Source organism: Cnephaeus nilssonii, assembly GCF_951640355.1.
Source record: "Cnephaeus nilssonii genome assembly, chromosome: 22".
Classification (NCBI taxonomy): Eukaryota; Metazoa; Chordata; class Mammalia; order Chiroptera; family Vespertilionidae; genus Cnephaeus; species Cnephaeus nilssonii.
Genome location: NC_137093.1, coordinates 8,840,808 through 8,967,631, shown reverse-complemented (window position 1 = coordinate 8,967,631; position 126,824 = coordinate 8,840,808). Strand labels below are relative to the sequence as shown.

The following is a 126,824-nucleotide window of genomic DNA, read 5'->3' as shown; positions in this document are numbered from 1 at the left end:
GGGAGGCGTGGGCCGGGCCTCCGAGCTCTGAAGGCCACCCCGAGGGCGGGCAGAGAGGACTGGGAGCCCTGGACAGGAGGCCGGCCGCCACGGCACACACTTGAGATGCAAATAAACATCAGCAGCAGCTGCAAGTGGGCTCGGCCACCCCCAAGGCCCCCTGAGTACTGCCCGGCTCTGCAGTTCAGGCCGCGGAATCTGGAGCTGCCCCGGCATCTGCTTAGGAATCGCTGGGACTGCAGAGTAGCTCAGGGAACAAAGATGATCCCCGCAGCGGCTGCTGTGCCCTGAGCACTCGCTGCGTGCCAGGCACGGTGCGGACTGACGTGCAGGGCCAGCTTCCTCCAGATCCTCGCAGGGACCCGGTGGACGGGCAGCGTGCCCGCCCCTTCCTCGGCAGGGGTCCCGCTACCTGCTCGACCTCCAGCCCTTCCTCTCTGCCTGACGCGGTCACGTCTGTCACGGACGGACACAGGCTTGTCTGTGTGGAGGCAGAAGACTCCCCCACCTCCCCGGGTCACAGAGCTCACAAGCAGCAGAGCTGGATGTCAGCCCAGCAGCCTGGCTTGTCCCCACGCGGCTGCCCCCAACTCAGACCACACGCCGTGGGGGGGGGGGAGGGGCGCGGCACCCGTGGGAAGTGCTCACACCGGCTCCACCTGACCCTCAGGACCTGCCCTCCTTCTTGGCGAGGGCCTGCCCCGGTAACCCATCTTTCCTGGGCGTCTGCCTGGACCCCACAACCGTGGTCAGGAGAGCCCAGAGAGGCTCTCAGCGGGTAGAGGGAACCTGCAGGGTCCCGGGGCCCAGAGCCTGCTCCCACGCCAGGGCGCTGGCTGCTGCCTGGGAGGGGACCCCGCTCCCCAGGCTGTCCGGCAGCCCCCTCTGCCATCTGCAACTCGGCTGTGGGGTTTTCAATTCTGGTCACGTCGTGCCCACACCTGCCCGTCCCCAGACCCAGTTTGGGGTGAAAGCCTTGCTTATTAGTCAATCTGGATCGCACTTACTGTGAATTACCAGGCCTGATTGATATTCATGAGTGGATACATCTGAAACCTCACTCGGCTGCCACGTGACGCCCGCCTCGGGGAGGAGGCGGTGAGGAGCGGATCTGAGCCGCCCACATGCAGCGGCCCCCAGGCGGGACACTCAGCTTGGGGGCGCGGCCCCCGGCTGACAGCCGCCGTCCCCTGGTGGCCGGGACCTGGAGGGGCCAGCAGGACCTTCCGCTCTGGGTGGGTGACGGTCCCGTTTCTGGGGTTTGGGGCAGAGCTCCACAGGGGCCTGGGCCTGGCACAGGGCGGCGTTCAGTAAAGCACGGCCCGGCCCGGGAACCCCTCCCCCCACCTCCCACCCCCCGCCGAGCGGAAGCGGGTGCAGAGCCTGGAAAGCAGCACCCAGGCTGGGGGCTCTCAGGCCTGTGCTCTGGGCCAGAGGGCAGAGCTCTCCCCACCCCTCGGGCCTGGGGTCCTGGAAAGTGCCCCATCTTGAGGGTCCAGTGGTTTCTCCGAAGCCGAGAGTCCCGGACAAGACGCAGTACAGTATCTGACGGGCAACTCAGAGGAAATGCGCACGCCCACTGCACCCCTCCCGCCGAGAGCCGCTTTGCTGAGGGTGGGAAGAATACGTGTATGTTCTTCCGGGTGGATCCCTGCATGCTGAACAGGGGAGAGATGGAGAAACGGGGCTCCCTTTCAGACAACAGAGAATTAAAGTTTGGGCTTCTCAAAGAAGAAAGAGAAGGTACCTTTTAACCTCCTGCCCTGTGAGTAGAAATACCATTGTTCCCCTTCCTCCCCCCCACCCCCCCCCCCGCCCCCTGAAACAAGGCTGCACCAGCTGGGAGCAGAAAAGGCGTAGGGATTAGAGAGGAACCACGATGCAGAGAAATGCAGCTAAATCCCAAACTCCGAGTTCTTTTTTTACTTTTTACAGAAAGGAGAGAAACATCAACCGGTTGCCTCCATATGTGCCCTGACTGTGTCCCAAACCCGCATCCTGGGTACTTGCCCCAACTGGGAATCGAACCCCCACTTTCTGGTGCAGGGGATAGGCCCCAGCTAACCGAGACGCCCAGCCAGGACCCAAGCTCTGATTTCTAAAGCCAAACGTGTCCCAGGGAAGACGGGTTTGAGCAGACGAGTCTCAGGAACGCCATGAACGGGTCCGGCTGTGGGAGGGCCTGAGACCTTTTAAGGGGGCGGGGGACAATGAGCACAGGCCTTCCAGCAGGCGGAATCAGCCTGACGGTCCCTCCCACCTGGGCACCTGCCGGCTGCCGTGTCCCCGGTCTTGGCAATGAAGCGTCTCTGAAGGCCCATTTCTCCAGACAACCTGGGCTCCAGCACACACTCAGTCGGGGCCCCCTCGTGTGTGGGCCACGAGGACATTCACGGCCCAATTCTTCACCCCGCCCACCCTCACCTCGCCTGCGGGGTCCCCTCCTGCTGAATTTGGGCTCTGCCACGTGCCTGGCTTTGGGAATGGGGCAGGTAGCGAACACGTGTTTCTTTGGGGTGTTCCCTGACAACGCTGTGTCTAAGACAGGGGCCTTAAGCTCTTCTTGGGCTAAGAACCCACGGGAGCTCGAGGGGTCACTTTCCCCCAGAATCCAAAACAAACAAAGAATCCGTGGAAGCGTCTCGTGTGGCCCTTCGGACGATGCTCACACGGGGTTCCGTTCTCGTTTGGCTCCAAAGGCAGAAATCGGCACAAACTGATCTAGAAAACGACCCAGGACGGCCAGGCAGCGCCCCCACTGTCCCCCGAGAGAAGTCAGCCCCCTCATCTTAACCGCTGACATCTGGGTCTGAAACGCTCTAATACAGCGCCTCCGCAGGGCCCTGGCTTTGGAGTGGCTGGGGCTCCGGCTGGGCACCGGATGAAGGACCTGGCTTGCATTTTGGGGTCCACAAGGCACCTTGGGGCTTAAAACTGTTGCAGTGAGATGCTTATCCTATGAGCTGGGCATCTGAACCCACGAGTAGAAATACTGGAGGTGGTGGTGGGTGGGGGGGTTAAGGGCTTGGGGTTCAACCCACTTGGCCCCCATCCCAGCTCCTCTGAGAACCACGACCGGGACCAGGGTGTCCAGCATGTGCTGGGTGGCCCACCACTTCCCCGCCAAGCCCAGGGGAGGAGGGGAAGTCTGACTGTGGAGCCCCGGCCGGTGGGGATGCCTGGAGGGAAGGGGGCTCCCTGCGACGTCTTCCTGGAACGTCAGCCTTGGCGCTCACCTCACCTGTGCAGCCAGCGAGGGGACCGTCTCCACCTTGTGACTCAGCTGAGACAGCGGAGCTCAGGGCTGGGAGAGGGCTCTGCAAAGCGCAGGGTGACGCGCAGACATGGGGGGGAGGGCAGCGGTTTCGCCTGGAATCTTTTTGGGGACCAGGAGAAGGGGGGGCTCCTGACAGTTCCCAGGGAAGGTGGGGGTGCTGCCACCGGAAATAGGCACAACAGAAAAATGCCTGCTGCTGGCCGCGCCCAAGGACGGGGCGCTGCGTCCCAGAGGGTCGTTTTCATAAAGGCTGCAATTAGGGGCAGTGGGGTTTACTAGGGGGCTCAGGGACGCAGCCCTGGCTTATGGCGATGCTGACTGGATTGCAGGGCCCCAAGCTCGGGGCTGGAGCACTGTGGCCTCCCGGGTGGCGGGTGATGGCGAGAGCCTCCCGTGGGAGTGGGGGATACTCCTTGATGCTGGGGGGCAGGGAGGGGGTAAAACAGCCAACACTGGTCCAGTGCTCACAGCCCACTCATTTAATCCTCACATCCCATGAGCCGGGGCTGCTGGTGCTCTCAGTTCACAGGTGGGGACACTGAGGCTCTCAGAGGTCAAGGAGCTGCTCAAGGTCACGCTGCTGGAAAGTGGCAGAGCGGGGATCAAGGCCCAGGGGCCTGGCTCCGTGGTGGAGGGTGGAGGGCACACAGTGGAGAGTTCGGCCACAGCGTGACCTAGTCGAAGCCGCTCGCCCTCTCTGGTCTGACCTCTGAGCTGTCACACCAGAGGGGTTCACCTCAGGCCCCGGCAAACTGGATGTGAAGGGCCCGCTGGTCAAACTTCAGCTTCACGGCCCTACAGCTGCTGCTGCCGCCGAGCGGGAAGGCAGCCCTGAACAGGACGAAAGGTGTGGCTTGTGCTAATAAAATGCTATTTACACAAATAGGCAGAAGCTGGGCCGTAGTTTGCCAATGCCTGGTTTAGACCACATTCGGCTCGGCTCGCAAGCCGCGGTTTGCCTCTCTGTTGACTGAGTTTGCTGACCACTGGGATAGGGGCTTAATCACAAGGAACAACAACAGCCTGTAATTATTGGAATCGAGAGTCTAGGTCAGTGGTCGCAGTTTGCCGACCACTGGTTTAGACCATTCATGTCCCTTCTTTACCACTTATATTATGATCTTAATAATTTCCTTTATACCACTGCACAGCAGGCTCAGCAAACGCCTGTGGGACACACACACCAGGTGTCTTACGTTCTCGTGGGGCTCCACAGCTCTGAGTCCCTGCGTCCCAGGGCGGCCCCATGCTGAGCCGCACACCCAGCCAGGGACTGACGGCACTTGACGATAAATAACGGCCGGCACGGGGCCAGGCTCTCCTGCACCGCCTGCTGCCCGGAGACAGGAGAGCAGAAGGAACCCGGGCTTCCGCTCCGTGGAGCTGGGTGCCAGCCCGTGCGGTGCCCCTGGGGAATGTGCCTGCCTCTCTGAGCTCCACGGCGCTTCCCACAGCTGCTGGGAGGATGACTGGTTCGTTCCTTCATCTACGCTGGCCAGCACCTCCCTCCCGCCAGGCAGGGGACGCCGTCTGCTCGCCTGGGGTTCACAACCGGAGGGAGGACAGACGGGAAACCACAACACAGACCCACATTCCTGCGGGCACAGGGGCCAGGGAGGAGCCAGGTGTCCGAGGGCATCTAACGGGCCCGGGCTTGCAAAGGTCAGGTATGGGAAGGTGTCTATTTCTACGCCTGGGGCAAAACGGGGAACAAATGATCATCAAGCACGCGGTCCCTCATCTTTCAGTGCGAATACTGCTGGGAAAAGACTACTTATTGGGCGTGACGCTCCGCAGAGAAGCGGGTGGAGACCCCGAGGGGCGTTTCCCAGGATGGAGTGTGTCCCACTTCTGCGAGGCCCACCAAAGGGTTAAAGTCATTTTCATTAAAATTTAAATTTCAGCAGGCGCTCGCCGTCCTTTGAACGTTTGACTGGCAACCATTTCATATTTCAATCTCGGCAGAACAAATTGAATTAGATGTTGAAACCGAGCTCGGCTCTGTTCAGCAAAGCCTGCGTGCGCGGCGGGCACTAATCCTTTCCGAAGGCTGCGGCAAGCGGCGCTGCGAGGCGGGCCGGCCGAAGACAAACGGGCCAAGGAGGCGGCGAGAGGAAACACGGCAGACTGCTGGAGGCTGTCCTCGGCCTGGCTGTGGGTCCCTGGGCCTGGGGGACGGGCCAGCGTCTCTCACCCTGTATCCCAGGTGCCCACCAGGGCCTCGCACACAGGGGCACCTGCTGAGTGTTGAGTGGATGGACGGACGAACAGATGGATGGATGGATGGACACCTGGGGTGAGGATCAGCAGGTGGCTCTGCCAGTCTCTGCCTCTGGCCTGTGCCCTTCCTGCCCTGCCTTTCTGAGAAGCCACAGGTGCCTGGCGCCCTCGATCTGAGGTGCTTCCGCTGGAGCCTGGGCTCATGTGGTCCCGATCCTTCCCTCAGCCCCTGCCCCGAGTGCCGGCCCGCCGGAGGATGCCAGCTGGCGTTGCCCAGGAGGAAGGAGGAGGCCTCCCCTGTACACCCAGACACCACCCCACGGCCGTGGGCCTTGGCCAGTGCCAGCGACCCCGCTGAACCCCGTGATCCTGGCTTCACCTCTCCTCTGCTCTCCCGGGAGCCCGCTCCACTCTTCCTCCATCACATTGTCTCCCCAGCTCTGTCCCGGCCATGGGGGTGAAGGACCCCTCTGCCAAGGGGAGGAGCCTGTCTCCCGCCCCCCACACCAGCCTACACAGGCATCGGGGCCCCGGGTGGCACTGCGTTCCCTGTGCCTTCATTTCTCCCAGACCTTCTGGTTGCCGGGACCACTGAAGTCCCATCCTCACTTCACACTTGACAGAGCCCCTTCCCGCAGCTCTCTGGCGCCCACCTCCCTGGGGACTGTCTGTCGCCGCAAGTTCCCCAGGTCACCCTGCACACTGACGGATGCTTTTCTCCTAGCAGGCGGCCCCTCTTCCCAAAGGGGCGAGACGGGCGCCTCCTGTGGGCCAGGCCCAGTACTGACCTGGTTTTACTTTATTAAGACCTCGCTAGCCACACCTTCCTTCACTCCAGAATAATGATAATAATAACAAGGCAGCTACCTGCCCCGCCCCCACGCCGTTCCCTGTCACAGCAGCCTGTGCGAGGACAGCTGGACTCTGAACCAGGGGTCGGCAATCCCCAGCCCTGTCCCTCCCCTGACAAAACAGCTGCTTTAACAGAGAGGAACGGCCAACGCTGGGTGTTTGACCAGCAGGACCCACGGGCCCTGCACAGAGCAGAGGGAAGAACGGGCGGGCCCCAGGCCTGTCACCCCGAGACCCTCGGTGGCTGGGGAGCCTGGCCACCACGCGTCTGGCCTGGGGAGGTTTATCATCGACCCCACCACAGCCCCCGCCAGAAGGCTGTGGTCCCCTCTGTACAAGCGGGGACGGGCCACACTGGGCCCCTGGGTGCGTTTCACAGGCCCAGCTCCAGGTTCGGCAGCGATAAGCTGGGGCTGCTCAGAAACGCCTGCCCCCGGGACACGGGGCAGACAAGCACCCTCGAAGGGCAGCGGGGGCGGGGAGCGCAGCGGGGGTCCCAGCCACTCTGAGAACTGGATGAAGACTAACCCTCTGCAATGAGAGGCCAGGTTCACACATAAAGGCAGGAGGCTCTTAGACTCCCGTGGAGCCCCGCCCGCAGGCCCCACGTTAAGCAGTAAACAAGAGTCAGTGGGACGAGCCTCGATGGGTTTAGTCCCAGGACCATCTCCGAGGGAGGCATACAGCCGCACGCTACAGGAAAAGATGCTGAGGACCAGCAGGGACCGCCGTGGTCTGCGGTGACACAGCTGGGGATGGCCAGGCCGAGATTCCGACCCAGGTGGCACGGGCTGTAGCTCTTTCCTCTCCACTACCCTGCGTCCTGGTAAGTGCTGGCACAGGCCTCCTCGTGCGGGAGGCTGGTCTCTGGCTGAGGTGTGTGCAGTGGGCGCCCACGCCTGGGAGAAGCCTCGGAACACTGCCTGCTGGGCTGGCACCTGGATGCACTTCACAGGCCCAGCTGGGCCCAACCCATGAGCCTGGCCACCAGGTCAGCAGGGCCTGCAGTCCCAGGTGACGAGGATGGGGCAGGACGGAGGCAGTGAGCAGCCCCTTGGACACAGACAGACGGACAGACGTAGGCGGGACTGCAGCTCAGCAGCCCTGGAGGGAGAGTGAGGATGGAAGCGCTGTGCCTGGCACCTCCCATGGGTTACCCCAGCATTTCCTTCTCACTAAAGCCCTGAGGGGGGACCCAGTCAGTGAGGAGGCTGGGCCAGGAGGTGAGTTAATGGGGCTGGTTCCCAGCTCCAAGGAGCGGCCTCCAGCCCCTGGGTCTGGGCAGTGGGGTGCCCAGGTCCTTGCTCCCGTGAGCTGGGCCCCTCTGTACCCTGACCTTCCTACCGGCAGGATGAGACCCTGTGGCGTCTCAGGACCTCGGAGAAGCCCTGTGAGCGCAGCAAACAGCGGGCTTGAAGGAGGCCGGTTGTTTTTGCTGCTCCCAGGTCCCCGTGCAGCCAGGAAGGACTCCCTCGGGTGCCGGGCCGGCCCCCCTGCAGGCACAGAGCAGCTCAGGACCCAGGGCTCCGGCGGGCGGCCCTCATCCCCTCCGACCCCGGACCCGCGGAGGGCGGGCTGCCTGCTGCTCCCACCCCCAGGCGGCGCCCCAGGCCCCCGGCCCACGGCAGGACGCAGCCACGGAGCGGCTGTCCCGTCCTCAGGGCCCTGCGGCCACGTACCCGCTCGGTGCCAGCTCACAGCTGAAGGGTTCGCTCCTCACTGTCATCCTCGCTGTCTTCCAGCTGCTCCAGGATCCCGTCCAACACCACAGACCGCTTTTTCTTCGGGGGCTCTGTGGGCGCCCAGATGGCACGAGAGGAGAAAAGAACAGCCGAGGGGGTTGGAGGCAGGCAGAGGGAGATGGCAGGGAGGGAGGGAGGAGGGAGAGGGGGAGCAAAATGGAGGGTGGGGACGAGGAATGGGAACGCAAGGGAAACGGGATGTAGTGAGAGGGGAGACGCAGAAGAAATAAGATGGAAACGGGAAAAAGAGCATGGAAGGGGGAGGTGTGAGAGAGAGGCCAGGGGGAAGCGGGGAGAAACCGAGAGAGAGAGAAGAGAGAGAGAGAAAGAGAGAGGAGAGGAGAGGAGAGGAGAGGAGAGGAGAGGAGAGGAGAGGAGAGGAGAGGAGAGGAGAGACACTGTGGGTTAGTCTCTGGCTTCGCCTTGGGGAGCTGCCTCTTTCTGGCCCAGAAACTCTCGGCTCTGGGGCCAACCCCTCCCCAATGCCTCCCCCAGAGGAAAGGACCCATTTGGAAGGGGAGGGAGGAGACCCCTCCAGCAGTTCAGAGGGTAAGGCCTCTCTGCCTGGGGTGAGGCCAGCCCAGCCAGGGCGATGGTTGAGGAAACAAGTGGTAGCTGCTGTTTTCCTGGAGGTCGCAGGCTCATAACCAAACAGCAGGCAGCTAGCACCCGGTAGGTGCCGAATAAATACACACTCAAGGGTTCCCGAGGAGGCACGGAGGGAATAACAATTGGGTGGTGGCTTTAGAGAGGATGGGTGATTTGACCTGGGTTTTGAAGAATGCAGAGTTCTCTGTGAGGGGAGGGGGAGGGGGAGGGGGTGTAGATGCGCAGCATGAACATATGAAAGGCATGGTGGGCTCAGCAAAATATATGCCCTCTGGGCCCCAAATGCTACTGACTGAGTACCTACTATGTGCTACAACTACTCTTTTCAATAGTCCAGCAGGTAGGTATTATTCCTGCCTCTCACAGGCGAGGGAACTGGGCCTCAGACAGAAACTGAACCCAAGCCCACCAAAGCCGTCTTCCACTTTTCAGGAAAGCCTCCGGGGCAGAGCGCGCCAGGGAGACAAAGGGAGGCAGGGGAAGGCGTGCTGGGCCCCTTGACCCCCCAGGATGGAAACGGAGTGGGGGGAGCTGGGCTTGGGCCCGCCCCGTCCCCTCCTCAGAGGGGACTCCCCTGACCACTGTCTCAAACAGGACCCTGTCCTCATCCCCCGTTTGCACTTCTCCCTGCAGCAGCACGTCTGGGTGAGAGACACGGTCCCGTCCACTGTGTCCTCTGCCTTAGCACACTGCCTGGCGCCTAGTGAGGGCTCATTAATATCTGACGAATGAGGGGTTAGCAAATGGAGTGGGAAGGGGGGACATGGCGAGCTGCCCCCTTTGCGAGGGTGAGGAAGGTGAGGGAGGCTGCCCCCCGCACCCGTCTGCCCGGGGAGCCTCAAGGCCTGGCAGCTGTACCCATCATTGTTAGTCATGAAAAGAGACGGGACAGGACGGGCTGGGGCGAGCGGCAGCCCACGGCTCAGACACCCGCTTCCTTTCCTGCCCCCCTCGATGCTCCTGGTTTCCTGTAATCGCCAGGCCCTGGAGGGGCACAATGTCCCCTGGAAATGAGTCTGTGGGCAGGTGATAGGAGCCGGGGAATAGCAGGGCAGCAGGCCATCACTGACACCCCTCACAGCGACTGACAATGCGAGTGGCGGTGGGGTGGGCTGGGTCTGTCTGATGGGTGGCTGTGCCCCAGGGCCCAGCACACAGTAGGTGCTCTGTGATCATTTGTTGAACAAAAGAATAAATGGCTACAAAGTGAGTCAATTTTTTAAAATTAAAACTGTTAATGTCGGGATAGCCATAAAATAAACCAGCGGCCGAGCAGGGATGTCACCTGGCTGGCGACACTGAGGCCCAGGAGGGGCCGCAGCCCGAAGAGGAAATACACACCGGACGGGCACTTTACAAGCAGCATCTCACCAGAGTTCCACCAGCACCCCATTTCCCAGGGGGGGGGAAGACAGAGGCGTAGACACCAGCATACCCCGAGCCCCACAGCGACCACGCGGCAGCCTCAGTGTCCGAACTGCACCCCATACCTGAGGGCCGGGGCATGGCCAAGGTCACACAGGACCTGTGAAAGGGCAGGTGGCGCCACACCTGGCTTTAGAACGAGGCGCGTGTGGCTTTAGCACTTCCAAGCTGTGTGACTTCAGGCAGGCGTGTTCGCTGTCCGAGACTCAACCCCTCATGTTTACAGGGGGGAAAGGGCGAGCCCTCCACCCCCGCCCTCCTCGGCGGCCACCCCTGCTGACCCCAGGCCTCCCTGACCGTCTGGTGCAGGCCAGGGGTCCTCCTTCCCGCGAACACCTCTCAGAGCACCGCTCAGGAGCTCGGGCGCTGGTGCCACAGCCCTATCATGGACTCAGCCCTTCCGTGCCTCAGTTTCCCCATCTGCAAAATGGGTGCGCTATTAATAAACTACCCCTCATGGCTTGTTGGGAGGATTAAAGGAGTGAAAGCAGAAATGCCGGCACCTGGGAGGGTCCCGATGATGCTGAGACCGTGTCTTTGTCACTATTAGACCCACAAGAGGCGTGGATGTCACATGTCTCTCTCCCATCAGGCCGACCCACACTGCCTCCTCTCCCGCGGTTGGAAAACAGAGGCCCGGGGCACCCACTGACCGCTGTGCGGTGAAGGGTTTGGGAGGCAGGCTGGCTGAGGTCCCAGGCCTCCCACTTCATGGCTCAGTGACCTTGGGCAAGTCACCTCCGCTCCCTGGGTCTGGGCACTGGGGTTGAAAACAGGACCCCCCCTCCCGGGGTGGGGGCTGCGAGGGCCAGTGCGTGGGTCTGGGCTCACGCCGGGCACCCCCTTACAGCATCCTCTCGTGGGCCTGGCATCTCTGGCTCAGGTGGGGCCCCCAGAAGACACATCAGGCCCTGACTTCCCACCCAGCAGCCCCCGCGGGCCCTGCCGCTCACGGAGCACCTGCTCGCCGGGGCAGCTGCAGAAATCCCACTTCCCACCATCAAAGCCTCAGTGGGTTTTCACCAAATACACACAATGCAGAACCGGGAAAAGGTGTAAAATAAACACACGCAACAAGCTGCGTTCCTTTCAGTGTCACAGCTGCACCCGAAGATAAACAACGCGCGGATGTCGCCCAACATCCACACCCGAGAAATTAACTTGACAAAAAGCTCAGCCGGCCCCCAACAGCCCCCCCAGCCCTGCCCCCGCCCCCCCCACCTCCAACCACCATTCTGCATTTCTGGAGTTCCCATCTAATGATTTTATTTTTCAATTAATTCCTTGACAGAATGCCAGCCCATGTCTCTCTGCCGTCCCTGGCTGGCGCTGGCGCCCTGCATGGAAGGCACAGGCGGGCAGAGAGAAAGGCGCAAGGGGGTGGGCGGGGAGCTGTCGGGAGGACAAGAGAAAGCGCTTCGTGGGGTTTTGTTTCGGAGGCAGAACGTTGAGGAAAGGCAAGTGGGGAGAAGGCATCTGAGCGGCACCGGAGGCCAGGCAGCGGGAACAGCCGGGGCGGGGAGGGCCTGCGTGCCAGCTGGAGCCGGGCTGCGGGCTGTACGCCTGCTGCTCCCGGCTCCCAGCTGGGCGACCCGCGCCAGGGGCCGCGCCTCTCTGGGCTCAGTCTGCAGTTACTGCACAGCACCCAGCGCCGAGGGTTCCTAAGAGTATTAGAAGAGCTAGCACACAGTAGGCGCTCAATAACGGTTAGCCTACTTACTGTCATTGATAGGAGCTGCTACTGTCCCTTCCCGTCTCTGTGAAACCTGGGCCGGTGCAGAGGCTTCAGGGCCCCCTCCTGGGGTGACCCACCCACAGCATCAGCAAGCGGACCTGGAGACTGAAGGGAGCTAAACTCCACACCTCAATGTTCCTCTCTGTCAAGTGGGTACAGCGCCTGCTCTCCTGATCTCACGGGGGACTTTAGGGTTCCTGCCGGCAGGCATTCATAGCAAGTATTCACTGGGCATCTACTCTGTGCCGGGCCTGGTGCTGGGGATACAGCACCAAGAAAACCCCAACGGATCTACTGACCCACCGGGCGTGGAAGCCATGCTGGGCCCCAGGGTGGGCAGAGCCGGAGCCCCCGCTTCCCTCTGAATTAGAGTCCTGTCTGCAGAAAGGGCATGGTGCCCACTGTCAGGCGAGACGGCACGCAGAGGTGCCGAGGAGCAGACGCTGGGAGTGTGCGAGGACACCCAGAGGGTAGCGGAGCCCAGTCAGCTGAGGACCCTGCAGACGCAGTGGGCACTGCGGGCTGAGCGGGAGGAGCTGGCGTCAGCGAGCGCCTGCATCCTGGGTCCTGGGTCGGAGCTCTCCAGGCTCCGGGCAGCAGGCTGGTGGACTTCAGAACACCCAGAGCCGGTGATATTCTTGTCCCATTCATCAGGTGTGGAGGCAGCCACTCTGGGCTTTGGGGAAGGCACATGACCACTCCCAAGCAGGGCCTTGAACTTGGATCCACAGTGATCCCCACGGCCCCAGGCTCAGCTGCCGGCCCCCTAGTGGCGACCCTAGCCCAACCCTCAGCAGGCAGAGGGCTGGGGGAGTGTCCAGGCGACAGTGAGAGGAAGAGAGAAAAGGAGGCAGGCCAGACTGGAAAGCACCCGCACTCCCTGCCGCAGGCCTGGAGGGACCCTTCAGTTTCGAGTGGCTGGGTGGACATGAGCTGCCTGTCCCCTTCGCCGGGCACAGACCCTGGGTCGGGGTAGAGGCTGAAAGGAAGGGAACAGTACGGGCGCCTCACAGGCCTGATGTGGGATGATGTCTGTACCAGGAGCTGTGAGTGCCAAGGCCTGAAGGGCAGGCAGACACGTGATGCAGTCGGTGGTCTAGGGGGGTGACTATAGGGAGGGCCGCGGACTGTGGCAAAAGGAAGGCCGCGCACCTCAGCCACCGCTGCTCACTGGGATGCAGGACCAGGGGGTCAGATCCTTTTTTCAAGAGAAGCCAGATTCTCAAATTTCAGGCCAAACCTGATAGCAAAAGAGTGGTGATTACTAAGAACCATTGGTTTCCATGCCTCGTGGGCAAGATGAAGATCTGCGGCCGATCTTAGTGGAGGGCTGGCCCACGCAGCCTGACCTTCTCTCTCCTCCGTCTGCAGAGCCCCCTGGCTCTGCCTGTGATCATGGAGCAGTAATAACCTCCTTGCCTGTGTGTCCTCCTGCGGTTTCTCGGCCTGGGCCAGCCCCGAATCCAGAACAAACCTGGCCGCCCCCTGCTGCCAGCCAACCCTGGAGGGAAGCCCACCACCTCCCGCCCCTGCTCCCAGCGCTCTGGCCCCCAGGCCCCCGGGCCTCGTCCAATCCGAGCCCAGCCCCTGCCCCTCCCAAGTCGCTCTGAAATTCTCCTTCTGTCAGTTTAATTCCGTGATGGATGAGGAAGAGCAGGAGAAATGGCCCGCACAGCTGGTTTCCCCGTTAGCCCTAGCAGGGAATCCTGGCCTGGCTGGCGACGGCTGAGTGAAATGTTTGCGGAACGCAGAGAACACAAGTCAATAACAATTTAGCTGGATTGGGAGCAAGTACCTTCCCGCACGGACAGCCGCTCCCGGGGGAAGGGGCCAGGAGTGTGCAGGATATTGCCAAGCGCTTGGAAATATTTCCAAAACACCACTCAAAGGGGCTCGGGGCGCGGGGGGCGGCGGAGGAGATCGGAGGACACCTGCCCCGGCCTGCTCAGCCTCCCAGCACCTCTGCAGGGAGGAGCACCGGCCTTGGGAGCGTGGCTCCCTCCCCACGCTCGCACCCTTGCTAGCAGCCGCTACCTAGGAGCTGCCTTGACCAAAACAATTCCCGCTCCTTCATTTTTCTTCCCTCCATTCTGCCTCCGCCAGCTGAGGGGGCTGGGGCGGGAGAAAAGTGGGTCTCCAGGCCAATTCTACCTCTCCTGGGGCCACCTGCCAGCAGAGGGGAGCGGGGAGAACAAACCACACTCCTCCGGACAGGGAAGGGCACCCACCTCCACACCAGGGATACCACACCGCCCCCAGGCCCCTAACCCCCCGGTGGCCTTTCCCTGGCAGGCCCTTCGTGGCGACTGGGACAGCCCCCTCACCTGCCACCAAGAAGCCTGAGGAGGGAAGAGAACCACCCAAATGCAGGGATAAAGCGAGGCCAGGCGGGCTCCGGGACCTGTCTGCCTCCAGGGCGCTGGGAAGACCCACGGCAAAGGGGTCTCTGAATGACACATCCTGTGACTCCGCCCACTTGCTTGAACTCTCCTGACTGTGACTGTCAAAGCCCAGTGATTGCTTTCCCGGCCAAGACCAAGGAGGCGTATTTGCAGGGGCTGGCGTGGGGATAACAGGCTCCCCGGCCCCCGATCTTTGGAAAATGTGCCATCTCATGAGTGATTAAGTTATGGGGGGGGGGGGGGGGGGATGTGGGTGAACTGATGCAGGCTTTAAATATCATCTGTGTGCTGATGGCTTCCAAATTTATATCCCAGCCCAGACTTCGCCCCTGAGCTCCGAACTCGTAGATCTATCTGCTTGACATCTCACGGGGAGCCCTAATAGGTATCTCAAACCCAGTGTCCGGGTCTTGCCTCCATCACCGCCGCTTCCCAGCTTCCCAGCCTCCCACGGCACCACCATCCTCTGAGCGGCTCAGAGCAAAGGGCTCTGCCCTGGCCTCAGTTTCCCTCCAGACTTCCAGCAGCAAGTCTGCTGGCTCTACCTCCACACAGTGCTCAATCCACCCGTTTCCTCCCACCCGCGTCTCTGCCCAGGCCACCCCCCCGCTTGCTGGGATGACTAGTGGCCCTCCCTGCACTCTCGTCCCCCCACAGTGCATGCCCCACGCAGCCGTGAGGATGCGGGCCGGCAGTAAGTCAAGCACACACTCCCCTCCTTCATCTTCCAGGGACTTGCCCCTGTATCCTGAGTAAAAGCCAGGCTCCCCACCACACCCACCACACCCACAGGGAGCCCTGCTTGTTACATCCGCTCCCCGCTCTGGCCACAAGGGCCTGCTAGGAACACGCTCCTGCCCCAGGGCCTTTGCACCTGTGGGACCGCCACCTGGACCGCCTTCCCCCAGATCTTTGGCTGGCTGGCTCCTGCGCATCACGTGAGAACACTGACCCCTCAGGCAGGCTTTTCCCAACCACCTTACTGGACGTCCCCTCCCACTCCGCACTGAGGGCACAGTATGTTAGCCTTTCTGATTTCCTCCCATGGCTTGCTATCGTCAGAACTGGGTTGTTATTAACTTTTTCCCTTTTATCTTCTGTCTCTCCCACTCAAACAGCCCCATGTTCGCTGTTCTGTTCCCCATGCGGGGAGGGCTTGATAATCGGTGACAGGGAAGAACTGAGTGAAGGAATGAATGCAAATGGAGGGAGAAGCAAGCGACAGGGCCTCCTTCCCAGGAAAACAGAGCATGCCGGGGGGAGGGGGGGGGGCGCGGTTACGGGGCCTTCAGAACTGTCTGCTCTCTGGGAAAAAGCAGGTCGTGGTGGAGGAATTAGCCGCTGGCAGCTTTTGGCTAAAATAAAAGCAGCCATTGCATGAGGCTTAGGGGCTGTAGATTTTTTCGGGAAAGGGTGAGACAGTATTTTAGGTTTTGGGGCCACAACGACTCCGCTCTGCCCTCGTGGCGTGAGAATGCAGCCACAGACACACACGTGCGCATGGACATGGCTGCGCACCAAAAACTCGACTTAGACAAACACAGGCTGTGCGCTGCATCCAGCTGTGGCTGTGGTTTGCAACCACTGCCCGACCTGGACTGGGAGCCGGGTCAGACAAGGCGGGACCATTAGGGATCTGGGAACGGCCAGGGAGAGAGGGAGGGCTGAGACAGGGTGACTGGTGCTGGAGTGCACAGAGCGGTGTGCCCTCAGAAAGCTCATAGACCTCTCGAGGCCTCCGTGTGCACCTCAGACTAACGGGAGCAGCACCCCTCTCCAGGGAGCTGAGGCCACAAAGAAACCACTTGGCACTGGTAGGTCCCCGACAAAACTCTCCCCCGTTTCTCTTTCGCCTGACTTGATCGTCAATAAGAAGTCACGCGATTGCTCTGCAGACAGGTGGTGTTCCCAGGCTCAAGGTTAGGCGTATCTGGCTTCTGATGAACAGGGCGCCAGTGCTGGCGACACCTGGCTAACCGTGGGGCCCGCAGCACATGGTCCAGCCCTCTGAGCCCCGGGACCCCGACCTGTGGGGGACGGCGAGCGGAGCTGAGCTGGCAGCGGCACGCCCTCATCCGTATTCCATGCTCAACGAGAACCGGCCATTCTGATGACTCGGTTCTTACTTACACTCGTTTACTCACAAGCAGTGACACCAGACAATCGGCATGTGAGCACCGAGCAGCAGGAAGAGGAGGTGAGGGCGTGATGGGGCGGAGAGGAAAAGGGGTGTCAGGGACGTGTAGAGGCTGAGCCCTGAAGGCACGGGGCTGGGGGCTGGGCTGACGGGACAGGGCTCCAGCCGTCAGCCTCCCTGCCCGGCTGGGAGGGCGGCCGTGTGCTAGAGGCCAGTGGCTGACGGGACAGCACCCCATCTGGGCCTGGCCTGGCTCGGGCGGGCGGGCACGGCGCCACTGCCAGCCACTTGCCATGCGGGTCATGTCTGCACTCACGGCTCCGGAGGTGAAAGGTGCCGCGCTAACCACAGCCCATCAGTCCTCCCAGCTGGAGGAAGACAAGGCGGGGAGCGGAGCCGTGCTCCCGGCCAAATAAAAGCCTGCTTTGCCTGCGCCTCCCTGGCTGTGCCCGTTTGAAAACAGAGGGTTCTGCGGGCGGATTGCTTCTGTGCCATTATATTCTCGGTGCGCGCGCAGGTACCGCGGCCTGCCAGGCCCTGAAAGCCCCTCGATGCTGCGACCCTGCTGGTTCGTAACACGCTCGGGAAGAAAAGGACACAGCAGCGGCCGCTTTCCTTTCTTCCCTCCCTGCTCGCTCTTTCCACCCTCCCACACGCCAGGCTCCGAACTGCACTTCACCTTCACCTGCCGGGGCGAGCGAGAAAGGAGAAGGCGGGTGCTGGGATGCTGGGCTGGGCAGGGAGGCGGGGGCAGGGCCGGGAGAGGGAGGACGATGCGTGCAGAGCGGTCGTCTTGCTATTCTGGTCCTTTCCCGAAAGCACCTGCCTGATGTCCTGGTCTTTGCTGGTCAGGGCAGCTTTTCAAATGACTTTCAAAGACCTGCTCTTTGCTGTTCAATTTCATGGGTATTTTGTAAGCATCAACTGGTAAGGGACAATATGACCCTGCCCTTGTCCAGGGACAACGGATAGAATGAAGGCGTCCACCTGGAGGGTGGAGGGAGTACAGGGGGGCTAAAAACCAAACTAGCTTCTTTCTGCTGGCAGCAGGGGAGCCCAGCGAGACAGCGAGCACCAGACCCGGCATGTTTATTTCCCACAACTGCGCTGAGAGCCAAGATGTTGGGAACACTCCTCTTCGTCACTACTGTACACTAATAACGCCTACTACGTGCCACACTTAGGGCTATGCTACTGTGTACTAACAGCGCCTACTACATGCCACACTCAGAGCTATGCTACTGTGTACTAACAGCGCCTACTACGTGCCACACTCAGAGCTACGCTACTGTGTACTAACAGCGCCTACTACGTGCCACACTCAGAGCTATGCTACTGTGTACTAACAGCGCCTACTACGTGCCACGCTCAGAGCTACGCTACTGTGTACTAACAGCGCCTACTACGTGCCACACTCAGGGCTATGCTACTGTGTACTAACAGCGCCTACTACGTGCCACACTCAGAGCTATGCTACTGTGTACTAACAGCGCCTACTACGTGCCACACTCAGGGCTAAGCTACCGTATACTAACAGCATCCTTCCTCGGCCTGGACCAACCAGAGTGCAAGAACGAGGGGGCTGTTTTGAGCCCAGAGGAGGAGGCAGGACGCACAGTGTCTGTGGCACGTGGCTGTGCACCAGGAGCTTCACGGGCCCGTCTCCTTCACAGCCCACGATTCCCCTAATGGGGACGCACCTGGTCCCATTGTACAGGCGACAGAGCTGAGGCCGAGTGACATAAGGGACAGCTACACACCCACGGATATGAAGACTCGGTCCAGCAGGATGGCTAGGAGCCCAGGTCTGACTTCTGCCTCGGCTGGCCGCTAGCAGCTGAGTGCCCTTGGGCGAGTTATCTGCCCTCTCTGTGCCTCAGTTTCCTCATCTTTGAAACAGAGGGCAATGACCATACTTATCTCCTAGGATTCTGCAGAATTAAGACCCATGAAAAGCTGTAGGTAGTATCTCACACGGAATAAGGCTTAACAGATGAAGGTTATCACAGCAAAAACGATGATGATGACAATAATAATGTGTTATCTGGCCTGATGCACACTGAGCTGTCTGCCCCCGTGACGTAGGCTCATCACGGACCTGAGGGAGGAGAAAGGCTGCTCACAGGGGCCAGGCCCCAGGCCACCAGTTAGTGGCTGGTCTGCTGGGGAAGCTGAGCCCCAGGCACAGGGGTGAACTTGGGGTAACGGTGCTGACTGTGGCCACAATGAGGGCTGTGGCGGGGACCAGCGCTCCCCTCTGTCCACCTGGCCCCTCCCACTGACCCAGAGGGCAGCTAGGCGGCTGCGGTGTCACCAGCTAGCTTCCTGCTGGCCCTCCCGAATGGCTAAGATGCCTGCCTTTCATTCCAAGGCCCACATTCCACAGGGAGCCCTTTGTGTGGCTGAGCGGCTCAGGCCAGGCAAATGGGGCTCAGGGCCCCCCGCCCGAGACCTGAGTGCCTTCCTGGCACAGCTCGGGCCGGGGTGGGACTGGGCACGGCTCCCACTGCCCCGAGTCTGCCAGGGCCTGGGAAGCTCTGAACAATGCGGATTTCAACACAAATGAGCCGGGCACTTTTCGCCACAGGGGCGGGCAGAGCCGGGGGAAGGGTCCAGCCAGGAGGGCAGGAGGCCAGCAGCCCCGTTTTGAACATTCGAGGCCGCTGCGGGCACCTCCTGTTGCCTGAAGAGATCAAACAGACAAAGGGGTGGGTGGTGAGGGGGGCCGTTTCCAGAGCACCTGGACCCCCTGCCCGCAGCATCCGGCTTGGAACGGTCACCTGCGTGGGGGGCACCACAGCCAGGCGCGGCCACCACTGCTCGCCTATGTGACCCTGGCCAGTTCCTGCCTCTCTGTCCCTTCATCTGTCAAAGGGGAAGATTAAGGGCGTCCACCTCCTAGTGCGGGAGGGGAGCAGGAGGGGGCGGCCTGGGGTGCAGCGCCTCACTACTCTCACCTCCACCCTCCCTCACCCCCCGCCCGCAGCTTCTGCATCAGGGCTCTTCCTGCCACCACCCACCACCGGGGGATTCCCGTGGGGACGCGGTCCTCCCTCGCTGCGGGCAGGGGCTCAGAGCTGCTGGTAGCGCTCGCCTTTGGCACAACTGGCCAGCTCAGAGCCGGCGGCCCTTCCAGCACCCGGAGGGCAATGGCTCCAACACTCAGCACCGCCCTTGGGGCTGGCCCCACTCCGAGCCCGTCTCCGCCTGCACGTGCCCCGCAGGGTTTCCAAAGGACACGTCCACTCTGAGGGCTACACGACACTTTGTTGTCATTTATCACTTATTCTCTCCATTTCTGGAAGGAGCCTGCAGGTTCTAGGGAGAGGCCTTGGTGATGCTGGAGGAAGGAAGCTATGCAGGAGACACATACCCCCGATCTAACGAAGGCCCAAGACCTCTGACATGGCGTTGGCTGGTACAAGGCAGGGTGTGCGGGGGAGGGGGGCTGAGGGGGAGAGGGGAGGAGCTCTCATTGGTCTGGACCCCAAATCTCAGCTCCGCCACTTTCCACCTGAGGGACCGCGGGCACATCGCTGAGCCTGTGCCTCCGGCCACAGAAGCGAGGCAGCGGAGCCCACAGCTGTCTGCGAGATGAGACAGGGCGCGCCCCATGCTGAGGGTGGCCTGGCACAGAGCAAGTCGCTCACAAACGACACTGTCACCGGTTACGCCAACGCCCGTGAAATGGGGCTGACCGTGTCGCCTCCCAGGGCTGCGGGGGATTACGGGCAGAGCGCGCACGCACACACACACACACACGTACACACACACACACACACACACACACACACACACACACGCCGGCCTTTGTTCCTGTATCACTGCATCTGCCCCGCTGGGTCTCAGCGGCGCGTGAGGGGGCCGTGGAGATAGCCAATCCCCCCGAAGCCTTCCGAGCCGGGAGGCAGTGGAGCTCGATTTATCGAAGGGGCTTCTCTCGGCCACGGGGAAGTGCTGAGCCTGCAGGGGGGGCGCGGGGCCGGCAGAGCCCTTACACAAACATTTGCGAGGTGCGCTGGGCCTGTCGATGCTGTCGATAGGATGGCTCTCTCTGCGGGGCGGGACGCGGGGGCTTATGAGTTGTGAGCCAGTGACTGTGTGCGGAACCCCGATTTCTCTGGTTTCTTGTTCACTTCGGACAGACGGCCCAGCCTGGGCCTGACACCATGGCAGGCCCGGGGCCCAGGGAGGAAGTGATCGGTGATGAGATGAACCTGACAGTCCCACTCCGGGGACAGAGGTGGGAGAGCAGAAGACAGAGCAATCCCTGACACCGGGGAGGGGCGGCTTTCTGGAGGAAGTGCCATTTGAGTGGGCCTTAAAGGCTGCACAGGCACTTGCCAGGTTACAAACAAAAAACCTGAGGGGCAAGGCATTCTCCGTAGAGGGAACAGCATATGCAAAGACCCCGAGTCCTACAGGCTGGGGCACAGTGAACTCTGGGAGGTGTAGTGGGAGGGAATAGGCTACAAAGGCGCTGGGTCAGCAGAGGGGTTTTGTGCGGGGGACACAGTGCTGCGTCGCTGTGACCTGCTCCAGTCTGCCCACTGCCCCAACAGGACCACTGGGCCACCTAGAAAGCTCACGGCTCCACAGAGCGACCTCCCCCAACTGCCCCTAAGCTGTCTGATCTGGGAGGCCATGTGTCACTGCTGGGAGTGGGCCCAGCTGCTGATGGGGATGGGGATGGGGATGGGGACGGGACAGCTGAGGGGAGCAGCGCAGGGGCAGGAGTAAGGGCTCGTCCAGGAAAGCACTGTGAGCCGGGCCCCCACTGTCTGTGCTGGAACTCACTGGGGACAAAGGCAGCAGCCACGTCGGAGCACCGTGGGGGGAGCTGCAGGCAGACCACCCAGCCCCTCACAAGCCAGACCCCCGCCTTCCCTGCCACCCCCAACCCCGTGTCAGGCTCACACCACCTTGGGTCCCTCCGCTCAGGCAGCCCTTTCAGGGGTACAAACGTCCCCTCTGTGGGGAGGCCTTTCTGGACCTCTCGCTCAAACAACGTGCCCAGCCTCTCCCACCCGGGCCTAGTCTGGAGGTCACTGCTGCACCCCAGCCTCTCCCATCGGAGCCCACAGCCCCGAGGTCACTGCTGCACCCCAGCCTCTCCCATCGGAGCCCACAGCCCCGAGGTCACTGCTGCACCCCAGCCTCTCCCATCGGAGCCCACAGCCCCGAGGTCACTGCTGCACCCCAGCCTCTCCCATCGGAGCCCACAGCCCCGAGGTCACTGCTGCACCCCAGCCTCTCCCATCGGAGCCCACAGCCCCGAGGTCACTGCTGCACCCCAGCCTCTCCCATCGGAGCCCACAGCCCCAAGGTCACTGCTGCACCCCAGCCTCTCCCATCGGAGCCCACAGCCCCAAGGTCACTGCTGCACCCCAGGCTCTCCCATCGGAGCCCACAGCCCCAAGGTCACTGCTGCTTCCCAGCCTCTCCCATCGGAGCCCACAGCCCCGTGGTCACTGCTGCACCCCAGCCTCTCCCATCGGAGCCCACAGCCCCGTGGTCACTGCTGCACCCCAGCCTCTCCCATCGGAGCCCACAGCCCCGAGGTCACTGCTGCACCCCAGCCTCTCCCATCGGAGCCCACAGCCCCGAGGTCACTGCTGCACCCCAACCCGAGGACAGGGCAGGTGCCCACGAAGCCTCTCTGGGGAGGGACTGAATAATCGGAGGCCATGTGGCACCACGTGGGTAAGAGGTGGAATGCGGTGCTGTCACCGTATGGCCTGAGAGCCCCCCGGGCCGCCAGTGGAGCCCGGAGAGCGCTGGTGGAGAGGCCCTGGAGGGGAGCCTTTGCTGGGAGCCAGGCCACGAAGCCCGGCAGGAAGGGAGGGTACACACCCTGACCCCACTGCTCTCTCCGACTTCCCGCCACATCTCCCAGTGACCCGACAGAGGCCAAAGGGCATGGCGGCCACCGATGCCGTCCACACAGCTGCCTCCTGGCGCCCGGCCCCAGGCCCAGGGGTCCAGGCGGTTGTCCCGCAGCCCCAGCCCCGCCGCTCACCGTGGAAGTGCTCGGCCGTCTTCCGCCGCAGGGCCTGCAGGGTCACCTCGGAGTCCGCCCACTCCAGCACCAGCCTCCGGCCGTACAAGTGGGTGCTGTGACACAGGGCATTGAAGGCTCTCTGGGGACAGGACGAGAAATAAAACACAGCGCATCAGCGAAGCCCTCACCTGGAGCACTGCTTTCCGTCCCGCCCGCACTGCAGACCCAAAGGTCAGCTCTGGCCCCGATGACACCTGCTCCCGGGCGAGGCGAGCCAGCCGCTGGCACGTCTATTTCATTAGCGGGTGACGTTCCCAGGGGGAGAGCTGCAAGGGCCCGTGCAGTCAATGCTGCCGCCCGGGCCTGGCGTTGGGTCTGGCCGGGCACGGCGTGTGGCCTCCACCCAGCTGCCAGGGGCAGCGCCAGGGACGAAAGCCGAGTGCTGCCTGCACTCGATGGCGACCAGGCAGGCCCCTCATTTCCACGTGGGGCTCTGTCCCTCACTGGCCCTGGCGATTCCGGCCATCTCTCTGTGCTGCCTCTGCCTCCTCACTGCCCCCTCCTTCCCAGCCATCAGCGGCCTGGGTCCGGCCCCGCGCTCTGCCCTCTCGCCGTCTTCGCTCTTCGGACCCCACACTCTGCCCACTTCCCGCTTTTTGGTTTTAGTTTTGTAGCAGCTTTGAGATATAGGTCACCTGCCATTCAAGTCTGAAGTGCAGCATTCAATGGTCTCTACTAGTCACAGAGCTGCAGGACTATCAAGTCCCACAACCAACTTTAGAGCCTTTTCATCATCACCACCCCCATGGAAACCCCGTGCTCACCAGCAGTCACCCCACCCCCCAAACTCCCAGGAGCAGCAATCTACTTCCTGTCCCTGATTTGCCTATGCTGGACATCATACAAAAGGAATCACAGAACCGGCGGGTTTCTGTCCAACATCGCTGCGCCTCAAGCTAAATGGCGTGGGCAGGGGCTCTCCCCGAAACATCCCGGGGTACAGAGGCCACTGTGTTTCGTGGTCAGGAGCCCGGAGTCCGGAGCCACCCTGCCTGGGCCCCGCACGCCCTAGCTTCAAGACCTTGACAAATTGAATGACTCTCCCTGGTCTCCGTTTCCTCATCTATACAATGGGGGTGTTAATGGTACTCCAGGGCAAGGGTTCTAGGGAAGATGAAAATAGACTTAACAGGCCCAGAAAGTGTGGGTGCAAACAGTCGGCGCTCATTAGGTGCTGTTCTCGCCGCTGCATTGCTAGTGCAGACGTGCGGCCGGTACACTCTCTCTGCAGAGGCCAGGCAGGCGCTGAGCTGGAAGAGGCTGGTCCCGGGCTCGTCAGCACTGGAGACCAACAGCGGCCGCGGGGAGTCGCTGGGTGGCAGGCTGCAGCATCCGCCACAGAGGGAGAGCGGTGGGGTGTGTCCTTCTTGCTTCTTAGATGCTTTGAGGAGGCAGCGTATAACCAGGAGGGTTCTGGACCAGAACCAACCCAACGCTGGCCCTGGACAGCAGCATGGCTGTGAGGGGTGGGCCTGTGTCTCCCAAAGGAAGGTCCGTGGGAACCCTAACCCCTCGGGCTGTGAGCCTGTTTGGAAAGAGGGTCTTTGCAGGTACAGTTCGTTCAATTAAGAGGAGGACATACTGGAACGGGGTGGGCCTGTAATCCAATCACTGGTGTCCTAAGAGACGGCCTTGTGAGGATAGAGGCTGGAATGACGAGCCTAGAGAGTCTCTCGCTCAGAGCCTCCAGGGGGGAGCCAACCCTTGGACACCCTGATTGTGAGCCTCTGCCTCTGAACTGGGAGAGCAGACCGTTTCTGCTGCTTTCCGCCACCCAGTCTGTGGGGCTTTGTTACAGCCCCTACGACAATGGCACAGGGACCTGGGTAAGTCAGCTGCCCCTCTGAGCCTGCGTCCTCGTCCGCAAACAGGCTATGGTGGCACCCATGGCTATTCAGCAGCAACGTGTGCAAAGCTCGAGTGGAAGGTGGGCGGGACCCGCGTCTTTCTCAAACCAGACGTGTGGCCGATTGAAGGAATGCTTTGTTCTCCGCCATGCTTTTCCGAGGAGGGCCAGGTGCAGGAAACTTTCTCTCTCTCCTTTTTTTTTTAACTTTAATTTAAAAAACTCTTTGTGACTGCCAGCAGAGCCTCTGCGTTCTTTTCCACGAGGATATAAACGTGCATCTGGACTCCGAGCCGAAATGGCCCATTCAGAGCTTTACAACACATGCGCTGTCAGCTGGCGAGGCGGGGAAACAGCCTGATGGGAGCTGGGGTTGGAGACGGGGGAGAGATTGGTCGGGAGCCTGGCGCGGCGGGTACTCCATCCTGGTGCCAGGGTCCCTGAGGAGCTGCAGTCCCAGGTTCGCAGTCGGGCGGGCGGCCGAGCTGTATCTGGTGGAAGCTGAGTTGGAACTTGGAAGAATAAAATAACAAAGCCTGCGAGGGCCCAGCGAATGCCCAGACGCGACCTCTCTGACCCAAGCCGTCAGACGTCTGATCCCCTCTCGCCCTTGGAAACCCAGTCTCCATCCCCGTGTCACACAGACCCTGGAGAGGTCTCATTCGCTGTAGGACTTGCTGAAAATTCCCTCGTGGCCTCCATCTGACAGAACCCCTCTCCAATTTCCACCTCCGTTTCGTTGTTAGGGCTTTTCACAGCAGGTAAGATTGGGGGCTCAGGACCTGAGCCACTTTGGTTCAAATCCCGGCTCTACCACTTAGAAACTGTGTGGTCTTGGGTAAGCTGCTTAACCTCTCTGAGCCTCAGTTTCCTTATGTGTACAAGAGAGGAGGCAGCAAAGAATGGATGGGAGGATTCGATGAAGTAACACCTGCAAGGCCGCCTGGCACAATGGAAGCCCCCTGAACACTGGCTGTTATTACATGTGCTGCATGCCCTCCACTTCCCATCACCACCTACAGAGCAGGAACAATGGCAGGCAGACACAAAAGCCCTTTTGTGTGTGAGGTCTGAGCACAGTGTGTGGGTCTCTAGGAACAGCCGAGCTACCTCTCCTAGCAGGAGTCAGGTTAACAGGAAATCAGGCTGCAGTCCTCAGTGCCCACTGCCTGGTGGCGGGAATGTGGTGGCCTCAGTGTCACAGGCGGCGAGGACAGTGACTCGGGTAATCAAAGTCACTACATTTCATCAAGAGCCTAGTGAGAGTTTGTTCTATTTGAGGCATTCGAGGAGGGGTGTGTGTGTGTGTGTGTGTGTGTGTGTGTGTGTGTGTGGTGAGGAGACACAGGTGTGGGCAGGTGCGGGGAGGCACTGCGGTACCTGGGAGGTCCTGGGCGCAGCGGAGGGAAAGTGCAGCCCCAGCCTCCGGCCTGAGATCGGCAGCACCTTCCTCTCGGCCTCTGGGCCACACCTGATGCGCTCAGGCCCACGCCACCTTCTCCCTGGAGACAGAGTCTGACCTCGGCTCCGGCACAGCACCTCGGAGGCTCAGCGGGGAGCGCAGGGCTGTGTCCCGACAGGAAGTGGAGTCAGACGTCTTGGCCCTTGGTGTCTCCAAATCCTGCTTCCGCTGCCTGGTTTCCTCCCTGCAGCCCCAGGGCCTTCGCTGGTTGTGCGCCATGGATTTCCTGGCTCCAGAGCCCTAAGCACATGGCCTCCCCATGCACGAGGACTGACACGATTCCCCCTTTCAGCAAAAGGGAAACTGAGGCACTGGCCCTGCCTGTGCAGGTCAGCCTCCTGCTTCCTTCCCCTTCCCGCTCCAAGCACTCGTCTCCCGGCTTCTCAGTGCTCTTCCTCTGGACCATCTGGGGGCAGGTTCTGTTTCTGGCCCAGATGGCGGCCTGAAGGCTCTGCCTCGGCCCGGGGCAGATGGCCTCCCACCTCGGAGAGCAGGTCTCGGGCCCGGCCCCGCTCAGAGGGTGAGGCCGGCAGGGACTGCTCTGCGCGTCCAGCTGGCGTCGAGCTGCCCATCCGGTCCTCTGGCTCGGTGGTCCCGGAATCACACCTCTTTGATCTCCTCCGACCTGAGCCACCAACTAAGGACACCCCGAGCCCTCGCCTCAGCTGCCTTTCCCGCGTTCCCCGGGAGGAGACCTGCCAGGGCGGAGGGGGATGACGGCGTGGGCTCGGCTGTGCCCAGCCTGGCAGCCGTCTCTCCAGAACAGGGAGGGCCCTGGACGGCTGCCAGCGTGGCGCGGCCTGACCGTTCCACAGCTCTCGCTGGAGACAGACCTCCTCCCCGGCAACAAAGGCCCATTGGATGCCCTTGGCAGGACTCGCGTCCCAGGGCCGTGGCTCTGGGCAGAGCCGAGTACGGGCCTTCTGTCTTTGCAAGTCCAGGGCGCCGTCCTGCTCTGTGTCTTGCAGACGCCAAATCCACCTGAACACGGACTCTGCCAACCTGTCCCAAGCCATCTGTGCCCTCATCGCCTGGTGGAAACGTGACCTAAGCCGGCCAATGACCACGTGCGCCCAGGAGCCCAGGGAGCAGGGCGCCGGGCTGGGCTGGAGCTGCTGGGCTCCTTCCCTGCGCAGCGGGCAAAGGACCGGGGCCTGTGACGGCTGGGAGGAGCCTGTGGCCTCGGGATGCTGGGTCCTGTGTCTCAGGGTCAGTCCTCCTCCTCCTCCCGCCCCCCACTCCCGGAGTCCTGCACACAGGCCCGGGCCATCCTGCTGCTGTTTCTGGCCCCACAGGGCTGGAGCTGGGAAGAGGCGGGTCCTGGAATCTGTGGGGCTCTTTGCTCAATACTGGGTGACTGACCGTGCACCCGCACTTGGCACCCTGTTCCACTGCAAGGTATGATACCGTGGGCTAAGGGCGAGCTTCTAAGAGGAACACCCAGGGCCCCATTTCCAGGCTGTCGTGCCTAAAATCTTCAGATAAACAGCGGTCTCTTCCATTCAGTTATCCATCCATCCATCCACTCAGCTCAATCCAATCCAACTCAACATCCTGCAGACCTGCCCTATCTGGTTTGGCTCAGTGGATAGAGCATCAGCCTGCGGACTGAAGGGTCCTGGGTTCGATTCCAGCCAAGGGCACATGCCTGGGTTGTAGGCTCAATCCCCAGTAGGGGATGTGCAGGAGGCAGCCAATCAATGATTCTCTCTCATCATTGATGTTTCTATCTCTCTCTCCCTCTCCCTTCCTCTCTGAAATCAATAAAAAACAAACAAACAAAAAACTAAAAACATCCTGCAGACCTGCTGTGAGCCAAAGTCCAAAACAGCGGATGTGAAGGGGACATGACCTCCGACCTCTGGGAGAGACAAGAGAGACCAGTCCCAGGTAGCCAAGGTCAGAAGCGACAAGGCATGAGGCGCGTGGCCGGGCAATGGCCGTGGGCTCCACAGAGGGGCACGGTGGGCTCGCTGCCTTTCCGAGGCACTTGCAGGAGGACAGCGAACCCCAGGCCTCTCGGGCTGTGGAGCCCCGTCTCTCCACCCTGGCCTCATGGGCCTCTGCACCAGGGAGTTGGTGTGCCCTGTCCTGATCCGGGTTCTCAGCACACAGCGGTGTTGGCTGAGCCCGAGCCTCTGCCCTGAAATTCAAGGCTCAGATTCCAACACATTTTCTGTTTCCCGAGGCTCCGACGCCTACACAAAACCTGGGTGAGGCACACACCCCACCCCTGATGGGAGAAGTGGGACCAACCCCACGTCCTGCCTTTGCTTCCAGTTACCATTTTGGGAACAAAGAACTACCGATACCCGGGCTTCAGCCCCCACGCCTCCAACCCCGGGGCCCCAGCACCCGCTGCCTCCACTTCCCTGGTGCTGCTGCGTGGCCTGAGTGAGGCCCTTCACGCGCAGCTCTGCTTCTATCTTCTCGATCGCCACTAGGGGCAGCGTGACAATTTCCTGTTGTGCGATGAGGGACCTGGGCGTGGGGACATGGAGTCCCCTGTCCATGGTCAGGCAGCTGGAAGGAGGCAGCTGACTCCATAGGCCACGCTGCTAACCACTGCGCGGCTGCCCAGGGATGACACGCCCCACGGGTCCCTCATTTCCACTGGCCGAGTCCCTGTCAGTCCCTGGCTGCCTCCCCTCAGCCCCACGGAGACCGCGCTCTATTCCCTCCTTGCACTCAAGCAAACGTGTGTGCTGCACGCTCGCCACTGACCATCTGGTGGCGATCACCGTTCACTGCCTTTACGCGGCCCAGCACTGCTTAAGCAGCCATGTCTGGCTTGCTCATCCCAACGCATGCCTGGTCGGTGGACTCTACAAGGTGAAGGCCACGGGCAGGGAGCCTAACGGGGGCCCCTCCAGGGTGCCCAGCATCACCCCCACCGGGGTGGGCCCAGCCCCGTGTCCACACCCGCCCTCTGCCCCTCCCCCAGCAGCGTGCAAAAGTGAGACACGAGGAAGGCGACATTCGCTGTGCGACCTGCAATTAAAGCTGCGGTTGTTTACCACGGCGAGAATAGCTCTGGCTGCCAATGCCGACCGCCATCACGTCTCCCTACTGCCGGCTCCCCCCAAGTGTTTATTTAAGCCAACACATTGCTCTGCTAATTGGATAACATTCCATGTGAAAATAGACCTTTTAAAGCAACAGCGGCGGCGGCAAATAAAAACAGCTGCAACTGCAGAAGAACACAGCGTGGTGGGCTGGGGAGGAAGAATTAAAGGCGCGTGCATGGGAAGAGGGAATCTTCTGGTGTCCGGCTGCAAGCCTGCTCTCTGCGTTCCTTCCCTTCCCTGTCGCCCTTCCCTCTTCCCTCCATGACCAGCCTGGTCTGTGTGAAGAAAGGAGGCGGTGGCTTCTAAACGGAATCCCAGTGGCTATTGGTGGCTTCTCGGCCAATGGGAATGGGCACACCGGGCTGGGAACCCCAGGTCACCTGCCCAGGTAGGATCCTGCTGCAGGGATGCCCACTCCTCCTCTGGGGGCCGGGATGAGCTGCCACTCTGGGCCTGATCCCAAGAGATGTTTTAAGGGACAACTCTGGGTTTTCTCCCAAACTGTTGCTGATCGGCAAGTCTTTTTCTTTGGGAAACGGGTAGGGCTGGGTGAGAGGTGATGGGGGTGCTGGAACGAGGAGGGGCTGGCCCTCAAGTTCAGTGGATAACTGGATGAAGGGAGGGAGGAGGCCCTGCATTCATGGGCTCTGGAGTCAGATGGTGGGAGATGGTGTCCCAGCCCTGCCCGGCTCTGGCTGTAGGACCCTGGGCAAGTGACTTCACCCCTTCGAACCTCGGTTTTCCCATCTGTCATATGGCTCCCCACCTCCCATCTCCTAGACTCCCTGGAGGGTTAAAAGTTACACATGCAGATCAGGCTTCTAGGAGTTGACAGCTTTTACCAAAGCCAAGATGCTGCCCTTCCAGAATCATCATCCACACCCAGGGACCACGTGGCTGGCGCCTCAGACACTGCAGAAAGCCACGCACGAACGTGCAGACCAGGGCCCCCGGGAAGGTCACTGCATGGGGACGCGTTCGAGTCCTTGACTTCCCGTCTGTCCTCGTCTACCTTTGCCCACCCCTGCTTCTCTCCACCATGTGGGGGAAGGTTCTCTGAACAATGCTGGACCATCACACCTGGGGGATGACATGCACTGCGTGGGACATCGGGGCTGAGCCCGTGCCCAGGGCAAGTTCACAGGGCTTGGTGCACAGACGCAGCTCAGCAAAGACTCAGAGAACTGGGGAGGGACTTCCGCAAACCTCCCGCCGAGCCCGGGTGGGACGAGACACTGCGTGTGTGGTATCCATGCCGGGTATAAAGCCGCGCAGCCGCCACGGGAGCCTCTGGCTGTTGTAATCAGTTGCCTGGTTACTCTGAGCTGGGTCACAACAGCCTTCTTGGGGCGTGTGCTAGAATCCTATCCCAGGTTCCAGGTGTGTGCCTGACCCCGAGGGGCTTCCCAGATAACAGAGTTCCCCGCGATGTGTGGGTGGAACGCGGGGTCACGGAGGAGGGCGGGAAGACTCAGAACCCCCGAGGGCAGGGAGCACGCAGATGACACCTGCCTGGGGCCCAGCAGAGGCGCTGGGGCCAGGGGACTGACAGGTGCCAGGGAGAGAGCACTGTGCTGGGAGCCCACACCTGGGTTCCGGCCCCGGCTCGGCCCTGCCCAGAAACCAGCTTTACAGACGCAGGTTCCACAATCAGGCTTACTCCCTCCCTACGTCTCCCTGGAACATCTGCTCATCCATCCCTCTCATCCTTTCTTCCCCTCCTCCCTCCCTCCCATCTGAGGACTGCGTGGGGCCCCCACAGGAGGCTCACAGCTCCAAGTTCAAGTAGGTGCTGAAGCCAAGAGCGACCCATCGCCTATCTTCCTGGGATGGGAAATGGGGGTGAAGCCCTGGGGGCGGGAGGCAAGTGGGGGAGAGGGGGCAATCGAGCCCCGGGAGGTTTCTAAAGGTCGCTTTCCTGGAGTGCTTCCAAAAAGGAAGGCCGCCCAAGGACCCGGGGCCCAGGGCCCACAGAGCCGCCTCCGCCAGCCCCGCGCGTCCCAGCATTTCCCCCGAAGGTAAGAAAGCTCCTCGCAGCATTGCTCACCCTCTTGTAACTCACGCCCACTCTCGAGCTAACTAGACATTTACCATATTCACAACTCCATTCACCAGGAGGCAGTGCGCGCCTCTGGGTCAGTGGAGAGCGCTACATGTCCCACTCGGAAGACAATCAGGTCCTTCAGGCAGGCGGGAGAGCCAGGCGGGAGAGCCAGGCGGCTTCCCCGGAAGCAAAAAGAGCAAAGGGAGCTTTGCAGGAGAGACGCGCTCCGTGGGCCGGGCTTCGCGGAAGGCCGCTTGCTTGGCGGCGGCACAATGGGTGCCCACACAATGGGTGCCCGCACGTAGTGACAGGAAGAGGCTCTGCCGGGCTGGCCGGGCCTGACACAGCCTCCCAGCCAGGCTGCCAGCTGTGGGAGGCGAGGGGCTGTGGGGTGAGTCCTCACTCCCCCGGGTGCCTTCCTCCTGGAGCCCAGGGCGGGAGGCAGGGAAGGACGGAGGGAGGAGCCATGTCCACACATCACCAGATGCTGGGACGGGCCTTGGAAATCACATCCGCAGCCTGGCCACCCGGGCATGCGCCCTGCCCTGCCCACCTGAGAGCCTTCCCCCACCCCGCCCCCCGCTTTCTGTTCTGATGATGACCACGACCTGGCCGTGGACCCATGAAATTTCAAGACGGGGAGCCCGTGCCGGGTCTAATCCGCTAGGCCTGCGAGCCATCCTGGAGAGGCCAAGCGCGGAGGTCGGCTCCTTCCCGCCCTTTTCAGATCATCACCGTCCGCACCTTCCCCCTCCTCCTCACAGCTAACAGGCAGAGCTGCTGGGGCGGGCCCTGTCCTAAGAACGTCACCTCACCCAAACCTCACGACCACTTCAGAAGGGGAAGCGAGGCACACGGAAAATAAGCCGCCCGCCCCAGCTCCCGCGCAGGTGAGCGGCAGCACTAGATCTGAGCTCGGGCAGCCTGGCTTCAAGGTCTGCGCTCTGGCTGGGCCCTGGCACTGGCCCACGCACGAAGGGCCGGCCAGCTCTGAAGGGACCTGGCTGGTGGAAACGAGCAGGGAACAGCGTGCCTGTGTGCCAGGCCCGGTGCCAGGCTTCGAGGGCCCGTCTGCCTTCACCCTGTGAGGAGGCAGCTGTAATCTCTGCTCTTTGACAGGTGAGGAAACTGAGGCGCGGGGCTCGGAAAGCTGAGCTGCCGGTGCTCTGGACGGCTGTCCCCGGCTCCTGAGCCGAGGCCGGGCCCGTGCACGCGGCAGTGCTGCGTCCCCGCGGCCACCGCGGGAGGCGAGGGAAAGGCTGCCCGCAGAGAAGAAAGAGGAGCAGATGTCTGGACAAACGTGGCCACGTGTCGACAAAACAGGCACTTGAGCTCAAGACATGGAGACAAAGGTGCTGGCAAGGTTCCCCGAGGTCCCGCGGGCCCTCTCTGCCTGTGCGCGTTCCCAGGGCCCACAAAGGCCGCAGCTGTGTCCTACGGCACCTTCGCTCCACCCACCGGGCCGCGGGCAACGCCAACTTGCTCAAGGCCACGGGGCGCAACCCCGCAAACGCCCGGCTATTCTTGGAGGTGGAGGGGTCCCCTGCCATTAGTGAGACCTGTGCGAGACTTTACCGGCGGGGAGAGGAGAGATGCCCCCGGGGCACAGGCTCCGGGAGAGGACAGAGGACAGCGCCGCTGCCACCTCCCCAGGGATTGACCTGGTCTGGCCAGGGCAGTGACCGCCGCCAAAGCTGGAACCCCAGGCCCAGTTCCCACCACAAGAACGAAGCCCGAGGCTGCACCCCCCGCCCATCCAGAGGCTGCCCTGCTTAGAGCGGAGGGCGTTCCATGTCTCCAGGGAGCCTGGAGGGAGGCTGGGCTGCAACCAGCTCCAAGCCGAAGCCCCAGCCACCAGGAGGAAGGGGGAAGGGGGAAGGGAGACGGGTCCCCCAGGTCCCACTCAGGTGCCTTGGACTCTCCTTGCCAAGAGCTGCCCCTGAGGCCCGCTGCGTTCTGCACAACATCTCTGCTGCCCACGGAGGCGCGTGACCAGGCGCTTTCTGTCTGAGCTGGGAGGCCTGGGAAGTCACTCACAGGCCCACTCGTACCCCAGGTCCCTGCATAGAGACGTTGGGGAGGTAGGAAGGGGACACAGAACTGCGCCTTTCTCCAAACACAAAACCCGGGCCTTTTCTTCCCAGGACACCATGCAAATTAGCAGGGTTGTGTGTGTGTGTGTGGGGGGGGGGGGGGGGGGGCGAGGAGCAAAAAAGACAGAAACCACAGAACTCTGCTGCTCCTCCTACAACAGGCCCAGAAAGGAGAGGCCGGTGGGCGGGGCCCTCACCTTGGCGTCCTGCTTGGTGAGGAAGTCCACGAAGCCGAACCCCCGGTGCGCTCCCGTCCCGGTCATCTTCTTGGGCAAGCGGACGGTCTTCAGCTCCCCGAAGGTGCTAGGGAGAGAGGCACACGGGGCAGTTTCAGAAGGGAGGTCTGCCAAGGGGGAGGGGCAGGCTGATGCTCACAGGCTCGGTGCGTCCCGGTAGGAGAGGGAAGCGCGGGCGGACACACACACGCACGCGCACACGCCTCGTGCCAGCTCCCGACCGGCCTGCACGCCAGCCCAGGGCACCAGCGGCCTTCTCCTCCGGGCCCGCCACCATGCTGGGCACAGGGGGAACGAGCAGGCTGAAGATGCTGACGGACAACACTCGGCTCCTCTCTGACGGCCCGGCACACCCCTCCTCCCCTGGCCCACGGGGTGTCCAGCCCTGTACACTCGTGGCAGACTTCGGAGGCGAGGGCTGCTCCTGTGTGCCAGCCGAGGCTCCACACGGGGTCGGCGGCGTCTCCCGACCGGAACCCACCCCACGGCGGAGCTCTGCATTGAACAAGGCTGGGCCTGGGATGTATCCTCAATGCAAGACGCCCGAATGACACACAGCGACTCCCTCTGAGCCCACGTCCCCGCCCTCTGCACGTCCGTTCTGATGTCTGCTAAGCCGGGCAGGCAGAGCTCTGGGGGAGGAAGCGGCTCGGCTCCCAGCGAGGGATCAGGCAGGTAAACAGGCTGGGACCACCCCTGGCCCTCCTGTCCTCCCGCATAAACCTCAGGGAAATTCCCGGACAAGAGCACCAGGCCTCCCTTCCTTCCCCCTCCCGCACGCCCCCGCCCCGTCCTGATGTCCATTTATCAAACGTACACGTGCAAACTGCTGCCAGTAAATATTTAATGTGCCCGGCATCTGAGGAGAGGAATTACTGTATTTGAAAATCTCTGCACACTTGATGGCGCCTGGGCACACAGACACATGGCGGTCGAGGAGGCTTTGGGGCCAAAGACCGATCGGGTAAAAACACGGTAAAGGCCGTTTGCTCTGGCGAAACGATATAAGCTGAATCCGAGCGTTAACCCGCGGCCCTGCCAGCATGACCAGGCATCTGCCAGCCCAATTTCCCAAGTCAGGACACTGTGTAAATGCGGCATGATGAGTCCTCGGGATGAATCCGCACGTCTCCGCGGAGCTAGCCGGCAGCGCCGCTCCCCCGCCTGGCGCGAGGCGACAGAACCCAGAACCGGGGCTGCTGGTGCCGAGGCCAGCCTCCCGGGAGGGGAGGGGCTGGCGCACACGGGCCGTGGAGGCCTGTCAGTCTTCCTGGCCCATGTGGAGGGGGCGGGTTGGGGCTCAGAAGCCGGGCAGGTGGGGACAGGCAAGAAGATGATGTGACAGCTGAGGAGCCAGCCCGCAAGCCCTGCTTTCTTCTGCCACCTACAGGCAGCCGGGGCCCACGACAGACAGGCTGCCTCTTCCTCCACGGAAGCCCGGGCCTCCGGGCCTCTGCCGGGCCGGCCGGAGGGGGCAGGGGATGGCTGAGGGTCCGTGTCAGAGCCTTCAGATACAGGGGCCTTAGGCTCCAGTTCTTCAGAGAGCCAGAGAGAAGCAGGGATGGAGGGTCTGATGGCCTTGGGGGTGGAGCCTGCGAGCATTCACACCTTGTGTGAGGAGGCTGACGGGCACAGGGAGGCCTCGGAGAGACCGCCTATGTGCCCAGGCCATGCGAGGTCCGGTATAGACACGTCCCAGACCACCTGTGGTTGTGCTGGTCTCTCCACCTGCTTCCCACCCCAGCCCAGGCTCCGGGCTCTTTCAGGCCCCGCTACCCCACCACCCGCCCGCCCGCCAGGAGCAGCTCTGCCCTCCCCTGGGGCTGGAACCCGCTCTGCCACAGTAAACTCACACGTGTCTTGTTTCTCACGGGGCCTGCAGCAGCGAGAGCAGTGCCTGGATCGGCGTGGATGCCTGACAGTATTTTTGAAATGAACCAACAGGCAAATGGTAGCCCTAAAGGCAGACACGACCCCTGGTACATTAGCCTATACTCACTCAGATCGCTGCGATGAGGTTTGCCTGAAACAGGCCACGGGCTGCGTACGAACAGCACGAATGCTAACGATCAGTGTTACCATCCCATTTTACAGATAAAGAAACCGAGTCTCAGGAGGCAGCAGTTCTGGTTAGTAAGTGGCAGGGCCAGAATGTGAATTCGGGGGTGTCTGATGCTGAGCTCCCTTTCTGCTGCGCCTGCTTCACCCCTCAATTACCTGGAGGGGACTGGCCCCTTTCAGGAATGGGGAGGCTAGGAACGCCCTGAGGGCTCTCTGAGGGGTCCAGTGACTTGTCCCCAGGACAAGGGCGGCTGACCAAGCCCAGTTCCTCCCACCTGTGCGTGGACAACCTCCTGCCTCTGCCCACGGCCATAGTCCTGACCCTTGATGGTCTCACAGCCTCTGCCCAGATCTCCTCTCTCATTTCTGGCGAGCAGCCTGTGTGTGTGCATGTGAGAGAGAGAGAGGGACGGGGGAGAGGGGAGAGGAGGAGAGAGGGAGAGAGAGAGACTGAGAGGTTAATTCCTCCCTCTCTGCAGCACACGGCAAGCTGTGGATGCTCCGTGCATGGTAAGCAGCTCAGGGTCCGGAGAAAGGCGAGGGAAATAATTAAAAGGTGGAGAAAAGAGCTGATGAGGAGAGGCTGGAGGAGCCATGCTTACGTGGCCTGGGGAAGTGGCATTTGAGAGCTCGGTGGGGGGGGGGGGCATGACAAAGGGGTACCCTGGATCCACGGGGGATCGTGGGGAGGGACCAGAGAACTGGGACCCTGTCCCAGAAGTGAGGGGGCCGGGATGGGGGAGGATCACAGCCCGTCTGGGGTTTGCAAGAAGGTATCTGCCGGGCAAACGAAAGGCTGTGTCCCAAGACCCATCCCCATTATTCTTCAGGGGCTCAGGAGGCGCTGATGGGAGCGTGTCCCCTTCTGTCTGAGGAGAGGACAGGACAGAGCGGGGCCCATGGAGCAGCTGGAGATCAGGGTTAGGTCTTGGAAGGAACTTCCCGAGGCTGGAAACGGTGAAATGAAGGGCTGGGATGTGAAGACACCACCATTGCTGCCGTCACCCCGGGCCCAGTGCTTGGGTGCCTGTGATGGGCTGGGGCTTTTAAATGTACTGTTTCCAGGCACAATGACTGGGGGGCAGTAGTGATACCCCTCTAATTTTACAGGTGAGAAAACCAAGGGCCAGAGAGGCCATGTGACCCGGGCTCCAGAACCAGGCCGGCGTGGAGGGCTGTGGCTCCTGTATGAGCGTGTGGGGTAATATTAGGGTGATACCAGTGATCTGAGAGAGAGAGCGAGATAATTAAAATGGGGAGAAAGAAAGGGTTGGGGGAGACAAGAAAATCGATGAAGTACCTTTAGCTCCTTGGAGATGAGTGATACACAAATATACCGGCCATTATTAAGGCTCTTATCTGATAGCCAAGCCCGCGGAGCCATTTTAAGCGGCTCTGGGAGGAAGTGGTGTGTGGACTTGGTGTCCTGGGAGCCGAGGCCGCCACGGGTGAGGCCGGCAGGGCGCGGAGAGGGAGGACACCGCAGGCACCCGGGACTCCTCCCCGAGCCCAGACACTGCCGCTTGGGGAAGGAGACACGAGACCCGCACGCTCCCCACTGTGTAGATAATAGAAACCACAAAATAGCAATTACTGTATCAGAAGCTGTGAATAAAAGGGACACACCGGGCTTTTAAACATGGCCCTCCTTCCCTCCCCCACCACGCTCACACTTCAGTAACGAACTCACACCTCACTTTTCCAATTATTTCATTCACCTCGGGTTCACCAATTACTCCCCCACGCCGCGGCCCGCCCCCTCCGCCACGCCGAGCGCGCATGACTGGTGGCGGATTTGCGGGTTTTCAACAACTGGCGTTTGTGGTCACGTTTCTAATTTCTTTCGAGGTGTGTGCAGATGGGTGGGGGTGAGGGGCAGGAGGGAGTGGGAGGGGGCGCCGAGGTGTTGTGCCAAGCAAGCCAATTACGCCAGCCCTCATAAACAAGTCTGGGCGTGCAAATCGTGTTTGCACACAGCCCGAGTGCGGGCACGTCCGCGTGTGAGGCCCTGGATGGCGCCGGCGCAGGGTCTTCAGCTCTGGCACCAAACAAGGGATGCCTGGTCCTCTCTCCGGACTGAAATGATGGGTCAGGGGAAGGCAGCCAGGGGGGGTGGGGGGGAGGGGCCAGGGAGGCAGAGAGAACCCTCGGGAGATGCCCAGTCCAGGATGCTACAGCTGCTCTGGTCCAGGCTGGGAGGCGCCCTAACCTCCGGGCCGCACGCCGACACCACATGGGGGTCGGGCACACGGAGGAGCCCAGGCTGCGCAGCTCCGGGACCCTCGTCCTTATCTCTCCCGTCGGGATCAGTGAAGCACCGGTCCCAGCAGAAGTGCCGGGTCCTGCGGGAAAGTCTGGGCACGACTTCCTCCCACCTGCGCTCCAGGATGGCTGCGGGGGAACCAGCTTCCCCGGGACCGATCAGATAACAGTGCGTCTGCACAAGGCAAAGGGGAGGTTTCCTGGGAATCCCCGACGGCTCCTTTCTGTTCCTTCTCCAGGCGAGAAGAAGGAGCCAAATCTCTGGGCATGAAAATGCCTTTCAAATATACCAGGATTTTCTAACACACAGCACACGTGTAACATATAAAACCGAGGCCCAAAGCAGTCACGTGACTTCTCCAAGGCCACCGAGAGTCATCACCTACCACAGGGGTAACGTGCCCAAGGTCCCACAGGTGATAACGAGCCGAGCGGGGCCCCACGTGGGGGTCTGTCCCTGAGCCCCTGCCCGGTGCCAGACGTCTGCCTTGTGCTCAGGCGACCCTCGCCTCGGGGAAGAGCAGACAGTGGCCCCCTCTGCCCCGAGACACAAGAGGACTTTGGGATAAAGCCCCTCATCTCAACTGCGAACGGCTACAGCCGGGGGCTTCTGATCTCTGCGCACTTCCGCCCCCCCATGCTCACCACCCTCAGGGGGCCCACCCCTGAGCCCACAGGCACGGAGTAGTCCCACTGGGTGAATGAACGTGGCAGGTGAGTGATGTCCTGCCCCAGGCCCCCTTTCTTTACAGAGTGGCCATGTGGCCAAGGGCCCAGTGGAGTGGACACACCCCTGCCTCCCGCGGTGACAGGTGAGTGAGGGAGGCTCCGGGACAGGACCCGCTGTCCAATCCCCCCACTTCTGCGATGCGGACACTCAGGACCACAGCCTCACCCAACCCTCCAGCCTCGCTGGCTTTCCTCCCCTCCCGGAGGCGGCCGCACTCCTGCCTGCCTCAGGACCTTTGACCTGGCTCTTCTATACCCTGGAAACCTCGTTCCCTAGATATTCCCACGACCAACTCCCTGACACACAATCTCGGCTCAAGCGCCACCTTCTCAGAGACCTCCTGTGGCCGCTCTGCTCGGTGATGCTCTGGACCCGACCCCTGGCCACTGTCACGTTGGTCTCAGACGGTGTGTTTGCTTTGTCTTTCCCTCCCTGTTCTAGAAACAGGAAGAACAATCCGAGACGGCAGGGCTCTCAGTGTCTGCAGAGCCCAGGACGGTGCCTGGCACCTAAACGATGCTACGGGCCGCTCTCCAGGGAACATCACACACGAGGCCCGTGCCATGGTGGCAGCACCGTCACGCCCCGTCTGTCTCTGTCCCTGTCCCGAGGACAGCCTGGCATGTAGGACAAGCACAAGCTGCCACCGGAGAGTGTGGCCGGGGGTCCATGCTCCTTTCAAAGGGCTCCCATTGTTCCTTCAACGGCAGGGAGTAAGCTACAGTCAGCAAAAACGGGCTGCCTAGATGTTAGCCGAGGGCCTGTGGCTGGAGGATGAGGTCCACCATCAGGCCCCGTCGGGTGGAGAAAAGACAGGCTTCCTTCCAGACAACCCTGGCCCTGGCCCGGACAGGGGCGGGGTCTCAGCGTGGCCTGACCTGCAGGGCTGTTTCCACTCCCCCCAAAGGTCGTGCAGGTGAGCGTGCATCAAGCCCGTGGAGCCAACGCTGAGCACTGGGAGCTGCTGAATGGAGGCGGTTACGCGTGGAGTCTCTTCCTCTTTTGTTCCCTCGCGCTCCTTTCTAAAGAGGGCCTTTTAGAAGGAACTTTCCAATTACTCGCCGCTCATTACGGTGAGGGCCGGAGGGAGAAAGGTTACCTTATCACCATCAGCGCACGCTCCCTTTTATGTCTGCCTCTCGAAGGCTGAAAAATGGCCTGGTTTCCAAGAAAGTGGGGAAGGAAGTGCGGGGGACGGCGTCTAGCTGCTCTCAATAGCCTTTCACGGGGTCCTTTCCAGGCGAGCGTGACCCTCTCGTTTTCTAGATGAGGGATCCCGGGGACAAGCAGTAAATGGTACCTCTGAATCAGCCAGCGCCCGCGGTCCAGGCGGAACCCAGACTCTCCTGCGAGGTCCTGGCAGAGGGGACAGGCCACCGGGAGGTGAGAGCTCCAGGCTGAATTGATGGGAGAAGGAGAGGGAAGGGGAGGGGGAGGGAGGAAGAGGGGGAGGGGGAGGGGGAGGGAGAGGGGGAGGGGAAGGGGGAGGGGAAGGGAGAGGGGGAGGGGGAGGGAGAGGGGGAGGGAGAGGGGGAGGGAGAGGGGGAGGGGAAGGGAGAGGGGGAGGGAGAGGGGGAAGGGGAGGGAGAGGGGGAGGGGGAGGGAGAGGGGGAGGGGGAGGGAGAGGGGAAGGGAGAGGGGGAGGGGGAGGGAGAGGGGGAGGGAGGGAGGGAGCGAGAGAGAGACAGAGAGAGGAAGAGAGAGGGAGAGAGAGAGGGAGCGGGGGTGGGGGGAAGAAAAGGAGAGAGAGAGAGAGAGAGAGAGAGAGAGGGAGAGATATGAAGGCATTTTGAGATCTTGAGACATGCCAGAGCCAGGCCAGCAGAAGGGGAGGATGCTGGCACCAGGTCCTGGACCTCGGGGCAGGCAGATGATGGAAGGAGCCAGGAGGGCCCCGCTCTGTGGGACCCTGGCCAGCAGCATCAGGGCACCCGGGAGCTCACCAGAAATGCAAAGACTCAGGCCATGGTCTCCCTGACTCCACAACTGGGGGGTGGGGTGGGGCAATCAGGTTGGAACAAGCCCCCCAGGTGCAGTCTGCTCTAACGGAGGGCGCCGGGGCAGCCACAGTGTCGCCAAGAACAACAGACGCGGCCTGCACGGCACCTTCACACTTGACTTCCGTTCTGAGTTGGTCCTAAGCGGTCAGAAGGGCTTGTCTATTTAGAAAATTGTGGAATCTCCTTAGGCCCTTATTACCGAGGGTCTGTCTCTCCTCCTGGCCCCCTGCAGCCTGTCGCCCCCTCGGTTGCCTGTGTTCACGTGTGTGGGGTTCTAAGCACCTGGAGGACAAAGACAGTCCTGCCACTGTGGTCTGCCCCCAGCATCTACCCGAAGCATGGACACATTTGTGGCTACTCGGGCACTGAATGCACCCCCCTCCCCACCATTCCCCAGACCGAGATGGAGGCTCGGTAGGAATGTCAATGCCTCGCCACCCAGGCCTGTGGACTGAGCATTCCCTCGGCACCTGTCTCTCAATCATGTCCTATGTGAGGCCCTGGGCTCTGTGCTGGGAGGGACAGTGGACCCAACACGTTCTTGCCTCCACGGGTACCACCTCTTTCTCGCTGACCCTAAGCTGGTGGTTCTCAGTCCCCCCGCCCCAGGGTTGGTGCATACCTTCAGTAAAATAGCTTTGAGTTTATCCCCAGTATATGCACATTTGTAATTTATAAACAATGTCTGCATGTGCTGCTCTTTATGTTCATCCTTAGATATTTAAACATCAGACAAAATGTAAAGGATGAGAGAAAACATAAATGGAAATGGAATCTCCAACATTTTCCTCTTGTTCCCCCAAACGACGGTACCGGGCACTTTCCGGAGGCCCACGATTCGAAGGCACACCACAGGCCGGGCCCTGCAGTAAGCATATTCCACGTGTAACCTTATGCAACCCCCTGCAATCCCTAGAAAGGAGGCCCAGGCTGCTTTAGGGGTTTGCCAACACTCCTGAGGCTAGTGCACGGCAGAGCCAGGACTCACTCCGCCGGATGGATGTTAAAGCCGTGCCCTTAACCCCTGCTCTGCGTGAGGGGTCCACCTGGGCACGGCTGAAGGACTGAAGAAGCAACTTAAGATTGGACGCTGTCTGCTGAACCGGAGTAGAGTCCTCAGGCAGAAACTGTCATCAGAATAGTTTTTAAAATCAGAGGTAACTTCTAAAAAACAGTACTTCTCAAACTTACCCTGAGTGGTGCTAATAGGTATTTTGTATATAAGGGCTTGTGGGATTAAATAAGTTTGGGAGACATCTAGTTGAAAGTTCCTCTACTGCAGACCTTGTCAGTACCTTAAAGATATTACGTGGGCCCCACACACCTAAGGGTCGTGGGTTCAATTCCAGGTCAAGGGGATGTACCTGGGTTGTGGGCACTGCGGGAGGCAACCAGTGCCTTTCACCTCTCTCTCTCTCTCTCTCTCTCTCTCTCTCTCTCTCTCTCTCTCTGTCTCTGTCTCTCTCTCTCTCTCTATCTCCCTTCCACACTCTCTGAAAAGCAATGAAAAAATATCCTCAGGTGAGGATTAACAACTAATATCCATATATATTAGGTGCATGGAAGAGTGAGAGAGAAGATTGTTTCTCAAAGTCACCCTCCCCCGAAACAAGAAAACCTATTAGCATCTCTCAGGACCCTGCTATTCCATGAAGCGCAGTTGGGAAGTACAGCGTGGGAAACAAAAAGGAATGAGCCGGTCACTGCGGACGGTCTGAGCACACACAGGGAGGTGGGAGGCCTCTGCCCTAACACTCAGCGAAACCTATTCTCCGGGGACTGTGCAGGGGGGGGGAGACCTGCTACAGGAGATGCCTGGCTTTGACAGAGAGGGGCCACGTCACAGCTTCACTGGAAGAACCTAAGTTTGGAGTCAGACCTGGTTCAGATCCATCCCTGCACCCACGTCACCTTTCTGAGGCTCAGTTTTGTCACCTGTAAAGTGGGCCCCCTCCCCCACACAAGGCTGCTGACTCCACGGTTCCGGCCTCTCTCAGGATGAAGAAGCGGAAGTTGTTGGCAATGCCCATGTCCACTAAAAGGATCTGTATGGGCGCCAAGCAAGGGACGCCCCCCAAGCCCTTGGGATGTTTCGGATGGAAGCTGAGAAGGAGCAGGCCGGGCCAGGCAGGCCCCTCCCCGGGGACCCCAGGGGTTCCAGCAAAGAGCTGACCTAAGAGGGCCGGGTGTGGCTTTGTGATTCTTGGAGCCCTGAGAACAGACGCAGTTCTCCATCTCATCCACCCATCGTGCTTGCTTTATAAGATAACTGGAAGCAATTGTCCCCGCGGAGGTCTCGCTCAGCCAGATCCAGGCACCAAGTCCTTCCTGGGCTGAGCAAGCCCACTGGAGCAGCCGTGTCCCCTTCCTCTGGCCCGGGGCGGACACGCTGGCCAGCCCCCGCCTCTGCCGGGTGAGTTAATGAAACACAGCGCTGCTCTCCCTCACTTTCTCCCCTCTGGTCTTCAGCTGCCTCAAGTACAGCTAATCCCATTACAAGAAAATAAAGTGGATAATTCAGGCTAATGAAATCGTTGCAAGAATGTGGCCAGCCAGAGGTGGACATTCAGAACCAATTTAGCACCCTTTGGTGTTGTTATCCTCAGTTCAGGAAATGTTTGAGAGGAGGAAGGAAAAAATTAAAAAGAAAAAAAAAAGCCGGCCTTTCTTGTTCGCTTAAATCTGGTTAAGGAATGAATCCGCTGCGTATCTTGCTTATCGCCATTATCTCCGTCATGCCCAACGTCTCCACAGTGACTCCGGGGGTGGGGGGTGGGGGTCAGCAGCCGTGGTTGGACTGTGTCTGCTCCATGCTTTTTGCTTCCCTCGGAGGAGGACTACTAAGAGGTGAACTCCTGGGCCCCCATGTAACCACCGAATCCAGACACCTGACCATGGGTTAAACCAGCTGTTCCCGGAGTCTCCACAAGGCAGGAGAAGGTGGGATGAGCTTCCGTGCACAACGGAGCAGGCAGCTGGACAACCTGGCTCAGGGTGGGTCTGGGTGGTAAGGTGGGCGACACCCACTGCCACTGGCCCATACCCCCTCATGCCACCTGCCGCCAGGTCACAGCCAGGCCTCCTGACAAGGATGGCCACTCACTCCCCAGCACCTTCGACCTCCCTTCACTGTCCACTCCCCGGCCCCATCTCCCCCCCACATAAGGGGCCCTGTCGCCTTCATTTTTGGACTCATTTCAATTCTCAGACCCTGAACGAGGAAGGCACATCACAAATCCAGGCCATCAGCCTCCTCTGCTCTCGAATGAGTCACGCCTGTCCTAACTCCCCACAAGTCTCCCCATGAACTGGACCTTCTGACTGGGGAACGCGGAGGGCAGCTGAGCGGAGCAAGACAGGAGGAGAAGCATGGTCTTACAAACAGGGAAAGAACTTGTGCTGAGCCTGCAAGGTTTTGTAGGGACTTTAAGGGGCACATGTGAGTAGGTGAAAGTTCCGATCATGGGGCATTAGGAAACTCTCCATCAATGCCAGCCCCCCCCCACCCCCCCAGTCAGAGTGCCAAGTGCAGCCCTCGTCACCAACTCCACCTCCACTCTGATCCAGAGGAACACATCCTGGGAGGTTTGAGGCCAGAAGACGCCGACACTGGTGGACGGTGCCCAGTGCAGCCTGGGCGCAGCCCCCTTTGCACAGGCGGGGAGGCCCCGAGCACTTCAGAAAGGCGCCCACGCACAGCAGCGCTTTCAGGGGACGGTGCTGGGAGACCAGGCAGCGGGCGCTGCGGGGAAGCCCTCATTCCTCAGAGGCGGGAGAAGTGACAGGCATCGTGCGGGTGACAGGCTGAGTTATGGTGTGTTTGCACCTAGCGGTGAGTGCCAGGTCCCACGGAGCCAAGAACCATACGTCTTGCCACCGGCCTAGAGACCTTCTCAGCACGAGACAAAAGTAAGGACCATAAACCCAGCAGCTGCCCCGCTAAGCGGCAAGACGGGCAGAGAACGCCAGGAGGAGGACACGGCCCCGAAGGCTCTCCCACCGGCCCGCCCACCTGCAGAGGCGTGTGCTGCTGCTACTGCCTCCCTCCACCTCCTGGTCAGCACAGACTTGACACTCGATTGTGTGTTCTGCTCTCTCTTTGCTCCAGTCCGTCTCCCAGCGGGACACTGACTGGTCAGCACCCCGGACAGCGCCCGCAGCGCCCGCAGGCCACAAGCCTATTGCTGAGAGACTAAGGTAGGAACGGATGCTTGCCTCTTCCTCACTGTTCCGTTTCTGGGCCCTCTCAGCACCCAGGTCCTCAAAACCAGAAACAAGAAACGGTGGGGAGGGGGCCTACGTTTGCCGAGCGCTTCCCCGTGCCCGACCCTGCCCCCGATGCCCTATGTTCACGGTCCAGAGCAGGGGTGGGGAACCTTTTTCCTGCCAAGGACCAGTTGGATATTTATAACATCATTCGCTTAATACAATGCACTTAATATAAATTTACGTTGCTATGAGAATAGCTTCTCGATTTATTGAATTTCAAGTCCTGCCTACAGTCGCCTTGGCAGGGCAGACCAAATGACGTCACCGGCCTTACATGGCCTGCAGGTCAGATGTTCCCCACCCGTCTCAGCTCGAAGGGCGCTCACCCAGGACTGTGAAGTTGGCAGACTTCCTACTTGGCTGTGCACCGCCCGCTCTGGGCAGAGTCGCCCGCGTCTGCCCTTGAACTCGCTCCTCAGGTTCTTGCACCCATCTGACTTGACGGTTGGGAAGAGGCAGAGTACAGTCACTCTGTCTCCCTGGGGGCCCCCAGACCAACAAGTCACAATAAGAAGTGACCCCTTTTCTGGTGCCATGAGGCTCAGGCTGGGGTGTGCCTCAGGCAACTGAGCAGTCTCAACACCTGAGCAACACCGAAAGCCAGGACGATCGTCATCGGGGAATGACAGCTGAGACGCCCCTGCAGGATGCAAGACGCAAACACAGCACGGGCCTTCGATGGGAGGGCGACAGGGAGCAGCGGAGGTGATTCATGGCGCTGAGCCGCCAGCGCGGAGGGCGGGGAGAGACACTCACCCGGCCGGGACAAATATTATTTTTAAAAGTCTGGGAAGGAAAACAATAATAAAACAGCTCGAGCTCAGGACGGCTGGCGAGGTTTAAGATGCAGTGAGAGGTGGGAATGGATCTGTGAGGGGGACCATTTGTTTGGGGCCAAAGAAACCAACACAGAATGTGATTCAGGTGCAGAAGGGGCAGAGGAAGTTTAGAATCGGATGGTCCATTGGAAGCAGAGAACCAGTGGGGGATCGGCGGGCGGGAGAGAGAAATAAGCCCTGGAGGGTGGGTTCCCGGTGAGCTGTGTGTGAGAGAGCCGGTGGGCCCCACCACAGGGAATCTGGGTGTGCGTGGGTGGGGAGGGCTCTTGCCATGATAAGAGACCCAGGTCGGTGTGTGGGGAAACCAAGGCGCCCTGCAGAGGTGGAGAGAACGGGAGAAACCAACAGTCAGAGGGGGAGCAGGCCTCGCAACAAGCACTGTTAATCTCACAAGCCAGTTAAAGAGCATCATTTGCAAAGTTCGCGAGGAGGGAAGGTAAATTATCGTGTCTCTGGCGCCGCACAAAGCCCTAGCCATGCTTTATCTCTGGCTTGCTCACGCGCACCAGAGAGGCGCTGTTTGCGAGCATCTTGCTGCGCCTCCCGTCCTCACCTCCCACTCCGTTCCCGGTGGAAGACCGGAAGTGTGCCGCAGCTTGTTCTGAGGCAGCAGGCCTGGGTAACGTGCGCCTAGGGGTGGCGTGGGAGTTAACGTCGGAGGAAAATCATCAAGAGGTTTCACACCCTCGTGGGGCAGGTGGGAGGTAAATAAAACCTGACGTGGGTTCCCGGCGGGATTCATGCTCCCAGTGGGACAGAACGCCCACCTGGATCCGAGGGGGGGGGGGTGTTCCCCACCCTGGAGGGGAGCTGCTCCTCCATAGCAAGGATGAGTTAGTACCCCGTGTCAGACTCGGGGAGATGGAAGTCTGGGGCATTGATGACGTAGAGGCTATCAGCACAAGTGTGGAGTGAGCTGGCTCGTCCACGCTGGCCTCAGCTTCCAGAAACCATGCCTCACCAGGTGTCGGACTTGGTGGCCCTGTCAAGCTGACACACAAAGTCAACCATCACAGGCTCCTTACAGGAGTTCGAGGACCCCAGATCTAGCAACCCCAGCCCTGGCCCAACCCACTCCACACCGAGGCACCACCCTCACTGTCCCCTAGCTCGGGCCTCAGCCCTGCACCACGCTGCTCCGTCACCCGACACCCAGGTGTCCTTGCCTCCGCTCCCTGCGCGGTTTGTTTTCCTTGATCAGGTACTTATTAGATCGGGGCACTCATTAGAGGCCCAGAGGAAACCCAAGTCTGCGGTAACGAGGGGGTTTGAGAGTCTTTAGGCCTCTTCACCTCGCCCTCCCGACGTGCCATTACCTGAGGGGCCTCGGGAGGGACTGTTTCCGGGGAGCTGCCCGCACAGAAGGCTGAGCCTGGCACGCCCCGCAGCCCCACCCAGCTTCTCCCTGCAGGGAGGGATAAGGGAAAACCCGCCCCCTCACCCTTCCACGGGAGGACCAGACACTGTGCTCAGTGCTCAGTGCTGGGAGGGAACAGGGCCCCCTCCCTCTCCCCGCCTGGCACACACCCTCACTCAACCAACACACACAGCACAGACTCAGAGACAGGAGGAAGGCAGTCCAAGGCCACCTATGTGGGGGGCCACGTTAGGAAACTGCTCCCCAAACTAGAGCCTCACCGAGGTGTGTGATTAAGTGGAAGAAAAAAAAGCCAAGTGCCAAAGGGTTAAAAAAAAAAAAAGGGTGGCGGGGGAGGGGTGTGTTAACGTGTGCACAGAAAACCATTTCTGGATGGAAACACGACATTGCTGCAGCGGCTGCCTGTGGGGAGCGGTACACGCCCTCCGCCCTGCCAGCCCCCTCCCCTGGTTGGACTCTGGGTCAGCCGCGCCGACTCGGGGCTGGGGTGAAGGCTAGAGCTTTCTTATCATCGGGGTCTCAGGTCACAGCCACCTCTTCAGGAAAGCCTTCCCTGACCTACACTCCCAGGCACCGCCGACCCCAGCACCCACAAGTCAGCACGGTGCAATGACGTCACCCGTTTGTTGTCCACGGCCCCACGTGTGTCTTCCAGCTCCGCCGGGGCCGGACCTCACTGGTCTTGGCCACCAACGGACCCCCATGGCCGTACCACGCACTCGATAATCCCGGAAATAAAGGAACAAAGGGGAAATGAGGTCTGCAGGAAGAAGGGGCCCTCTCTGCCTCCCCCGCTCCTGGGAAACAGGCCGTCATTGAAGTTCACTTCGTCCGCGGACACCCTGGAGTCCGGGCTGTCGACACGAGCACCCACATCACATACAAATGCCCCTGCCCCAATCTGCTTCCTTACACAGGCAAGGCGCGTGCCCTCCCCCAACCCCCCCTAACAGCCCCTCCTCCAACACTCCCCCCCCCCACCCCCTGGGTGCTGCTCTAGCAGGGCAGGGGCAGGGAGGGAGCCCTGGGACCCTCTTGTCCTGGATTCCCCACCTGGCCCCATAACGACTTTTCTCGACCAAGTTTCCAGGCGGCTCGGGTTGCAGAAGGAAGCGACAGGACGGGAGCCAGTACAGTTGCCATGACATCGCTGCCGCGTGACTGAGCCTCAGAGCTCTGGCTCCCCTGGAATACTTTAACGATCTGTCGTGGGGAGGCAGGAAGGAGGACAGGTGCCGTGTGGCTTGGTGTCCCCACCTCCAAAAATATTCTCGTTCCTGCAGCCAGGGCAGCCCGCGGCTGCAGAGATGGAAGGGAGAGGACGCTTTTCACGGGGACCCAGGTGGGAATGCTTCCCCATCTACCATGTGGGAGGGAAATAAGCGAATCAGAGAAACCGTAGGGATGTCTACTCCAAGCGTCCCCCTCCGGCCGCCGTTACATTCCTTTCATAACCAGAGCCTGGAGAGTCTTCCTTTACAGCGACAGCTTGTCAAAGCCCGTGACTGGCCCCTCCCTCCTTCAGGACGGGAGATGAAGCTGAGGGCAGGACCGGGTGGCAAGCGGCCTCCTCTGCAGTTTGGACGGTGGGTGTGGACAGGAAAGGAGCCTGTTCCACCCCGTGACCTCCGGGGCCTTCGGAGGTGGCTTCCCGCGGGCTGGGGAGGACCCCTCATTCTGCAGACACCCTCGCTTCCTTGGACCACCGACCGACTCTTGGGTGTCTTGTTAGGAGGCCCCATTACTCCGCTGGGTGGAAGGAAGGACAGGAAGGTGCACACACCTTCTGCTCCTGGGTGTGCGTCCACGGACCACACGTCACTGACTGTGCACCTGGCCAGCACCCTAGGTTGCGGGTTCGATCCCCGGTCGGGGCGCATACAAGAGGCAACCAATCAACGTTTCTCTCTCTCTCCCTTCTCTCTAAAATCAGTGGAAGTATATCCCAGGTGAGGATTAAAAAAAAAAAAAACATGCTCAAGAAAAACAGACGAGGTGGGAGGACGGGTACCATTTGCTCCCACTTAGCAGATGAGGAAACTGAGGGTCTGTGAGGACCAAAGATGAGCAGAGTGGCTAAGACCGTGGCCCCTGACAGTAGGGGTTTTAACCCCGTCTTCCCTGCTTCTGGGCTGCAGGCAGGGGATGCCACCTCTCTAAGCCTCACTGCCTTCCCGTCTCTAACACGCACGTGAAAACAGCGTCCTCCTGCGACTGCGTGAAGACTAGACGTAAAAAGAGCGGGTGAGAACGCAGCCTGGCATTGAGCACATGGTCACCACAGAAAGCAAACGAACGGCAGTGGTTCGCCGGGGGGCCCTGACCCCCCGAGGGCCTTTGGGGATCGGTGGGGGCTGTTTCTGGTTGTCACGGGGATGGGGAGCGCTGGGTGGCCTGGGACAGCCGCCATGCCTATAGCACTCCTCCTGAGGGACACCGGGACACGCACAGCCCTGGCCCCTCTGCACAGAGCCCTGCCCATCGTCCCCCAGGCGTCTCACCTCGGCCCCGCTGACACCTGGGGTGGGCGCTTCTTCGTCCTCAGCTGTCCTGTGCACTGGAGGGTGCTGGGCAGCATCCCAGCTCCCCCCACCAGATGCCAGCAGCTCCCCCCACATTGTGACAACCCTAAACGACCTCAGACAGCCCAATGTCCCCTGACGGGCACACGTTGAACACGAAGAGAACCTATCTGTTGTCAGCTCTCGGTACCAGCGGGCAGCAGTGAGCCCGCGTCTCAAGTCTGATGGCAGAGCTAACACCCAAAGTGAGAGAAGCGCAAGTCCGCGTGGGTGTGGGAGTTTGGGGGGCAGCACACAGGAATGCACGTGGTCTCCCCTGTCTGGCACACAAAGCTGACATTCTCCTGCAGGCCCCATGCATCTGGGACTACCCTCACGGGTCCTCAATTTAAGGCAGAAGTACGCTTCACGACCACAAAACATCTGCTTTCTGGTGCCGCTAACATTTTTTTTATACTTAAAAAAAAGAAAAGAAAAAGAAGAGAAGAGAACGAATTTTAAAGTGCTTGGGTAAAAGGCAGTGAATGCTAAGCATTATTTATCCCGGGCCTTCATGCCCACGCTCGGAAGGAAACACGAGGAACGACGTGTGTACTGTGGAGAGAAGACTCTTCGAGGCCGGGGGAACACGTGCGAGCTCCCCTGCTCCCCAGCTGAGCGGAGGGGAGCGGCCTTCTCCATCGGCCGCCCTCGCGGCTCCCGCTCTGGCTTTCCGGCGGGCAGCTGGGGGCCGGGAGCGGTAACCTCGCTAACTCAGTAAAGGAACTCTGACAAGACTAAATGGTTGTTTGGATGGATCCTCTCTCATCCCCCCTCCCCTCGCTGCCCAAAACCTCAATTAAAATAAATAAAACACAAGACACTATCGGAGTCTTTCACGGCCGGTTCTCCAGCGGGAGTCAGAAAATGCTCACGATGCGGGGAGCCCGGCGGCTTTGGGCCTGGAGTGGCCGGGGTCACCCTGCCTTTGCTTTTCCTCCCTGGCTTCCCCGCCTGGTCCTCCTGCAGGGCTGGGTAGGCCTGGGTATTATTCAGCTGCCATAGGTGTCTTCAGCCAATCGGAGGCGATGGCAGCCGCTTGCACCTTGCTGACAGCTGCTGTCAAAATACTCTCACAACCGGCGGCTCGATAATAACTCGAAAATGAGATACAAATGAGGGACTCTTCGTGAGTGGGACCGGCCACATTCTCCCCACCCCACTGGCTCCCGAGCGTGGCGGGGAATGCGCGGGGATGCTGGAGATAAGCTCAGGCCACAGTGGAGAGATCAGTTAAAAAAAAAAACCACCAAAAAACCCCAACCAAACCAGCTAGACATGGAAAGCTGTCCTGATTCCCCTGGGCTCCCAGGGGTCCCGCAGGGCCGCGGAGCGGGGCCGGAATCCTCCCCAGGAGGGACGCGCGCACTCGGAGCGGCACTGGATGTGCTGACGGAATCTGAGTGGGGACGACCCGTGGGAGTTTTCTGTCCATCAATCCGGGCAGGCTCCCTCCCAGGCCACACCACATGGGCCTGGCCCCCCTCCCACAGTCACCAGCCAGGCCACTGGGCTGTTTTTCTGTTTTTATTCATCAAGCCAACTCTTTCCCTAGAACGTGGGCTTTTCTCCCTGGGGAAGGGGATGCCAGCACACACAGCTTGCTCAGAAAAGCACAAACAAGCCCCAGGGGGTGCAAACTGTGTGGTCAGCACTTCCGGTTCCCAGGACGGAGGGGCTCCGAGCGGAGCGGGGAGAGGCGGGCGGGTCTGAACTCCTCCGCACTTGCCTGGGCTGGGCCTCGCTGGGTCTCTCTCTGCCGGTCAAGGCAGGGTCTGTGTTGTCCAGGTGGGCAGGGCTGTAACATGCATTTACTCAAGGCTTCAGAATGTCTGGGAAAATTCCACACTCACCCAGGAGGTTCAGGGGCCCTTAGAAAACCCACTGAATTTTTTATTATTTTTTGTTCTTTTGCTGTTCTGGGTTAAGCTTGGCTATATTAAGAGAAGCGGAGGCGAAGGCTCAGGCTGAGGTTTAAAAAAAAAAAGCACTTTTGCGAACAAGCTGTTAAAGGGTCTTTATTTAAACTCAAGGTAGGCTGAGTCTAATTGTCTAATCCAGGCTGCATGCGTTATAAACCTCCTCCACACCCCCCTCTCTCTGCCCACGCCTTCCCTCACAGACGCCTTTATCCCTCCGTCCATGTGTGGGGTAAACACGGAGCCTTTTCGGCTTGTGTGTGACAATGTGCGACCTCAATAACCCGTGTCAGCGGAGGCACTTTAAATATAAACTCCCTCCGAGGAAGCGCAGCCCTGTCACTTCCTCTGAGCTGGGCCTTTACACGCCACACTCGGAAGGACAAGAGGCTCTCGGCACCCCGTGAAAAGGTGGGGTGCCAATCTGGGGTTACGTCAAACCTCACCTACAGGGCCCAGTGCGGCCTTTAAGCAGCTACGAGACCTCCAGCGAGGCACTTAGCATCTCTGACCCGCCGGCTCCTCACCTGTGAGATGGTGATGTTAATACCTGCCCCGTCTACCGAGGCGTGCAAAGAGCAGGGATGCGGGAAAGCCCCTCAAAGCGATCGATCGCTGTCATGTGGTGGGAATGTGGGCGGTGGCTTTGGCTTTTGTTCAATTTCCCAAACTCTCTGCAATGGGTTGCTTTTCTCATCAGAAGAAAGACTTTTAAAGGACTAAAGGTCTGACTTGCTAATAACAGAGAAAGATTCCTAAGAGTTCTATATATGAAAGAGTTTTGAAATTATATAAAACACTGGTCAATAAAACACCTCACCAAAGTGGCACTGTCCTATCTTCATTTAATGCAACTGGAGGTTGTGGGGTTTTTTTGTTAAACCTCACCTTGAGGATAATTTCCCATTGATTTTTAGAGAGAGAGTGGAAGGGAGAGACACAAGAGAGAGAAACATTGATGTGATCAATTGGTTGCCTCCTACATGTGTCCCAACCAGGGCCAGGGATCGAGCCTGCAACCGAGGGGTACCCTTGACCGGAATCGGACCTGGGACCCTTCAGTCCATGGGCCGACTCTCTAACCACTGAGCAAAAACCGGCGAGGGTGCAATTCAAGTTTGAAAAGGGTTGGCTTTGGAGTTAAAGAGCGACAATGGACAGAGAGGGGGCAGAGAAGGCGCCAAGAGTCACCAGAAGGCACTCTGCGTTGGTGTTACTGACGGAAGAGTATCGAGACGGATTATAGATCTGGACCCGCGGCTACATCTTCCTAATACCAAAACCCACATTCTGGATCTCGTTCCCGCAAAACAATGCCATCCATCACACTAAACTAACATTCTTAATTTGAATTTCATTGATTTTAAATTCTGTTTGTGTTTAATTTGAAAATGTGTTCTGGTTTTATAGTCCTAAGAGAACCATGAGCATAAGTTGTCAGTTTGTTCGGAATTTTACATTTGTACACACTTAAGTCGCATATTAACAACAATATTTACGTGACTGCCGTGGGGGGAGGGCCACGAGATGTTTCCTTTAAGAGGACTCCTCAGACATCATTCGGGTCTGAGAAACACCGGGCACGGCCCCCGATTTTGTGAAATGTTCTGTTAGAACAGAAAACCCTCTCACAGACGATCATGCACTTGAGCTCCCTCGCCCAGTGTCCTCGGGAGGACCAGAAAGGTCGGGTAACTTTCCTAAGAGCACACAGCTAACCAGCAGCAGGGCTGGGAGTAGGAGCCCCGCTCCTTGGCTCTCGGGGCCGCCCCGTGCACTGCAGGAGCTGTAGGTGTGAGCCACACTAGATGACAGCTACCCCTGGGCCGGGCCGAAGGCCAAGTCCTTGCCAGCACCACTGACCTTGTCCTTACAGCAAACCAGACGGTGTTACCCTGGCCCTTCGACAGGGATGGACTCTCAGTCCCCAAGTTGTCATCAGGCCGACGATGTAGCAGACCTGCCCTCTACGGAAGGGCTTTAGTGGGGTGATCCCAGGGTGCACATTCCCCTAACCCGGTGATCGGCAAACTCATCAGTCAACAGAGCCAAATACCAACAGTACAACGACTGAAATTTCTTTTGAGAGCCACATTTTTTACACTTAAACTTCTTCTGATGCCACTTCTTCAAAATAGACTCGCCCAGGCCGTGGTATTTTGTGGAAGAGCCACACTCAAGGGGCCAAAGAGCCGCACGTGGCTCGCGAGCCGCAGTTTGCCGACCACGGCCCTAGGCCAAGGCAGTCCCTTCCCGGCGTTCACGTTTGCTTCTGTAACCCAGCACCTGCCACGTCCCTGCCTCCTGAGAGATGCTTAGTAAATATTTGCTAAACCGACGAGCTCTTTCGTAACCAGAAAGCAGTGTGTTGAGACCGCCTTCCTCCACGGAAGCTCCGAGACAGGAGGAGATGGAAGCTGCTCCTACTCAGAAGCCTCCCGAGACGTCCGGGGCTCCCGCTGCCTCTCAGCACCCGGGACGCCGGAGACAGGAGCACAATTAGCAGCTGCAACAATGAGCCGCCTGCGCCCTCCCCACAAGCCCAGACAAAGCGCAGAGACCTTGTAGCTGGCACGGAAGTGAATGGAGAGAGGAGGTGTGTGAAGGCAAGGTGAGCGGAGGCTGCGGTGACGGCGTCCGACTGCAGGGACTCAGGGCGCCCAGGGGCCCCCTGCCCGCCCCCAGAACCCATACGGCCGCCTCAGGGTGCTCCCTGGGCCTCTGTCTGGACCGGCCAGTTGTGGAGTAAAAGAATGGCAAAGGCAGGGAGGAGGCCGCAACCCCACACTCTCCAGCTCTCAGAGGTGACTGGTTTTTTAGAGGAAAACTCCGTGGCTTCCCATGGGCCCTGGTTTGGGATGCGCTGCTGGTTGGACAGAATCAGAAAAGCTCTGGCCACATGCCATGAACACCATGTTCTTAGGCAAATACCTGCGGCGGTGGCGTACCGACTGCGGACGGTCCGTGGCGGACATCACTCACCAGTTGCCATGCCATTTCCCAGGAGCCAGGCGTCCTCACCATCCTCCAACCCAATTCTAGCCCGCTGTGGCCAACAAGGCTTGGTGTTGGCTTGCAAGGCGGCAGCTACCTACCCTGCCTGGCCTCGCCCAACCCCGCCACCGATTCACTCAACACATGGAAGCTCTGAGAAGTCACGCCACGTCCAAGGTCACACAGGGCAGAGCTGGGCGAGAATTCAGGTCTCCTGACTCCCCCGCCCGTGTTCTTCTCACGTGGAAAATCACACGGGCTCCTTTCCAAGCTGACAGCCAACTGCTGACGACTGAGGACAAGGACGGCACGAGAAGGGAGAACCCGGGGAACCCGAGCGTCTTGTCTGAGCAAGCGCTGCTGCGCCCTGGTCCCGGGTCAGCGGCAGTAACTTTTTAAAAAGTAACATTTAATAAGATATTTTATTTTATTGGTTTTAGAGAGAGTAAGGGCTTTGCAACTGCCCGGAGGTACCGTCAACACAGCCTCGATCCCAGGTCAGCGACACAGCGATGCTGGTGCAGCCGCTGACATCCGAGGAGCTAGGAGGCGACCCTGAACCAGGTGTTCCCACAGGAGTGTTCACAGAACCCACACACACACGCACCCCACGGACAGGCCAACGGAGACCCGCGACCCGGGCACCACCACTGCGGCCAGGGGTTGTGAGTGACACATCACAGCGAGGAAGGGGTGGCGTGTGGAGTGGGGCTGAGGCCTCGCCCCGGCTGCTCCACCCTGAATGTGCCGTCACCCGGCTGCTGTCCTTGCTTCCTCTCTGCATCCCAGTCCTCACTGAACCGTCAGGCTCTCTGCAAATGCATCCCCAAATCCACCTGGCAGCTCCCCACTTCCACCACTTGGTCCAGCCAATCAGCTCTGGCCCAGGTGACTGCAGAAACCTCCCGGGGGGCCTCCTCAAACCCACCCTGACCCCTCTGCTCCCCACAAGATCTCTGACAATATAAGTGAGACACCCCTGCGCCCCACCCCCACCCCCCACCTCCGCCGCCCTCTGCTCAGAACCTGCAGTTGCTGTGGTTTTATAAAAGCCCAGAGGCCTGACGTGCGAAGAGCTGACCGGGCCCAGGCGATCTTGAGGAACAAAGACACTAGACACCACATGATAACAAAGCCGTGGTAATTAGGACCGCGGGTATTGGCACAGGGCAGACAGATAGACCCGTGGAACGGATCACAGCGTCCAGAGCGGACCCTCGCACACACAGTCACCTGATTTATGACAAAATCAATACTGCAGAGCAGAGGGAAGAATGGTCTCTGCGATAAATGATGCTGGACCCACTGAATATCCATGTGAGGGAAAATGTCCCTCGATCTCTACCTCACGCCATACACAAAAATCAATTCCAGACAGACTGCATGCCTAAAGGTGAAAGGTCAAAGCCTGCAGAGGAAAACTTGGCAGACTTCCTTCATGAGCTTGGAGGAGGCAAAGGTTTCTTAAACAGGACACAGAAATGCTCACCATGAAGGAAAAAATGGCAAATTGACAATATTAAGAGCCTCTATTCACCAAAGGACACCATTAAGCTAACGACAAAATGGGAGAGAGAGGGACTCCAATCATATAGCCACCAAAGAACTAGGATTCAGAATATTTTTAAAAAATAATATAAGGCCGAAACCTGTTTGGCTCAGTGGATAGAGCGTCGGCCTGCGGACTCAAGGGTCCCGGGTTCGATTCTGGTCAAGGGCATGTACCTTGGTTGCGGGCACGTCCCCAGTGGGGTGTGTGCAAGAGGCAGCTGATCAATGTTTCTCTCTCATCGATGTTTCTAACTCTCTATCCCTCTCTCTTCCTCTCTGTAAAAAAGCAATAAAATATATTTAAAAAAATAATATAAGAAGTGACTAGAAAATTAGTAAGAAAAATTGGTAAGGAATATAACCAGATGACCCAATTTTTAATAAATGGGCAAAAGACTTGAACAGGCATTCCACAACACAGTGTGTCCAAATACTCATAAATATATGAAAAAAAATCTGATTTCCTTAGCCATCAGGAAAGTGCAAGTTAAAACCACAATGTGATGATGTCATTGTTTATCCACCAAAATGGCTAAAGAGAGAGACACACAATACCAAGTGTTGGCGAGGACGAGGGGCATCCAGAACACCCGAACTGGTGGTGGCAGTGCCAGCTGATACAAGTACTCTGGAAGGTGTCTGGCAGTATCTAGTGACCTGAGCTGCGCACACCCCATGACCAGCAATGCCACCCCTCTGTGGACACCCTACAGAAACCAGGCACACGGTCACCAAAAGACACACACGGGAATGTTCACAGGAACATTTCTTCTTGAAATAGATAAAGAAACTGCAAACTGCCCAAATGCTCCCCAGCAAAGTGGATACACGTTGGGGCAGTGAACTACTCTGACTGACACCGTAACGATGGACACATGCCATCATGCATCTATCCGGACCCACAGGATGTACACCCCAAGGGGGAACCATCTGTAACCTGGATGCTGGGGATGTCAGTGTAGATTCACTGATGTAACCCATGTCCCACTCTGGTGGGGGATGTGGATAATGGGGGGAGGGGCCATGTGGGTGGGGACAAGGGACATGGGAGAACTCTGCACCTTCCTCTCAAGGTAAACCTCACCTGCTCTAGAAAACAGTCTTAAAACAAGACAAACCTCAGCACAGTGGGAGGGGCAGGGGCCCCTGATGAGGAAACGGGTCAGACGGCGCTGGGCCCTCACCTCTTGTCCTTAGCGGGGGTCAATGGGCTACTGCCTTACCTGTAACGTTTGTACATTTTATAAAAGGGGGAGAAAAACATACCTTAGTTGTGTAACTAAAACTAGAAGACAAAATCGAAAACCCTTACCTAGGGCGTGCCCATCTCCACGAGGCCATGTTTAATTTTGTTTGGGGATCGGCACCCTGTCCCCTTAAAGGGCCAGAGAGCCAATCGTTTATAGGCTTGAGGGTCATTTGGTCTCTGACGCTACTATCAACGCTGCCACTGGTGTGACGCACCACGGACAACACGAAAATGAGTGATGGGATGGGACACCCTCTACCTGGGTCTCTCTGCAGGGGTGGGGGAGGGGCACCTGGGGAAGCCTCGCCCTCCCCACCCCACCCCTTAGAGAACCCGGCTGAGGGATTCCTCTCCCCCCACACCCCTTCTCCAAGGCCCTGGGGAGCTGCTCAAGGCTGTTTTCTTTTCTTTTCTTTCCTTTTTTTTTTTTTTTTTTGCAGAGCCTCTTCCCTAAGAGCCTGGTAAACAGGAAGCAGCCCCTCCGCCCAGGGCAGATGACAGCGCTGGAGGCTCGCGGCTTTTGGAAAAGTATAGCTGACAAACCAGGAGTTAATCAGGCAGTGACCCCACACCTGGGCGAGGAGGACTCAGCAGGCGAGCTGTCCTCAGCCCTCCCTCCACGGTCATGGTCATGGTCACTGAGAGAGGAAATGAGGAGAAGAGGAGGTCAGGGACGGACAGTCGCTGTCCACAAAGCCGGACACAACAGGTGCACCAGGCACAGGAGATGCAAGCCGTGTAATTAGGGCCTCCAGACACCTGTTGTGAGCTCGCCCATTCACACCCCTAGCAGGTGGTTCACACCTCTGAGAAAGAAACTAACAATGAAAAAAGAGAGGCTCAGATGAAAAGCTCTCCCTCCACAGCCTGCAGCCACGCCCAGCCGCCTGACCTGCCAGCAGCTCCCACTGACATCGCTGACCCTTGGGGACAGTGGGGGGAGGGCCTCTAGACTGAGAGACACCTGGCCATGCTGCTGCAGAGCTGTGTGACCCCGCGCAACTCCTTAGCCTCTCTGTGCCTCATGAGCTCCGTCTTCACCAGGATTCCACGGAGCAAGGCTCTGCACAGTGGATGTGTGTGCTCAGCAAACATTCACTGAGCACCGGCTCTGTATCAGGGAGCTGTGGACACAGCAGAGACAGCCAGTGTGTCTGAGATTGTAGTCTGGGCTAGGGGTGAGGTACACGAAACCACCACGTGGACAGCACTCCCCGGGCAGCGGTGGGACGGGCTGGGTGGACAGTAATGCGGGCTGCGGGAGAACAGGACAGGCCAGCTACCCTGGCGGGGGCCGGGAGTGAACAGTGGGAGGGGAACTGAAGGCCTCACGTTTAGTAGCTATAACTCGGTGCTCTGCGAGACGACGCTGCCCGCTCTAGACGTGGGAGACAGGAGTGGTTCTGGGCCCAGGCTCTGAGTCAGACAGGGACATTCAACTCCGGGCTCAGCTGTGTGGTCCGAGCAGGATGCTTCATGTCCCGGGTCCCAGTTCCCTTCGGGGTGCAGAAGAGGCAACGGCACCCCTCCCGCTTCTTTGCAGGCTGCTGTGCACTGAAGGGGAAGACACTGCCCGGGAAGGAGCCCAGCGTGGAGCCCACAGCAGTGAGAGCTCCATAAGACGGAGCTGGGATCTGGATTACACCTGGTAGGGCAAGTCCACAAAACCTGCCGGGCAAAATGGATCAGACTGGTTCCCCCAAACCCTGCTGGCCACTGGCTTTGTCTGAAATCGGTCTCTGGTTTCCTGACAAGCTGGTCTCCCTGAGAAGGCTCACAGCGACCCCTGCTGGCCGCCCCTCAGAAGTGCCTCAAACTCCTAGCTCACAGGCACAACAAAGCAAGGTGAGCCCTGGCAGAGGCCTTTCTGTCTCAGGGGGTTGATGCAAATCCCAGCGGAACAATGGCAGGGAGCAGGCACCGCATGTAATTATGCTCAGTGGACACTAATTCCCTGTCTTCTCAAAATAAATGATAAAACACAAGACCAAACAAAGTGCGTTTCCCTTGCCGTGCGGTCTTTTGTTCCCTGGGTAAGTGTCATCCTAAATAGACTGCGAGCCAAGGAAACTGTCATTTCGAAGGGTACTATTTCCTGATCAACATGCGCCGTTTTGAGCTGGCAGCTCTTAAATTGGATTCTTTTTAAAGGCATGTTAAACCAAGCAGACGCCATAGGCTGGGACCCGTATCCACTGTAGCGACGCCCTTGCTCACACGCTCCTCTCTACTGATATCCAGGCTGTAGGAAAACATCCCCCCAGTGTGAGACCCCATCTCACCAGGCTGTCCCCACACAGGGGACCTGGTCCACAGCGAAGACCCTGCTACTCAGAACCCGGTGGGGCCGGTGTCTTGGTGTCAACCCCGGCCAACCACACCTGCAGGAACCCACGCCTGCAGGAATCCTGCGCCAGCATGTGACTTAGCATGGCGGGGAGGACGGAGATTTTTAAAGCAGATCCTCTAACCAGCTTCCCTTTCTTTAAACCACCGAGTGAGAGCAAAGGGGTAGATTTCACCCAAGGAAACTTCGCTCTAGTCTCTAGAACACAGAACTTATCTTTGCATCCACAGCTGACCTTGTAAGATGCTAACTGGCAATTCTAATACACTCAGCTCTTCACGCTGGAACTAGACACACACAGGCTGCATGGCCGAGGCCTGGTATGTAGAATCCTTCATTATTCACCCTTGTAGGTTTCCAGAACTCTCTTAGGTCCCATTCAAGCCTGGACGAGCTGCCTGGCTGGGGCTAATGTCACCTGCCCTTCCATTCTGAGGGCCAGAAGGCCCCTCTGTGCTGTCCAGCACACACCTGGGCATGCCTTGGCTTAAACATTCCCTTATCCCCTCTCATAGCGCCGCTGCATCCGGGACTTGGTGCTGGGGGACAGCTAACCAACCTGAGAAAGCGGACAGGGTGATGTACCAGCACAGGCTGCCGCCCACACAGACTTTGTCCTGCACGGTGTTCGTGATTTTAGAAAGCGAACGACTTGCCAACATATTCCCCCTAAAAATTCGGATTGTCAGTTTCTCTTTCCAAACGTGAGAAGAACTGGCTGATCAAACCTGCATTTCTGCACGACATCCCCGTGTCAGTCCCCACCCGGCCTGCTCCTGCAGGTCCCCTCACCTGTCTGGCCCGAGAGGGCTCTGCTGGATGGCATTATTTATGTAGGGGATGCACCTTCATTTTAAAAGGTGCTCTCCACAGACAGCCACGCAGCCCAGTGGTCCCCAACCTGGCTGGACTTTCCAAGGGAATCCAACTCTGGGGGTTAGGCCTGACATAAGCTCGTAAGTCACCAGGTGATTCAAAGGGGCTGCCAAGGTGAAAAACCACTGGCTTAAACCAAAGGAGGGCCTTGAGCGGAAGAAACGTCAGAAAGACCATGGGGAGAGCAGAGCTGGGACTCAGGGAGATAAATCACAGGCAGCCACCGACGACCTTTAGAGACCACGGCGCTGGCCTCCAGGGGAGCCACCGCGGCCCCAAGGCCGCCTCCCCACAGCTCCGGCAGGTTCCCACGCACACGCCGTCCCCCGGACCGAACCAGGACCAAGCCAGCGCTGCTCACCTGAAGAGCTCACGGATCTCCCGGCTGTCGGCCTGGAAGGGGATGTTCCGCACCAGGATCTTGGAGGTGGTCTGCTTTCTGGGAACTTGCTTCTTCCGAGCGGATGTCAGGGCTGGCCTGGAGGGTGGGGGAGGGGCCGGTCACTTGGGGGTCGGCAGCTGCTGCCGTACACTAACTCAACCACCCTCCCCCCAAACCAAGGCTGGTCTTCCATTCAGGAGAGGGAGTTAGGGAGTGAGTATGGACGAGGCTGAGGTCACAGGGCAGAAGGCAGTCTCCCCGGGGAATATAGACCATAATTATCTTCTCTGGTCGACACATCCCACCCTTGGGTGTCTCCTGCCCTTCATCCAAGAGACTTAGAGGCCCCTGGGACTGAAGACAGGAGCCCTGATGAGGAGAGGCCTATTTCTCCCCAAACCCAGTCTCCTCTGTCTCGTTCCGGACGCAGAAAGACCTCAGCTGGTCCAAAGGTCTTGTCGGCGAGATTTCATCACTCACCAAGGAGCACATCCAGCTTCTACTCAGGGAGCTGGACCGGGGGGCGGGGGGGGGGGGGGGAGGGGAAGAAACTAGCCTGAGGCCCGAGGCCACCCTGACACAGCCCTGCCTTTCCTGCCCCTGCTCCCCGGGAGCCTCCCGCTCCATGAAGGGCCAAGGCACGTGAGTTAACAATCCTGGGCAAATGCAACTCGGCCACTTGGGATCTGCGTGGCTGGGGCAAGTCACTTGGCCCCTTAGGCCTCAGTTTCCTTAACCATAGAGAGGGTCTAGAAATGGTGCCAACCTCAAAATGCCTGAGGACTTAACGAGAGAGGTCACGTCAAACACTGTGCAGCAGCACCCACGTGTGATAAGCACCCCTCTGATGGCAGCTGTCACCACGATGACTGTGCTACGACCCGCTTCCTGAAGGTCGGCCCCACGTCACCGCCACAGAGGCCCTCCCTACCATCTCCGCTGACATAGGAACCCCAGCTTCGCTTCTCCTCCTGGGGCCAATCGCTGTCTCACAGCTAAGGACATTCACCCACGTTTCTACTCACTGTGTCTGGGCTGTGCTGGCCAACAGCCCGACTCCCTAGAAACAGGGACTAAGGAAAGGTCGCCAGATCGCCACCCTGGCCAAGTTCTCGTGTGCCCCGCGCGTTAGATGCTCTGCACAACCTCCAGCCATTGCGTTTCAATTCCAGGCGTAGTCACCCCCAAGGTCCCACGGCCCTGGATTGGAACCCACAGCCGTGGGGCTCGGAGTCTGGACCCCCACGCTCACACCGCAGCTCGGGAACCCATCGGGTTTCTAAGGGATCCCGTCCCGAGACTTCTTCTCACTAAGGATGCTCTGCGTGGCACAGACCGGGACAGGAGCACCCGGGCGGCCGGGGCTGGAACCTCAGAGAAGAGGGAGGAGACAGCAGGTGAGCTCACTGAGGGCTAGTTGGCTCTAGGACCACACAAAGGACCGAGTGGCTGAGAGTACCAAACATGTCTGAGACCGGCTCAGGGCCGTCAGATGTGGTCGCTTCATCGCCTGAGGCCGGTGGACGGTAACGGCAATGGTGATGAGGCGTACACTGCGCACGCGTTCCGTGCTGGGCGTCGTGTGAAGCCCCTCACGTATATTCACCCATTTAGACGTACGGACAGGTGGGGGTGTTGGGGCAAAACTAAAGCTCAAAAGAGCTCACTGCTTCCGGAAGCTGGGCCTGGGCACTGTCTGCCGCCCGTCACCGCCTCTAACACCTACTGACTCTCAAAGGAACAGAGGCCGTCGGGGCACTGCTGTCTGGCTCCACAATAAGAAGCCCCATGAAGGGACACGTCTAGGTTCCACGGCTTCTGGTTCGGCCCACGTGCCAGCCAGGGGCACGCCCTCCCTGGTCTACGGGCACGGCCCAGGCAGTGAGATGTGCTTGTTTCTCCCGCCTGCGTCCCTGTATCCCGCTGCGAGCATTCAACGTTTACTCCAAGGACTGGCCCGACCCGGCCCCCGTCTGTCAGGGAAACGGTGACAGAGTTGGTGAGTGTGCCACCACCTTAATTAGGAAGGGTCGGGAGAGGATGGTAAGGGCCGCGAGACGCCCCTCGGGGCACCAGCACCGGCACCGAAAGGACTCACTTAGTGGCTCGTTCCGAGATCCTCACTTCCAGCTTGTGGTCGTCCACGACGAGACCCTACGAGATAAGACGAGGTGAGACGACACTCTTGTCCCTCTTCCTCTTAGAAACACCCGCCCGCGCCCTGCCCTGCCCCAGGCCTGGCTTCGGCTGAGTGAGGGGACGGGAGCTTCAGGGAGGACTGACCGGTCCCGGGAGGAGGGACCAGCTGGAGCCCAGGACAGAGCAGGGCTTTTCCTGGAAACGCTCGCGCTGAGCTGGCAGCAGCTGGTGGTCTGAGACCCAGCGCTCCAATGTCCTCTCGAGCCACGAGGGACCTGGACCATTCTGCCACGCGAGGGCGCAGGCTTTTCCGTGGCTGCAAGTGTTTTCAGCCCAGCAAGCCCCTTCGGTCCAGCTTGCAGCGTTCAGTTTGGTTTGTATGCTCTTTCAAAAAAGGTCTAATCCCAGTGGAGCTGCATCTAAGCGAGGCTCTGAGGTCGGTCCCTCAAGGCAAAACTGGGCTATTAGCAAAATCACCCTCAAAAATCCCTTAAATCGCCCATGAGACACAGCACGCACGGCTCCGTGCAAACGATTCTCTGCACAATGTGCACACGTGTGCGCACCGTGAGGACGGATGACGCTGTGCCCAGCAGAGCCCTGCAGATCCGGTTCACATGGGAGGGAAGGGGGGCCACGGGGTGTGCAGAGCTGACTCCCAGTGCCGCTCAGAAAACAGCACGAACAAAACACCCCGAACCCAGGTCGCCGGGCCCACCTTCCTCTGAGGCCAAAGAGCGGCTGCCCCTTTAGGCCCGGCAGGATGCGGGGTTTGTTCCGGGTAATGCCTGCCCCTTCACTGACCGCTTGGCCCCCGTGGGCACCTGCTTGTGCGATCCCTGCTGCAGAGAGCCTTTCAAACGAAAGGCGGAGGGAGGCCCCCAGGCCATCACGTCCCCATCATCCTACCCAAACCCAACTCAGCCCTCCGTGCAGCTGCCTTGAGTCAAGGGCAAGGTCAACATTCTGCTAGAACAACTGTGCTGGCCAAGTGCCCAGGTATGACCCGCAAGGCCGCTCCCTTGACCAGGAAGCTCTCCTGGGAGAGTCAGTTACATTCCTACAAATGAGCGAAGCTGCCCAGGGCGGGGATCCAGCAGGGCGCCCTTTCCACTGTGCACCTCTGGGAGAGGAACGAGAGCTAGGGTGGTGAGCACACCCCGGCCCTTGACAACGAGCTGTGGATGAATGAATGCACGAGTGACTACGGACACTGAGGAAGGCTCCGGCTCCTCTTGGGCCACAGTCCCCTGGGAACTGGAGGGAGCAGGGGTGGATCCCGCGGTCCCACCCCACTGCCTGCCACGTGACTCGGCCCTCTCCCGAGAAACCCTTTACCTGGAGCTGCTTGAGCGCCTTCTGGGCCTGCTCCGGCTTCCGGTACTCCACGAAGCCAAACCCCATGGACAGCAGCGCCCCTGGAAAAGAGAGGCAGGAATCACACTGCGTGGCTGGTGGGGAGGAACACAAACAGGGAGCACAAGGCCACGTGCAAGGGCCCCGGTGTGCCCCTGGCCCTCGGCTTCGTATCCTCACTTCTCCACACCCCTCTTCGTCCCCCTAACACTTCAGCTCCTGGCTGGCCATTTATTACTAGTCATCTCGAAGAGTCAGCCAAGGAAGCTATATAGCCACCACCCGAGGCGGCTGCCTATGAATTAACAGATGACTGACGTGATAATTAGCTTCGTAATAGAATTCCGCCTTTGGGAGGAGGGAACCGACGGGGACGGCCATGGCAGTGACCAGTGGCAAAGCCTCTCCCGGGGCAGTCCCCTGCCCTCCTGTACGTCACGCCTGAGATGGACATGCGTGTGGCAGTCCCACACGCCCAAGGCTCACTCTTTACGAGTGCTTCTGAGCATCGGACATGAAGCTGGGAGCGGGAGGGAGGCGGCATCAGGCCGTCAGGCAGGAAGGGAAGCTCAAACTGTATGAGCAGCTCGGGCTTCCCGACCTCAGATGCATAGCGCTGGGCGGGGTTTTTAGAGGACACACAACGTAAGATCTCTAATTACATCTTGCCCTTCTGACACAAAATGGGATGCATGCCTCCCCCGGCATTTCATACACATTTACTGAGCCCATTCTGTGCCCCCCACAAGGTGAATTCCAGGAGGACTGGCTGGGGCCTGATGGAGGCCACTCTGTCCTTTGGAACCAGCCTGTCTCTCCCGTCTCCTGCCTTTGCCTTGCGCACTCTGCCGGCACTCAGCTGCTCCCACCTCCAGCCTCTGTCCCCTGCCTGCTTCCTGCTGCCTCCACCTCCCAGCTGGCCCCCACCCCCACCCCCCACCCTGTGCTGCAGCCACCAGCTCGTGTGTCCCTCAGGACACAGCTGCAGGACTTGTGGCATCCCTGCAAATGCCCCCAAACTGAAGGGATGGGGACTGCGTGGCTGTGAACACACAGGGGCTTTTACAGGACACACAAAACAAATCTCTCAGAACATCCTGCAGGAGGCAGGGATGGAGAGGAGACATAGCAGAGGCCGAGCAACTCGGGACAACACCCGAGGCCGAATGGAGACCACGGCGGCCTTGCATGGCCCGGCACCCACCGACCAGCGAGGTGCGTGGCTAATGCCTCGGTGGAACCTTCCAGATGTTCTCCGTCTGGGTTACCTCTCGGAGGGGGAAGGGAGCCCTGGATCGGCACTGCCTGCTGTTCCCAGGAAGTCCCCAGGGCAGAGGTGCTGGGGGGGAGGGGGCTCTGCCTCTGAACGGTGCCACCCTCCCGGCCCCAGTGCCTGCCCCCAGCCGGCCGACAGTGCAGGTTCCCAGAACCTGATGTGAGCGGCTGCCCCGCTGGGCACCAGGGTCTCCGGGGACACGGGACCCAGGGCCGCTCTGCCAAGCGGGTTCGGCAGTGACAGGATTTCAGAACAAGAGAGGACTCTCAGAACAACCCCGTGCGAGCCGCCCTCACCCCCACCCAAAGCTCCCAGTTTATCCGGAACCATTTCGTCCTGACCGAGGCTCCGAAGGCGGTACCTGCTTTGTTCTTCTTCCTGGAGATAGAGCAGCTCTTCACCGCGCCCGCCTTGGAAAACACCTGGAAGAGAGTTTCACCCGGTGTCGCCGGCCGTTCCTGCACCGTCCCAGGCGGGGCCTTAAACACGGGGCTGCGCAGCCGCAGACAGCGAGGGCCTGCTCCCTAAGTCCGTGCTGCTGCTCGGGTCTCGGGCAACACGGCTGCTGGTGGCATTGGCCGCTCAACTACATCAACACAAGAGCCTGCTGACAGGCAGGCCACGGCAGTGACTACATGAGCCGACGGGGTTCCAGCCCACACCCCGGAGCCATCACTCACCCCCCTCAGCGTCTCCTCAGTTGTGTCGAAGTTGAGATTTTTAATAAACAGGGTACACCCAGGAAGGCTCTCCTCCTCCTCCTCCTCCTCCTCCTCTTCCTCTTCTTCCTCCATCTTCAACGCAGAGTCGGCTGCTCCTCCCTCTGTCGGCGCTTCACCTTCACGGCTCTTGCTGTCTGGCACTGGATCCCCATCAATAAAACAAAAACAAAAAAACACCCAAAATCCATTAAGTGACGCCTACTCTGCCTCAGGCTCAGAGCCTGCTGGATCCAGGGTGTTCCGCTGGGTGGGCGGCGCCAGGAGGGACACCCCCCCAGCCCGGGCAGAGGAGGTCCCGCCCCTCCCTCTGTTTTGAAGAGAGAGGAACAGGAAACACAGACCCCAGAGGACGACCCTGGGAGGCTCGGACCACCCACACCCATGTAACCCTCCCAGGGAGCTGCTGGGTCAACTGCTGTGTGAACAGCTTTACTGAACCCCAAACAGCAGCAAGTTTTATTTTTTCTAAAAGAAAAAATACTCAGTGAACTTTCAAACTAAAACTCATCTTTAAAACTTTTCAGAAATTACAGAATGCGAACAGAACGAAGAACATCCTCAATAGCCCTTGAGGCTAAGGCATGTTCCATTCAATTACAACTCCCAACACGCACAGCGCCAGGGAGCACTTCACGAAGGAGCGTTTTCACCCACACGTGACATGTTCCATTCAGTCAGCATCACAGTGGGAACGCGGGAAACGCACACCACACGTCCACACGAGCAGGAGAGGAGGGTACAGGGCCACCCGCGGCTGGGATAAGGGGTGTGGTCACTGACAGCGATGCTTCCGAAGGTTGTGAGACCACACGGACAAGTTCACGGGCAGCTCGAGTTGCTAAAAAGAAAACGATGCTCATACTAGAAGATTAGGAGAAAAGTAAGCCAGGAACACTATACCAGGCCACTCACTCCCCGCACATTCCGTACACCCGGAACAGAAGCAGAGCTCCCGGGACTGTCCGGGGGGGCTCACACTTCCTCAGCAGGCCTGGAAGGAAGCAGGACAATTGGTTTTGGTTTTTTAACCCTCACCAGAGAATATCTTTTCCACTGATTTTTAGAGTGGAAGGGAGGGAGGAAGAGACCAAAAGAGAGAAACATCGGTGTGAGAGAGACATCGGTTGGCTGTTCCCACACGCGCCCAACCGGGGCTGGGGATCAAATCTGCAACTCAGAGATATGTGCCTTTAACCCGGAATTGAACCAGCGACCCTTCCGTGTGCGGGTCAGTGCTCTAACCATTTAGCTACACTGGCCAGGGTGTGACAGTTTTTCATTCACAAAAGAAAAACAGTGTTTCGGTTGGTTCTGTGTTTGAGTGGCCTCATTCATACTTTAAGTTGTTCAAACAAGCATTCTCACCCTTCCTTAAGGAACTCATTTCCCATGTTTGCACTCTCCCCGTACTGCGGACACGGTGTGTACTGTGAACCAGCTATGACTGCAGACACTTTAAGGTTCTACTTACTCGCCAATTGTGCAGGCTGGGCTTATTTCACATATGCCCAATACTCTGGAGTTTAGTAACTTCCATCCTATGACACACACACACACACACACACACACACACACACACGAGCAGGACAGCAATGCTCACAGTGCTCCTGGTTATTTCTGGAGACAGGGTGACAGAGGCTGTGGTTTCATCTGCCCCCCCCCCCCCCCCCACTCCTGCTCCGAAGGAACAGCATTGCAGGGAGAGGGCAAAGCAGATGTGACGCGGGGAGCTGGCAGGCGGGTGTGTGGCTGCGACACAGAGGCGGCCAGCCCTGGTGCTGAGAGTGTGAATTCCACCCGAGGTTGACCGAGCCTCACAGGGATGCCCGGAAACGTGTTCAATTTCCATCAACCTCCCCAATTTCCCCCCAAGTCACATGATCGGGGCTGGGGACAAATCCCTCACCACATCCAAGCTTCTAACGGCCCTCCCACAGCCTCCAGGAAATAAACCATCTCAGCAAAGGCAGCCCTCAGTGGCCCACCCCCCTCGCCCTCAGGGCTCTGAGCAGGTGGCCGGGCCCTCCCTGCAGATCCAGACCCTGCTTGGCTGGCTGGCACGGCTCGGCGTGCCACCCAGAGCTGACGGAGACATCCCTGCCTCTCGCACACACCAGCACTCAAAGGGTTCAAACTTCTGAGACCCACGGGGGCTGCTTGGGGTTCAGGTCTGTCCCCCACACCTGTGCTGAGCACCAAAGCCTCTCCATCCCGCCCCCTTTTTGCTGCACGCCTAATGCTTACAAGTCCTGGTGAAGCGCCAACTGCTTTGTCACAGGACAACCCTTTGAAGCCCTAAGGGAACCGCTGACGGCGGTCACGCTGTCCACTGGCCGCGGAACATCAGTGGGACAGGCGTCCTCCCTCCCTCGGAGGTGAAGCTAGAACCCAGCGTCTCTCCAGGACAAAAGAAGAATCTACATAAAGGCTCCTTCCCACACAATTTACCCAACAAGGGCCCCCATGGTGTGGCCATGTGTACTCAATTCCCACTTGCAAAGCAAAGCGGGGTACAAACTGTATCACTAACGATGGGGAAGCAGAGCTACGCAAATAGCTAAGACTTAGGTTCCGAGTGAGAACTTCAATCGAAAGGAACGCCGGCCTTCAGCTGGGAGGACAGCTCCACCCTGGCTCTCCCTGCATTTGTGTTGGGGAGGGGAGGGGAGGGGAGGGGAGGGGAGGGGAGGGGAGGGGAGGAAAGGGGAGGGGAGGGGAGGGGAGGGGAGGGGAGGGGAAAGGAAGGGACTGAGGCGCACGCTGTGCCAGGCACGCGGCTCCAGGCCTCAGTGTGCTGTCTCATTAGGGACCTCAGCAGTCACATTCCCAGGGAAAATTCTGGGGCTGAACCCTAAGTCTCAGGTGCCTGCAGGTTGGAGAGGGGTTTATGGAAGACTGAAAAATAAAAAATAAATTAAAAAGAAGAACGGTGGGGATGATGGAGACCAAGAGGGCTCACAGCAGCTTAAGGGGCAGCTCCCTCTTGACACTGGCCAACGGCTGCCACGTAGGACGGTCAGCCCAGGGTGGTCAGATGTTCAGATGTTTCCAGAGAAGCTGAAGGTCCAGCTCGTCCGGGAAAACCCACGGTTGAAAGCCTTGGCAACGAGCTCACAGGCATGTCGCAGCTCTGCACCGGGCAATGGTCAGCTCGTGGCCGCCAGCGGTCAGCCGGCGCCCTGTGCTCCACCCCTCCCGCCCGGGCAGACTCCTGGCCAAGCCCGCTGGCCCCTCCTTCGGCCTCTCCCGGGGTCGGGACTCTAGCCAGGCCCAGTGTGGCATCCAGGCGTCGCAGCCTCAAGACCAACAGCTCAGGGGCCCAGCAGCTCTGAGCGTGCCCAGAGTCCCCCCACGCCAGCTGCCTCCCGACCCAGGGGCAGGGGCGGGTCTGCGTCTGGTTAAAGCCCCGGGTACCTGCCCAGAAGGGGTGACGTCTGGGCTGTGACAGCTCTGAGTCGACAGTCAGTATAGCACCCCAAAACCAGACGGAGCCTCCTTCCCTGGCGAGTGAGCTGCCCTCAGGCCCAGCCCAGGATGAATGAGGGGCCTGTGAGGACGGCCAGGACCTGCTACCTGCCCGGCTCATCTGGTCCCTCCCACTTCTAATGAGCCAACCAGCACTCCTGACCCCAACACCTGGGAGGAGCATCTGACTGAAATAAAGGCCATGGATCGAATGCGGCCTGGCCTTCCTCTAACAGCACGGAGCCACTGCCGTTTCCCTAAACCTGTGTCCCAGCACCCGCCTCCCGCCCCTGCACCCCCCTGGGCTGCGGGAAGAACTAAGGAGACAAGGGCACCGCAGCCCTGAGGTCTGCTGAGAAGAGGGGCCTGGGAGAAACGAGAAGGGGCCCAGACTCATCAGGAGGTAGCGCAGAGCTGGGAAAGCACGCGGCCTGGGAAATGAGCGATGCCGGTACTAGTGTGGCTCTGGACAACTGTCCCTTACCCACGGAGCCGCAGCATCCTCACCGAGAAAATGGAGTTAGACGCACACTTACACGTGTGCACGCACATGCACACTCACACACCCTCTGCTCCTGGCCCCGCGTGGAGAGACAGCAGAAAGACTAGAAAGCATAAACGAGGAACTGCGGAACTCAAACAGATGTTTGCCAACGAAACCACCAGGAACCAGAAGAGGGAAGAAGAAAGGAGGCGGGGCTGGGCCCAGGGTGGGCAGAGGGGGGCGGGAGGGAGCTGGGAGGCCTGCATCGGGTTAGCACAATAAATCCAGTCACGCACCGCCGCGTGGGGCCTCATTGTAATCAGGCGGCAGAATTTAGCCGCTCCCTCCCCTCCGCTCGGGGCGACGGCCGCCAGCACAGACTGTTATCAGCAGCGAGCAGCTTTTCGGGGCCCCCTCCCCCTCGGAGGCCTTTATCTGGAGGTGAGGGTCTTGGTTGTGGGGAGATAAAACACACGGCCCCCCTCCCTCAGGACTGGTACCGAGAGCGGAGGGCTGCGCAGAGGGGTGAACAGAAAGGCTCGTCCACGCCCCTCCCGCCCGCCTCCCTGGGGAGCCCGAGGACACGCAGGGCTGGCTGCTGAGCCCGTGCGGTGCGGACGGGCCTGGGGAAGCTGCGGGAACAATGCGGAGAGGCGGCCGTCAGGGAGGAGCGGGTGACAGGGAACAGCGCAGGGGACAGAGGGGACTGTGTACGTGATGGTGTTAGCAGAGGAACAAAAAGAGGCCCCGGGTGAGCTCTGGGGGATTCACCTGACAACGGGGCTCGGAACCAGCACAGACATGGCCCCAACCTGCACTTCTTCTCCTTGCTGTTTTAACACTTTTTTAAAAATAGGAACAATGGATATGGTAGATACCAGACTTATTTTTTTAAATAAGCTGGTAACCCCAAAGGGGTAGAGGGAAAGGGGGAGAAATATTACTGACGGCCAAGATCTTGGCCCCTGGCTAAAAACCGTCACAGTGCTTTTAAAAACTTTTCTAAAGGCCTTTAATTCTCGGATGCGGTCACCGTCTCCAGACTAAGTGCTTCTCAACTGGGGGCTGCACTGGCCTCGGGGGGTTCAGTGATCCACCACTGGGGCGCCCCTGACCCTTCTGGTGGGTCCAGAACGTGCAGTGTCTACCATCCTCAGGACATCTCCTCAAGAGAGCTGCGAGGCCCCACTGCCAATGGCACCCCTACCTCCCTCCCCTGCCTTTGCAGCCCCTGGACGCCAGAGGGCGCTGCGCCACTCCCAGACCCTCCGGAATGACTCCTCCACCAGCCACCCTGGCCCAGGAGGCATCCCCGCAGTGTGTGAAGGCTGTTTCCACTGGCTGTGTTCCGAGTCCCTAGTAACAGGTTCTAAGTAGTTTATTGTCCTTACAACCTCTCATTGACAAGCCAAAAAGCTGGCTGCCTTGGCTGCACCCATCATGTTTACGCTCTATTTTCTAAGAATGCGCCTATGAAATCCAAGAGTCTGAGACCCACTGGTCTCTGGGACGAATAACAAACTTTAAACCTAATAAATGGTGCCGCCCACCCGTTTCCCTCACCGCTGTCCCGGGACTCAGTTCTCACCGGGTTCTGGCTCCGCCCGATCCTTTTCCGCAGGCTCCACCGGTGTGTCTTGGGGTTCCTCCCTCTGTGGGGCTGAGCTGGAGAAGACGCCCATGGGAGCCCACTCCAGATACAGGGGGACGTGGTGGAACTGCAGAGACAGGTGAGGAGGGACTCGGTGTCTTACACAGATGAAGAGCCCGAGGGTCAGAGAGGACAAGCGACTCGCCCCGGGAAGAGCCAGGGGGGGCACACAGCCCAGAACCCTCCGCCGCCTGATGCCTGAGAACCACGGGGCCTGCTGCAGCTCAGGGCGGGGGAGGGGCCGAGCATGTGAGTCCCGGGTTGCCGTGGCCGGGGTCTGAGCGGGCAGGGGGCGGGGACAACCAGGATGAGATGCAGCTCTCGTGCAGGAAGTGCGGTGGGGCCGCTGGAGACCACGCTTTCTCTCCCCGCAACAGACTCTCGGCCACGCATGTGCACATACGTGCGTGCGGCTGTTCTTTGAAAGGACAAACCAGACACTGACAGAGGCTGCACGTCGCTAACGTGCCTGATAGAGAAGCTACTTGCAGTGGCTGAAAGGTGGCCCCAGACGATCCGTCCATGACCTGACCCCCAGCACCTGTGCGACCCGATTTGGAAAAAGGGTTTGCAAATGTCACTAAGTGAAGGATCTGAAAGTGAGGTCATCCTGGGTCCAGCCAGAAATGGAGGAGAGGAAAAGGCACGTGAGGAGGCAGAGGCCAGTGCAGCAGCCACCGCCATGGGCACTGGCGCCACCAGTGTGGCGGGGGGCCTCCCTGGAGCCTCAGAGGGAGCACGGCCCTGCAACACCCCCATTTCCCACCTCCGGCCTCAGAACTGTGAGAGGACACATTTGTGTTGTTTTAAGCCACAAGGTTGGCGGTAGCCTGTTATGGCGGCCACAGGAAACTACCACACTAATTAATCTGTGTGTGAGTGTACGTTTGTTTATACCACGGACAGGAGACAGCCGCCTACAGAACTGACTTCTAAACTACTGTGGGTACAAGATCCCAAAAGCAGGAGAATGAGGGTCAAGTCTGAGGGAGCAGAACACCGAGGAGCCCGAGGCGCCCGAGCTTCTCCATCTGTGATCTCAGTGGGGGGCTCAAGCTCCGTCAGCACAGAGCAGGGGCGTTCAGAGGGGCTCCCACGGGCCAGGCCCTGCTAAGACCGTGGCTGCGTCCGCTCCCGTCACCCGGGGCGCAGGCGGCGCCTACCTTAGAGTAGGCCAGGTGGCGGAAGGCCTTGCGGGCCTCCAGCGGCTCCAGGAACTCCACGATGGCGGTGACGCCGCCCTCGGGCAGCAGCACGCGGCCCAGGCTGCCAAAGCGGCCGAAGGTCTCCTGCAGCTCGGCCGCCAAGGTGCCCGCCGGCAGGTTCTTCACCAGAATCACCGTTTTGCTTCGCTCCGCAGCGGGCTGCGAGGGAGGAGAGGAACACATCAGGGACAACAGGAGGCCGGCCCTGCCACCAGCACCATCTGTGGTCGACTCCAGACCAGGCACTTCAAAGGCCGGCCCGGGAGACGGCACCATCTCAGGCACGTGGCTCCTGGATAAGAGGTGGCTGTGGAGTGGGTAAGGGTGAGGGCACCAGGGTGGACCCCCTGGGTCAAATCCCCGCCCCCCCACTGTGGAGCCGTGGCAGATGCCGCCACTGCCCACCGCAGCCCTGCGGGACATCCTGGCGCTCCAGCCCAGGCAGCATCTGCAGCCACAGCCCAGGCCCAGGCCCAGGGCCTTTTCCTGCGACTGCAGGCGCCTGCTGTGACATCATGGCAGGCGACAGGGCTGGGAGCAGCCCGGGCTCCCAAGGGTTGGTGCGTCCCTGGTCCTGTGGGTGGGACAGTCCCAGGGAGGGCGCTGCAGATGTCCCCAGACCCAGCTCAGCCCTGCCGGACGAGGTGCTGTCATAAGCACGCCCTGCACCGGGCTCCTGCCCTGCCCTTGGCCTTTCTGTCTGCTGCCCCAGAAGACACCTGCCCTTGCCTCTGAGTCTGCTTTTGGAAGAACCCAAACCAAGACACTAGATACTTGAGACGCACTGCCCTGCGCCGGGCCCCTCACTAACATACGGACCCGGGGCCATCTCCAGGGCCGCTCCGGGAGAGGGCTGCAACAGCTGCGCTCACACAGGCAAAGGGCGCACAGAACATAAGCGCTGTGTGAACATCAGTAACTGTTTCATGGAAAACAATGTTGGAGGGGCATAGGAGAGACAAAAACATGTAATGGGCAAGTTCCAGGTTTGGGATCATCTGAGCAGGAGTCTCAGCTCAGCCACTGACCTGGCCTGAAACCTCGGGTCAGCTGCTTTCCCCGTGGGCCTCAGTGTTCTCATCTGTGAAATGGGCTAATGGTTAACACCCATACTGTAGGCCTCCCAGGGTCTCCTCATAGGGGAGGGCACATCTGCAGGTGGGAGAGGCAGGGCACCCATGGGCTTTGTAGGTGCAACTCAGATTGCAAGTGTAACCATTTGGGACGTGGACTCCGGGGCCACATTCAAATCTGGCTCCACCATGAACAGCTGCGTGGCCTGGAACGAGGGCCTGCACCTCTGTGACGGTCCCTTCGGTATGACCGGGCACAGCAGTGCTGCTTCCCACGAGGGTTAGGAACGTGAAACTCGGAAGGGCGCTTTGGTAAGTCCCGATAGATGCTAGCTAGTAATACAGTTACTTAGCCATCCACCCACCTCCCTACCTCCCTCTCATCCATCGCCCCCACTTCCCACCCACTTAGCTATCCGCCCACCTTCCATCCTAGACACCTTTTAAGGTCAAGTCCAAGGCAGGTAAACCTGAGGAAGTTGCTGTTTGGGAGGCGGAAGCTGAGACCGAGCCCAGGCTCCTGCCACAGTCTCTCTGTTGGACCTTTAAGTCACCCCCCGCCCTCAGGGCCTCAGTTTCCTTCTCTGAGGATGTTAGGTGCTCACTGGACCCCCGAGACTTCATCAGCCATAACCCTAAGAACCCCACCTGGTGGAGTGAGCACATGGAGGTGACCGCTCCCCTACTTGGTTCAAGGAAGGCCTACGACTCAGACAGACAGCAGGTGCTCTTAGAAAGGAGCTGTGGGGGGGGGGGGATGGGATGTTTGGGGCCCCCTGGTCTGCATGAAGGTTACGAGGTAGCCCTCTTGCATAAGGCCCCTGAGACACTATCCGGTCAGACAGGCGCCTTGTCTGACCCGTGTGGTTTTCTTCCTATCTTTGGAGACTAAAAATTAACGGCAAACATCACCCTCGACAGGCCGGATCCTCAAACCCATTGCCACGCCGCCAACCTGAACCGCAGCCCAGCTCCGGGCTCCCGTGGCCGGCGGCCGCGCCGAGCTGGGTGCACCCACCTGGCTGAAGGAGTCCAGGCTGACCCCGTTGTCCAGCAGGAAGCGCCTCACTTCCTGCACGAGCTGGGTCTCCCCGAGGGCCACGCGCACGGCCACGCTGCCCCTGGTCTCCTGTGGGAGGGGAGGAAGAGGCCGTTGGCTGTCGGGCAGGTGACGAGCAGCCTCCCGTGTCCCTTGGCCTGCGAGGAAGGCCTGGATGGAGAGGACCCCCCAATGCCCTCCCTGACCCACTGACCGGCTGGCTGTGGCTTTCACCTCTCGGGGTGGCTCCACACTACCCCGCAGGAGCCAGGGTCGAGGGGTGGCTGGACGTGCCGGGGCCCAGGTTGCCCTCGGTGCAGCCGCACAGGCCCACTCCCAGGCGACCCAGCACGATGCCCCCTCCTTGCCCTTGGCCCCCTCAGGTTTGGCCCCCGGCCGGGTACATCAGACGGGCCGCTCACTCACGTGGTCAAACACTTGGCTCTTGGTGGCACTGTACTTCTGTGCGATGGCGTCGGCCACTGCATTCGGGCCCATGAACAGCGTGTTCCAGTTGTGAGAGCTGAGGCAGGAGAGGGACGTCAGACCGCAGAGCGACGACGGGGATATTGTTTCAGATGCGAAACCTTTGAGAAATGAGCCCTCGGCCTGCCATTCTAAACCCCAAAGCCTCTCTTCCCCCAACTCCCCTGGTGTGGGCCACCTACCCAGGGCCTGAGGATGAGGACAGCGACGATGACATGAACAACCGTCCCATGAGTCAGGCACCCATTCTGTGCCAGGGACTAAGCTCTGCCTGTTCACTTGTTTAATCCCTAGGACTCCGCATAGCACAGCACTGCTACGATTCTCCCATTTTGCAGATGAGAAACGGGCTCAGCAAGGTTACAGCGAGGCTGGACCCACCACAAGGAGCCAGAGCCCCGCGGCGGCTGGGGGAGAGGGGGCGAGGGCAGCAGGAGCCTGGTCAGGGCCCGAGGCTGCGCGTGCGTAAGAACCTGGAGCTGTTGGCTTTGTCTTTGGCCTCTTTCTTCTTCTTGTAAGAGGATGATCCCGGGGCGCTGGCGTCCTCGCTGGCTTCCTTCTTGATGGTGGAGGGTAATACATGGAGCATCCTGCCCTAGAGGGGGCGAGGGGAAGGGGTCAGGGGAGGGAGGGGGCAGGTGCATCCACATCCTGCCCCGGGAGATCGGCCTCTCCGAGAGCAGGCAGCAGCACTGGGTGCTGAAACCCTCAGATGTGGCCTCAGGCCGAACGACCGTGTGGTTACCCTCGACCCAGAATGGGGACGCGGTCACGGGACCCGGGGCCTGACACTGGGATGGAGGCCAAGTGACAGCCTCACAAGGGAGACTGGTCAGCCTGTAAGTGCCACCCACCCCCACCCCGAGGCCAGGGCCCATCCTGCCCCTGCACACGTAGGGCCTGCAGGTGAGGTCTGGTCCGGAGGCCACAGAGATCACTGCACTATGCAGGCACGGATGGACGGGAAGAGGGGGACAGGGAGCCTGGGCTGGGGGTGTGCACTGAGCACCTCACTTGGAGGCGCTGGGAAAAAAGACAAGAGCGCCTTCCACTCTATTGTGGCCATTTAACATGACCACGCCCAACTCCTTCCTCCCTTCTTCCTCTCCCAAGTGCTGTTTCTCCAGACGGAGAACCTATTCATTCATTCAGCAAACCCTCTGGGAGTGCCCACTAGGCGCCAGGCGCTGTCCCAGGTGCTGACAGATCATTGGGACCAGAGCCGACCGGCCCTCAGGGCGCTGCCCTCTGGGGGGGTGTGTGAGGACAGCTTCCCAGGCCACTAGTGTGCTTCCTTAGCAATGTGGGGGTGTGCACACTCACTCATGCACGCACACACTCACACACACATGCACATACTCATGCATGCACACACACGGCCCCTCCCGGCCACCTGGGCCCAGCAGCCCCAGGCCCTGGGCAGTCACCTGGAACACCTGCCCGTCCACCTCCGCGTAGGCCTTCACCGCGTGCTCAGGGAACATGAAGGAGACGAAGGCAAAGCCCTTGGGTTTCTTGGTCAGGCTGTCGATGGGGTAATGCAGCTCGGACAGGGGGCCTGCGGACAGGAGGGGATCAGTGTCTGGGGCCGGGGTGGGCCTGCACCTCGGCACTGAGCAGATGACGGTCTTCACTGGCGAGAGCATCGGGCTGCCGCTCTGGGTCGGCCCGTGGCCAGAGGCTGCAGTGAGACCACCTCAAAGGTCAAGGATGTCCCAGACACAACCCTTTATGCGTCTCTCCTGACAGCACAGGTGCTGGGCTAGGTCCTGCCTCCACCACCTACAGGTGTGGTCTTCAGGTGCCTCAGTCTTCTCATCTGCAAAGTGGCATCATCAGAGCACCTAACGGGTGCTGGGAGGGTAAAGGCACTGACACATGAAGTGTACTAACAGCGCCTGCTCAGTGCCCTGGAAGTGCTTGCAATCTACTGACTCCCTCTCGTGTGCAGCTGGCCCTGCTATCCACTAGGGTGCTGGCCTGGGGGGAAGGATCCGTGCTCAGGACAGCAGTAACCGCAGGCTGGAAGGTTACACCAATGGCAGAGTCCTGCTCAGGGCCTCCCTGTCCCCGCACCAGGCACTCAACCACGCCCCGATCCCTCACCACCCAGAGACGGCCTCCGAATAGAAGTGGGAGACCCTCCAAGGGATCTCAGAGGCATCGAGACCTCACCGTCACTTTAAACCCTAACTTCCTTCCCTTCACAGCCATGACCTTACAACTGAATAGGGTGACCCAGCTAAACTACGGGTCTTCAAGTTCATGTTCATGTCCTGTGAAATAGCAACAATGCCTACAGTAAAAACCACCCTCGCTATCAAACACAGCATGTGCGAATTCTCACAGCAGCTCAGGGATCATCAGCCCGTTTCATGGCTGAGGAGACTGAGACGGGAGGGGACATCATGAGCCCAAGGTCAAGAGCTGAGGGGCAGCCTGGGACTTGAAGCCGGGCCTGCCTGCTCTCAGCCGCGTGCTGCGGGGGAGCCGCGCCCACCGTATTTGGAGAAGATCTTCTCCAGGTCCTCCTCAGTGCTGGTATAGGGCAGGTTGCGCACGAAGAGCCGCCCCGAGTCAGCCAGGTCCTCCTCCTCCTCGTTCTCCCCGAGCGTCCGGCCCTGCCAGGGTTTGCTGCTGCTCTTCAGGGGCCCCTTGGCCACGGGGACAGCCTTTTCCCTGAACACCTCGATGTAGCGGCCACCTGCACAGGGAGAGGAGTCAGGGCTCTGCGGGGAGGCCTGGGACTTGCCAGTGACTCCTGACTGACGATTCCAAACTCGTCATCGCCGCCTTCCGATGCCAAGGCCCAGGCTCAGGCCGCAGCGCTGGCCTGACCCGAAGGCCCTTTCCCCATGTCATCCATCCTGCAAGTCAGTGTCAACCGGGGGGAGCCTGCCCTTCCGCCTCCATCCAGATCTGCATCCTCTGAGTTGAGGGCATGTGTCCCGGCACCGATGGCTACTCTGCCTTGGGACAGCAACACATGACGTGTGACACCCAATGCCGAGGAGCCTGTCGCCCTGCCCTAGTGAACTCTTCACAAGCATCACCCGGGACCTGATTAGACAGTGACCACCACTATCTCCTCCACATGCACACAGTAGGTGCTCAATAAACACCTACTGCCTGACTGGCTGACAAGACTGCTTGGTTTCTCTCCTTCCCTGACAGAACTTGCGTCCTCACTAGGGGCCGATGGCTGGATCTGAATCACTTGTCCATACCAGGGTCAGGTCAAAGATCATGTCCTCGCAGACCAATTCAGGGACTTGCACATGCTGCCCCTGTACTGTTCCCTGTACTGGAACAGCCTGTCCCACCAAGCCAGGGCTTGCTCCCTCTGCGCCTCTGGGTTTTCTCACCTTCTCGGGGAGGCCCAAGTGGACACACTCCTGTTTATAAACGTGCCTCCTCTAATCCTGACTCTCCTGCTCTGCATTTCCCCACAGCACAGCCCACCGGATGCCATCCCCTCTCTCCCCTTATGTCCATTTACTCTACATCAGCTGCACAAGCTGTCCTGCTTGCTTCTGTCTCACCAGTGCCCAGAGCAGTGCCTGGCACAGAGCAGACCCTCGACCAAACGTGATGGAGTAAAGGAATGAATAAAGGAATGAATGAACGCACCCTGCCTCCACACAGAGCCAGGGCCTGTCCCCGTGTCCTTACCCATGTATTCTCTGTTGCACTTCAAAGCTTTCTTCACTTCCTCTTCGCTGCTGAAATCCACAAAGACATACCCTGAGGAAGGACAATGACAAAGGTCAAGTCCGCTGACACGCACAGGAGTCCCCCACACTGTGCTAGGTGTTCAGGAGAAGCTGAGCAGAGAGTGGGGAAGAACTTCCAGCTTTGCCAATTCTCCAAAATGCAGATTCCCTCCCACTGTGGCCGAATCTCCCTTCGCAGAATTTTTAGGCTGGAGGGGAGGGGAGAGGGGCCGTCCAGGGCCTGTGAAATCATTTGGTCTGGCCCTGCCAAGGCATCAGGGGTGAGTTAATGAATGTCTGACCAAATATAGCAGGCTTATGTTTAAGTCGATAATTTTGTATGGCCCATGAATGGTGTTATAAATACCAGTGTGGGGGTCTTTTCCATCCTCGGCCTGCACCGGGGGGGGGGGGGGGGGGGGGGGGGGCTGAAGTCCAGCCATTACTGAGCCCTCAGCGCGGGGCCAGCCTGCCACCTCGGCAGCTCTCATGGGACATCCGATTACTTCCCTGAAGCGTCACGCTCACAGGCCAGCTCTCTCCAGCTCCAAGGCCTCCAATATGGTTCCTCGTCCTGACACCTCAAGTGTGCCCCTCCCGCTGGTCTCTGAAGAGCCAGTCCTAACGCTGGCTCGCAGGGAGCGTGGATGGGCGGTCAGCACTGTTGTAAACGCTGTACACACTAACTCACTGAGTCCTCACAACTAAACGAGACACGACCACCCCGTTGCTCAGATGAGGAAACGGACTCTACGTTCTGGTCCAAGGCCCCAGGGCCGGCAAGTGGCCGAGCTGGGATCTGAAGCTGGGCAGGCTCTCCCCTGCCCTGTATTGTACCCGAACAGGTGGGCAGGGAGAGGGCCGCTGGCCACTAGGCCTGCCTGGAGAGCAGGGCTGCGTGCTCAGAGGGCCGGGGAGGGGACACAGAAACCTGAAGGCAACAAGACCACCCCTAAAGCAGGTGCCCTTCTTCCCCGGACTCTGGCCCCAGCAGCTCCTGCAGCTCCTTGCCAAGGACAGCCTGCATGCCCAGCGCTGCCCAGAGGCCTCGGCGTGGTTCCTGGGAGCATAACTCTGCTGCTGCGTGTCCTGCAGGCCCCGGCCGGGGCAGTAAGGGGTGCCCACCTCTCCAAGCTCAGACCCTCCTTCCAGCGTGTTCGCTGCCCAGAGTGGAAGCCTGGCAGAGGACAGTGAGGGGCAACAGCACACATTCTTGGCAGCTCAGAGTGCTGCCTGTCGGCACAGCAAACCTGGGCCGGGACATCTGTTTAAAGCAACAGGCGAGCCCACTGGCAAGAGTGGAGACAGAGAACCAGTGACAACTACGCACCAGGCTCAAGCAGGGACGAGAGGAGACCCTCGCCGAGCAGCCTAGCCAATCCACGGAGCCGGAACCACAAACGGAACAAGAACAGCCACCCCTTAAGGGTCCCCCAACTCCACTGCCCTGACCTTCCACCTTCCCCAGCTGCCTCTGGGCCCCCGACACCCAGACCTCACCTGTCTTGTTCCCGTGAGCATTCCTCACGATCCGAATGGCCACCGGTTTCAGGGGCGCCAGGAACTCCGTAACGTTTTTCTAGAAGAAGGGAAGGTTCCTCCTTTATCAACTGGTAATAAAAGCGCAGCCCAAACAAAGAAACCCGGGCCGAAGTTCTGGACGCGGAAAGATTACCAGTGTTTCATCCTTTCTCATTTCTTTCCTCTAAATATACACAGCTTTCCTCCAACACTAAATAAAACGAACTTGGAAAAAATCGGAAGAAAAGCTGGATGTGAAGGATGTAAATATAAAATAGTAATGCACCGTCGGCATTTTAAGGCACTGTGTCTGACACCGCCCCCCCCCCCCCCCAAGGGCCTTTTACATATTTGGGGTTAGGTCTGGCCTTTCCCGCTTCTCCTCAGCGCAGGCACACCTGTCCCTGTCCCCTCAGGGGGATGGCTCGCAGCCGCTTACGGTGCTGCTGCAGGCCGTCCCCCGTACTCCCTCCCCCCCCTCCCCCGTCTCTCTAATCCGAACACGAGGGCGAGTCAAACACACTTTAAAACGCACTAGCACAGAGTATGGCTCACAAAGCCTTCAATACTGACCAGCTGCCCTCCATTTTTCCAGCAGCAGAAGTATGCGCAGCCCTAGCGTGCACCATGGGTGAGGCAGCAGCCCTCCTCCGGCTGGTGCAGCTTTTAGCCCCCAATTCTTCCCAGCTCGTGTTCCGCTAACCCTGAGCCCCCTGCAGCAGGGGTTCCCAGCACCCCACCCTCAGCTCTGGCCCTTGTCCCGTTAGGGGCACGCACCTCTGTGACGTTGAACGGGGCTCCCCGCAGCTTCACGGTGTGGGGGGTGCTGGGTACCCGCTGGACGGCTGGTTTCTCTGTCTGAGTGACGGCAGAGAACAGAGTGGGAGTGAGTCCCTGGCACGGTGACACTGAGTGCACAGAGGCGCACTGCCAGGCGAGCCGGGGTGCCGGCGAGCATCCTGAGGTCAGGTGATGCTCGCCGCCACCGACGCAGGGCTCACTCTGCGCACACTGTGCAGGCACCATCAGGCACCACTGTCTGGTTGGGTCTGCAAAACCATCCCTCCCTGGACTTCAGCGCCCTCCCCTGTGAAACCGCACATGAAGGATGCCTGCCCCTCAGACTGTCTTAAGAGTCAATGACAGCCTAGCCCGTTTGGCTCGGTGGATAGAGCGTCGGCCTGTGGACTGAAGGGTCCCAGGTTCGATTCCGGTCAAGGGCACGTACCTTGGTTGCGAGCACATCCCCAATAGGGGGTGTGCAGGAGGCAGCTGATCGATGTTTCTAACTCTCTATCCCTCTCCCTTCCTCTCTGTAAAAAAATCAATAAAATATATTTAAAAAAGAGTCAATGACAAAGGACACGGAAGGCACTGGACCGGCCCGTAGTAAGTGCTCACTTAATCGCAGGTATTGTCATCGACTGTGGGCTGACATCTGTGTACACTGCCACTAATACAAAGTATAACAGGCGGTACCGTCAGCAGCTCACTCTCCAGTGACAGGAAACAGATTCAGACAGAAGTGCATGCCCAGGTCACAGAGCAAGTGGCAGAGCTGAGATGTGTAGCCAGGTCTGGGGCCTGGAGGGTATGCGGGTGAGGACATGGGGGACCCCCCACTGGCTCCCCGGACCCCCAGACCCACCCCGATCCACACACCGTGGCGCTGGCCTCCTGTGGTTTCTTGGTCCCAGACAGGGTGCCCTGCCCTGGGCCTGGCCCTGTCCTCTCTTGGCCCTGCCGGATGGGGGCAGCGCAGGGGTCCTCCTCCTCGGCCTCACTGCCTTCGTCACAGTTCACGGCCTCATCTTCACTCTCCTCCTCCTCCTCCTCCTCCTCCTCCGAGGAAGACGGCGACTCGGCCCGCACCACCTTGGATTTCAGGTAATCCATGTCCGACAGCTCCTTCTGCACGGCTGCCTTCGGTTCAAGGCCGCCCTCCTCTGGGAAGACAGGGAGGCCGGGAGTCAGGGGCAGGCCCTGGCGCCGAGGGACAGAGGCCTGGGACGGCAGGGGCATGAGGTGCCAAGCCCACCAGGACCAGGGGCCTGTGCCACGCAGCCCTGGTGAGCCCTCTGATAAACAGTCACATGGGTGAGACGCTGCACGTCGTGCCACACGTCGGGAGCTGCGTGTTCCCCGCAGCAGCCCTGCCCTCGTCATCCACTCTTTCAACTGCGACCTGGAGGACCTTTAGGCCTGGATTAAACCCTCCGGCGGCTACCAGGTGCTCGCAGGGAGAAACCCGAGCTCCTGCCCCTCGGACGGCTGACTGCCCTCCAGCTCCCACGCTGCAGCCACCCTGAGCCAGGCAGAACGCTGCTCCCTCCGCCTGCACCCCGCCTGTCCGCTCCACGACCGTGTCCCACCAAGTCCCAGCGAGTCCTTCGGACCCCAGCTTTGCACAGAAGCTATACCGTAGGTAACATCCACATCAAACCCATTCTGTGCTTTAAGCCACAATGGATTCCCGTCCCTCACCCGCCACTTCCCGTCCTGGGCTGCAACTACTCACACACCCGTCCGTCCCCGCACTACACCGTGAGCGCCTTGTGAGGACGGGGCTGCCCCTCACCTCCCTCCGACCTTTGTTCTCGGGAACTCCTTTCCCCTTCCCCGCTTTCTCTCTGTGTCTTCACGTAACACACTAACTAGTGGGTGATTTCTTTACGGTGTCTTTCTGCCCACCAGATGACAGCTTCATGGGGGCAGGATTCTTCGTCTATAGCTCACTGCTGTATCCCCAATGCCCAATGCGGTGCCTGGCACATAGTAGGTACTCAATATTTGAGTGGCTGAATGAATGAATAAGTGACCAAGATCAGTCAAGGCCGACGTACTTGTGGTTGGGATAGCCACCCCACTAGAGGGCATTTGTGCAGGCACGCGTGAGCACAGGCCAGTAGGCGTGCAGGGACCCGAGGGTGCGTGTCCAGGCCCTTACCTTCGGGGTCCTCCCCGGCTCCCTCCTCACTCTCCTGGCCCGAATCGGAGTCGAAGTTCAGGTAGTCACTGGCCCGCTTGCTCTTCCCTTGCGCGGGCTCCGCGTCCAGGGCATCGTTAGCCCAAGTGGCTGCCTGTGTCCGCCTCTGGTGAACCGACAGGAACTCCCGGAACTCGGTGTCTTCCTTCAGCTGGTGGCACCGCAGCGGGAAGAGGGAAACACAGGCCAGGACGACTCAGTCAGCTCACCCCTCCTGACTCCCGGCGGGTCAGAGCACCCTCCAAGTTCATTTCCCCTGGGGCCAGCCGGGTCAGCCCTGGGAGGGCCGAGTGGACGCTTCACCGGACAAGAAGCCTAGGAAACCAGTCTCGGCTCCAGCGCTCCCAGGACCCCTCCACTGCCCACCCTCTTGGGCACCAGGACAGACTCACCTTCTCCAGCTCACTCGCTGCCTTTTTCTTCTTCTTGTCCTACAAACGGAAGGCGCAGATGGTGAGGCCACAGGTGAAGGGAGAGGGGAGACGAAACTGCAGGAACCACATGAGAGGGAGTCCCAGGTCACCCCTGCTCCCCGGCCCGAGCCCCCAGGGGTGACCACCCTGCTGACACCGGGTTCGAGGGCAGGAGTGGCCTTCTACGCACTGTCTTAGTTTCTGGGGGCACCGAGTCCTTGACTTTCGGAGGCTGCTTGGTCTGGCTTGGTTGCTGGGCATGCTTGCTCCAGGCGCGCGGCTTCGTCGGGTCCCCAAACGACTTGCAGAACTCCACCTGCACGGGCGAGGGAGGGTGGTGAGGGGGGACCTGCCTCTGCGCCCAGCCCAGCCACACTTCACAGCCAGGAGCTTGGGCTTTTAAAAAGGCCGCTGCCACAGCCTCGCTGAGCGGGCTGAAGCAAATTCCGCACCCTCCCCTTGCCTGGGCTTTGCCCTCTTCACAGCCCTGTGGGCGTGAGCCTTTACCAGGCAGTCTTGCTGTTTTGCAAGTAGAAATACGCTGAGCCTCCCCACAGAGCGAGGGAGGAGCCGTGACTCCCCCAGTTCTCAGGCCAGGAACCGAAGCACAGGGAAGTTAGTGACTTGCCCCAGATCACCCAGGTAGAAAGGGTCAGAATGGAGACTGGAAAACTCGATGTCTTTACAAAGTCATTAAATGCACGTGAGTGACAGAGTAGGACCTCCTCCTCCAGGAAGCTTCCTGACTCCCCCCCCCCCCCCCCCCCAGCAAGGAAGGCACCTCCTTTGTTCCTCAGCACTGACCACAGTGATTGAAAGCGGCCCCCCGTCTCCCGTGGGCTGCTGGCTCCATGAGAACAGGCCAGGGGGCCACATCCACTCTAAATCCCCCGCGTCACGTAAGCGCTCATCAAGTGCTGGCTGAACAGGCGCGTGAATGAATGACATAGACCAATGGTTCTCATTTGGGGACCGCAGTGTCACATCACCTGTGAGCTTGTTAGACATGCACATTCCTGCCCCCCCCCCCCCCCCACACACACACACTGAATGAGAAACTCTGGACGGGGCCCAGGAAACCAATTTAACAAACTCTCCAGGGATCCATAGGCAGGAAAGATTGAGAAGCAGAGGGAAGCTGATCACATCACAGCCTGAAAGAGGACAGGGGTAGGGAGGGAAAGATCGTTTTCGACAGGCAGGCAGGGGCGAGATTCTCGCCGACTCACCGTGATCCGGGATGTGTCGACAAAACTCTTGTTAAAATGGTTCAGTGCCCTCTGGGCCTCTTCCTCGGACTTGAAGCCGATAAAGCCGAACTTGCGGAACTTGCCGTCCTTGGTGAACTTGAGGCTGCAGTCCGTCAGCGTGCCAAAGGCGGCGAACAGCTGCCGGAACCGCTCCTCCTTCATCTAGGACAGAGGGGCACCGTGAGGGAGAGCGGGGAGGTCAGAGCCCAGGGACAGAATGGAAGCTGGGATGGGAAGGCAGCTGATTGATGATTCTCTCTCATCAATGATGTTTCCATCTCTCTCTCCCGTTCCTCTCTCTGAAGTCAATAAAAACATTTTTAAAAATAAAAAATAACCAACGGAGGAATAGATGATCTAGGTTCCTCATCTTTCATAGTGGGGGGTCAGCAGACAGTCATTGGGTAAACAGGCCAAGAACTGGGGGCACATATTTGGGCAGAGAAAGAAATCTATGGGGGGGGGGGGGTCCTAAAAATAAGCCAGAGAAGATGGTTACTCCTGGAGAAAGAGGAGGGTAAGAGGGAACAAACTCTGCTTCTCAGCTTATACACTACTGTGCTGTTCAAATTTTTTTAATTGTGTCATAGCCGCCCTAGCTGGTTCAGCTCAGTGGACAGAGCGTCATCCGCAGGGTCCCAGGTTCGATTCCGGTCAAGGGCACATGCCCGGGTTGCAGGCTTGATCCCCAGTAGAGGACATGCAGGAGGCAGCCAATCAGTGATTCTCTCTCATCATTGACGTTTCTATCTCTCTCCCCCTCTCCCTTCCTTTCTGAAATCAATAAAAATATATTTAAAAAAAATAAAATTGTGTCATAGCCTCCCGATGCCCAATCTGTGGTGGGGAGGGGCAAGGGGGAGGTGAGGTTAAAAAATCACAGCAATAAAACAGCAATGACTTTGTGTCCTTCCTCTTTCTAAGGGGCGAGAGTCCCAAGGGGTAGAGTCAAGAGCACAGAAGACCTCCTACCAAAACGGCACATTTTGGATTCAGGGGATGAGGTGACTGGCCGCACCAGCGGGGTGGTACGTTTCCCACGCAGGAAAGGTGATAGGGAGGGAGGTGAGGATGACCCAGAGCACCAATCCTCTGACCCCACATTCACCTGCTTCTCCACTCACTTACTGGGCCTGTGTGTACTGAATGCCTACCACAGGTTCTGTGCTGGACTCTAGGGAAACACAGTCCAAGTATTGGTTCAAAGCCCGTTTATCGGTTGTCTTAAACTAATCTGACCTGCCCCGATGGCGGGATTGGGTACCGGAACGCAGGCCCTAAGCCTATTACTCCCCACGTGCCGCCCATCCGCCCCCCGAGTGGAAAAGGGCTTTAGGTACAGGGTGTGACCCAGCCAGGAGTCAACAACAACGAAATGTGACCGGACGCGAGGGGCTGAGGGAGCCAGGCCGGCACAAGGTGGGGACTGGGGACTCCCTGGGAGAAGCTGTCGGGCTGGCGTCAGGGACCCATCGGCCGGCCGTGAAACCCTGAGCAGTTACGCTCCCTCCCGCCCACTGTCAAAGGGGGAAAAGCCGAGGGTCCCGCCCCAGAGGGAAAACCCCTCAACTCTCCGCAGCCGGCTTCCTACCGACCCTTGGCTCCCGACCGGCCCTAATTTCAGATCCCCGGGTCCAGGCGCCTGCACTCACCCCGTTCGGGAGGTTCTTCACGATCAGCCGCGACATGGCGCACGGCCCCGCGGTCCTGACGCCAGCACGGTGCACAGCGTCCCCCGCAGACCGCCTTCACGCCGCAGCCCTGGGCGCCGCCATCTTCACCGAGCCGGATTGCAGTCACGTGCTCCAGGCCTGGGGCAGCCCCTTCCGGGAGTGGGCGTGGCCAGGCCGAGAGACCCACGGAAGTCACACCCACGAGGGGCGGGCCTGAGCGCTTGCATTCTGCGCAGGCGCAGGCGCAGTCTCGGGCGGCACCGGAGGAGACCAGCGCTACGTCGGCGGGGGGCGGCGGTGCCTACCCTCGGCCCGGGGTTGAGGTGGCCCCTTCGTGCAGGAGCGCAGCGCCAGGTGTGCTGGCCGCCTTTCCTATGGCCCTTCAGTATCGCGTCCTAAGCCTGAGGACGGGCACGGGGTTAGGGGTTCTTGCCTCGCTTTTAGAGATGGGGAAACGGAGGCTCGGAGAGGCTGCCAGGCGCCGTGAGCCCACGGCTGAGCATCACCTGTGACTCTGGGAATGCGGACACGGGAAAGAAAACATCCCCGTGTTGCCAGCGAGTAAACTGGGGACCCGAGGAGCGAAGCAGCGTGCTCCGAGGCGTGTGGCTCCCCAGCAGCATGAAGCAGAAGTGGTTTTAAGCGATGGGATTACTGGGCTGCGGTAACAAATCACCGGGAATTTAGAGGCTTAAAACGACAGGAATCTCCTCCGACACGGCTCTGGGGGCCAGACATCCAAATTCAAGGTGTCCACCTGGAAGGCTCAGGGGCCGGCCTTCCTGCCTCTCGCGGCCCCCGGTGGCTCCAGGAGCTCCTGGTAACGCAGGTCACTCCCCCCTCTACCTCCGTCTGCCCGTGGGCGCCTCCCTTCTAGTGTCCCAGCCAAACCCACCTGCCTCTTTCCTCTTCGGACAGTGCCATTGGGTGTAGGGCCCATCTGAAACCTAGACGAAGCAAGTCAAACTCGTGGCCCGCGGGCGGTATGCCTCGTTTAGAAACAGGCAGATTGACTGTCTATCCAGAGCAAACATCCCTACACATGGGAAAAAATACCCTCAGGCTCAGAGCAGATGACCTCAGGGGTCACTGTGCTTCAAGTCCCTTGTTTATGCAACAGATAGGTATTGATCCAGGCGCCAGTGCCCTTTAGGGAAATGCCCATCAGGGCTTTGTTTGGCGCCACCTGTGACCGGCGTCAGGACGGGAGGAGCGGGCTTTCTGGAGCAGATCCGAGAGCTTGGCCTTTTAGGAGGGGGCAAGTGTGTGCTGCCCGGCCAGTCCTGGTTTCGGACTCTTTTATTTCATTATTTTCACAAACTGCCTTTTTAAAAATGCGCAACTACACGCAGCCTTCCCTAAGGAAATTCACAAATCAGAGGTCTTAAAAGAAAACGAAAGGCTCTTGACCAATCCACACGTTTCCACGCCGGGCCAAGAAAATATGGTCGCCACATGTCAGGGAAGGAGGGGCCGCTCCCGGGCTATATATCCGAGCATTTCATAAACAGCCACGGGACGGGGTTGTTATTAGCCTCTTTGCTCTCCTGACTTCCTGCTTGGTCTCCTGACTCCTTTTCTCTCCCAGCAAATAGGATCCAGGGCGCCTGGGCCCGCAGGACTGGCCTCTGTGATTACACCTGGGGGTTAAACACCACAACAAACCAGTCAGGTCTGAGCCAGCCCACTGCCTTCACCCTCGAGGCTGTGAGAGGACGTGTCTGCACCTGAGGGAATTAACTGCCCGCCAGGGAAAGGCCAGCAGTGAGGAGAGAGCTTGGAAGGGGTTGGGAGAGGCAGGAGGGAGGGATGGGGGACCCAGAACTCAATATTCTCCACGTGAGAAGTTTAATTATGGGGAAACATCAGACAAACCCAGTGGAGGAACATCCTATAAAAAAAAAAAAAAACCCACCCTGATCAGAACTCTTCAAAAATATTACGTTCGCTCTGGCTGGGTGGCTCAGTTGGTTAGGGCGTCGTCCGGATACACCAAGGTTGGGGGATCGATCCCCGGGCAGGGCACACACAGGAATCAACCAATGAATGCATGAATGGGTGGAATGGCACATCTCTCTCCCTGGCTGTGGGTTAACCTGATATTTCTGCATGATTAGATTCGGGTTGAGATGTCAACTTGCCCCCACGTGGGTGACGGTACCTCTGATGGCCAAGGAGCTGTCTGCCAGGTCCCTTCTCTGAACAGCTTTCCCCTTTGTCATTACTGAGTCCCGTGTGGGTGTACGAAAGCCTTGTTAGAAAGGCTCGGAGATCATGTCAGCTTTCATAGTAGACAGGTTCTGGGGCCCTGGTCTCCCCAGCTGTACATACACAGGGAAATGGAGGCCCAGAGAGAAAACACGTGCTTAAGATCACACAGTAGAGACCAAGGTCAGGTTCAATGGGGCTGCTCCTCTCTGCCTGTGGTCACCCCCAGGAGTCAGGAAGTAGGGGTAGCTACGTGGTGCTGGAGACCACTGACCAGGGGGTTTCCACCTCCCACCTTGAATGGGGCCCCAGCATCCCACAGCCCATCCCCCAGCAGCCCCTGAGGGCAGGTGTGCACGGCCTCAGCCACACCTGCATGGACGTCGGCGGCTCACCGGTGGCAGGTGGTGGCAGAACCTTGCCGCCCCTCCCCGCCAGGCCCTGCAGGGCTCTGAACAGCAGAGAACTGGGGCCCCTCCTGCTCTTGGCGCCGAACCTAAACATTCTCAGCCGACGTCACAAATCGTTCATCAGTCAGGGTGTGGCTGGGAAAAGCTAAGCCCTGTCTAAGGAGGCACATGGATGGGGGCCTGATTCTGGACTCGGAGGCTCCAAATTCCCATTCCTGTTTAATCCGGGCCGCCTGCTGGGCTGAGGCCGGGCAGGATGATCAGGGGATGAACTGGGAATAACACCAGAACTGTCCTTCGTTTTCTGATTTTTTTAGCTGTGCTGCGGGCAGATGCCTTCTATGACCCCCAAGGCCTGGTTTGAAAAGAAAGTTCATGTCCTGACTTTGGCCTTGAGCTCCTGTGAGATGCAGCCAACTGACCACGGCGGCCCATCCCTCAGCTCCGGCCACACCGGCGGCCACTTTCTCACAGCTGAGCTTGCTCAGCCAGGAAGCAGCAGGCGAGGATCCAGAGCAGGCGTCCTCCAACTACGGCCCGCGGGCCACATGCGGGTGTTTTTGCCGTTTTGTTTTTTTACTTCAAAATAAGATATGTGCAGTGTGCATAGGAATTTGTTCATAGTTTTTTTTTAAACTATAGTCCGGCCCTCCAACGGTCTGAGGGACAGGCAACTGGCCCCCTGGTTAAAAAGTTTGAGGACCCCTGATCCAGAGCCTGCATTCCATCTACTTCTGTACAGAGTAGAAGCCGCTCCTTGAATGGCCAGGGTCAGCTTGCCGCCTTTTTGCTCATTTTGAATTTCTGTCTCCCAGGTCTCTTGCTAAATGCCCATCACGTCCCACAACCCCCCATCCCTTTTCCTCACTGGGCTAGAAGCAGCATTTCTCAGCTATCTTTGCGCGGCCCAATTAGAACGGCTCCCTGCAAACATACAGGTGGGCCACTAGGCGGCGCCAGAGGATCGCGTATAAACCCGTGCAGAGAGGCGGGACCCGGGAACCCCACTTGTGAACCTGACTGAACCCAACAGTGGGGCAGTGCGTATTGCTGGATAAAGTGACTGAACCTGGAGGGAGTTACAGGAAGCCAGAGGGGCCTAGTGCAGAGAGCAAGAGCGAGAGTGCTGTCTGGGAAGGAAGGCGGGACCCTGTGCTGGGCAGGGCATCGAGCCGAGAGAAGGCCACTGAGGGCTTGCAGAGTCTTTAATGAAGGGATGGATGGCCTGCAGAGCCTGCGGCAGGGGAAGGAGATGCCCCGGATGTGAGACAGTGGGAGCCCACAGCAGGCTGAGAAATGGCCCCACTACAATCTTCACACCCCAAACCCTCAACCTGAGTTTTAGGTGGCCAAAGAAAGGAAATTGGCGTCTTTGCAAGTGTGATTAGGTTAAGCCTTGCCCAAGGTCACACAGCAGGATCCTCGGAGCTTGGCTGCACCCAGCACCTGACTGTCTGCCTTTAATGGCAATGTTGTGATGACTTTCTTGCAAAGACTCAACCCACAGGTTGAGAACCGCTGGCAGCGTCGCCTAAGCCCATTGGAAAACACAGATATTTACGATTCATTAACAGTAGCAAAATCACAGTGATGAAGTAGCAACGAAAATAATTTTATGGTTGGGGGTCACCACAACATGAGGAACTGTATTAAAGGGTCGTGGCATTAGGAAGGTTGAGAACCACTGGGTTAAGGGCTTTGTGATAGCATCTCGAACTTTCCAGGTGGACCCTAAGTGCAATCATGTGTCCTTGGAAGAGGAAGGCAGAGTGAGATGGGAAACGGAGCAGACATTTCAAGACAACGGCCTTGAAGACTGGGGTGCCGGAGCCACAAGCCAGGAATGCTGGCAAACCGCCCCCTCTTACCCCCAAGCTAAAGGAGTGCCCCTCAGAGCCTCAGCTTCCTGGGGAGAGAGCAGCTGCCTGCTGTTGCTATGGCCTTAGTGCTTTATCATTTCTTCTCCGCAGGGGTCGCCTTGCTGGATAAAGCCTACTATGTGGATAAAGCCTACTATGTAGATAAAGCCTACTATGTGCTGCAGGCGGCCCTGCACGTTCTTAATTAGAAGCTGGATACAAAGCAATGCCCTGTCCCTTCCTGCCTCACACATCACAGGAACATGTTACAGCGGCTGGAACGCCCTGGCCACAAGGCTTCGCTTACGTGGGACCGCCCCCCAGAGGCCAGGACTGCTTTTCTTTAAACCCAGCTAACTCCAGGCAGGGAAGTGTGGGGGCTAAGAGAACAAAGTGGGGGGGAGGGGGGTGCAGGCGCTCCGGGGGCCTTAGCAACAGTGGGGAGCTGTCCCTCCTGGAAGTGTGGAAAGGTAAGGGGAGAACGTGACATGGCAGCTGTGGAGAGCCACTCAGCTCCTTCCAAAGCCTGTTACAGGCAGGACAGCTGTCCAGCCGCCCGCAGGTGCCACGCCTTTGGGTCCTGTGTCCATGTGAAGGCCACACTCCCTCCCAGCCTGGTCTCCATCCATCCCTGAGCGCGTGGGGTCCTGGAGCCAGGCTATTCCCAGCTGCTGAGGGACTCCTCTGACGACCGTCTTTGCTCTGGGCCCCCTAGTGGGCTGGCTGAGATTCCCCCCTTCCTGCCGCCCCTCCCCTGTTCCCCAGCTGTGCTGCTGCTGTTCCTTCCCCCTTCCTTCCCAAGTGCCCGGCCTGTATCCTGATCTGGAGGGTCTCCCTGCCTCCTCCTGCTCCCTCTCCTTTATCTTTGCCAGTGAATCAGATGCCCTTAAAGGTCCTCCCAACAGAAGTCTCCCAACAGCTTCTGCCTACTGACCAGTAGCCAGAACCCAAGGCTCTCTTTAGCTGCAAGGGATGCTGGGAAGTGTAGTTCTTCAGGTGCACCATTGCCACCATTGACCAACTCAGAGTCCTATTAATGGAGCAAACAAGAATGGGTGTTGGGTCTTTCTGCACGAGGAGGCCGTGGAGGAGGCCGCCACGGTTGTCCAGTGAGAAGGGATGGTCACTTGGACTAGGAGGGCGGCACTGGGGATGGAGAGGAACGAGTTGGGTCCTTCCTGGCATTCGTCTCTGAGCCAGCTTGGAAGACTCCCACTCGCCGCCCCTGAGGCTGAAGGGAGAGGAACCGTCAGAAGCCGCTGCCCTCCTGCGTGGTCCCGATGGAGCGCTCTGCTCAGCGAGCGGGGACCTCCTCAGCAAGGCTGGGAGAGATGCCGCTTCCCACCGGCCGCGGAGAGGGCCACGTGCAGCACCACGTCTGAGTCACCGGGTGGGGGCAGCGTCCTACAGCCCCGGCTGGAGAAACTGAGGAAATGTTGAACTAAATGACCCCATGACCCATCACATCCCCTGTCTTCATGGAGGCACCTTCAGGCCGGGCTCTTGCCCAGGTGGCCTCACGTAGTGCCTCCCCCATCGGTGGGTTGCTATCATCTGCTGGGGGTCCGCTCAGAGAGGGGAGGGCAGTGCTACTCCGTAGGTCCCGATGGGGATGGAGATCACCAGTGCTGAGTGCACAGTGTGCTGAGCGCAGTCCTAAGCATTTTCAAGTCCCGCCTCCATCATGCTCCCATTCGCTTCCCCGTTAGGGAGGTGCTGGTATGCTTTCAATTTCACAGATGAGGAGACTGAGGCTCAAAAAGGGGAAGTGACATGCCCAAGGTCACACAGCAGGACCCCGGAGCTTGGCGGCACCCAGCACCTGACTGTCTGTGCTTTTAATGGCAATGTCGTGGTGACTTTCTTGCAAACAGAACCAAAATGTTTGCTCATTCAAACACTTAAGTTCCTCCCTCACTCCAAGTGCTTTGGGCAAGACCTTATTTATTCCTGTGCCAACCATTGGCTTCCAGAACTATTCTAACGCCCTTTTAACAGATGAGGAAAGGGATGCCCAGAGAGGTTGAATGACTTGCCCCAGGTCACACAGCTGGAAAGTAAGAGATTCTGGTTGGAACCCAGGACTCTGTGACTTCGGAGCCAGGGGCTTTTGCTCTTGATTCTGCCTCCACGGGCAGCATGCTGGGGTGGGGCGCGGGGGATGAAGGGCCGGACCCAGAGGGCATCAGAGAGGCAAGGCCAGCCCGCCTCCTTCCCAGGCTCTGTCTGCCCCTGGGACTCCGCCTCACTCACACGTACACAGCTGCCAGCGATCAAAGTCCTCGCCAAGATGTATTTGCTGCGAGCCCTAAACAAACGGGTGTTAGCACGCAGCTAAGAGAAACATTGGGAGGACACGGGCATGAGAGCCGAGCGGCCTTTAAAGTCCTGGTGATTGATCAGCCCTCCTTGGTCTCATGCTCTTCGGGGCGGGACGGAGGGGCGAGGGGACTCCAGCCCCCGGAGCACCCCTCGCTGGCACCCACGCCGCTCACGCCCTCTCTCCTTCCCTGGGAAGGACTTCTTTCAGCCAACAAGCCCAGGAAACCGACCACGCAAAGCCATAATAAACAAGTCCCCTGACCGATGGGATCAGGCTAAGCTCTCTGTCCCCCTGATGCCAAACCGCAGGCAGATACGTCTATGGACCCGTTTTACCAATGGGCCTCAGAACAGCTGGCAACCAGGGAAGCTGGAGTCCCTTCGACACGCAGGGAATACTGACCGAGACCGTGGGACATGGTTCCTACCTCCAGAGGGACACGGCTCACATCCTCAGGGGGGCAGAGATGGAGAGAGACCGTGTGGCCCAGCGTGGCGAGAGGGCTAAGCAGAGGCGATGCTCAGCCGTGCCCGGCAGTGCAGGTAGACCAGTTGTCTCCAAGACATAATCCCTCTGCTTGAGTCCAAGTCTTTGGGTGGGCGGCCACCCTGCTTGCTGCTCATCAGCGATGTTAAATGCTCACCCCTGCGGTGTCTAGGAGAGCCTGGGGGTCATGGAGCAGGCCCTCAGCTGCCCGGGCGGGTCAGGAGGGAGAAACCCAGAGGAAGTGAGAGGGAGGCCCCAGAGTTGCGCTGGAAGGAGGAGAGGATTCGGGCAAGAGCACCCTGAGTGCAGGGCAGAGGGTGGGGGCCTCGGCATGTGAGGGCCGAGATGCGTGGGGAGCCGGGTCACAAAGGAAACAGGGACCTCGAGGATGAACTGAAGGCGTAAATGTGGGTCCGAGCACGCTGGGCCTTGACCTTGCTCGGGAGTTGGCATTGCCACATCTCGATTCGGGATGGGGCAGGGACGTGGTTGACCTGACCTCCAACCCCGTGGCCGTGCGCGGTGCCCAGGCCACCCCGGCCGTGGGCGGCACCAGGACAGCGCCGGACTTCCTCACTATTGGCAGTGACTTCCGGTGCCTGCTCTTGTGTCTTAGGAAATGGCATTTGGGGAGGAGGACAGATTCTGCAAGGCCGGGCGCCATTAGCTGTGCGTCAGGGCACCTTCTGTTCCCAAGGGTGACGTGTACCATTGGGGCCTCGACTAGGGGGACAGGAGAATGAAGTGGGTGGGTCTCCCTGAATGTATTAAACGCCCAAACATCTGCTGTGGGGAACAGATGAGATAATTTTCTTAAAGGGCTCTGCACGTGCCCTGGCATACAGTAAGTGCTCAATAAAGAGCCACGGTCCTCACCAACACAGCACGTCTCAGCTATGTGCTCAGGGAAGCACCGCCCACCTCCCAGGCAGGGGTGCAGCGAGGATGCACCTTGTTGAAAGCTCGGCGCATCGACAGGACAGGGTTCGATTTGCATGCTTTACGTGGCAAATAGAATGACTTGTCTTCGCTGACGTGAAACCAGCTTTTATTTCTTTACGTTCCTGGGAGACTTGGTACCTTGGCTCTGAGGCATTTGCCAGTTTCCCTGGTGTCAATGGCCCCACCATGGCTGATTTCTATAAACACAATGTAGCATGCCACCAGCCAGAAGTAACCTCTAGAACCGTGGTTCTCAGCCTTCCTAATGCCGCGACCCTTTAATACAGTTCCTAAACCATAAAATTATTTTCGTTGCTACTTCATCACTGTAATTTTGCTACTGTTGTGAATTGTAATGTAAATATCTGTGTTTTCCGATGGTCTTAGGCGACCCTGCTGGCGGGTTGCGACCCACAGGTTGAGAACCGCTGCTGTAGAGCCTAAGACCATCGGAAAACACAGATATTTACATTACGACTCATATCAGTAGCAAAATTACAGTTATGAAGTAGCAACGAAAATAATTTTATGGGTGGGGGTCACCACAACATGAAGAACTGTATTAAAGGGTCGCGGCATTAGGAAGGTTGAGAACCACTGCTCTAGAACATAGATAAAAGTGCAGTAAAGCGATGAGAGAGGGGGGAGTTTTGAGCATTTCCTTGGTTTTTAATATAATCTATTTAATTGTAAGTTTACACAATTTAATTGTTAGTAACGGCCATGTTTAACAACTGATGCACAAAATTCCTGAAAACTGAACAGTCCGCTCCCAAGAGCTGGTCAGAGCCGCGCCTGCACACGCCTGCCTTCTGGTTTCCTCAGCTGGTAAAGTCAGGACCGTGTTTGCTACATCGGTGTTGAGCGGGTTAGAGAAAATGTATTCAAAGGCTTGGCCCGGGCCACACACTCGGAAGAGGGAGCCGCCATCATCCCAGGTCCGGTTAGAGCTTGTAACCGCGGGGTTTCTGAGGGTGGGAACCGGCGGCATTCTCACACACCAGGCATTTCTATTTCTCCCATGGGAAATGGAAACTGAGGCACGGAGTGGGGGTGAGATTAGCCACCTGCCAATCAAGTTGCAGGTGCTGGGGCTCTTGTGTACATCAACACTTTTAAAAAAAATATATATTTTTATTGATTTCAGAGAAGAAGGGTGAGGGAGAGAAATAGAAATATCAATGATGAGAATCATTGATTGGCTGCCTCCTGCACACCCCACACTGGGGATTGAGCCCACAATCCAGGCACATGCCCTGATGGGGAATTGAACCGTGACCTCCTGGTTCATAGGTTAATGCTCAACCATTGAGCCATGCCTACCATCAATGCTTTTTTTTTTTTAGCGTTATATCTTGACTATCTATCTGTCTCTATATCATCTATCCTTTACGTAGTTATGTCACGTCTTTTAGAAAATTGATATCCGCCATTTAATATTTTGCTTAAATTTGAAAAATCTCTTTATTACAAAAATAGCATATATTAATAGTACGAAATAGAGACAAGCTGTTTCTGAGTCCAACAAGCACTTAGTAAACCTTAGGCACTATTATTTGAGAATAATGCCCATGCATTTTGTAGGATCAATGAATGAGGATAAAAGTAAAAGACCACCGTAGGTTTCTGGTGTAGCCCTCCAGCCCCCCCCCCCCGCCCCCCGTTCCTGTAACTGCTGAAAACACAAGACTCCCAGCATTATTTGTACACTTTGTTTCATCTCCGAGGTTTTAATTAATTGGAAATATGAAATCCAGCTCTTGACGACCTGCAAGAAAAAACGGCGTCCGTGTGATTGAAAAGAATGATGTCATTATTAGTGACGTAATGAATTTAATCTCTGAGATTTGGCTTCCGATCTGGGTGGGAGGCTCCCTGTAGCTAGTGCCTGCGTGTTCGAGGTGAAGCCCAAGGCATATGTGGTCCAAGCATCAGTTTCTCTGTCCAGCGCCAGCGGAACCCGGTCCTTCTTCAACCTGCGGCCCCTGCGCCCAGCCTGGCCCCGCCCCGCTGCGTCCGTCCATCACGTGCCTGCCCCGCCCAGAGCCCGCCCCCCTCCAGCCTCCCTCCAGCCTCCCTCCAGCCCGCTCCATAATCTCGTGCTCTGGGGAGGGTCCGGGCAACAGCTGCCTTTGATCAGCCCAACATCTGGGAGACTCGGCACTTCAAGCACGCTGACTGGTGATCAAAGGTGGGAACGCTGTGACAGCTGAGACTTGGCCAGGGCCCAGCCCGGCTAATGCTCAGGAGGGGGAGGGGGAGGGGGAGGGGGAGGCGGGGCTGGGGAGGGGGGAAGCCAGGAGCAACAACCCCCCCCCCCTCCAACCACGGGGCCTGGCGCTAAGGGCAGTCGGGAGCAGGAGCCTTGCTTCTGTGGCTCTGACTCCCCGGTGCCTCAGTTTCCTCCTCTGCAAAATGGGAGCACCGAGGGAGGATGAAATGAGCGAAGACGGGAGTGCGTGGTCCCCGGAGCGCATGCACGCCAGCCGGTGTCTCTGTGCCCTTAGGGCCATTCTTTGCTTTAAAAAAACCTCACCAGAGGATATTTTTCCCACTGATTTTTAGAGAGAGTGGAAGGGAGAGAGGGATGGGGAGAGAGAGAGAAACAGCGATGTGAGAGAGACACATTGATTGGTTGCCTCCCGCTGGTGCTCCAAGTGGGGCCAGGGATCCAACCTGCAACCCAGGTACGTGCCCTTTACTGAATTGAACCCGTGACCCTTCAGTGTGTGGGTTGACGTTCTAACCACTGAGCATACCGGCCAGGGCAGTTAGGGCCATTCTAAGAATAGTAGTGCCTCCTCAGTGGTAATGAACTGTTTAGGGCCTCAGTTTCCCCATCAGTAAAGTGGAGAGCCAGGACGAGACGTTGCAACTAGGCAAGGGGGATTTCTTTCCATGTGACCTGTGGGGAAACGGAGGTCTGGAGATGGGGAGTCATGCACCCAGGAACCAGCCCACCTGGGAGGTACCCCAAACCCTAAATGGGAGGGTTGGGCTACTGCTGACAAGATTGTTCACTGAGGCCGAGAATTCTCCCACCTCCTCCTGCAGGCTGGGTTCGATGATGCCACCACCAATGTTATTACTTTCTGGCTTCAAATGTCTTATTAAAGTACTAGAGGCCCAGTGCACAAAATCCGTGCACAGGTAGGGTCCCTAGGCCTGACCTGCAATCAGGGCTGATTGGTCGGGGCCTTCTTCATTCCATGCCACCCCCTCGTAGTCAGCACATGTCATAGAAAGCAATCAAACTCCCTATATCCCAATCGAACTCCTGAGGACACTTGGTATATTAGCTTTTTATATAGAGAGATATATAGATAACACACAGTTCAGCAGGCGTGGCTCAGCGGTTTAGCATTGACCCAGGAACCAAGAGGTCACTGGTTCGGTTTCCAGTCAGGGCACATGCCCTGGCACAGGCTCTATCCCCAGTAGGGGGTGTGCAGAAGGCAGCCGATCGATGATGTTCCTCTCTCATCAATGTTTCTCTCTATCCTTCTCCCTTCTTCTCTGTAAAAATCAGTAAGAACATGTTTTTTAAATAAAGTAAAACACATGCAGGAGAGGGTGTGGGTCAGCGCCCTGAGCTGTCACAGCCAGGACGCCAGCGGCAGGTTCTCAGCCTCAATAAATGTCAACGTGCTCCCTTCTGGTCACTCACCCTTCTGGCCACGCCCCCTCCCGGCCGCTCCCCTCCTCTCCTCTTCTCCCCCCCCCCCCCCCCGCCACTCCCCGCTCTGTGGAAACCACTGGCTTATGTTTTTCTTGGTTGCCATTCACTGGGAACTAGGCAGGGCAGGAAGCCGCCTGCAGTACTGACCTCACATGAACCTCTTACCCACACTCTGAGGCCAGCACTGCGATGAGCCCATTTTACAGATGAGAAAACCGAGGTGTGGAGCCTCTGAGTAACAGGCGAGGCGTCAAAGCTTCGAGCTGTGGCCGCAGGTCTGTGCACGCCTGCTGCTCGGGAGCAGGGAGAGCATTTTTCATTTGGGGGGAAATGGGGTGTTAGGGAAGCAAGCTTACAAACAACAGTGTGTGACATCCGGGACTTTGGGGGAACGGGGCTGTCCTAGTGGCTTGTCCCTGGGCCCGGATGCCCCAGTCCCTGCACCTCCTGCTCTCACCTCCCACTTCTCCCTTCCGAGAGCTTCATCAGGGCCCACAGGGGACGTGCTGATGGCACCACGGGGAAGGCCACCCCGGCTTCCCCGTCGCCATCGCCTGCAGAATATCGTAGCCCAGGTCTGAACCAGAGCTTGAGGCAAGGGCTCCTGTGCAGGCAGGTGACCCCAGGGAGCAGGAGTGAGGGGCAGGGCATTGAGTTTCCCGAATGTTCTTATCTGGAAACCCTGACCTTTTTGGAAATAGGGTCGTTGCAGAGGTCATACTGGTGCAGGGTGGCCCCTAGCCCAATAGGACCGGTGTCCTTATAGAAAGGGGGCCTGTGGGTACAGAACTGCACATGGGGGAGGGGGGGACACGAACACCCCCGGAAGGTGAAGGCAGAGGTCAGGGTGAAACACCCTCCAGCCAGGAACACCTAGATTGCCCGCAAGCCACCGGGAGCCAGGGACAGGCGAGGCGCCAACCTCCTCCCTCAGCCTCAGAAGGAACCGCCCGCCGACACCTTGATCTTGGGCTCCAGCCTCTGGAACCGGGAGAGTGAATTTCTAAGTCCCGCGCTTTGCGGCATTGCGTTACGGCAGCCTGAGCAAACCAATGGATGTGGTGAAATGGACCATTCGGTGCTGCAGCCAGCGGAACGTCTACCTTCTACCTTCCGATGTGTGTTGGGTCTCGGGCCACCTGGATACCAACAGATCTCACTTTGAGAACCCAGACCCACGTGGAATTCTGGAAACAACTTCAGCCACCCCCAACCTGGTCCGTCCGTCCGTCCGTCCGTGGTGGCATAAGAGACCTCCTGGAGATGGCTAGCGGCTCAAAGAGGCGGAGGATTTCACGGGAGCGAAGAAGCCCTCAAGCTGATGGAGTCAAGTGGACTTGACAGACGAATGTTCTTTTTATGAGCAACCTCCGTAGGAACATAAATCGGGCAGGAGCGAAGTCTCTCCCCTTCTGTGACGGGAGTGGCACGCGCGGCAAAAGCTCCGGGCAAAGGTTTGGTACCAACAAGGCCCACTGATGTCACGGCCCCTCTCCCAGCTCCCGGGGGCCGCTCAACGGTGCCTGTCCCCTTCTGCCGGGCCCTGGGGAGCGGGACACACCCACAGGACCTGTCACTCTGCAGACCAGCGAAGTCACAGGAGATGGCCCAGGTTTCCTGCAGATTCGCATGGCCAGTCCTCCGTCCCGACCCTGCAGAGGCGTCTGTGCGAACATCCTCTCGCTTCCGTGAGCACCGGCCCGGCGGCCGCACCTGCGGCTGTCCTTGGCGGGCCGCGGCCCGGCCTGCAGCCCGGAGGGCCGATGGTGTGGCCGATGGAAGACGCCCGGGCACCGCTCTGGAGGGACAGGACAGGGGTACGGAAGCCCAGCTGCTCTGCCTGGAAGAAGGTGGACGACCGCCGAGCTGTAATTTACACTCCTGAGCCCCCACAGGATCAGGCTAAGCTGGGGCTTTGCGGAGACCTCGCCCTGCCCGGCTCTTCCTGCTCCCCCTCCGCCTCTCTGCATCGCCTCGGGCTCCCCCAGGGCGCTTCCTTCATAAATCACGTGCACAAACCTCTTCCGTGTCAGTTCCTGCTTCTGCGAACCTGACATGCGCGGGCCATATAGTGCGTTCTGAGCATCCGCGTATCTTCTCAAATACCCTGGGATGTCATCAGGTGAGAGCTGGCCGGTAAATAACATGGTCCAGATTGCGCTGGAGGGACATGAGGAGAAAGACTAACGGGAAAACCTCCTTCTGTTAACAAGGTGAGCAGGGAGGCGAGGGGGTGGGGGGAGGCACCCTGACATTTGGCTAGAGCGTCTCCATCTTACACTCCTGACATTCGGGGCTGGGCAATTCTCTGCAGTTGGGAGCTGTCCTGGGCATCGCGGGATGCTGAGAAGAATCCTTGGTCCCTACTCACTAGACGCTGGTAGCTTCCCTCCGGTTGTGGCCACCAAAAATCTCTCCCCATTTGAGACCCGCCGCATTCAACAAAGACTTAAGGGACAAGACTGAGCCGAGTGAAGGCGGCATTCTGGGAGAGGAAGCGGCACGTGCAAAGGCCCTGGGGCGGGAAGAACTTGGATCACTGGAGGGAGAGAAGGAACTGTAAGCAGCAGCTGGAGAGTGGGCAGGGTCCGCGCCACACAGGGCCTCGGAGGCCGGAGTGAGGACTCAGACTTCGCTTAGCGCCATGGGGAGTGTTTGCAGCCCCGCCTGGATGTATCTTCGCTCCGTGTTTGCTCTGAGCCGGACACGTGCCGCTGAAGTCAGAGCAGGGCTTCCGAGGAAGAGCCACGTGAGGGGAGGTCTCCTCTGGAACCTGGCGTGGTTCCTCGGGCGGCTCCGCACACGTCTCCTTGCTGCACTCTGGGGGCCACCATTCTGACGTCTTCAAATCGGCCACAGAACTCGGTACCTGCTATGAGTCCGGACTCCCGGGTCTGCGTGCCCCAGGGGGTGGGGGCATCTGTGAGGGGACACAGTTTTACTTCTTCCTTTCTAGTCTGCTTGCCTTTTATTTCTTTTTCTCTGAGTCTGGGGCTGTAGCCTGCAGGACAATGTGGAGTGGCCGTGGCGAGAGTGGCCGTCCTTGTCTGGGCCCTGCTCTTTGGAGGAGGCGAGCAGTCTCCGTCCTCAAGCCCCGTGCTTGCCGTGGGGTCCTGGTGATAGGGCCGAGCAAGGCCCCCTCCAGTCCTAACTCACGGGCGCCTCTTTCTTTCTGTTCACAGAAGGCTGTTTGTTCAATCCCCAGAGGACTTGCAGACCAGTCCCTGGAGCGGACTTCCTAGTACAGTGGTCAGCAAACTGCGGCTCGCGAGCCACATGCGGCTCTTTGGCCCCTTGAGTGTGGCTCTTCCACAAAATACCACGGCCTGGGCGAATCTATTTTGAAGAAGTGGTGTTAGAAGAAGTTTAAGTTTAAAAAATTTGGCTCTCGCCCTAACCGGTTTGGCTCAGTGGATAGAGCATTGGCCTGTGGACTGAAAGGTCCCAGGTTCGATTCTGGTCAAGGGCATGTACCTTGGTTGCGGGCACATCCCCAGTAGGAGGTGTGCAAGAGGCAGCTGATTGATGTTTCTCTCCCATTGATGTTTCTAAATCTCTATCCTTCTCCCTTCCTCTCTGTAAAAAAATCAATAAAATATATTTTTAAAAATTTGACTCTCAAAAGAAATTTCATCGTTGTACTGTTGATATTTGGCTCTGTTGACTAACGAGTTTGCCGACCACTGACCTAGTACTTTGAAGAGCCCTCCCAGCTGTTTCAGGGAGTGACCGGCAGGGGGCAGCATGGAGGCAGGGAGGCCAGGAGGAGCCCCTGTGGCCGCTACACTGGGGGTGGCCACAGCCCAACAGTCACAGCGTCAAGAGATACTGTGGCGGGGAAGGTGACGATGAGGGGTCACCTTGTGTCACAGACTGCTACTAATTCCATTCAAGAGAGAGGCTCTGTACCTGCCGAGTGTCTTCTGGAGGAGAAGGGGGTAATCTGGCCTATTCCAGGACCCAGAGACTTGGAGATGACTGAGGTGGCACTGGGGAAAACTCTTCCTGGAAAGTTGAGGACAGAACCCCAAGTTGCCGTCAGCTTCTTAACGCGTGAGGCAGAAGGGGGGAGTCTCTCTTCATCAGCTCGCCATGCACGGGCAGCCCCCCACCCACACGCCTTTCCTTTGGCTATAAGATCATTTTATTTCAGAACAGAAGTAAAATAAGGTTTTGGAAAATCACCATGGGACGCTTCTAGAATGACTCGGACCTCTGATGAGAGAGGGGGTGTGGCCTTCCCTGGGCGTGCGCGGCCCCAGAGCCCGGTGTCAGGCCAGCTGGCGGGGCTGCCGGGGGCCAGGCTCCCAGGGTGCCGGGGGACCACCCCAGGCAGGGCGGCCGGCAGGGCTCACAAAGTGGCTCATTCTCTCCGAGGCGCTGGGCCCCGGGCTGGGTGGGAAGGTGGGAGCTGTGTGTCTTGGCCCAGCCGGGCAGGGAGCCCGGGAGATAGTCCTTGCACAGAGAGGGCACTCGCTCGGCCTGGGAGAAGGAGCCGAGTGAGGGAAGCCGCTGCAGTCGCCAGTGGATCAGAAACTTGGAGCTTCAGGGCCCAAGCAGGAGAGACTGTGACCCAAAGTAGCCTGTCCAGGCGGGCAAGGCTGCGAATCTGCGTGCGCTCAGCCCCGGCGGCGGCCTGGGCCCCGGGACGTCAGGAACTGCAGGTGCCCTGCCCGGGAGGGGGCAGGAGAGGGAGGCCGCCTCTGTCGCAGAGGAAAGTTGCAATGGGGCGGGCGGGGGGGGGGGGGAGGGGGGAAAAGGGGGCTGCTGTTGCCGCCGGCCTGGCCCACACTTTGGGAACCGCAACCTCGGCCCAGGTAGCTCCAAACACCCAGGTGTCCCCAGGAGGTGACACAGCAGCGCCTCTACTTCCTCATCAGGAAATGGGGCGATGGCGCCCCTCCTTCCGAGGGCAGGAGAGAGTTTGATGTGAGTCACCGGGCCCTGAGCACAGCGCCTTGTGTGTAGTAAGTGCTCAATAAACCAGAGTCCCATCAGGTGAGAGCTGGCCGGTAAATAACATCGAGTTTAACTTAGGGCGCCTCACAGCTCCCCCGCGCCCCACTGAGAGAGGGGGAGACCATCAGTGTATGAGAGCCAGTGGGTGGGAGGAATAAAGGGTACACCTGTAATTCATGGGGGTCTAGGCTGCTGCCCGGGAACCCCCTGGGACCTTCTTAGCATCTGGATTTGGGTTCAGAGGGCTGTGCTGGGGCCCCGGCTCTGCCCCGAGGCCCACCCACCACCTTTGCTCATGCAGGGCTCAGACAGCATCTGAAAGCTGGGCTCACTGCCCCGGGGGGTGGGGGGTACTGTTGGCCGAGAGATTGGGGAGGGGTGGACCGGGACTCCCTGAACCTCTCTAATTACACCTGGGCTTTGCCACCAGGTGGCCCAACCTAACCTGGGATGCTCCCTTTTTAGCTGCCAGGACGGTCCAGGGCCGAGAGGCAGAGCGGAGGAAAGAGGGCTTTGGGTCCAGACAGACCTGGGTTCTAAGCTCTCCTCTGCCACTTAGCAGCTGTGTGACCTTGGATGCATCTCTACTCCGCTCTGAGCCCGCTTCTTCCAGGTAAGATGAGGAGAGGGAGGTGCCTAAGGTCCCCCAAACAGCAAGTGGCAGAGCCAGGGGCAGGGCCAGACCTCTAACCACCTTTGCCACGGCTCCAGGTCCCATGACATGTCAGTCGCTTGACTGGTTTCAAATGCTCTGCAGAACGGGCGGCAGGCTAGCGCAGCCAGAAGCCCGCCCCGATCTGGGGAGGCTGATCCTTCGGAGAGAGGAAGATGCCAGCTGGGGGGACTCGCTGGCTAGAGGCACGGATGGCTGGAGCCTGAGGATGCGGCTGATGGAGCGTGAGGCGGCTGGATTTCTTCTTTTTTTCTTTTTTAAAAATTTCTTTATTGATTAAGGTATTACATATGTGTCCTCATCCCTCCATTAATCCCCCAACCCCCCCCCCCACTCATGCCCTCAACCCCCTGGTGTTCATGTCCATTGGTTAGGCTTATATTCTGTAGATACCTGCAGGACCCCTGCCAAGTGTCAGGCAGAGGGCGTGACACCATTCCTGGGCACATTCTAAAGGCATGTTTCTCTGAAAGTGTTTCTCTTAGGTGCTTTCAAATGTCTCCCCCCTTCTCCAGATTTCACCCCAACTTATCCTCCACCCCCACCCCTACCCTAAGGACAGGCTTAGGGGGAGAACTGGTCCTTGTTGGCCACATAGAGTTCAATTTTTAAAAAATATATTGATTTGACAGAGAGAGAGAGAGGCGGGGGGGGGGGAGAGAGAGAGAGAGAGAGAGAGAGAGAGAGAGAGAGAGAGAGAGAGAGAAGCTTGCTGTTCCACCCCCTTATGCATTCATTGGGTTGCTTCTTGCATGTGCCCCGACCAGGGATTGACCCGCAACCCTGGCGCTCTGGGACGATGCTCCAACCAACTGAGCTACCCAGCCAGGGCCCATACAGTTCAGTTTTTGCCAGTTCCGTCCAACTCCTGGTAGGAAGGATTCAAGATGCAATTTGTTGCCCCATTTAACAGAAAGCAACACTGAGGCATGCTGTGTCCATGAGTGAATCCTTGTCATGTGGGCAGCCAGTGACCCGGATCAGAGGATTGACTGAAACCCCTGGCAGGGGTCCTCAGACTATGCCCAGCAGGGGCTGCAGGGCCCCCCACTTAGGAGAATTTTAGCTGCAGCTCATGAATGGAGTTTGGAGAACCGGAAGCCCACATGCCAGCGACTTGCTCTTCTGTCAAATGGTAGAATCAGGCATCCCACCTTCCCCGGGAGATTGTGGGACAGAGAGGGGATGGAAATGAGCGGTGGATGATATGACCCTCCCAGCCCCACTAGAAGAGCTCTTTGGGTGCACCCCAACTTTGAGAACATCCCAAAACATGAGCAATGTGTCTAGTAACGGGACACGATTGGGTCATTTGAAGGTCGTGTAGTCCAATGTCATCTATAGGTGGGTAGACTGAGACCTCAAAGGGCGAGGGCTTTCTTCTCTCCTAGGATGATAAAAAGAAGTTTTAATCTTTTAATAGGACAGTGTCTTTATCCAGAGGAAAAATAAAGCGGTTAGGTGTATCAAATTTGGAGACTACCAATAGGAAGGAAGGATATTTAAAAAGCGCCTGTAATTAATCTTACCATTCAGGTATCAGCAGGCACCACTGATTTACTGCATGGCCGAGAGGCTGTAAGACGCAGATTATTTTTTTAAAAGACGGAGTGGTCGGACATGATTGCTTCCAGCCTGCTTTTCCACGAAGCTTTTGAACATTTTCTTTCCAAATTACTCACTGTCCTGTGACACGAGCTTAAGCGGCCTCTTGCAGGGCGTTATATAAATGGGTTGACTGAGGCAATCTCTTGTTGTTGCACATTTGGGTTGGTTTTCATTTTTCACCCTCTCGCCACAGCTGAGATGAAATAATTCAGTTGCTTTCACGGGAGTCTCCCTTTCTCTCGCCACAAGGGGGGAAAGCATCCCTCCAGCCAGCTTCCCCACCCCTCCCCTTGCCAGCCCACCGTTCCCCCTTCCGCGGGAACTGTTTTCAGACGAGGCGCAATTTTGCCACAAGGGGTCCCCCGCGCTCTTCACGCGGAAGCAACCCTTTGCACTTGGAGCCCGAAAAGCCTCTGGTTTGCATCCCTCCGAGGCTTTGGGTGCGTGGTTGGAGCTCTCTGCGCCTCGGTGTTCCCATCTGAGAAATGGGGGAGCAGCCCTTTTACCCACATGGTCTACTCACCATAGCAACCTGGCGAGGAAAGTGGGTACTCAGCACCGTGCCTGGCGGGCGCCCGGTACGTGACAGCTTTGCATGTTGTCAGTTCCGCAGCCCCTGCCTGAAAACTGGGGGCTAAAATAGGCCCCAGCTCATGGGGGTTGTGGGGAGACCGAAACGAGAGAGCACGCGTAGTGTACCTAGCCAGAGGCTCAGTTGATTGAACCATAACGTTTTAACCATGAACAGACAATTTGTTGTTTTCAGTAGTCTAAGGTCTGGTCTGCTAGTGTCCCCATTTTACAGGAAGCTCTAGTAGGTGAACGAGGCCAACCTCTGACGAAGGTCGGATAGGACAGTGAGCTGCCTGAGGCCTGGGCGTGGACCCCCCTCCACCTCCTCCTCGGCACACTCCTAAGGTCACTGGCTGAGCCGGTCCTGACGGGGCCACATCTGACAACCCCCAGAGCAGCTGTGCGCACAGACCACCCAGAATACAGTGCACGCGGTGCCCCCTTCTGCTCTGCAGCAAGATGAGCCATCTCTTCACCCATCCCCGCAAAGATCAGGCCCCAGCGGGTAGGGAAACCCCTCCAATGCCCGGCCCAGGGGTCTTCTCTCCTTGGAGAGATTCATCCAAGTGGCTCCTAATGGGCAGGGGCACGTCCCGTCTGACACCAACTCTCCGAGGGGTAGCAACAGGGGACACCAGCCTCCCCCTGCCAATCATCTTGAGAGACTTCATGATTACCCACAGAAAAGGCCTGGAAACCAGGCCCAGTCCGGGTTCAACGCCAGAGCCCTTATCTACCATCCTCAAGACAAATTACCTGGGTCAGTGCTTAGTAAGCACTGGCTCTGTTCTAATCCATCTATCTATCTTCTATCTATCTGTCATCTATTTATCCATCCATCTATCATCTATCTATCTACCTATCCATCCATCATCTATCAATTCATATATCTATCCATCTATCATCTATCTATCCATCTATCTGTCATCTATTTATCCATCCATCTATCATCTATCTATCTACCTATCCATCCATCATCTATCAATTCATATATCTATCCATCTATCATCTATCTATCCATATATCTATCCATCATCTATCACCTATCTATCCACATATCTATCCATCTATCATCTATCTATTCACATATTTATCCATCTATCATCTATCTATCCATCATCTATCTGTCACCTATCTAGCTACCTACCTATCATATATATAACTATTTATGCACATAGATAAGAGTATATATAGAAAAGGGAATATGTAGATAGGAGGATATAGATAAAAGAACATACAGATAAGAGATATATGTATACATACACAATTATGTAATTTTATACACACACACACACACACACACACACACACACACACACACATATAATCATTTAATCCTCTCAATAACCCCACAGGGAAGGTACTATTATCATTCCCATTTCACAGATGAGCAAACTAAGGCCCAGAGATCTCAGGTGCCTTGCTTCAGAGTCCATGCTCTGAACTGTGAGCCCTGCTGTGGGGCTGAGACTCAGGCACACGTTAAAGGGCCCAGCACAGAGCCTGGCACGTCGCAGGCGCTCAGTGCCTTGTGGTGTTATCACAGGAGGCTCTGAAGAGACCCTGGAGAGGCAGCCAAGGGGGTTCCTCCGCGTCGATGCTTTTTAACTGACCTTCTGCGGGGCGGGGGCGCGGAGCTGGGTTATCTCACAGTGGCCTTTCAACCTCTCGGAGAGCTGGGGTCAGGGCCGGGGCAGCAGGCCTGCTGAGAGCCGGTGGGCTGGGCAGCATGGACCCTGTCAACCTGAGACAGCCCAGGAGGGCTGCTGGGAGGGCCAGGGGCGGCCGGGACAGGCGGGGGGGTGGGGGGGGGGTGCTCTGCAACCAATGGGCCAGCCGGGAGAAGCCTGGGGCCGAGGGCAAAGGCGAGGCCGATGCTGCCCTTTCCTCTCGCCTCCTGCCAGCAGCTCGTGGAGGTGTTGGTTTGGATTCTTACCGTTGTGGCTGTGCGTAGTAGTTACGGAAATAAGGAAAACTAAGACACTCAGCGGGGTGTACCACCCTCTCACCATCAGCCAAGCCACAGAAATCACTGGCTGTGTGGTCCCTTCCCCTCTCCTTAGTCCAGATAATAACTGTGCACGTGGGACTGTCCCCCTTTGCAGACATTGGGTCACACCCTATCATCATCCGCAAGGTGCCTTGGTCACTAATACGTCCTGGACGTAGTTTCAAGTTAAAATCCACGGGGGGGGGGGGGGGGGCTCGTTCTTTTTGAGGGCTGCATACTATTCCATACTGGACGCATCATCACTCAGCCACCTCCCTACTAATGGACACGGGCCCATGGCAGTTTGTTTTTTTAAATCCTCACCGAAGGATATGTTTTCTTTTTAAATTGATTTTGTGAGAGAGAGAGAGAGAGAGAGAGAGAGAGAGAGGTTGCTGTGATCGATCGATCGGCTGCCTCCAGGATGCTTCCCAAGCAGGAATGGAACCTGCAGCCTTTCGTTGTTGTATGGGACGCTCCAATCAACTGGGCCCCCGGCCAGGGCATGCCCATTTTTTTGATGTTACAAAATGTGCCACCATCAAAACCCTTGCCCGTGTTCCTTGGGTATCACCATCACGTCTGTGTGGCTGGATAGAGTTCCAGAAGTGGGTCAAAGACGACGGAATTCTGTGATTTCAGTATATTTAGTCAGATTGCTTTCCGAACAGTTTCTAGCGGCTCACCCTCCCTCCAGCGTCTGCTGAGGTGCCCACGACCCTGAGGCTCGGGGACTGGGAGGGGAGTGCTGCCTCCCGCCCCTTCTAGCTCCATGCTGAAGGCATCTGGGTGATACGCCGTCGGAAGAAAAGGTTCTGCTCTGATTTGAAGGGAAAAGGGAATAAAGATCATGGCGTTCCGATCAAATGACCATCTCATTTCACAAGGAGGCGACTGAGGGTCCGACAGGGAAGCCCGGGCCCCAGGCCCCGGACCCCGGACACAGGACAGCGGTGGCCAGGAGGGAAGCAGCCCGGGGCTGGTGCTGCTGCGGTCAGCCTGATGGTCCAGGGCAGGAGGAGGCGCCCAGGACGGAGGGAGGGGACTCATTCCTGGTGGCTCTCCCCCAGGTCCCTGAGGTCCCAGTCCCCTGCCTGTGTCCCCACCCCCAGGCGTGGCGCTCCCGTGGCCTGAATCTACACCCCTCTCCAGGGGAGACTGCGCATGGGCACTGGAGTGGCTCAGCCCTCGCTGACAGACAGGGAATATCGGGACTTCCTGTCCTCCAGGGGCGGCCCTGGACAGTGACTGACGGTGGGCACAGCACGGAAGAAACCGACCTGGCACATAACTGTTAACTAAACTTCATTCGGACTTTACTTACTTTTGAAATGTCTTTATTGATGTTTAGAAAGCAGGCAAGCGAGAGGGATAAAGAGGAACATGGATGAGAGAGGAACATCACCCATCAGCTGCCTCCTGCAAGCCCCACGCTGGGCATCGAGCTTGCACCCAGGCATGCGCTCTGACTGGGAATCGAACCGGCGACCTCTTGGTTCATAGATCGACGCTCAGCCCCTGAGCCACACTGGCTGGGCTAAGCTTCATTCAGACTTTAGCCTTCACCACCTTTTATACCAACGTGTTTCTTTTTTCATTTTCTAGGTCTCATCCGGGGTCGCACATTGCATAGACTCTTCACGTCTTTCAATCTCTGAACTTTCCAGTCTCTCCTTGTTGGTTGAGGACCTTGACTGGTTCGAGGAGTTCTGGCCTGGCGTTTGTGGATGTCCTTGAATTGGGGTTTGTCTGACGCTTTTCTCACGCTGAGACCGGGTGACGGGTGCCCTTGATCGCCTGGTCAAGGTGGTGTTTGCCCACTTTCTTCAGCCCCTTTCCTCCTTTCCACTCTTACTTGTTGGGAGGAGGGGTTTATGCCCACCCCCTGGTCGGGGCCATATTTACTTACATTGTTTGGGTTTCTTCTGTGATGAAAGCTTGTCCTCTTCCCTCATCAATTACTTTTGTAAAAAGAGAACTTCTTACATTCCACTGACGACCCATCCTTCTCCCAGAGGGTTAACGACCTGCTTGGTAACTTAAAGATCGCACCCCACATTGTGATTGCGTCCAAATGGTGATTGGAGTTTCCCCAACGTGTGCAAGCAAGATCCCCCATATCATTGGGGTTCCTCCTCAGAGTCCGGGGTCAGGCAGCAGGCGGGGGATTGGGTACGTCTTAGCTGTGGCTCCTCAACGGGTGGTCCCTGAACCTGCAGCATCCGCACCGCCTGGGAGGTGGGCCGACAGGCGGAGTCCCAGTTCCCACCTGGACCTCCGGGCTCAGACTCTGCGCTTCATAAGACGCCCCGGCGACTGGCGCGCATGCGCTGTCTTAGAATCGCAGATTCCCCTGAAATGGGACAGGGCATCAGCTCCAGGCAGGTGGTCCCATCTCGGTCACGGTAGCACCTGCTGCCGTCTGGCTCCTGTGTCTCCCTCGGTTGGAGGAGGATGAGGGAGGGCAGAAGAGAGGGTCCCGGAGGCAAGCGGGGAGGAGAGGCGGGTGGGGCAGAGAGATGGCACAGAGACAAGCCCCATGTTGCAGGGTTGGCGGGCTGGGGAAGGTGGGCAAGAGGAGGGCGGTAGGGGGGCCGCTTGACAGCTGCAAGGAGCAAAGGGCTCGGGGTTCAAGAGTCCACTGTGGGGGGCAGCAAAGGGAGGCTTCATAAAAGCTGACCCACCCGTTTTCTCTCTTTAAAGAAGAACCAGTGACACTACATACTTCCCAGTGTTGAGCAGCCACCACCCCGTTCCTCTCCGGGACTTTGTCATCCTGCAAAACTGAAGCTCCTACCCGTTAAACTTCACTCCCCACCCCCCTCTCCCTGGCCCGGGCCACCTCCTCCGTCTGCCTCTGCACCGGACGCGCCATGACCCTCGTATGCGTGGGAGCACAGGGCCTCTGTCCTCCACCAGCTCCTCCACCTCGAGACTGCCTTCTGGGATAGAATGCCATTCCCTCCCAGGGATGAGGAAAGTGACGTCAGAGATGAAAGGACCGGCCACACGGAGGAGGGGGCCTCTCATGACCAAGGTCCCGGCTCGGAGAGGAACGAGGGGTATCCCAGGCCCGCCCTTGGCGCCTGTCACAGAAGAGCGCTCACGTTTGTTGAGTGAATAAACCGTGAAGACACGTCTTACCTCTAACGATCGATAAAGTATGTGATTGCTAACCACTGTGCTGTACACCGGAAACCAAGACCATTTATATTGAAAGTAAACTGTCATCAAAATACATACATACATACATACATACATACATACAAAAACTCTCCTTCAGGCCCTAGGTCCTGCCCCCGAAAAAATGAATTTCCTAACACAAGAGGCGGATCCACTATAGGGAGCTTTGGTGATAGAAATCGGGTGAGAACACGCTGACTGTGGATTCAGAGGCATCCTGGGATTTTTTTTGGGGGGGCCTCCCCTTCTTGCCATCCAGCACCCAGGGCTGTCTCTGTGCGCCCACCTCGTCGATGGCAGGATGAGACGGGACGGCCCTGTGTGGCCATGTCACGTCTGTCTTTGAAAGCAGAGCCCCCGAGAGGCACGGGGACGCTCCCTCCTCAGAGCTGAGCCGGGTAACCTGACCCTGGCACTGATGAATCACCCAGCAGACACTTAGCCTTACAGCAGGGATGTTTAATTTCCACCGACCCCTGTCCTCCAAAAGAGCTTCAACTTATTTTAGTAACTTCCCACCAGACCAGGGGATGACGAATTTTTTCTGCGAAGGGCCAGACGGCAAACATTTTATGTTTTGAGGGCCACACGGTCTCTATGGCCACCACTCCACGCAGCTGCAGGGGAAAGCAGCCAGACACAAGACGTGAAGAGGGGAGCTTGGCTGAGTTCCAATAAAGCTTTATTTATGGACACGGGGTGGGCCGGCTGGGGCCACGAGCCGAAGTTTGCTGGCTCCTGCACTGGACCATGGACCAGGCTGTGCCAGCCTTTGGACCTCCAGGGCCTGCGAACCCAGAGGTGTTTGTCTCAGAAGCAGTTACCGAGCTGCCCTGAAAACTTCCTGGCATGGACGACTATGGGGTGCACTCTCAGCCCCAGATCCACCTGAACCTTTGGAGAGGCTGGCCAGTGGGGACCAGTCAAGGGCTCCCTTGCTCTCCCACTCTGTCGGCGCTCGACTGGTGAAAGAGGGGGAGAGAGCTCGGGGCCTTTCCCTGCTGGGCCACTGGTCGGCCCCACCAGGAGCTGCAGCTCCGGGCAGGCAGCCCTCTCCACACAGGCTCCTCCAGGTTCTAGAAACTGCACCTCTCTCTCCTCCTGCGAGGGCCGCCATCACAAATGTATGTTGATCACGCCACCGGTCTATGCTGCCTTCATTTCTCAGCCCTGGATGCTGGGAAGTCTCCAGATCCAGGTGCCAGCAGATTTGGTGTCTGGTGACAACTTGATTTCTGACCATAAATGGCCATCTTCTGGCTGGGTCCTCACATGGTGGAAGGGACAAGGGAGCTCTCTGGGGTCTCTTTTATGAGGGCACTAATCCCATTCGCCAGGGCCCCACCCTCATGACCTCATCACCTTCCAAAGGCCCAAACTCTTAACACATCAATTTGGAGGACCCAATGAGTCTATAGCACTCCCCTTGCCTCCTCAGGTGTAGGGGGTTAACAGTGTCTGTTCATGCTAGCCTCGGGGGACTTCACTGTCTCTCTTTTTTGGTCCCCTGCTCCCTTTCCATACCTTGAAGGAAGTTTAATGAAGGGACCTCATCTGAATGTGCCATCTGTGTTCTGCTGGGATCCCAAACAGACAATTAAACAGATAATCCAGGCCCCATACTAAGCACTTCACTTATATCAGCTCCTTCATTCCCACCTACAAGTTACGTAAGCCTGGCAGAGAGGCTCAGGGATGGTCCCCAACAGACTCACCTCCTGGTGTCATGCCCTTATAAAACCACCATCCCCTCAAGCATGAATGGAACCTGTGACTTGCTTATCCAATAGCACCTGCCAAAGGGGTGGAATGTCACTTCTATAGTATGTTACATAAGATTATAACTTCTGTCTTGCTAGCAGACTCTCTCCCTTGCTGGCTTTGGTGAAGCAAGTGGCCACGTTGGGGAGGCCCATGTGGCACAGAACCAAGGAAGGGCAGCCTCCTGCCAACAGCGGGCAAGGAAATGAGGCTGTCAGTCCTACAACCCGCAGAAAACTAGATCCTGCCAACATCACAGGAGCCTGGGAGCAAATCCTTCCCCAGTCCAGCCTTCAGATGAGACTCCAGGCCCAGCCGGCACCTGGAGTGTGTTCTTGTGAGACCTTGTGCTAGAGGACTCAGCCAAGCAACATACCGATTCCCCACAGAAACAGAGAAAATAAATGCATGCTATTCTAAGCTGAGTTTGTGGCAATCTGTGAACCAGGAACAGATAAACTACCCAGCACGGTAACTGCCTCTACTTCCAGGTGAGTAGAGTGAGGTTCAGGGGAGTGAGCTAAGTGACAGGCTAGGGAGCTGGCAGAGTGAGGCCTGTTGGGCCCCAGAGCTCACTGCCCCTCCTCAGTGTGCACATATTCCCACCAAGTGGACGCCCTCTCGAGTGTCACTGTCCTTGGTGAAGACTTGTCTCTGAGCCCCTTCCTGCTCTACCCAGCACCCCCCGGGGAGTAAGCAGGAGGCCAGGGTTTGTAAAACAGCGTCCAGCTGTCAACGCTGGCATTTGTCAAAGGAAGTGACTGCTCTTGGGCCCCAACACCGTTCCCAAAGTGGACACTGCTTTTGAAAAGTGCTAACGTACAAGCCTGTCAGGCCAGGCCCGGGGGGTGGGGGGAAGGGCTGAAGCAGGGATCTCATGCTTGGGGACAGATAAGGGGAGCAGCTGCCATGGAAGGCTGGGCATCTCTCGCCCTTGCCACGTCTTGTTCACAGCCAGAAGCAGCCCCTTTCTCCAGTGCACTCGTGGGCTGGGAGATGGGGGTGAGGGGAGCAGAAACCACCTGTCTTCAGACCTTCCTATTCTGAGGCTGATGAACTGGTGAGTAACACAGACACCCGGTCTCAGGTGGAAATCAGTGCCAAGGGAACAGAAATGGAAGACACATCTGCTCAGCTCTGGTTGGAAGCTGGAGGGTCCCCTTCTGTTACAGGGCAGGGGAGGAATGGGGCGCAGGCCACAAATGGAAAGCAGTGGGTCCAGAATTTAGTGAAGGATACCCTTTGGAAAGGGGACATGGGAACACCTGGCTGCCTAGTTATGTGTGAAGATATTCCCAGATCGCCCTGCTTCATGGTCCTGTTTTATGTCACTATCATCTGTCTGTCTGCCCTTATTAAACAGGAACAGATAATTTCAGAGAATGTACACCGTTGTTTCTAATCAACAAGGGGGCAGGGTCTTGCTTGTCTAGACACTGGAACAAGATACCATCTCCATTTGAAAGAATGGCTTCAACCATCTACTAAAATACATAAGCCATTACCAAATGCCAGATACCATTCTAGACCCAAGGATACAGTGGAAACAAAAATAAAATCCTAGCATTTGGGCCCATATCCAGATGAGGGGAAGTAAATGACCTCTGACTAACAAACATTCCCAAACTTAGTAGCCTCAAACAACACTGATTTTTTTTTTCTCATTATATCATGGGTCTGGCATTTGGATAGGGCTCAGCTGGGTGGTTCTTCCTCCTGATGGGATGGCAGCTGGAGTCATTTGTGTGCTCGTGTCTACCTGGTGATTTGGATGAGATGCCAAGAGAGCCTCCATCCTCCAGGTGTCTCATCACTGAGTGGTCCAGCTTAGCTATCCTTACAACACGGGGGCTGGGCTTTGAGAAATGAAGGCAGCAGCCCCAGTCCTCTTCAGGGCTCAGATGTCCCAGAAAATTCCTTCCTCCATGTTCTACTGGTTAAATCAAGTCCCAGGGCCAGTCCACACTCAAGAAGAGGAGAAAAGGACTCCACGCCTCTTACTGAAAGGAGTGGTGCATACAGGGAGGGGAGGAATTATTGGTGGCCATTTTTGGAGACTATCTTTCCTGACACATAATCTAAACGATAGTGACACGTTCGGCAATGGATAAACACAATGGATATTAACAACCTGGATGGTGAGTGGGAGTGAGAAATGCTCACTCAGCAGGCCTGTGTGGCTTTCATGCTGTGATAGGAACTGATAGTTTGAGTTGATACATATTTAAGTTTATCTGATTATTTAATCCTTAAGTATTAAATGATGAGTGTTATCCTCCTTATGCTCGGGGGATGAAATGACTTAAGATGACGCAGTGAGTGATGGGAGTGGTGGTGTCGGGACCCAGGGCCTGACTTCACAGCCTGTGTCCTTTTTGCACCAACATTCCAGCTGTGAACCTGTGACTTAATTGGTGAGGTCATCCTTTTCTCCTGAACTGACCCAAGTGGCCAAAGGGACAGGCTTTCGCCACCACCTTCATAGGATCCCTTTGCTACCAACTTACAGGCAAAAGTTGGACTCGACAGATGGCAGGTGGCTGTCCACCGTGATAAACCAGCAGGTGACACGGTCTCCTTGCCTGACCCCGTTCCTGTGAATACAAACACAGAGCTAAAACGCTGGTGCCCCAGAGGACCAGGAGCTCTGTGAATAGTCTCTTCAGCTCGACTGCTATTTCCTGGTGGCAAAGCCACATCATACATCTGTCCTGAGCCGGGACCACTCAATAAATGCAACATTCTGTGGCTTCCCATTTGATTGCAGCAATCCATATCATTCACCCAGACATTCACATATACATATTAGTATACAGGTATTCATATACATGTTCATTCATATCTATATCTAACTATATCTATATATATACACATCTGTGTATGTGAATGAATGTAGGCATGGATCTAATACATTTATAATTGTTTTGTGTAACAAGATATATGCATAAATATTATATGACATATATATCATATGTATGTATTATACATACATGTGGTCCATACTCATGGGAAAGGCAGGGGGTTGACTGCACTTGGCCACTTCCAAGTTCATTTCCAGAGGACATTCAGGAGCGTATGTCCCAGGCGGCCCTCTGGCCCATGGGCTGGAGGTGGTGTACGGGGAAGATTTGTGCACCCTGGACTTGGGGTGCGGGGAGCTGGCTCTGGGGGTCCTGTCTGTGAAAGGAGACTGCTCTGCTTTCTTTCTCTCCCAGATTTCGGGGTTGGTGTTGGTGGTAGCGATGGAGGAATGGGGACCCCAACCAGTGCTGCCATGCCAAGGGCTGAGAGATGGGAAGCAGTGATGTAGCGCCCTTAGGAGCAGGGACCTGGGTGAGTCAGTGACCTCGCGGTTACAGCCAGGGAGAGGCAGAGCCAGGCCCCAAAGCCTCTGCTTTGGCGTTTGTCCGATGGGATCACGAAGGGCCTGCTACTCGCACAGCGCCGCTAGAGGCATGCGCACTGTGTGGTGCCAGCCCCGTGGTGTGGGGAGTTGTCACTGTTCTGCAGCCAAGAGTCGGGCCTCCTCCCTCCGCTCTCCCTCCCGCGTGGCCTGTCCTCCCCTCTCACCTGGCACCACAGGCCCAGCGTGGACCCTCCATCCGCCCGACACAGGTGCAAGGAGCTGGAAAAGCCAGCACAGCCCTCAGCCCTCGGGCAAGGCCAGGGGAGCGATGGGCGTCACGAGTCTCTCACAGATCCCTGTGGAAGGGCAGCCGCGGGGCCAGCAGGACCCCAGCACCATCTCCCCCCGCCGTGTTGCTGCCAAGAGAGCAGATGCCCACTCTCCAGAGAGAGCACCCCTGTCTGCTGAGGGGCAGAGAGGAACGCCAACGTTTCCCTCGAAAGTGAGTTCTTCCAGGCGGGGTACAACCCCTCCGTTGTGGGCGTGTGGTGTAGTCAGGCATGTGCACGGCCAGCTGCGCAGACGATCCCTCCATCGCCTCGCAGGCTGCCTGCCTGCCGGAGTGACGGCCTGGGCCTGCTCTCTCCGGCGCCCCAGACCCCGGTTCCATGGCTCCCAAGGCTCCCCCTTCCTGCTGGCCGGCCCCCATCTGTCAGACAGCACGGCCAACCTCAGAGCCGTGACCTTTCAAAGACACCGGGGTTTGTTTAATTTTCAGAACTCACCTCTCTTCGGCCTTCTTATCAGAGGCAGCGAGGCCCCGGCTCGGGAGGCTGTTTTGGCATCTTTCCCTGGAGTTTGAACCAGATGGGCTGGAGGCTTCTTCACCAAGTCCTTGCTCCTCCATGGAGGGGACGGAGAGAAGGGAGACATGGCAGCATGAGGAGGGGATGGAGGAGAGTCGCCCCAAGAAAAGAGGGGAGAGCCAGGTGCACCTTTAATTGTAATGCCTGACTCACCATGAAAACCTTGCTTTTTTTTAATCACTGCATTTTCTCTTAAAAACATCTTCTATACACACAATCGCAACGTATGTTTGCAGAGTTCTTATCATGGGCCAAGCGTGGTCTCATCCACTGCATTGTCTCAGCTATCATTGCAGCACCCCGAGGTCCTGTTATCCCCATTTTACAGGTAAAGAAACTGAGGCATAACCAGGGAAGTCATTGCCCAAAGCCACACAGTGTGTGGAGGGTCCAGGGTTTAAATCCAGCTTCCTGGCCTCCGCAGTCCGGGCATGAGGCAATCCTGAGTCTGATTAAACCTCACCAGATCCTTGCCATAGCCTCGGGGGAGAAATGCCTACTTCCTGATTGGATTCTGATTATTTCCCTTTAATTTTCAAGTCACACAGCCAGCCAATGTCCAGCACCAGAGGAATGCAATAACAACAAATACTGCACAGTGCCTGGCACATGGGGGTCCAAGCCCTTTACCAGCTATGAGTTGATTTAATTCCAACATGAAACACTGTTTCCTGGTCCTGTGATTGCCATTTTACAGGCGAGAAAAAGAAGGCTTGGGAGATTATGAAGCTAAGGCAGGGTCTCAAAGTCTGGGACATTTTTACTAAATGCTATTCTTGCTGAATGTTACAATGTAGCACTACTGTCTATTTGCTATAGTCAGATGAGCCTGACTGGAAGTCAAAGGGATAACTAGCCAACTGCAGATAAGAAATCAATGTGTAATTGATGAATAGTGTATATAAGCAATGGCCAAGCCTCCCTTCAGGGAGACAGATTTGGGTGCGAATCCCGTCTCCTTTACTTGTTGCAAATGAATAAAACAACCTTGTGACAACCGTGTCTCATTCTCCAATGGAACACCCCAAGGGGGGAAACCCCTGAGTTTGGTAACAGGTCCAAGTTCAAACTGCTGGTGAGTGGTAAGAACAGCTTAAATCCCAGCCTTCTGACCCTGCAGCTCACTGCCTTCTCGACCACCACCCCAGCCCCTTTCCTCTGCAGACCATGGCCAGCTGGGCCCCCACGCGGGGTCCTTCTCCAGTGGGGTCACCTGGTGCTTTCTACGTGAAGGATTCTACACGCTCCAACGCAGCAGACCCCCTGCCACCACAAGCCAACTCACCGGCCTCCCTTTTCTGCCCCAACAGTCCAGACCCTCCCGCTCCATTCCCATCAGACCACGGGGCGTTTTCAGGATGGTGCGAACTGGTTTGGGTAGAAAACATCTCTTAACTAGGAAATCACTGTAGCAGGTTACACCAGCTAAGCCAGGAATGGGGAAAGGTTTTCCAGAAGAGAAGCTACAATAAAACAAACAAAAAAAATAGACTTGGGAATTATGGCACATGCCCATTTTTATTTATTTTTTGATGGAGAAATATTTGCTGGGAAGCCAAGCCTGAGAGCGTGGTACCTAGGTTCCCTCCGGGGGCATAAGGTGACGACGCCAAAGGGTCCTGCTCTGGTGGAAGTTGGGACGAAGGCTCTTCCAAGCGGCCGCTTGTTGCTTTATAGTTCACTCTGGCCGGCTAAGGTCTTAGTTTCCCAGCCTGACCTGTGTCCTCCTTCTTTCCTACCACGATGACATCAGTTACCATCTTGGCTCAGGCCTTGGGTCAGGAGGCTGTTGGGCATCTTTGTCTCATCCTGTCGCTGGACATCTCTGGTTTTCGGGGTCTCGCTGAGTAACCCTGCAAGCAGGAGAAATGCTGTGTGCTGGGACACACCCTGCAGAAGGCAGATGCTTCCCACAGGGCCCTCTCCCACCGCCCGGGAGGGTGAGGAGTAAACGCCAGCTGGGACGGGGAGGAGCTCTGGCGAGGGAGTGCGGGAGCTTTGAGAGCCGACGGCTGGGGTCCTAACCCAGCCCAGGGAGTTGTTTTACACTAATTCTGTTATTTTAACCTTTCCTACTTTTATCCGTCTCTTTAATTGGGTTTATTTTATCCTTTGTTTGGAATATTATCCATTTAGAATTTTATTCTTAGTTGATGGACTAGCAGGCAGGAAACGTGGACATGGGGTAACTGTTGCAAGAACAGCCCACAGTCTAATCAAGGTGGCCCTTCAGCTGCTCCTTCCAGCAACTCTTAGCAACTCCCCCAAACACACACACACACACACACACACATACAGAGAGACACACAGAGAGAGACACACATACACATAACACAGATACGCACACACACAGACACACACTCTTATTTCCTTCAAAATTCTGGCTGTGGGATCTCTGAGTTATAAAGAATAAAAATTGCTTGACATTTACACCTTAGCCACTGGAATTAGGTTCCTTTCTTGAACATATATATATATATATATATATATATATATATATATATATATATATATATGGCGTAATATGCTAATTAGACCAGACAGCCGAACAACCTTCTGGACATCCTTCCGGACAAAGCCGGGCTGTGAGGGCCGAGCCCCTTGCATGCATTTCGTGCATCGGGTCTCTAGAATATATATATATATTTGAAGAGTATATATATATATATATATATATGGCGTAATATGCTAATTAGACCAGACAGCCGAACAACCTTCTGGACATCCTTCCGGACAAAGCCGGGCTGTGAGGGCCAAGCCCCTTGCATGCATTTCGTGCATCGGGTCTCTAGAATATATATATATATTTGAAGAGGTGGCAGTGTCCCACATGTTGCAAAGGTCCTAGTAAAACTGTCCAACATTTGCATCCTTGTCATGTGCCTGATCTCATCTAATCTTTACCATGACTATAGCAGCGAGGTGCTATTTTCTGATGGAGGAAACTGAGGCTCAGCAAGGTCGAGAAACTTGCCCAAGGTCACTTGTGGCTTGTTGTTAATGAAGTCAGCACTTGAACCATACAGTCTGATTCTAAAGTGTAAGCGTCTTACAGCCCCCAGATGGACACCCCAACTCCCTAAGCCTGGGAGTAGCTTTGTCATAGTTTGGAATCATCAAAGTCACAAAACACACCACCTCCAACATTGAGAATCGGGTCAGATGCCTACAAGGAGAGTGGCTCCCCGCGGGGGAAGATGCCACCCTGCTGCCCACGCTCATTCACAGCTGGGGGGACTGTGATTCTTGAAGGAGTGGCTGGAACAGAGTGAAAGGTGGACATGAGCTATGGGTCTGCCGCTTCCAGCAGTGTGACTTGGGGTGAGCCTCAGTTTGCTTGTCCGTGAAATGGGGGTCCTGCCACTGCCTCCCTCAGAGAAGCAGTTTGAAGGTCAAATGAAGACCGGGAACGGAAGGATGGCATGGAGGTGGGGGGAGGAGCACAAGGAGCGTGGGAGATGGTGGACGTGGAAGCCATCATGCAGGTCGGCAAGCACTGGCCAGGTGTGGGCAGCGGGTCTCGTGAACTGCTGGTGGGAGGGTCCAGTCGCTTTGGAAACCAGGTCGGCATCATTCACTGAGTCAAGTGGTCCAGCAGTTCCACTCCCAGCACCAGGAGACACACCCAAGGGTGTCCACGGTGACATCGCTCACCCTTGCCCCCCGACTGAAAACCATCAAGTGCCCGAAGCGGGATGGAAAATTGTGGCTTATTCATATCCCGTTGGAACAATACAAGTGGAGGGTCCCACCTCCTAGTTATGGAAGGGCCACAGCGGAGCCAGCCTTCCGAGGCCCGCCAGTGAGCGCGTGGTGCCCAAGGCACATGGGGAGGCCTCGGTAGCACCAAGTCTGGTCTGCGACCTCCCTCACACCAAACCATGAAACCGAAGGGCTAAGGATTCAGAGGTCACATGACTTCCAGTGCCCGAATCCAGCCTCTCTTCCTCGGATGCTACCAACCACATGCTTCTCGCCCCCAGCCCAGGCAGCCGTGTGAGACTGAACGAGGAGAAACTCAGACTTTGCAGCAGCTCTGACGGCGAGACCCCTCTGGGCACCCCCGCCGACGCCCATTCTTGGCTCTGAATCCCTGGACCACGGGAGAAGCTCCGGAGGAATTTCCAAGGTGGAGTTCTTCGAACGCGTGATGACCTTCACCACCGCCCCAGCCTCCTCAGGCCCAGATGGAAGGCAGTGCCGCCTAACAGCTCTGAGCCCCTTACACGGAGCCCAATGACTCAAGTTCAAAGTCATTTGGGGCAATTATTTAACCTTACAGAGTAGGTACTCCCATCTCCCCTCAACAGATGAAGAAATACTCTTAGACAGGTTGTCACAGCGATGACAGTTGGGGTATGCCACTATTTAGCCCAGTATTTGGCCCAAATTTAGTATGTGAGTTTTTACTACAGGGGTTCCCAGATTTGGCTGCATGTCAGAATCACCTGGGATCTTAAAAAAACCCAAACCAAAACAAAACAAACCAAGCTCAGAGGCCCAGTCACATCCTGAACTAGTCAAAGCCATGTCTGGGGGTGGGAGCCGAGCATCGGCACTTTTTAAAAGACCCCGCTGTGCAGCCAAGTTTGGGGACCTTTGCCATCGTCATCATTGTTTCCTGAAGTCACCTTTCGGCTGCCTGGCATCTGTCCCACTCGGGGTGTGCAGACACCTGCCTGGCTTCAAATCTCTCCTGCAAGATGAACTCGGCAGCGCCACTTGGCAAATCGAACAGAAAACAGGCCGCCGTCTCCCCTCAGTGCAGTCGATGGCACCCCCACAGCCCAGCTGCTCACAGACTCGGGGGCTGCCTTTGCACCAGCTCTTCTCAGTGAAGTCGGTGCGGTTCCCTCGACAATGACACGGCCTCGTCGCTCTCTGTCAAGGAGAGTGAGAGAAGCCGCCGTCCTCCTTCAAGCCCCGTCACACCCTCACTCCCCATCTGGACAACCGCAAGCACGTACCTGCCTCCCCGGCCTCTGCGCGAGTCCCCGCTCCCAGGCACCAGCTGCACGAGTCTTTGAAAACTTGCTTCATGCGCCCTGGATGAAAACCAAACTCCTGATCCTGTCCTCCAAGACTGCCACCAGCTCCTCTCTCAGCACTCTTCCAGCCCATGAACTTCCCAGGTGCTAAGAATTCCTTGAATACTTCAGCCCCAGAACCTTTGCATATGCTGGTCTATGCTACTTTTACCCCCACCAGCTTTCTCTGAAGCCTCCAGCTAGTTTGTGGGCCTCTGTTAGCTTCTCCCAGGGATCCTCACCTTTTTCTGCTGTTCACCCCACTAACGGATGACAGAAATATGCTTGGCACTCCATGGCTGCTATTAAATACTTTTAGTATTAACCCATTTAATCCTGTGACGTGGGCTCTGTCACTCTATTTTATATGCGAGGAAACTGGAGCACAGAGCGGTTGAGTGGTTTTCTTACATGAATGTCACACAGCTAGTGAATTGCAGGACTAGAACTTCAACCCCGGGCAGTCGGGCCCCAGAGCCTGAGACCTGGGCGCAGTCTCACCCTGATTGAGACCAGACCGAGAGCATCTCCAGGGTCCACGCTAGGTTATGCCCGCACTCACCCCTCCATTCCTAGAGCCCGGCACGCAGTGAGCACTGCATGGGTTTTGAATGCATAACCCACCCTCAGAGGAGGAAGGGACAGTAGAAAAGCATCCTTCTCTCTAGGCCCAGGTTGGCTCAGACACAGGAAGAGACCAGTGGACACAGGGGCTGGCGGCCCTGGGTGGCTGGGCGTGCCGGCGTCTCCGCAGCACCCTCACCGCAGCACCCTCACCGCAGCCAGGTCTTTCCTTGTTGGGAAGGAACCAGCCCGCCCTTCCCCGGCCCCTTTCCCAGCCGCCTGCTCGGGGTCTCGGAACAGAACAACCCCACCAATTCATCAGGGGACGTCAGCCTCGTGGAACGGTTGGAGGCATAAATCAAAGTACGAGGAAAGGTTTAAAAAAAGAGGTAGTGGGAGAGAAAAATCAGGGACGGGGGTGGGGAGAAAGAGCAATGGAAGGAGAATGGGGGGGGGGGGATGAGATCAAAGGGAAAAATTCATCAGAGATAACGGAATTATTTATTTTTCCTGCTCTCGTTCTCCGGGCCTTTGAGGCCTCCACACTGATGTATTTGGACATCTTGGGGCCGTCTGTTACCGGAGGCCACCCCAGCCCCACCGCCTGAGCCCAGCCCCCCAAAGGCACGTCGGTTCCATCAGCAGCAGCTGCCCCCTTGGCGGCGGGGCTGCCCGAGGAGCCTTTTGAAGTGGGTCCGGGTGGTGTTTACTCGCCCTCGTGTAAGAAACGCGCGCATGGTGCTGGCAGCGGCAGCTGCCCGGGTGGGGTGGGGGTGGGGTGGGAGGGAAGGGGGTGCCCTCATCACTCACGAGCCTGTTTATTTGGGAACCAGAGCGGCCCTTTCTCCGGTTATTACTCAACGTCTTCCACAGCCCGAGCCACCCTCATTCCAGGTGGGGCAGGAATAACAAACACACTGCCCGCTGCCAGGCGTGCCCACCTTGCGTGGCCCCGTGGTGCACTTGGCTTTCAGGGGAGACTTGGAAGTGAAGGGCCAGGGATGCTCGGTTGGGGCCCAAATGGCTGGTCTGGAGCCGGGACGCCAGGCTCCAGATTCTAGTTCTGTCTCCTGCTATGTGACACTTGCAGGCAAGAAGACCCACCTCATCCTCAAAACGACTCCCCTTCCTCTCATTACAGAGGGGGAAACTGAGGCTTGGAGAAGTTAACATAGGCAGAGGGTATAGAGGAGAGCTCGATATGTAGTAAGTCTGATATAAATGCTCTTCACAGATGAGCAGTTGGCTACAAGCTACACCAGATTAACATGGTTCCTCTCCCTGGATTTTGGTGAACCAGATTATAAAATAACGTTTTAGGCTGTTTTATAGGACAACTAGTGGCCCGGTGCACGAATTCGTGCACATTGAAAGGAAATTAATTAGAAGAAATATTTTAATATCGCTATTCACCCTTTCTCTATAATAGAAGTGTCAACCAAATTCACGATCGACAATGACAGATCAAAACACACGTGTGTGATTGGAGCCAGCAAGAGCTTTATATGTATCACACATGCGTGAGTCAACTTAGCCTTTTATAGATATAGAATAAACTTGCTTAATTAGACCTGCTTTCTGATTTACCTAATTTTTTTCCAGCCCAGTGAAACACCCCAACTTCTCTTTCAGGTAATTGTCAGCAACACAGCAGTAAATATCAACATGAAGCAGATTATTATTGTAGATCACGCAGGGAGAACAAAGGATAAAATATTTAACTGCAGCAGTGTTTGAGTATATTCTGTGCAGTGAGAAAACCTGAATTCATTTTCAAGGTCCACCATTTCTCACTTCTTTTCAGTCATGTCAAGTTTCTAAGCTTTCCCGTCTAATGAAAAGAAAATAGGATTCCACCAAGTGTCCTATCTACCTACTCCAGGATTTCTATGAGGATCAAATGAGATGAGGCACAGGAAAATGTTTCACAGACATTTGGTTAAAGTGTGAAATGTTTGCACCTGGCATAAAGCAAGTCGTGTTCCTGGGCTGAAGAAACTGCAAGGAGGCTAGTTGCTAGGGAGAGGAAGCTGGGCATTGCTACGTGATGTCATTACCTGGATAGTTGGACACGTAGCATATTAGCCTTTTATATATATAGATGGACTGGCCAAGGAGCTGTGGACTAAAAAACACCCGTAGTCCGAATAATAGTGTTCAGGTTGATGGATAGTGTTTCAGCAGAATGCAAAAGGATCACGAGGCAAGATGGTTCTTCTTTTTAAAAAGTTTCCAGATCAGCAAAGGACAGTATTAAACTGGGTATGTGGGCAAAGACTAGAGTTAGACACCTGCGCCTTGGGGTTCTGAGGCTGCCTCTTGCTGGCTGTGTGACCCTCGGGCACAGAGTCCCCAAGCTTGCTTCTTTTTTTTTTTTTAAAAAAAAAGCACTTTATTTATTTTTAGAGAGAGAGGAAGGGAGAGGGAAAGACAAAGAGAAAGACTGATGTGAGAGGGAAACATCGGTTGGCTGCCTTCTGCATGGCCCCCACTGGGGATCGAGCCCGCAACCTGGGCATGTGCCCCTGACCAGGAACCGAACAAGTGATCTTCTGGTGCACGGGAGGATGCCCACGCAGCTGAGCCTCGCTGGCCAAGGCCCAAGCTTGCTTCTTTCCTCATTAGTGAGAGGGAGACAATAGCTCCTTCCTCTGTGAGGGTTTTGTGAGGGTTGCGTGGTTTTATAGAAGAACACTTGAATAGCACAATGTGCCAGGCACTGTTCTCTGTGCTCAAGAACGTCTTTGCTTATTTCAGCCTCAGAGCAAGCCTAGGAGATGGGCACTGTCCCCCTTTTACAGATGAGGAAATCGAGGCCCAGAGATGTGAATAAGGTTACATAGGAATCACATGGCTAGGGGCCTGAGAGAAAGAGGGGCACTTACCCTGTCGATTAAGTTTTATTTATGTTCATGCCTGCAAAACAGTTCCTAATTGCAATTTGTGGGGTGTTGCGCTCTGTAACCCCCGGCAGGACACTCCAGAGGCGCCAACGAGCCGACGGGAAGAGAGGAGTCTCCTGGAAGAGAGGGGATGCGAAGGTGCTAGGCCTGCGAGCTGCGGACTGGAGATGGGGTGTAGGGCTGGGATCTCGAGTCTCCGCGAGAGGAGGAGGCCTGGCCTGACCTCTCACTTCTCCGGCAGAGGCAGTGACCAGCGTCCTGCTGGAGGGGCTGTGGGCCAGCCAGGTCCTGGCTCAGGTCCTATCCAATCTGGAAAGGAGGGGCTCCTCTGGGAATGCACAGGCGAGGCCTGGCCGCTCCTTGGGGAGGAGGAGAGCTAATGCTG

General features: G+C 58.0%; 1 protein-coding gene across 1 annotated transcript; it reads right to left on the bottom strand.

Moving 5' to 3' along the window:
• Nucleotides 1-5,435: 5,435 nt before the first annotated feature.
• RBM19 (RNA binding motif protein 19) lies at nucleotides 5,436-87,196 on the bottom strand. Its single transcript, XM_079762553.1, has 25 exons — nucleotides 87,059-87,196; nucleotides 85,386-85,568; nucleotides 84,347-84,472; nucleotides 84,136-84,174; nucleotides 83,705-83,894; nucleotides 82,420-82,703; nucleotides 81,535-81,615; nucleotides 80,737-80,815; nucleotides 79,196-79,267; nucleotides 78,024-78,227; nucleotides 76,951-77,081; nucleotides 75,997-76,118; nucleotides 75,464-75,560; nucleotides 75,017-75,127; nucleotides 72,884-73,084; nucleotides 71,658-71,787; nucleotides 66,079-66,260; nucleotides 65,760-65,820; nucleotides 64,105-64,184; nucleotides 62,726-62,781; nucleotides 60,607-60,723; nucleotides 33,171-33,276; nucleotides 22,419-22,539; nucleotides 8,029-8,141; nucleotides 5,436-7,842 (listed from the first exon to the last, which is right to left on the bottom strand). Exons 1-24 carry the CDS (start codon nucleotides 87,092-87,094, stop codon nucleotides 8,044-8,046), a joined length of 2,907 nt encoding a protein of 968 aa, XP_079618679.1. The 5' UTR covers nucleotides 87,095-87,196; the 3' UTR covers nucleotides 5,436-7,842; nucleotides 8,029-8,043.
• Nucleotides 87,197-126,824: the final 39,628 nt, after the last annotated feature.

Bases quoted from the DNA above. Each gene is read 5' to 3' on its own strand.
- RBM19 (XM_079762553.1), bottom strand. From the start codon at position 87,094: ATGTCGCGGCTGATCGTGAAGAACCTCCCGAACGGG. The intron at 85,569-87,058 runs GTGAGTGCAGGC...CCTCTGTCCTAG, and splicing joins TGAAGAACCTCCCGAACGGG to ATGAAGGAGGAGCGGTTCCG. The intron at 76,119-76,950 runs GTGACTGCCCAG...CGCCCCCTCTAG, and splicing joins TGGACGGGCAGGTGTTCCAG to GGCAGGATGCTCCATGTATT.